The sequence below is a fragment of the Hirundo rustica genome, chromosome Z (assembly GCF_015227805.2).
Source record: "Hirundo rustica isolate bHirRus1 chromosome Z, bHirRus1.pri.v3, whole genome shotgun sequence".
Lineage (NCBI taxonomy): Eukaryota > Metazoa > Chordata > Aves > Passeriformes > Hirundinidae > Hirundo > Hirundo rustica.
Genome location: NC_053488.1, coordinates 74,845,243 through 74,980,877, shown reverse-complemented (window position 1 = coordinate 74,980,877; position 135,635 = coordinate 74,845,243). Strand labels below are relative to the sequence as shown.

General features: G+C 41.1%; 1 long non-coding RNA gene across 1 annotated transcript; it reads right to left on the bottom strand.

Moving 5' to 3' along the window:
• Window positions 1-29,226: 29,226 nt before the first annotated feature.
• LOC131378768 (uncharacterized) lies at window positions 29,227-99,503 on the bottom strand. The gene is made up of 2 exons (XR_009208615.1): window positions 99,380-99,503; window positions 29,227-29,486 (listed from the first exon to the last, which is right to left on the bottom strand). It is a non-coding gene; the product is annotated as an uncharacterized LOC131378768 (long non-coding RNA).
• Window positions 99,504-135,635: the final 36,132 nt, after the last annotated feature.

The following is a 135,635-nucleotide window of genomic DNA, read 5'->3' as shown; positions in this document are numbered from 1 at the left end:
CTGGACACACTATTTTCTCAGTATCAACTCTTCTCTGCCATGACTATTGCTTACTGTTGCCCCTAGTTTTGGTTTAATTCATGGCAACTTCTCATTTAACTGCCTTAGAACTGGACTGTTCACCTCAGCTGGGACACAGAGCAGCTTTCTCTGCAGTAAGAGTTAGAAAACTGTTCCTTCTTTCTCTGAGGAATCCAGTCCATGTCTTCTTTGCATTTCATACCTTTTGAAAATGAGTTTTCACAAATTCTGAGAAACGATTTTTAACTGAAATAAAGTACTGGAAGAAAGCAGTTTTAGATTCTGTATCAGGAAGAAATTCTTGACTGTGAAAGTGGTGAGAAGCTGGTGCAAGTTTCACAGAGAAACTGTGAATGCTCCATCTCTGGAATTGTTCAGGGCCAGACTGGGCTCTAAGCAGCCTGGTCCAGTGGAAGCTGTCCCTGCCCATGGCAAGGAGTTGGAACTAGATAGTCTTTTAAGGTCCCTTCCAACCCAAACCATTCTGTGATTCTGTCACTTCAAAAGTCTTCTGAAATCAGGGCTTTCATCCCTCAAAATAATATCCTCTGGTAAAAATCATTTGTTGACAGTCGAGTGAATGTTCATCAAACAATTTCAAACACAGTTTCTTTTTCTTTGGAAGGACTGATGTTATCATCAAGGTCTGGTAATTGTCATTAGCACATGAGTGCCACAGCTTGAGTGTGACATACACATATTGTATAATTTTAACATTTCACAGCTATAAACACATTTGTTTGTTTGGGCTTTTATTAATTCCCTGAGTTACATGCCATGTGTTGCCTCTAGCTTTCTTCTCTCTGTGGTTTTACTGTTTATTAGATTTATTTTAATCATAAATTTAACACTTTGGTTTTTTTCTAAATAGTGAACAGTGTGTCTTAATATTTGGATTTGTAACTGTTCTGACAGAATTTCAGGTATCTGAGAGCTAGTGTGTGTGAATAAAGTGAATTTGTTTAACCTGAGAGAGTCAGTAAGAAAAACCAACCTAGATGCTAAGAGAAATGAGTGTTGTCTTTCTGTGAAACATTCTTTTGTTTTATTGTTAGAACTGATGAAGAAACTGCCAAAACTCTTTCATGCCTTACCATGTGGTTCCCAGTATAAGTAATTCTTTCAAAGCAGAAATTATTCATTCACAGTTCTGACATTTCAGAAGTCTAGCTCTCTTTTGTCGTCACAGTGAAAATCTCTGAAATACCTTTGTCTGGGTGATCCTTGCTGATTTTTAGTAGACAGCCTGAAAAGAGCAGATTGCAAAATTTTTTTTGTGATCATATGCAAAATATCTCTTGATGTCTATCTTACGTCTCTGTTGTTTGAAGGGATTTCCAGGTCCCCTAAATACCTCAGGACAGATATTTCTTTATCTCAGGAGTGCATGCCAGGGAGAAGAGGAGCAGAGTGTCACTTTACCCTGACAGCTTCTGCAGGCATAAAGACTGACAGGGAGGAAAGGAAAGTGTTGTTGTGCTGAAATTTGAAATGGCTGTAGTCCAGCCTTGTTGATGTGGCCCACCAAATGCAGGTGCAAATAAGGTGGTATCAGGGTTTTTTTTTTTTTCCCCCTAATCTTTTTATTAAGAACCTTCATAAGGACCTTTGCGGTTCCGGCAATGGAAAGCTCTTACCACAACACAGACAGACAGAAGGGGGAAACTGCCTGCCTGAAAATCCTAAGAGCCTGTGACAGAGAATGGAATGCAAAACTGGTGGATGTCCAGTGCTGTGCAGATATCATAGAATCATAGTTTAGTCTGGAGTTGGGAGATACTTCTAATCCACTTGCTACGAGCATTGACATGACCAGGCTGCCCAGAATCTCGTCCAATCTGACTGGGAATGTCAATGCATATCCTACCATGTTTTACCCCACTGATCTCCACTTTAGTGCTAGCTTTTAGGAAGCAGAGACTGATGCAAGAAGTGCCATCATCCTTTCACCACCTATTGCAGGTGAGGTCTTGCACACCAGTGCCTAAGAAAGAGAACTTGCTTCCTTATAGCTAATCATAGCATTAACGTCATCACTCTGACTAATCATCTCCAAAACTAGTGAAAGCTACCCCACTTAATCTGGGAAGGGGACAGTATTAGGAAGTAGCGTAAAATAATGAAATTTAAAGGAATACATATCATCCTTGTGCTCTTGAACGGTCCATGCTACCATGTGCAGAGTAACCTGCCTTCCGCCTTCCAGAGGACAGTTCCTTTAAAATGTAATCTTTTCTGTGTTTGTAGTATCTAAAGCAGGTGGACTGGATATATCCTGGGTGTTATCTTTCTTGCCTTCTGCTGTTCCAGCATAGCTCCCTGTTGTCTCTCTCAGTTTCTGTGCATGGATGTATTGTACTGCAGCTTTAATTGACTGGTTCATCCTCTCCTGACAAATCTTAACAGACTGGTTATAAAAATATCTTCTCATCTTAAAGTAACTAAAATCCAGTTAAGTAAGTGAGAAGAAGAAAAACAGTTTTTTACCACCCTGCCAGAATAAATTAATTTTTGTGAGTGTGTGTGTCAGAGCAATATGTAAACATTTGTCACTGGCCCATCAGTTGCATACAAACTGCGTGGCACAGTGGTAGCCAGCACAAGCAAAAAAGAAGGTTGCTTGGGCAAAACTTTACCTGACCTCCACAGCTACTTACATAACATTCTCTGTGACCCAATCTCCTGCACTATTCGAAACTGAAGGATTCCTCTAGTTCCTTCTTCAGCTTGGCAAAACTTCCTACCTCAATATGCCACGAGACAGAAAACTTTTTTTTTTTTTTGAAGATGAGTTGTCAGTGGTATAAATGTACTGTTCCAGGTTCATAAGGAGTGCTTGTCAGAAAACAGCATCTCTAGTCCCTTTTCATCCATTGTGGAATCACTCATGATGTTTAGAGAATTGAAGAGATGTTTTAGCTGCTTTGCATCATTTCAGCAAACCTGTCTCTGAGGGCAAAAATCTCAGTGGACACGAGTGTCTTTTGGGATGCTGATGAACCAGCTAGTGTAGCAGGACTGTAACTCACATAGCACAGGTCTGGGGTGGTCACAGGATTGGACATGGCAATGAGGTGGGTTAGCCAAAACTGTGGGTTCAAAGGCAGCCAAAGCTGACACATAATAATAGAGAGTATCCAGTGTAATTCCATTACTTGCTCTGGTGCAAATTCAGCAACAACATGAGTAGCTGCCTAGGTCTGATTCCTCAGTCAGAGTTTGTCAATTTTCCAATTCCCAGCACACGCAGGACATGCTGGGTGAATTTTCCTAGGAAATCATTTTTGTTCCTTTGCTTATCAACCTGTTTGGTTTTCTTGGTTTTTGTTTGTTTGTTTGTTTTCTTGCTTTCTTTTCTGCTCAAAATGGCATTAGGAGAGGTATTTAAAGAAGTAGCATGACAGTCAAGTTGTAGCATGACAGTCAAGTTGTGAGTGAAGAACAGACATTGAAGAGTGACAAAAAATCCCAACATTTTAAGCTATAGGCAGTACCTGGAAATTTTCACCAGGAGAAGTACAGCATGTGAATGTGTTATTCATCCTCAGCCACAAAGGATACAGAGAGTATATCAGTAATTTAGAGCTTGCAAGGAGTTGGCACAGTTGGCTTCTGTTTTGACACATCAGGCTGCCAGATTTAACAAATTGGCAGTAAGGTGTTTTTTATCTAATATTTTTACAGTAAATAATTAGCAATTACATTACACTGTTCTTGCACTCTGCTGAACTTGTAAGAAGTGAGAAGTGCTCTGGATAATTTTGTGCCAGAGGAGCCTGTGCATTCTCCAGGAGTAACATAATCATCCTGCTACCATGAGAAATGTTAATCCTTACAAAGTTTAGATTCACAGATTTAAAAATTTGATGCATTCTGCCAGATTAGTGACCAAGCTGCACTGATATCTGCAGAAATTAATCTGATTGTACTCCACATTGTTATTTGATGCCTCTCTCAATTCTTGTAAGGAAGCACAGATTCCTGTTCTGTAATTAAGGACAGAAGTGTCTTAGAGCTGCAGTGAAGGTCTGAATGGTCACAGCGTGAGCAATGGTAATACTGATGGTGATGTAGCATTACGTATGGTAATACTGACACTGGAAGGTATTTATGGATTTTCTTGGCATATCACATCCTCCAGCTAAATACTGAATTAATTCTTCAAAGATATACGTTATACTGCTAATATGACTAATTACCAGTCTACAGTCTGTTGCATGTCTTTTTTCCCCTATATTTTCTGATGACAAAAACATTTTAAGTTTAGCACCAGAAGAGACTATTTTAGGATATTCCATGATGGTAAAGCACGGAAAACAGATACCCAGCCATATACATATAACTTTGTCTTTAAGAATGTGAACCTTTTGTTGAGTAAACTCTGTATGTAACACAAGCTGTGATTTAGCTTGGGAGAGTGGTAATAAAAGAGTGTTTCTTTTCTGGAAGCTGGGAAGGTGAGGTGCAGCATTCTTGATGGCTAGTAAATACTTGAACTTTGTTTGCCTGAACCCGTTCTGTTTCACAGCAGCATGAGACAGAACAGGACATGCACTTAAGGGTAATTAGTATTACTACTACTACTTTCTGAGGGATTAAAGTGATTCTGCCTTTGACCTTTGGCCTTTCATGTTGTCACATTGTTCACAGTGTGCTAATAATCTCACGAAAATTCATGGCTTGTCAAGCTTCATTGCTTGAGCAAGGTATGCCATGCTGTGCATTGTAATTATAATTATGCTCTTCTGTGCTGTGAAATTGTACAACATGAAAGCTAGACCCCCAGATTAATGATCTCAATGGAGGCCTGAGAAAGATTTTCCTCTGGACTGATGACATTCTTTTCTCCAAATGAGGATAAAACTGCCAGGTTCCTGTTCTGTGCATACCCACACATCCCTTCTTAAGGTCTTCCAAAAGGACTTTTTGAACTGCAGGTGGCCTTCTTTTGTTTTGTCTGCCTTTTTTTGCTTGTTTGTTTGTTTTGTATTGTTTTGTTTTGTTGTGTTTTTGGGGGGTGGTGTTTCTTGTTTATTAAGAAAGTGAAGTAAAGTGTGGAATAATGGCATAAAGTAATCACAGGCTACCTGTCTTTCCCAGTCTTACCTGGTTTTCCCTCAAAACACTGCTCTTTCAGTGCTCATCTCTCCTTTTGACAGAGGTGCAGTCAAGCACAGAGGTTCAGGAGTCTTTAGAAAAGTCAGATTTTTAAAATATCTTGAACACAGAGAAGTAACAGAGAAAACATGACCTGAAAAATCCAGACAGGAATTCCCACTGATCTTCTGAAAGTGCCAATGCATGCAAAAGCTTTACTGGGCATCCTAGCAAAGATCATTATAAGATGGAATAAATCATGAGCCTTTCTGAGTTGGTGCATTTGGATTTCATTTGTTGGGATCTGGCTGGTCCCATGACAGTATATGAGTCTGAGTCTGAATTTTCTGGGCGCTCTTGAGCATGGCTGGAACCTAAATGCCTTCACTGCTGCTCACTCACCCATGGAAGTTGTGTATTTTTTGGGTTTATATTGTATTTCATGTTTATATTGGGTTTTATAATGGTTTCTTCTGTACTCCCCTGTTCCCCTGGAAAATGTATCATACCAAGGTTTTTCCCTGCTCCTTTTCCCCACCCATTCTCCCACACTGGAATGTAACCCAACTCTGTTCCACTCCCGCCTTATCCCTGATTGGGTAGTGGCTTGTCCCTGCCTCTAGGCCCGTCCCCCTGGATAAAAGCCAGGAAAAGGACATGGATCGGTCTCTTGGTTGGGGGATGGAGACTGGGCTCCTGACCTTGCTGGGGCAGGACCACAGGAGAAAGACTCAATAAAGCCATGATTTCCCCCGAATCAAGCGCAGACGCCTTCATTTTGTCATCAACGGATGCCTGCTCTCTCTAAAGGAAAAGGTTCACAGCCACACTGGGATCTTTAGGACCCTGAGGAAAAATCCTTCAAGCTGTGGTTTGTCTCTCAAGCCAGCAAAGGCAAAAATGGAGCCACGGGGCTCCAGCAGAGAGAGAGACACACCACACATGGTCTGGGGAAAAATTAGAAGGAATGCAAAAGCATTCATGCACTGAATGAGACGTGGAGCAGACCTGTGTGCACCAGGAAAGCAAAGAAGGGATTTATTTGCTACTTCCCATTGTCAGGCAGAAGTTCAGCCACTTGCTGGACAGCAGAGGTGATGGCTGCTTGGGAAGTGGAGGACAAAGGCCATAAGCATGAGTATTATTGTTTCCACCTCTTTTCCTTGAGCTTTTATTGCAGACTACAACATTACATAGTCCAGAGTATTGCTGTGGTTAAGGCATATCACTGTCCCAGCTGTGTCTCCTGACAACTTCTTGCCCAAGGGAGGATAAGGTGGCAACCTGAGGAGCTGAGAAAGCCCTCATCATGTGTAAGCACTGTTTGGCAGCAGTCAACACAGTCTGCTGTCATGCCTATTTTATTAACAAAACCTAAGCACAGCACTTAGGCACTGCTGTGAAGAAAATTAACTCTCTCCCAGCCAGATTCTATACAATCTCCACCTTCTCTTCTCTTTGATTTGCATCATGTTCAGGTCCTCCACAATCCAGGAGGTACTCATCAGCCATCACCCCTTTTTCCATCCTTTGTACTATATTCCTACACCCTCCTCCTACTTTGTGAAACACCTTAATTAAATGTTTGTAAATGTCCATTGGCTTCATTTAATCCACAGCTTGGGCTGCATCTGTTGCGGTGGTCACTCTGGACATGAGGCATTGTGCATCTTGTGGAATTTTTGGGTTGCAAAGCCAGCTCAGCTTGGGCTACCCCTACACGTTCCCAGTTTCTTGAGAGCCTTGTCCTCTGCTGGATTGAGTGGTTCCTGTTGAAGAGCCTTCTGTAACACACGACTCAAATTGTTAAAACAAATTAACCATGCACCCATTACACTGGGAGAGATCTGGTCTTTCCAGACAGATCTGGTCTAGATAGAAAGAGGGCTGTAAAAGCCATGACTGAAAGTGTGACAGGCATCCCAAACTGACAGCTGCAATCTTTTATCTTCCGAAGACAAAATACGTGCACAATGGAGAGAGAATTCTCTTTCTCGGCCCAGGAAAGGTCTTATAAGTGAATGAATAAATAAATTTTAAAATAAAAACTTGGTATATGTACCACTCCAGAAATAAATGTTATGAAATATTACATACTTTTGTACGAAGCCAAGGTCAGTAAATGAATACTACAAGCATTATATTGTTGTTAAATGACAATACTTTCAGTGATAACTATATAATATATGACTGTATATCTGTATTAATTGATCATTCAAGTATTTCGGTTTGTGATTTAAGAACCATAGAAATATTTTAAAAAAAAAAAAATCAATGTAAATTCTGGAACAATAAAAGAGAAAAATATTTAAAGCCATCAAAGATAAAATTAATTTATTCTAGGCTTTTTGTTTTCAATTAATGAGTTAAAAAGAATATCTGATAATTATGGAATTTAAAAATAGTGTAATCTAGGGTTGTTAGAATGTTAAGGAGTGTCAAGGTACATAGTAATATTAACTACTCCTGCTGCTAATTTCCATTATTAAAAAAAAAAGAGTTCTTTTTCCACAGTTGCTGAGTATATAAGAATAAAACTTCCCAAGGACAGATGGGATTTGACTCATTCAGTCACTAACTGAAATACCTTATGAGTTTATAGACAGGTTTGTGGATACTGCACACAAACCTTTATCCCTAATTTATACCAGATTATACCAGAAGTAGATGATGATTTTATGGTCTGCTTCTCATCATCTTATTAAACATAACACCATATGGACTGGAAACAAGGTGGTTTCAAATGATTCTGTGTGGGGTCCTATAGTGGTTTGAAGCAGTCTCTTTGTTTCTCTTCACAGGAATGCATTCAGGAAGTTTGTGCTGATGCTATGATTATTCTGGGATGTCCATATTTTCAACAGCTTTCTGAATGGTACTGCACCACCCAAGATAGTCAGCAGCAAATGAGTCCCGTGGATTCCAGCTGTTCTTGACTTCCACCTATGCTAATGAGCGTGGAGAGATTGGAGAACTGCCATCATCATTTGCAATTGTAGCTGCAATTGCATTACAGGACACAGATGTTTTAAGTATTTGAACAAAATACTTGATTTTCTTTTTAATGTTTAAAGAGACTGTGACTGAAGGAACATAGTGCCTTAGTTCCAGTATTTCATATCTCTTGGATGTTGGCATAAAAAGCTTTGAAAATGTGGAGTGACTGGGAAGACAACAGAAATGAACCAGTCAAGAAGCTCTGTCTTGTCTGTCAATGCCTTTAGTCTCATCCTAAAATGTTCATACAGTGTTAGCTCTTGTGGTCTCTGTCCTATTGATTTATGATAAGAGGATGTGTTTTTATTCCAAAACAATCTCCCTCAATGAGCTCAGAACATTTGCTAAGTGTTTCTGGCTCTGGAGGTGGGGAAGATGTGGCTTTAATGCCCTGCTAATGTGGAGACAAATCAGAATATGACTCATACAGCAAACTGAGAAGCCAATACTTAGTTTTTATAGTCAATCTTGCAACAAAAAGGGTTTTTCTAGGTACGAAATTTTTGTTAAGCCAGGGACACAGAGCTCATGTGAAAGTGCATAGCATTGTAAAAGTAAGCATGCCTTCTACAAAATTGCTTCTGAGTGGGACTTGAGCCTTGGTGATTAACACACCTAATACAGGTAGCTGGGTGTGCAGCTGCAGTGTGAGCTCTAGGTTGTGTCCTAGGTTGGAGAAAATGCCTGGAGCTCCAGGCAAGGAGCCAGGAATCAGGGCTGACCCTTTGCACAGGGTGCGTGGGCACCGGGAGCACTGGCCAGGGAGAAGTTGTTGGTCACCCAGAGGCTCCGCAGGAGCCAGTGAATAGCAGAAGACCCCAGACACAAAATCTGTTAGAACAGATGTGCAGGCTGCCAGGGTATAAAAGTCTGGGGGTAACTTTATTAGGGGTGCCTCCCTGGAGACAACAGCTCAAGCTATTTTTTTATTGTGTTGCAGATCATGGTTAAGTGAATTAAAGGAACCAGGTGTCTGGGACTCTGCTGTGGTGGGAATCCTGGGACTGAGCCACTCAGAGAAACATACTGAGAAACTTGTCTGAGTACTTGAGAGTGTTCAGAGAATCAAGTGGGGCATCTGTCAAGTTGCTCAAGCCACCAATGCACAGGGGCTTCAGTCCCAGCAGTGACAGTCTGGGGTGGTGTGGGTATGATTCCATTTCCTGGGTTTTTTTTCTGGTTGCATGATCAAGCCTTATTCTTCCCCTCTCTTATTTCCCCAAACTTCTCTGATTTATTTTGAAATACTGCACTGTCCATGAGCAGGCTGTCTCCTCTCCTACTTTTTAAACTTCTATTAGTCTATTAATCACATTCAGAAGAGGTTGGGAGAAAGTGACTGCCTGGTTTGAAAACCACAAGAGCTGTCATGAAATTATAGCTTCCTGATGAAGAGGAAGAAGTTGGCATTTTTTGTCTTTTCAAGTGAAGATTTTGGCACAGGGCCTCATGTTCACTGTATCATTTTATTAAAGGTGGCATACTTATGTCAAGAGCTGTTCAAAGTTTTCCTGCAAGTTTTCTTTCAAACCTATTTCTAAGCCTCATGGAAAAAGAAAACCCATTCTCTAAATATGTATTGGGGATTTTTTTCTTCAGATCTGAGAGCTGGCTTTGTACATGGGTGATAATCTCTCGACTATTTTTTTGATGGCAGGAAGGCTCTTTAAAAAAGCTTTTCACATTGATGATTTTTGTGTGATTTTATATACAGAAAAATACTTGTATGCCATATTTTGACATTTTGCTATGATTGTCTTGAAATATGTAAGATTATCACTCTTGTATAAATCGTATTACATTTATTAGTAGATACTACTATAGAAGTGCAGGCACCTACAGACTGTAAACACACCCAATCACCCCTTAAATGTTTTGACTGTAAAAGAAGCAGAAGGTCAGTATTGAGGAGTACTCTAAAAAATGTAAAAATGAAAGCCGTAATTTATTAAAAAATATAAAGCATTTATGGATGCTGGCAAAAATTAAGAGCCTGTACAGAATTCTCCTGAGGAAGATAAACTCAGAGAAGGATATACAGAAATCTTATTCTCTTTTTTTGGTAAAAGTGGGTAAATTCAGGAGGGATTGTGGAAAAAATATAAAAAATGTCACTATGTATAATAATGCATTTCTTTAATGTCTGTGTTGTTCTAGCTCCAGTCATAAAAGCTGAATATTTTTATTCTTCCCTGAAGTTTTGATTTATGAAATACAAATGCTTTCGGTAAGTGGATTCTTAAACTGTGGTAATGCACACAACAAACTCGTGGGGTTTTTGGCAAGGAAATTGAAACTCTTCTAGTTACAATAGATAAAATTACTGCTCTTGAGCGCTTGAATTTCTGAAACTTGCCAGACAACTTTCTAAACTTCACTTACTTTATGCCTTATTTAAATTTACCGTCCAACTTTGAGCAGCTGATTGATGTTCTCACTTGTGTTTCCACAAAATCCCAGTGGTAAAAGATGGGAGTTTCTCTTTCCAAATCTTCTAAAGACCATGATAAAACCTATTCTCTATGCTTCAACATTTCTCCTGAGTCAGTTATATCCTAACTTTTAAAGTGATATATGTAGAACTTTAATGTAGCTCAATCCAATTTTATATTTCTTAACATTTTATAGAAGTTGAGCACCTTGCAACACAGAAACAACTTATTAGTAAGCTGGTAACAGAGCTGAGAATGAAATGCAAACTAGTTGTTCAAACTGCTCTAATTGCTAAATGAAAGCTCTACCTTACCATGGAAAATGTATAGATGGAGAAGGAATTTTAGTAGAATCTCTCTGTAAGCAAGCAAAATGCATCAGATGCACATGCTTGGGGTCAAACAATATCATTATCTTTCTTGCAGTGTGTGCTAGTTGAGATGCAGTCCTGTTTCTTTTTTTCCAGGAAAAATAACAATCTTGTCATTATGCTACCAGTTTCTAAAGCACTATCTTTTTTTTAAGTACATAATCAGAAGGTCAAATGACATAGCACTCAACAAGCCCACTCCACTTAATTCATTCTTCAAAATAAATCAAGTGGGATTGTCTTTAACAACAAAAAGAAAACCACAAAAAACCACCATGGCTTCTGAAAACCCCTAGTAGCTTTCAGCAGTTCTTGAGTCCAACTGCAAGAGTCATTAATAGTCAGCAGTAAACAAAATGTCTCATCTGTTTTTCCAGTGGGTGTTTTAAGAACTAACAATTTTATGTGCATGTTGTTAATCTCTTCCCCAAGTTCTTCTGCAGTTTTTTCTAATAGTTTCCCCTCCATTTCCTTCTGTCTTTTGGTAATGAGATGCAACTCAGGACTTAAAAAAAAACCCAAACAGTTAAAGGTCAATAGACACCAAGTCAATTAAAAAGAGACTTAATAGCCAAATATGTCTGATGGACTTTCTAATTAAATATTATGCAATGTTTTGTACTGTACCGATGAAAAGCATGTAGGAATGATAAAGAGACTAGCTGTGCATTGTCACCTACAGGATCTCTAAGGAGTGGGAGCCTTACTGAGCCTCCACAGCCCCAAGGATTGGAGGACTTGACAAGAATGTCATACTCTCAGTCATACCAACCCCATCAAAAGTCAGGCATTTATTTTGAAGGTGATGTTTCGCTGTGCTGTCCTTGGCCACCTATGTTGTCTTACAAAGATTACTTAAATACACGTGTTAAACCAGACTTCATTGAGATTACACTTTGCTGGAAAACATTGACCCAGATGGTCTTTGATCAAAATATCAAAAAAAAGTTCCACAAGCCCTTGCTAAATCCAGTGAAGGATTGCAGTTAACCATGACTCTTCTCAGGAAAAAAAAAAAAAAATCTTGGAAGATCTGGATAAAATGAAGTAGGAATAAATACTTCCTAAAATCTGAAAATGTGGCTTGAAAGCAGAAGAAAGCAATTATCCTTCTGTGATTCCCATGCATGGGTTTTCTGGTGCTAAGCTACAGCCAGTATTAAATTAGTGGTAGTGATAGTAATGTATAGAAAGTCAAGACCATAAGAAGATATATTTAATGTATCTCCTCTTGGCATATAGATATCATGTGAACTTAACCTATAACTTAGTTAAACTTTAAAACATATTCTTACTGTGCTCCATGAAGGTGAGAAACATCAGTGGCCCCTGAGGTTACAGAATCGGGTGACATTGACTGGACAGTGCATGATAAAATGAAATATTTTCCTGTTTTTCTTCATTCTTCAAAGAATAAAGAATTCTGCTGTCATTTGCAGAAGAATTTTGTGGGAGCTAATTAAATGTTAATAGACTTACTGTTGTTTTATAAACAAATCTCTATTTTTTAATGATTTCCCTAATGTTATAGAAACAAACCAGAGAAGAGTTTGATCCACTCTTTTTTTTTTTTTTTTTTTTTTTTTAATATATGTATAAAGCTCAGATCTCTTTAAAAGCCTTAGGTTCTAATAATCAGCTTATGACTTTGTAGAACTGTTAACACCATCTTTTGTGTAATCCAAGAAGGACAGATCTTTTTTTAGTCTTGTGCTTTCTTTCAACTTTTCTAATTGGGGATACATATTTCAAGGTAGACTTTTCTTTTGCTTTCACTCAAATTCATTGATACCAACACCCCTTTTCCCCGCTAGAGAAAGGCTGAAGTTGTCCAGGTTATATAGTTATGAATTTGTATCTATATGTAGTGAGCAGGAAGTATGTTGGGCCTTCCTTCCAGTTCAGCTTTTTTGGAGAGAGTTAGGGCTGTACATTTCTCAGGGTGTTGACAATGACACCACTGAAGTTTCTGCCTGTGCCAGGAGTCAAACTGACCCTTTTTTTTGAAATAGAGAAGGAGTCAGTGCAAGTAGACTGCTGCTTGGACCTCAGACAGGTTGAGATCTGGGGCTCTGGATATGAATTTTGATCCCAATTCTAGCTGCAGATCCCGCAGAATGTGGCAGTTCAACAGCTAGTCCTGTCTGGATTATGCAGTTTAGATACAGCCAGCCTTGGCAGTGGTTTTCTTTTTATTACTTTAGTTTATTCATCATTTTAGTTAGTGAAACACTGCAGGAGGTGACAGCTATTCTTTGCTATGCCACGTGTTATTATTCATGGGCAGTTATATTCCTACATTGTCGTCTCGGTTTGGAAAAGACAGGTGTCTATCAGGGAAATCAGCAGCTTCCCTTGGAATGGAGAATGTAAGTGCCCTCCCTCCAAATTATAATAATTTTGCAATTAAGGGCCTTCAGGCAAAGATTTGGGAATAGGAAAAACAGTTCTTTACTAGGAATAGTAAAAAATACAATTGTAGTAAACCAAACAAACAAACAAACAAACAAAAATCCTAGAAACACTGACAGTCAGAATATGACCTGACACCCTGGTCAGGGTGTTGGAAGTAGTCCAAATAAATCCTCCTGGAGTAACAGATATGGTTCTGTTCGAGTAGATATAATCCTGTAGAAGGGTCCAGTGGTGGCGAGATGGGTCTGCAGTTGGACTGATCTTTCCTCTGGGAAATCCAGTGGATCGGCTGTCCTGCTGTCCTGAATTTCAGCTTTTATCTAGGTGGGAATGCTTGGCTCCTCCCACTGGGTGGAGCATCTCACAACGGGATGATGTAATGTTATCATCATGTGGTGACCCTTAATGGCCCATTAACAGAAAATATCCCCCTGCAGCAAGGTTGGGTCATGGAAGAGATAAAGAACACTGTCCCACCTGGTTTTAACAGCTGGCCTATTAACAGAAGATACCTGCCCCCTCCTCCCTGGAGTTAAAAGAAAAAAACACTTCTTCAAATGGTTTCAAAGACTGGAAATAGAATATATGCTTTTGGTTATATATTGCAACCCAAGACAATGGTCTATATCTCTATATACCCTACAAAATTAAAATAGAAAGAATAGCATCAACAGCTCTAAAATACTTCCTGCATTTATTTTTGGACTGCTGGAGACTGTGTATCGTTGCATTGAGTTATTTGTTTTCATATTGTATTTTATGTTATTTATTTTTCTACTGGGTTTTGTGTTATAATGGTTTGTTCTGTACTCCCCTGTTCCCCTGAAAAGTATTTTATTCCGAGGTTTGTCCCTATCCCTCTTCCCTGTCCCTCCTCCCAGTCCCCTCCCATGGGCCCTGTCTGTCATTTGGCTGTTCCTCCCAGCTTCTGGAGAGTTCAGGTAAGGACATCAAGTGATAAGGCAAGAGCTGAGGAGGCTCCTCCCTTTACGTTCCCATTGGTTTCTTTAAATGTCCCTCCAGCTCTGTTCCATTCCCACCTTATCCCTCATTGGGTGTTGGTTTGTCCCCTCCTTTAGCCCTTCCCCTGTATGTAAGCCCGGAACATGAGGCCCAGACAGGCTTGGCTGGAGCAGCTGTACTGAGGCAGGCGTCCAAACACGATGGAATAAAGACCTTGGACTTTGCCCTCCTACCAACTCTAACTCCTTTCTTCTGCCATTGACGCGATCTCTCCTGTGATAAGGGGAAAAGCCCCTTCACTGTTCCCCTGGTTTCTAGGACCGAGGGGAGTTTTCCTGTCTGGTCACAGTCTTGAGCTAGTTTGGGCAAAATGGAGCCAGCGGCTCGGATAGACACAAGCGACAGTGGATCAAAAAGTCGGTGTCAGGAGACCACTAATATAGGACAAGCCACAAATTCAGGTCTAATGCATCCCCCAATACTGATAAAAATACTTTTTTCCCCTTTTTTTCTCTTTTTGTAAATTAGTGTTGTACAGTGGAAACAATTAAAACTTTGCATGAGAAAACTCTCAGATTTCTGACAATTATGAATTCAGGTTAGCTTCAGACAGAAACATTGCTCACAGTAAAGCAGTCCTTCTAATCTGTTATGCTGTGTAACGTGTCAGAGTTACTGTGTGCCTGCTGTGTGTCCTGATGAGGAGACCTGGGCTCAAGCTGATGCATTTCCTTTGCAACTGAATTAATTTGGTTGTTTTCCCTTCACTTTCTGCCACCAAGACAAGAAAATGATAACTCTTGAGGCATATTTTGTGTCTTGCATATGACACAACACTGAAATGTGTCTAGGAGTGATTGAATTCTGCTGAAACAGTGATCTGTTCCAGCACCCACACTTTGAAAGGTTCCTGCTCAAAAGCTGTTATGGGTCAGGAACTGCGTAACTAGCAGGATCAGGGCAGTGATCATATCCTTGACCTGCCACTGGTGAGCCTACACCTCATACGCTGGGATTACTTTTGGGCCACTCACCACAAGAAAGACACTGAGGGGCTGGAACTTGTCCAGAGGACAAGGGAGCTGGTGAATGGTTAGGAGCACAAGTGTGATGAGGAGCAGCTGAGGGAGTTGGGATCAATCAGCCTGGAATAAAACAGGCTCAGGGGATACCTTCTCACTCTCTTCAACTCCCTGACAGGAGATTGTAGTCCGGTGGCGGTCAGCCTCTTCAGTTAACAAGTGACAAAATGAAACTGTTTGGGTATTATAGAAAACTTCTTCACCAAAACTGTCTTCAGCCACTGGAACAGGCTGCTGACAGCAGTGATCAAGTCACCATTGCTGGAGTTACTTAGAAAATGTGTAGATGTTCACTTGGGGACATGGTTTAATGGTGAAGGTGACAGGGCTAATGTTAGCAGTTGGACTTGATGAACTGGAGGTCTTTTCCAACTTAAACGATTCTATGGTTCTGTAATTTATCCACCTGTCTAGATACTTTGGTCTAATCTGAATCGATCTATATTAACTGTTTCTACCCTCATTTAGCTTTACTGCTTCAAAGGAGAAGCCGCAGCCTGTCTACATTTTTATTTTACAAAGTTGATTTGACTAAAGAGATACAGAAATCTGAAGTGTTCTACAGCAAAACCTAATTTCAGCCTGACTAAAAGTTAGTCTCCATGCCTACAAACATCTTACTGTTGGACTTCGGAGTACCTGGATGTTGCCATACAGACTCTCAAGAAGGAACTATTCCCTTTGTGAAGCTCACTTGGCACAGTCAGAGATGGAAATAATGACACCTTAGGCACACCTAATGTCCATGTAGCTACCATTTCTCTCCACAGGGCTCCCTTGTGGCTGAACTAATGTGGCGTCACTGGCTGTTGCTGGGTGTAGGCACATATTGAGGGGAACCATTGCACAAGCAGTTAACCCTTTGCTCTAGGCCTGGCTTGGCTGGTGTACCTGTTGGTTGAATGGGAACTTCAATGTCTTGGGGAAACCATGGGAATTTGCACTCAATTCACTTACCAAAGCCTTTGAAATTCTTATGAGGCTGTGAGATAGCAATGATCCTTATGCAAATTAAAACAAGATGTTAAAACTCAGCAGAGAGGCACTTTTAGATATAAAGTTCTTGCAGAGTAGCAAGAAATTTTTCATGTTTTCACTTAGATAGCAGACAGAGTCTAGAGTTTGCTTCACAGTTCATAATTCAACTACTGTCTTTCATTGTACCAATGTTGCTCAGGACTTTGAGATGCCCCGTTAGTGTAAGTCAGTTTAAACAATCTCTTGAGAGATGCCAAGGGTGAATTTGGTAGACATGAAGCTTATAGATAAAATAATCTATTTGCCTAGAAATGCTGTGGAAGTAAATCAAGTGGGAATATTTGCAACTTATAAGATTTAGGAGCTAGGTCAAGGCAGGCCAGGCATTTAACTTAATTCTTTGACTGTAAGTCTTAGATCAAAAAAGATGTTTCACTTGGTCCAACTGATAACCCTACTGATAGTAAAGGAATTTTTAAATGAAATATCTTGGAGTAGTAGTCTGTTCGCCTCTTACTCAGAACAAGAAGTACATTTTTAATAAAAAATGTGAGAATTATTATTACCTCTTCACTGAAGAGGTAATAATACACTTAGTTGAAGTAGTAACAAATCCATCCACTTTAACTTACCTATGTGAATCCATTAATTTCTAAAAAAATTAATGCAAGTTCAAATAGACTTGAAATAAACCTGCAGATATCAGCTCTTTCTCTTTCAGATTTTGTTCCTTTATTTGTGCAGATGTAATGGCTTTTTCATCATCTACTGCATAAAACTAAAGTTATTTCTAGTCATGCCAGAATGATCTTTCCCATCCCATTATAATTCCTTTCAATTGTTTGGGGAATTCACTGGACAGTTTGGGACAATCCTATTATCATTGATTCTCCCTACCACTGAAGAAATTCTGAAATATTTCACTTTTCTGCCAAGGTAAAAAAAAAGGAAAAAAAAAGAAAAAAAAAATATTTATCAAAGAAATAAAACTAATTTCCCTTCCTAAATACAAATTCTTTTTATAAATAGAAATGATATGTGATGGGGACTACATACTTTCTTTAATAACCATATAAAGCTGTATATGGTCAAATTGAACTGGAAAACATTTTTCATGTTCTAATTCCATTATCTTAAAACTGCTGATAAAACATCTGCAGTGGAACATGCTGGGATGAATTATTTCAGTAACACTTTTGGTTTCATTAGGATGATTTAAGCCTACAATAAATGTCATGGCATTAACATTTTATACCGAGGCATGAAGAAATGGTTGCTGGAAGAATCAACAGACTTTCTAAAAGTCAGCATCTTCTGTCTGTTTTTATGAGACCACTGGTCACTCTGCAATATTAAATGATGACTTTGCTGGAAGAATTATGTCCTGTGTGTGATATTTCTTCTGGACATCTGCCCAATTCAAGAATGAAACTGCCAACAAATGTGGTAACATCTCTAATCACCGTGCTTGGGTATGGTTCAAATGTCCATTTCATTTAGCAGATATTCCTAATAAGCCCCCCTCAGGGCAAGTAGTCTTTTAATAATAGGATTTCCCCTTTGAATTTGCCAGAGAGAATGTCCTAACATATTGACATGTTGTTTGTGCGGCAGTAGATACTGGGTTGGTTTTTTTTTTCTTTCCACCTGCCTCTCCTCAGTCCCTGTGGTGTTTCTTTATGAGACCAGATGACCACCAATGGCAAAAGGAAAGAGTCTGCTCTCTCTCTCTGGGTGGGATATAACAGCTTTATTCTCGAGTCCTGCCCTGCTTGGCTGGAGCTCTTTCCCAGTGGCTCACTCGTTCCAGAGAGAGCAAGGTCCCACCCATGCTGGGGCTTTTTCCCCAGGGGGCAGGGCCCAGAGGCAGGGACAAGCTACTACTCAATCAGGGATAAAGTGGGAGTGGAACAGAGTTGGGTTACAGCTGAGCAAGGACAGACCACGTGATACAGAGAAAAAACATTACAAATCCGATGAAACACAATATAAACCCAATTAATGCATTACAACAAGCCCCTCACTAGCAAGGCAGTGAGAACAGACTCTTTCCATGCACTACTCAGCACAGGTCTGCCCCTTTTCAAGACCAGTCTGGACTTCAAGGACTCTTCTTGCACTGCTAACGAATCCCCCTGCCCATACTGCTAAAAAGACTATGCCTCCTTCTTCCACCAGTTTGCAGCCCTTTAAACAAATGAGTCCAGGAAAAGTGGGTGTGCTTCAAAACAGAGGTCTTGAGAGTACAGGAACAGAGTGTCCCTGTGTGCTGAAAGATGAGTCAATAAGGCAAACATCCAGCCTGGATGGGCAATGAGGTTTTGAAGGAACTTAGGAATAAAAAGAGGATGTATCATCTTTGGAGGGAGAGTCAGGTCTCACAGGAAGTATTTAAGTGGATTGCTAGGGCATGTAGGAAGAAAATTAGGGAGGTCAAAGCTCAGTTCAAACTTAGGCTAGCAACTTTTGTAAAGGATAATAAAAAATGTTTTTTACAAATATATTAACAGCAAAAGGAAGGGTAAGACCAATCTTTGCTCCTTATTGGATGAGGGAAGGAACTTTGTAACTGCAGATGAGGAGAAGGTGGAAGTGCTTAATGCCTTCTTTGCCTTAGTCTTTAGTGAGAAGACAGCAGGAGGACAACTGTTCTCCTGAGTTGGTAGATGGTGTCAGGAAGCAGAATGGTCCCCCTGTTATCCAGGAGGAGGCCGTCAGAGAACTGCTGAGATGCTTGGATATTCATATCTATGGGCCCAGATTAGATCCATCCCAGGGTGATGAGGGAGCTGGCAGATAAGCTAGTGAAGTCCCTCTCCATCATTTACCAACAGTCCTGACTCACTGGTGAGGTTCCAGATGACTGGAAGCTGGCCAGTGTGACACCCATCCACAAAAAGGGTGCAAAGGAGGATCCTGGTAATTACAGGCCAGTCAGTCTGACCTCAGTACCTGGCGAGATAATGGACCAGTTTATATTGAGTGCCATCATGCAGCACATACAGGATTGCCAGGGATCAGACCCAGCCAGCACAGGTTTAGGAGAGGTAGGTCATGTTTGACCAACCTGATCTCCTTTTATGACCAGGTGACCTGCCTGGTGGATGCAGGAAGGGCTGTGGATGTTGTCTCTTTGGACTTCAGCAAGGCTTTTGACACTGTCTCCCACACCACACTCCAGGATAAGCTGGCAGCCCGTGGCTCGGACGGGAGCTCTCTTTGCTGGGTTGGGAACTGGCTGGATGGCCGGGCCCAGAGAGTGGCGGTGAACGGTGCTGCATCCAGCTGGCAGCCAGTCACCAGTGGTGTCCCTCAGGGGTCTGTGCTGGGCACAGTTCTGTTCAATATTTTTATTGATGACATGGACGAGAGAACTGAATCTTCCATCAGTAAATTTGCAGATGACACTAAGCTGGGAGTGTGTGTTGATCTGTTGGAAGATAGGATGGCTCTGCAGAGAGACCTGGAACTGTTGGATACATAGGTGGAGTCCACTAGGATGCAGTTTAATAGGTCCAAGTGCTGAGTCCTGCATTTTGGCAATAAAAGAACCCTGGAACATTATAGGCTGGGGACGGTGTGGCTGGACAGTGCTCAATGGAAAGGGATCTGGGAGTACTGGTCGACATGAGCCAGCAGTGTGCCCAGGTGGCCAAGAGGGCCAATGGCATCCTGGCCTGGATCAGGAATGGTGTGGCCAGCAGGAGCAGGGAGCTCATTCTTCCCCTGTACTCTGCACTGGTCAGACCACACCTTGAGTGCTGTGTCCAGTTCTGGGCCCCTCAGTTTAGGAAGGACGTTGAGATGCTTGAGCACATCCAGAGGGCAATGAGGCTGGTGAGGAGCTTGGAACACAAACCCTGTGAGGAACAGCTGAGGGAGTGGGGGTAGTTCAGCCTGGAGAAAAGGAGACTCCAAGGTGACCTTATCACTTTCTACAACTTCCTGAAAGGTGGCTGTAGTCAGCTGGGTTTGGTCTCTTTCTCCAGGCACAGCTGACAGAATGAGAGGATACAGTCTCAAGCTGTGCTAAGGGGAATAAAGGTTGCTTATTAGGAAATGCTTTTCATGGAAAGGGTGATAAAGTACTGGAAAGGCTTGCCTGGGGAGGTGGTGGAGTCACTATCCCTGGATGTGTTTAAAAAAAGACTGGATATGGCACTTGGTCCCATAGTCTGGTTGAGGTGTTAGGGCATGGGTTGGACTCAATGATCTTGGAAGTCTCTTTCAGCCTAGTCATTCTGTGATCCACAATTTTTTGTTCAATTTCTGTCATCAGTCTTTAGGAACAATGACAAAGGAAAGAGCTGACTCACTCAGACTTCAACAAAGAAGTGTTGCTAATTTTAAACCCATAACAAAAACCTGCCCAGATGCATCTATCAATCATGTAGAAACATAAACTATGAGCTACAGACATGAAAGTAGGAAGTTTTCCTACACATACAATTGCAAGGTATTTTGAACATGGAAATAGAGGTTTAGACAAAACTTTTGGAAACAAACTTTTTTCTTATTAAACAAATTTACTCAAATAATTTCCTTACTACACCTTCAGTTTTATTTGGAGGACAACATATTGTATGATTGCTATGAATGTTTAATCGAAAGTTCAGCAAAAAATTATACAGACCCTTGTCTAAGTAGCTTCATTTGGAAGAAGAAGCCACACAACTGTGTTCAAAAAAGTGAGAAGAAAATTATTGTCCTTATGATTATTGTTGTAACTATTCTTCTCCAATGCCCAGGTCCAACTGATTTTTAAGGAGAATTTTATGCCACAAGACCAGAAAAATGCCAAGAGCAACAGGAAAACATGTCTAGTGATTATCTTGCTTGGATGGTTTAAAGTGAGCTTAGGTTGTACCTACTGAGCTCCCTGGAGGAGCAAGGAGCATGTTGGTGCTGACGAACACACCCATACCCTGGTGGTCATGGATAAGGCAGAAATCAGAGGAGGAAGCACAGCTTTATTTTTACTGCTGGGGAAACAAAGGCAATTAATTATTAAAATGGGAATTTATCTTACAAAACAAAAATCAAACAACTTCAGTTGAATCCTTTCACAGAATCATAGAATGGTTTGGGTCCCCCTGCCAAGAGCAGGGACATCTTCAAGTAGATGAGGTTACTCAGAGGCCTGTACAAGCTGACATGAAATGTTTCTAGGGATGGGGCGTCCACCACCTCTCTAGGCAACATGTGCCAGCATTTTAACACCCTTACATATATATACTGCAAACAAGTGCAATCCCAAGGACTGGTCTTGGAAGCAATTCCCAGATGTTCAGGCTGGAGTTGCTCCCCTCCACTCTAAAGCTACATGTTAAGAGGCTGCCAAGAGCAGCTGGATGGAAAACTGACTAGCAGATTGAAGGTTCTCCTGTGCTTAGAGGGTATGACAGCTGAGAAGCAGGAATTGCCTGTACTTTTTTGCCTATGCAATCCCACCCTGCACCTGCAGGAGCAGAATACTCTGCTATACCAAATGGGACCTATGAACACCTAAAATACATTGAAGTCTCCTTGCAGCATCAGAAATGTGGAGCTGGGAGCAAATGGTGAACTGTTTAGTTCAGTTGTGTTTGTGGTGTGTAGTTTTTCTGCATTTTATTATTCACTGCTGTTTGGACAAATGCTCATTACATCAGATAGTAATGCTGCTTATTCTGCTTAACTGAGGTGAATGCTTACAGTGGGAAAACTCTAAAAATTGTCACTCTTTTTCATCAAAATGACATGGGGACCTTGGGAGAGTGCTTTCAGTAAAAGCTTACACTGGTGGAGCATCTTCCAATCCTAATGGTTTTGGAACTCCTTGGTAAATTTGAAGTTACTATTCAGTTATCCATGCTTCTGTCACATAACCCATGAAATAACTACCTAGATGTCTACTCAGAGACCTAAACTGCTATTTAGAGCATTAATGGAACATGCTTTCTAAACAATTCACTGCATAAAGTTATCTCTTTTAAAAATCTCACTTCAGATTATCAATTCTAGTTCAGTTGTTTCAAGAGTGCCAATCCCCAGTTATTAAATATTGTGAACTAAATACTCAAACATATGACTTTTTTAAAAAAGAATCATTCCATTCCTCTATGCCTCCAGGGTTTCAAGTTAGTTTTTTTGATATATTGAGTTTTACAGAGTTGTAAAGGCTAGAAACTTATCACTTCTCTGGGGGAAAGCTAAGAATGTAAAAAAATGACAGCTGTTGCAATACTGGGGGGAAAAAAAAAAAAGAGAGAGAGAGATAAGTAGTTGAAACATGATTTTCATAGTGGACTATTGTTTGAAAAGGAAAATTATAAAGCAAAATTTCTACTTGAAGGACAAAAAAATAGTGGCATCCAGAGTATGTAGACTCTGTTCCTTTACAAAACTCTTTTCTCAGAGAATTATCCCCACTTCAAATGATGAGTATTTTGTGTATAAAATATATTTTTTCTGATCCAGCTATTCTAAAACAACTTTGCACTCAGAAACCTGAAAGAACACTTTTGTTTGTTTGTTTGTTAGTTTTTTTCCTCCAGAACATTTTATTTAGGCTTGAATGAATGAGAACTGGAAAAAGAATTTAGGGAAAGTGGTGGTTTCAGGGAGATTTTGGGAGAAACCCTCCCAAGGGGCCCCCCTCCCCTCCCCCAACTGGTTCAGGAAAAGACTTCCTCAGAGAGAAGTGGAAAAAACCTGTTTATTAAACAGGCAAAGCACTCCCAGCACAATACTCAACGACAAGAGCTTTGTGCCATTTACAGAGGGATAACAAACTTAAAGAAAGTCTCCTCTTGAAGATAGTCACTGTGCTCCACCACTCGTCTCCGCTGGCGTTGGGAGAAAAGGAGATGTGCAGGGCTGGTCTTGGTGGGGTGGGTCTTCTGTGGAGGCCCCTGGTGCTTCCCCCAGGTCCTTAGTCTGGAGAGGTGGGAACAGTTCTGAGGAGAGGGCAAAAAAGAAAAAAGGAAGGGAAAAAAAAAAAAAAAAAGGAAAAAAGAAAAAGAAAAAAAAAGGCAAAAAAGCTTCAGCTATTCTACAGCGTCTAACTGCGCTAGCACTAAACTAACTAACTGCCCAGGGAAAAAAAACAACAAAGCTTCTTTCATCTTGCCATGTTCTAACTCCCCTGCTTCAAGGTCACTCCGATGAGGAGAATTTTCCTGGAGAAAAACAAACCGCGCTTTCCCTCCCCCCTGCACCCAACAGACGATTGGGGATACACAGTCACCCCAGGACATCTTCCACCCCTTATCCCCATATCGTTGACTTACAGGCAGAACCAATACATATTCCACATAAAACTTCCATCCATTCTCCCCACAGAAAAAAGAATACAAGCAATACCTGTCATGCTCCTGTCACGTTCCACAATGAGCCGCTGAATCCAGGCCCCAGGCTGCAGGGCAGCAGGATTCCTCTCTCACTTACTCATACCTTCAACACTTGCTGATACTTTCAACACTTAACACGTACCCTCTCACACATTTCCTTCTATTTCATTCTGCGTGGTTTAATGTACAGGCAATGGCAATAGCATTCAGCAGACAGTGATGTTTGTAACTGATTCTCACCCAACAATCAGATCTCCCTCAGGTACACATCGTGTTGTTCCATCTTTCTGCATTACCCACCATGTGCAACCTGGTCCCTGAGCAAAGACAACCCCACGAATGTGTTTGTCTGTATTTGAGGCAGACTTGATCCACACTGTCTTCCCTAATAGACCTCTGACATGCACCACTGGGACTTTATCTCCATCTATTGTATGCAGAGGCTCAGCCTGGGCAGGGCCTGCTCGGTTGGTGGAGCCTTGGATGTTGATCAATCAGGTGGCCTTTGCCGAATGCTGCTCCCAATTCTTGAGAGATCCACCCCCACCCAATGCTTTCAACTGGGTTTTTAACAATGCATTGTGCCTCTCCACTTTGCCTGCAGCGGGTGCATGGTAGGGAATATGGTACACCCACTCAATGCCATGTTCTCTAGCCCAGGTGTTTTTGAGGCTGTTCTTGAAATGAGTCCCATTGTCAGACTCAATCCTCTCAGGGGTACCATGTCTCCACAGGATTTGCTTTTCAAGGCCCAGGATGGTGTTCCGGGCAGTAGCATGGGGCACAGGGTAGGTCTCCAACCATCCAGTGGTGGCTTCCACCATGGTCAGCACATAGCGCTTGCCTTGGCGGGTTTGGGGAAGGGTGATGTAGTCAATCTGCCAGGCTTCCCCATACTTATACTTGGACCATCGCCCGCCATACCACAGGGGCTTCACCCGCTTGGCCTGCTTGATTGCAGCACACGTCTCACAGTCATGGATAACCTGAGAAATACTGTCCATGGTTAGATCCACCCCTGGGTCTTGTGCCCACTTATAGGTGGCATCTCTGCCCTGGTGACCTGAGGCATCATGGGCCGATCGAGCTAAAAACAACTCTGCCTTGTGTTCCCAATGTAAATCAATCTTTGACACTTCTATTTTTGCTGCCCGATCTACCTGCTCGTTGTTTCGATGCTCCTCATTAGCTCTGCTCTTGGGGATGTGAGCATCTATGTGGCGGACTTTCACAGGTAGTCTCTCTACCCTGGTAGCAATGTCTTTCCACTCCTCAGCAGCCCAAATTGGTTTCCCTCCACGCTGCCAATTAGCCTCTTTCCACCTCTTCAGCCATCCCCACAGAGCATTGGCTACCATCCATGAATCGGTATAGAGGTAGAGCCTCGGCCACCCCTCTCTTTCAGCAATATCCAAGGCTAATTGAACAGCCTTGAGTTCTGCAAGTTGACTTGACCCACCTTCTCCTTCAGTGGCCTCAGCAACCTGTCGTGTGGGGCTCCACACGGCTGCTTTCCACTTCCAGTTCATCCCTACAATACGACAGGAACCGTCAGTGAAAAGGGCATAATGCGTCTCCTCTGCTGGCAATTGGTTGTATGGTGGAGCCTCTTCAGCCCGTGTCACTTGCTCTTGTTCTTCATCTGTGAGGCCAAAGTTTTCACCCTCAGGCCAATTGGTAATTATTCCTAAAATCTCAGGGCAATTCAGTTTACCCATACGGGTGCGCTGTGTAATAAGAGCAATCCACTTGCTCCATGTGGCATCAGCGGCATGATGGGTGGAGGGAACCTCTCCTTTGAACATCCACCCTAGCACAGGCAGTCGGGGTGCCAGGAGGAGTTGCGCCTCTGTACCAATCCGAGGCAGCTTGAACTCCTTCATAGGCTGCTAAGATTTCCTTCTCAGTTGGGGTGTAATTGGCTTCAGACCCTCTGTAGCTTTGACTCCAGAATCCCAGTGGCCGGCCTCGAGTCTCACCAGGCACCTTCTGCCAAAGGCTCCAGGACAGGCCATGGCTCCTGGCTGCAGAGTAGAGCACATTCTTCACATCTGGTCCCGTCGTCACTGGGCCAAGGGCCACTGCATGATCTATCTCCTGCTTGATCTGGGCAAAAGCTTGTTGTTGCTCAGGGCCCCAGTGGAAATTGTTCTTTTTGCGGTTGACCAGGCAAAGAGGGCTCACAATCTGACTATACTCGGGAATATGCATCCTCCAGAAACCTATAGCGCCTAGGAAAGCTTGTGTCTCCTTCTTATTGGTTGGTGGAGACATCGCTGTGATCTTGTTGATGACATCAGTAGGAATCTGCCGCCGTCCATCTTGCCACTTTACTCCCAGGAACTGGATCTCATGAGCTGGTCCCTTAACCTTACTCTTCTTGATAGCGAAACCGGCTTCTAGGAGGATCTGGATGATTTTCTTTCCCTTCTCAAACACTTCTGCTGCTGTGTTCCCCCACACAATGATGTAATCAATATACTGTAGATGTTCTGGAGCCTAGTGCAGTCTGGATCAGTCCATGGCAGATGGTGGGGCTGTGTTTCCACCCCTGGGGCAGTCGGTTCCAGGTGTACTGCACGCCCCTCCAGGTGAAAGCAAACTGAGGCCTGCATTCTGCAGCCAGAGGAATGGAGAAAAAGGCATTAGCAATGTCAATTGTGGCGTACCATTTTGCTGTCTTGGACTCCAGCTCGTACTGGAGCTCCAACATGTCTGGCACGGCAGCACTCAGTGGCGGTGTCACCTCATTCAATGCACGGTAGTCCACAGTCAATCTCCATTCTCCGTCAGAGTTGTGCACAGGCCAGATGGGGCTGTTGAAGGGTGAGTGAGTTTTACTGACCACCCCTTGGCTCTCCAGCTCTTGAATCATCTTATGGATGGGAATCACAGCATCTCGAGTTGTTCTATACTGTTGGCAGTGCACTATAGAAGTGGCAGTTGGTACCTGTTGCTCTTGTACTATCAGGAGTCCTACTGCAGATGGATTCTCAGACAGTCCAGGCAAGGTGTTCAATTGCCAGATGCCCTCTGTTACTACAGCCGCTATCCCAAATGCCCACCTGAGTCCTTTCGGGTCTTTGAAATACCCACTTCAGAGGTATTCTATACCCAAAGTGCATGGGGCCTCTGGCCCAGTCACAATAGGGTGTTTCTCCCACTCCTTTCCAGTTAGGCTCACATCTGCTTCCACCAAAGTAAAATCTTGTGATCCCCCTGTCACGCCAGCAATGGAAACAGATTCTTCCCCTACATGTCTTGATGGCATTAAAGTGCACTGCACACCAGTATTAACTAAGGCCTCGTATTTTTGTGGTTCAGATGTGCCAGGCCAACGAATCCACACAGTCCAAAATACACGGTTTTCCCTAGCCTCTACCTGGCTAGAGGCAGGGCCCCTCTAAGCCTGGTTTTCCTTCTTTCCTTGAGCATATATCTTAGAGGTTCCTTCAAGGGGGTCGGACATGTCATCATCATCATACCTGGCAGTTCAGCTATGGGCAACTGGAGCCGCTTCCCTTTTGGTGGAACTCCCTCTTTGAGTCTTGACTTCCTTCAATTCACGCACCCATTGTGCCAGGGCAGCCGTAGTTTTTCCATCCCATCTGTTCATATTTTCTCCACAATCCCGCAGGAAGAACCACAGCTCAGCACGTGGAGTGTATCCTCTCTCCCTAGCCGGGGAGCGTCTACGTTGGCTACCAGAACCTTTGATCTGCACTGCTGAGATTTGGAGAAGGTCCTCTCTAATCTCCTCCCTGAGTTTCTTATGATTCTCATCTATCTTATCCTCTAGTTTCTGCAGACCTGTTTCCACAGCTGCGATCCTGGCGTGTGTTGGGCCATGCACAGCATCTGCATATGCTCAGAGCTTCTTCGCCATATCAAGCACCGTCTCCTCCATGTCCTCCCGCTTCATTACTGCTAAAGCAGAAGCGTATTCTAATGGCCCCAGTCGTATAAGTTTTCGCCACATCACAGATGTACATGATAAAGACTGGGTTCCTAGTGTTTTTGTCATCTGAGAAAACCATCTCTGCCACTGCCATTTCTCTCAAGCGTTGAATCCCTTGTTCTATGGTCTTCCGTGGGGTTTGCTGCATATAGAGATCATCTGCACACAAGTATCTTTCTGCCACACTTCCTAGGACCCGTATCCAGAGACTGCAAGGACTAGCCTCTCTCATCATCTCCTGGTTGATGACTGGATCATGTGACAGGGATCCCAGATGCCTCGCTTCAGTGCCATCCAGAATTGTAGCCTCGCCTGCAGCATCCCAAAGACGGACTAACCAACTAATTACAGATTCATCAGGTTGTCGCCGGTAATCTTTTCTTAGGCCCCGAAGGTCCTTCAGGGAAAAGGAATCAATATTGGCTTCTGATCCTGTGCTAGAATCTTTGGCTTCTGATTTTGGTGAAGGTCCTTCTCTTGGGTCATCATTATCCACTGGTCAATCGGTTTTGACTGTGTGTTTCCTTGCCGGAGCAACTGCCAGGGGCTTTGGCTTACTGTCTGCTTTAGCTGCCAACTCAGGTTCAGGTTCTAGTCTAGCTGCTGGCTTCATAACTGGGGTGTTGGCTGTAGCCTGAGTGACTGGGGTGGCTGTTGATTTGTATCCCTTCCCCCCGCCTCTGTCTGCTGCCCTACAGTATTTAGCAATGTGCGATAGGTGTGTGCCAGGGCCCAGCTTACTGCAGCTATCTTTTCCTCTTTAGAGCTATTATGGTTCCTCTCTTTCAGGTATTTCCCCAACTCCACTGGATTCTGAATTTGTTCCTGTAGAAAATCCCAGACTACAGGGTCAGAGAATTCCTTGAGGAGTTGGCCCATATCCTCCCATTCTCCACACCACTCAGGATTTCCTCTGCCTGGGTCAGGGGTTTTATCAGCCTCTCTAGAAATCTCAGCCCATATTCTAGAGAAGCTGCAGACTGTATAGAGGAGGCTTACCAGATGACATACCAGAAAGATGGTCTCTTTAACACTCAGGGGAAACTCAGCATTCTCCAGCAATGATCTAACCGATTCAGAGGAGAAGAAGGAAACGTAAGACTGCAACGCTTCATCCTCTGCTCCTCTTCCCACAAACAGGGTGAATAACCATAACCATGACCCATACATAGTAGGAAAAGATCTCAGCACCTTTATAAACTGCTTACAAATTATTATCATTGAACCAAGGTCAATAGCTACTCTAATCCGTGTCCCTCTACTGTAAAAACTGCGTATTAGTGACAATATTGGGGCTATCTCTGGATATGCAAATAAACCTAAGGACCACCAAGGTATTAAGACCTCAAAGAAGCCTAAGGATCCAAAACACAGCAAGGCCCCCACCCCAAGAGACATGAGTTCAAGCAGCATAGTTACTGACTGCTAAATACTAATCAGTACAGGGTTTTTCCACTCTCTCGAGCCCCACGTTGGGCACCAGGAATTTTGCGGTGGTTTCAGGCAGATTTTGGGAGAAACCCTCCCACAGGGGCCCCCCTCCCCTCCTCCAACTGGTTCGGGAAAAGACTTCCTCAGAGAGAAGTGGAAAAAATCTGTTTATTAAACAGGAAAAGCACTCCCAGCACAATACTCAATGACAAGTGCTTTGTGCCGTTTACAGAGGGATAACAAACTTAAAGAAAGTCTCCTCTTGAAGATCGTCATTGTGCTCCACCGCTCCGTTTCCGCTGACGTTGGGAGAAAAGGAGATGTGCAGGGCTGGTCTTGGTGGGGTGGGTCTTCTGTGGAGGCCCCTGGTGCTTCCCCCAGGTCCTTAGTCTGGAGAGGTGGGAACAGTTCTGAGGAGAGGGCAAAAAAGAAAAAAGGAAAAAAAAAAAAAAAAAGGAAAAAAGAGAATAAAAAAGGTAAAAAAGCTTCAGCTATTCTACAGCGTCTAACTATGCTAGCACTAAACTAACTAACTGCCCAGGGGAAAAAAAAAAAAAACAGAGCTTCCTTCGTCTTGCCGTGTTCCAACTCCCCCGCTTCAAGGTCACTCCAATGAGCAGAGTTTTCCTGGGGAAAAACAAACCACGCTTTCCCTCCCCCCTGCACCCAACAGACGATTGGGGGATACACAGTCACCCTAGGACAGGGAAGTACATAATGAAAAGTATTGCAAGGCAAAGATATATCATTGATTCATTGTGAGGAAAGAGGACTCACCCTCCCTTTTCCCTGCACTGACTTCATATCTCTTTGCTGTGTGTTACTGCCTGTACGCTGCATAGGCTGAACATAATGGCCTCTTAGCTCTGCTCATGTTTTCCTGCAAGAAAACACTGCCAAAGGCTATGTTTAGGAGATTTAGTTAGTTTCAAATGATAAATCCATCTTTTGCACTATAAAAGTGCATTTATGGTTGAAGGGAAAATTCCTGAGGTCTTTATTGCTTTCCTACAGCAGTGCTGCATTATCAATATCTCCACATGCATGAATGAGCATTGTGATAGAATAAGATGGGATTAAAATTGTCCATTAGTTTTGGAGGGAAAAAGGAGACTTGGTCTGTATGAAAAATCTGTAGACTGATAGTTCCTCTGGAAAACATTAAAAAACCTCCCCATTAAAAGTTTCATTTACTTTAAAAAGTTTAAGTTTACATTAAAAATAGAAATACTTTGATTTCTCACTGCTCAGCAATAACCTGGATACTGCTTCTTGAATGAAGGACAAGTGGGTGCATGTATCCAAGCAAATCACATTAGCTAGTGTGTGACTGGAATCAAGCAGGACATAGACAGAATTTTCAGTCAAAATGGCATTTGTTTACTCTTCATTTTTTCCATCTTTTAACAGAGATGATGAATTTCAAAAAAGTAAACCCTCTAGGTGCTGATATTTTTTCCTATCTCTGCATGGAGCTCTTTGACTTTTAGCCTTGGAAATTTATTGCTGTAATTTCCTTGTCATTCCTAGGAAGATATCTACATATATAAAAGCAAAACATCTTTAATGACCATTGGGGCTTAAGTTTGTTCCTTTTTGTCTTAAAGCATTTTTCCCCGTAAGTTGCTAAGAGACTCAGTATGGTGCTTAGAGAGTGCTTGGCCAACACAAAAGACATGGCAAAGTCAGGAGGGGGAAGATCACATGAGTTTTTGGGGGAGGGAAAAGGACAGGGCTGGGGGAGCTGGGGGTCCTGTTTGCTCTGGGCATCAGATGTCGGGGGCTTTCCCCAACATTCAGGCGGTTTCAGGGTCCTTGCTCCCCTGCACAGCTCTGAGCCAAGCTGAAGGAAGAGACAGAGTTCTCAGGTTTAGATTTTTCAATGTTGCATATCTCGTTTATTGTTTCTTATCTTACAATTTTCTCAGAGTCCGACAAGATGTTCGCAGCTGCATGGATTCCTCACGTCTCCCCCCGAGCTGGGCTGTCCTTATCTTTTATACTAATTACTACGTATTTCTTGTTTACTATTTCTTACCAATGTCTATCACTATTACTAAAAAGTCATCTTTACTTTGACCCAATCCTCACTAACTACTTTGTGCCACATCAATGCAGCAATGGAGTGAGGGAAGAAGAAGGAGAAGAAGAAGGAGACAACGCCCTAGATTCTCTATCTTGTCCCCATTCACTTCAATGCTAGGAACCTAAAATTACTATTTTCTCACCCTGTGATTAGCTAAACTACTATTTTTTCACATTCTTGTGGCCTGTAAACCTTCTCTCAGTGTAGGAAGTTTTTCCCATGGACAGAAATCAAAGCCAGTGTCTCTCTGAGCTCTGGGCTGGGGTCCCAGACCCCCCCTGCCCAGGTCCCTGACCCTCCAGGGCAACCAAAGGAATGCCCTGGACTCCAGCAATCAGGGAGGATGGCCAGACTGCTCTTTGCTGTGGGAGGAGTCCACTGTCCACAGAAAGTCCGGTCCTGGGAGATCTACCATCATCTGCTCATGTGTCCAGGAATTCTGAACTCCTTTGCTTGCCCTGCTGGAGCTGGGCCAGCCCTGTCCAGGAGTCCCGGCTTCTCCAGCACTGCTCTTGGTGCTACGCTGTAGCCCTGCACCCCTCTGCCTGCCGGGGACATCCTGCTGTTCCAGCCACCAGCCCGGGATTTTCCACCGTTCCAGCTTGGTGCTCTCGGAGTCCCAAGGGATCAGACTGCCCCAGGCTTTGTGAAACAAAGCCTCTCGAGGTTTCTGGTTCTGTTTATTATTAATGCTGTGGTTGTTGTTTTTTGTTTTCCTTGTTATACTTACTAGTAAAGAACTGTTATTCCTATCCCCATAGCTCTGCCTGAAAAGCCCCTTTAAATTTCTAAATTATAATAACTTGGAGGGAGGGGATTTGAATTCTCCATTCTGAGAGAGACCCTGTCCCTCCCTAGCAGATACCTGTCTTCCAAACCAATACAATGACTTGCTGAAAAACTTCTGAGAGATGAGATTAAGCATGTCCTCTTTAGCTCCAAAGTAGTAATTTGATTTGTGTTAGTTCTGTGCACAGAACTTGTTTCTGAGAGAGCTGTCTTCATGTAAGCATTTGGTGAGGTTGAAATAAATATTTGCTGTGTAGAAGAGAAGTTTTCCCAAGGGGCATCATTCCAGCTCTGTTTAGTTTAAGGCATCTGAACAAGTTAAATCCTATGTTTGTGGGTTGCAGTATTCACTTGTGTTACCTGTGGGGCAAGAAGCATTGTTGTTTTGCAGAGTGACTCTTAAATCTAGACTGTAAGTGGATTACATATTCACATAAACTAAAACACGACTGAGTGTCTTAGCATTTATATATACAGATCCTAATTGAATTTTGTCACTAAAAATTACAAACACAAACTCGAGAGCCATTTGACATTCATTTATCCCAAAGTGCAGCCTCTGCAGCAGCAGTATTTTTAAAAAATAGTTGGTTTTTTTTTCCAAGAGATATTCCAGTAAGAGATCTGTCAGTGATAAAGAGGTACAATTTTTACAATTTTCCTGCACTGGAAATTCCCTTGCACAGCTACCATCTGTATCTGAACTGCCCTGAGCCCTTTGTTAGGCTCCAACCCATCCATCCTCTGTATCATTGTCTGATGTCAGAAGCAATGCCCTTTTGTGAAGCACTGAAAATGAGACAAAGAGTTTTGTCCCACAGAAGATTTGTGAACCAAATACAGATCTTTAGACTGTTAAAGTGGCATCTTAACATGAATTTCAGCCTTTCATTCAAGATGCATTTCAACCTCAAAGTGCAAAATTACAAACAGATTTGGCGGGGTGCATTTTGCTAAAAATTGAAAGAAAAAGCAAATTTCACTTTAAGGTGGATAAAACCTTAAAGGAGTTGAAAGTTACAACTCCTTTTCAGATTTTGGACTTTGACCAAAAGGGTTTTGCATGCAGTTTTATATGAAAGAAAATAATTAACAAAGTTGGTGGAAGGCAAAAGGAGAAATCATGATTGTCTTTAACACAGAGCAAAAGCGTAACATCAAGGTTGTACATATAAAGAAGGTCTTAAGTTTAAAAAACTTAGGCCCAAAGAGAATTAAAATAAGCTGTCCTGTCTAGCATGCAGAATAGGATTATTATTTCCCAATTAAACTGATTTCTGGTGGGGTTTTTTTTGTTTTTTGTTTGTTTGTTTGTTTGATTGATTGATTGATTGATTGATTGATTTTTGTTTGTTTGTTTGTTTGTTTGCTTGCTTGTTTGAGTCAGTTTCTGCTGGGAAACAATGAGCATTTGTCAGATTTGCTGGCACTAGTCTATTTTATTTGAATCTTTCAGAGAAATAAATATCCCTTAGCAAAAGTTTTACAAATCTCCCATGGCCTCCAAATAAAGAAGGTGGCCTTCTGCCTTCACCTGTGCCGTTCTCTAGTGCTCAGCACCACTCTGGATAAGAAAGTTTCATTTCCTCTGTAAGGGCAACAAGAAAGTGCTTCAGCTCTGAAAGAAATACTGAGAATTCTGGTTTTTTATATTGTGCAATCTGAACCATATTAAATGGTGTTAATTAAGAAACTGGTCAGATTTCATAGCAATCATCCTCTTATTCAGCAGCTTCAGAGTGTGTACATCCTTTCCTGCTGAACTGAAACAGGTCTGACACCCAGGTGAGCTGGTAGTGGTAATATTTGAGGAGAAGGATGGGATGCCAGGGAGGTCTTGGCTTGCTGGCTGAGAGTGACAGACACCTCAGAGATTGCAAATTTTTTTTACTTAAAACAACAGGTGACCTATTTTTTTTGTCTTGTTTTATTTGGTTTTTTGTTTATTTGTTTGGCTTTTTATGTTATTTGCACCTTTTTGGTTTTGTGGGGTTTTGTGGGGTTTTTTTTTTCCTTTGGGGGGTATGTTGTGTGGTTTTTGTGGGGTTTTGGGCGGTGTTTTTTTGTTTGTTTGCTTGCCTTTTTTGTTGCTGTTTGGTTTGGTTTGTTGTTTTTTGTTTTGTTTTTGTTTTTTAGTGTTTTTAGCACCTTTTAAATTTAATTCTCAGCTCTTCTATTCCTGACAGTGATAGATTTCATCATGTTTTTTTCCTTTGTGACAGGGAGGCATTATTCACATATGCAAAATTTGGAAAATGTCAAGAGAAACCAGGAGAGATGAAATATGTGGGCAATACTGGATAAAAATTTCACATCACACATAAGACTTATTTTTATGTTTTTTATGGCAAAAGAATCTTCATTCTTTGAAGTATTTAAGACCACCCTTTGCTGGCACAACCTTAGCCCTAAAAGCTTCTTGATCAAAAGAAAAAAGGAAAGCATCATCTCAACAGCTTTCTCTGCCACACACTACATCACAGGGCCTCAGACTATCAGGGTTATGTAAATGACTCTGGGGAAATGCAATTGCTGTTCCTGCCCTCTTAGCACATGTCATTTCTACAAAGTTGTTGATATTTCTGCAGGCCCTGATGACTGTCACTATTGTTACAGCTCAGTGGAGCTCAACAATGCTGGGCAGACCCAGGGTCTGGAGCTTGTCCTGCCCTGGGACCACTGTCAGTTTCTCTTCAGAGGAGAGAACGTAAGGTGGGAAGCAAGGGAAAACTGACATGTCCCAGTGCTGACTGTAATTTCCAAACTTTTCACATTCTGACACTTCCATTCCACCCTTTTTTTTCTGAAAAGGACGTAAAGAAAACCTCTTAGTTGGTGGTAGTGCTTCTGAATTTTCTCTGACAAAATAATGCTTAAGCATTCCTCTGATATTACAATCACCTTCTTCAAATTTTCACCAGTTTCAAACACTTACCAAGTAATCCATTAGGTAGGTTATTTTGATTCTGCCCCAGTTATCCCAGCCAACAGGATTTCTTTTCTTCCATCCCATGCCAGCATTTTATTTATTTATGTGTTTATTTATTATGTTAAAATTTAATTAAACTTTTTGAGATTGTTTGATACTGTTGAATCAATATGCCTATAAAAGCTGAATGGTTCCTAATTAAGTCTTGCCACGTGTAAGGAATAATGTGCAGAGTGACTCTGTTTGAACAATGGAGCATGAAAATTTTGCACTGGTAAGCAAAGAGACATTGATGATGCCCCTGTTTAAAGCCATCTTAAATCTCTTCAATCCATGAGAGCAATTTCTTATATTTCAGGAAGAAAAGAGAATGTGGAATAAAAAACTACCTACATTTTAATTCTTATCATGAATGTTTCAGTACTGTGCTGAAAGTGGCCTTCTTGTTGCTTTTTGAAAATCAAATGTCTGTTTTGTTGTTTCTCTGACAACATACCTGCTTTTATAAAGCTCATGGAAGTTGGTAAGCTAACAGTGTTAGCTGTTAGCTATTTTCATGACTTTCATTGAAACTACTATGATTTTTCACATGGGCTGATCCTTCTTTATGTCATTTTCACCCTTGTGGCTCATTTCCTGCATCCCCTTCCGCAGTTTAGTGCATTACTCGCCTTGTCCATGTTATCTCAGGTGCTGTCTCTAGCCTCTCAGCCTGCAGATTCGGACAGCTCACACGGAGAAGTATTCAGCAGTTATTCCCATAGATGGACTGTGGCACACAGTTTTCCACAGAAAACCTGAATCAAAGCCAAACTGTATTAAATTCAAGTTATTTTAGCGTTATCTTGTCATGGCATATCATCGCTTATTCTTACAATGCGTAGCTCCATTGGAGTCAGTGAGCATCAGGTTCTTAATTACCTTCAGAGTATATACTTTTGTTACAGTATTGTTACTGTTGTTACTGTTGTTACAGTTTTGAACCCTTTTCTGTTCTCCCTTCAATACTCCCCTCCCATTTTGTGGTCACTGCCTGGCAGTTCTAGCTTACAGAGCTGCAAAAACCTGTGGGGGAGGGAGAATATTTGCCCCTTGTAAGAGGTGTCAGGGAGTGGGGGAGCACTTGTTGCTGGGAGGCCTGGCAAGGTAACATCACACCACCAACCAGGACACAAGAAGGGCTCCACCAATGGAAGGCATGGAAGGACTGATTGACAGGCTTGGGAGGAACCAAGTGTATATATATGGGCAAAGCTATAGGCTGTGGGTGGGGCCAGAAGGACATATAAGAACTGCTCATGAATATTAATGAGGATTATGCAATCTCGGGATATAAAAGGCAGACACGCCATTTTTTAAGTGTAGCCTCTGGTGAGGAAGAGTCCAATCAAGCTCCAGGTGCTGTTCCCTTCCTTTGCTTTGTGATTTTAATGGGTTCAAATTAAAATTTATTTACTCATTCCCGCCTGGCTTTTCTGTTTTTTATAACAAAAAATATATAAGAAACCTTATTGCAGTATATTCTTACAAATGTGTTTTTAGCAGTGTTTTCCATTCTATTAATTTAGTCATTTTACTTTTATATTTTATGTTCCAGGTCTGTAAAACTGCAGGGTTGTGATTCAACTCAAGCTCAAATTCTTCCTTATCTGCTCTTCAGTGGTCTTCCTGTTGGATCTTCCTTATTTCTTGCCATTTAAGGAAAGGAGCTTTACATATAAATGTCTTCTGTCACAGGTCATTAAACATATCCATATCTTGCTGTTTCACAAGCACAGGGATTGAATGTTGGGGTTTTTTTCTAGGCCCATTAATTATCAAACACACGTGGATTCTGAGGGGTGAGAAAAGTAGATATTCAATGGCATCTGTTTTCTGTTTGTTGGGTATAAACATTGCAAGAAAATATGTAAGGCAATGACAAAAGGATTTTTTTCAATGAGTCCATAATCTCAGGCACAACACCCTGGGGGCAGGACTGAGCATGTATTTCAGTGAAACCTATCACATCTGCTCCACTGAAATGTCATTTCTAAGCAAAGCTGAGCTGATGATGGGTTGCATTTGTGCAGATTCTTTTGTACGTGTCTGGGCTTTAAAGTGGCTTTCTACTCCCACTGCTGGAGTGGCTGATGTGAACTCCTGAAGATTTTTTTTTTTTTTTTAAGATGCTAAAATAAAAATTTTAGCACTGCAGGAAAAGCATGAGCAGTGGGATTACAGTTTCCCACCCAGTTATGGATTTTTAAATTACTTTAATGCTGAACATATTCCTGTGATAGCTTCACAATTCTGGTGGCTTTCCTCTACCATCTGCCCCTATGAGTGGTGTATTGGAAGGGGTCAGAGCAAGTGGTGGGACTCTCTGGTGTTTCTTCACCTGGTGAAGGGTGAGGGTGAGTCTGAGGCATTCAGCTGTCTTTGTACCTTTAATCAAATAAGTCTACTGGCACTTTTCCCATCCAGTCTGAAAATGTGCAATAGCATTTCCTACCAGCTGATATCCCCCAGGCTTTCAGTGAACCAGGCACTGAAACACACTCACTTGATGTGAGTGACTTTACTGCCTTCCAGATTTCCTAATACTGACACATGCTAAAGCTGTGTGGAACTTTAACTGTGTACTTGCATGAGCCACTGGCCCTCATGTTAGCCAGCTATCTCTGACATCCTTGTCATGGCTGGCAGCAGATATCTTTGGTTCTCTGGTGGGTGCAGGTTGTCTCTGGCACTGACAAGCTCTCTAGGCTGTAAAACTCCCCTGAGTGTTGCTCTGCTTTCTACTGACTTCCATTTCTTTTGAATGCAAAGTTGCCCATGGTTTTGCCATCTGTTCAGGTAGCTGCAGGTCTTGTCTAAGAATCCTGTATGTGTATGTAAGGTGATGTATATAATGTGGGTGTATATGTGCATGTTTGTTAGGCTGTGAGAGGTTCTATGTATTTGCATCTTTTGTTACATCTTCTGCCTTTTTGTGAAAAGTAAAGGAAAAGGGGGTAATAAATTCCTTTGTGTTTGAACAGCCATGGGAATGGCACAGCCTGCAAAGAAAGTACTGTTATATTAAATGGAATGTGCTTGAAGTTCATTCTACAGTTCTTTTTTGGAGTCTGAAGCTGTTTTCTAATTGACTTGGATGGGAGCCAGGTTCTCTGAAAAGATTAGTTCCTGTTTCAGGGTTTTAAAAGAGCTGTATTTTTTGAAGTTCATATATGTTAGGCAGAAGAATTTATGGCCAGACTAGACCAAGTCCTCAGAGAAGTAAAAATATTTCTCATCTGCTTCAAATGCTGAATAAGTATCCTTCTGTCAGAGAAGTTCCCAATCAGTGGACATCAGCTATACATAGTTTTTTTCAAAAGCTGGTCTCTCATGACAGTGCCTAAATGGAAAAGAAACACTGCTGTGAGAGATGTCCTTCATTCATGCAGTGGTGGAAGTATCAATTTGAGTATTGGTTATTTCTCCACATATAAATTACTTCATGGCAGTTTTGGAATGATTTTCTATATGACTGAATAGGTGATAGCGTTGTCTTCCTTTTTTGCCCTCAGTACGAAGAAAACTCAAATCATAAACAGTAGGAAGTGAACTATCTCTCTTTTGAAAATGAATTGGTAAAGCATATCTACTGAAAATATGAAATGTTTGTGATTAATTCCTTGCAGAATCTACTTCACCTAACGTAGATAAGCAAATTATTGTGAAGGGGCATGAAATGCAGCTGTTCAGATGTTCTATTTAAGTGTATGTTTCTTGCTATCTGTTTTGTTTCCTTCTCCAACTGCACTGAACTTAGTGAAAAACAGAGTGCAGATTAAACTTCATATTCCACGCCCTGAGAAAGCTTGGTGACAAAGACAGCCTCATACACATTTTTCCTCTGTACTTCCATTTTCTACTCAAAAATATACTAGCAGAATTCTAATGCTATCAGACTGGCTACTACTTGTTTTAAAAGTTAGTGCTGGAACAAGATGTGCAGAGAGGTTGTAGATTCTCCATCCTTGGAGATACTGAAAGCCATCCAGGAATAGTCCTGGAGAGCAGGCTCAAGATGTCCCTTCTTGAGCAAGGGGGTTGGGCCAGATGACATGTAGAAGTCCCTTCCAGCCACAACCAACCTGCTATTCTCTGAAAACAGTTGAATTTCTGTCCTTTTCAGGCCAAACCGGTCTATGGCCTGGCAGTCAGTTCTTTTGACACAATTATTTGTACAGGGTTACACGTGGTGTGGAACATCACTTACCAGCAAATAGATATTGGTGCAGGCAGGAACTTCTTATTCTAACATTGCTGCTAAAGACATCAGTAAATAATGTCTCACCAGCAAGTTCAGATGTTTAACTAAGATGCATTTAATTCCAGGTAAATTTAGAGAATGAAATAAACATAGTGATGAGTACATGGAAGCTCTCATTCAGGCCCAGGATTCTTGGAAGAGTAGGATTAGCACACCTCCTGAAAGATGTATGCCGCCTAGGACCCAAACAATGAGTGAGTTCTGAAAAATCTTGCTTGCAAATCAATACACTTGAGAAAGAAAACTCTTGCAAAAAATACCATTTCTAATGAGACTTACCCTGCTTGTGGTTTTAGTAGTCTTTCAGTCAAAGAATCAGGCATTGGACTTAAAAATACTGTTTGCTAGAAGGCTCAATGGATGAAAGTAATGAGTTGGTTGTATGGAGGCTCAAAGTGTTTAGGATAAACAGCTCAAGGAGTGAGGGTGGAAAAAGAACTGCTGGGAGTTGGTACCCATGGTGCTCACGGCATTGCCAGCAAGACCTGGAGTATGAGGGTCTTCTTCTGCGCTGTGAGAAATGAGTGAGTATTTCTTTCACAGCAAAGTAAGCTGAAGCAGCTGAGTGTTGCAGAATTCCAGAAGATAAGGGGGTAATGTGTGAGTCTCAAATACCGACAGCTGGAGGGCCATGGAGCCAACCAAGGACTGTTGGCCTTTACAGACAAGGATTGTTTGTAATGACCAAGAATTGTTGTTGTTAACACAGCCATGAGAAAGAACAAGATTTGATTGGAGAAGGGGAGCCAGGGGAGATAGGACAGCTCTTCAAAGGGACAAACATCATTGTTTGAGTTCCTGGAGATAAGCGTAACGTGGTACACCACAAGCTCAGGAATGAGAACAAGGTCTTCTGCAGCTTAGTTAAGTGATCTCATTGAGCAAAGGGAGATCAACTTTTGATGGTACAGCTGAGTCTCTGGCCAGCATAGCATTTGACACAGCAGAACACAAAGTTGTGAGATTTTCTTATTTCCAAACTACATATAAAAACTACATTTTCCCTCTTCAACATCAGATAACTGCTCTGCTAAAGGCACCTTAGCAGTTACCAGAAATTGATATTCATTCACTTTTGATTTACCATACCATTCTCCTAATTTTATGCACAAGATGAGCATGGATACCATGTTTTGGCAATATTCATACACCAAACTCCTTGAAGTGGCAGATTTCATAATGTTTTTGAGTAAAATACATCATTAAACTAGGCCAGCTACATGTTGTGATCCATCTGGTCAGGGCACAGACAGCCAACTAATAGCATTGCTAGAAGCAACATTTTGAAGATGGAATAACAAACTGGAGGCAGTTCTCAGGTTTTGCAGGACATAAGGTGCATTTGAAAATGAGCACCTCTGAAATGTCTTCCTCAAATTTGTACTGTAGGTGAAAGAAAGCCCATTACTAAGATCTGTGAAAAATGTGAAGATGCAAAGGCTCAGGACACAGTGGAATAGCACAGTCATATTAAGGACAACCTTAAGGACAACAGGACAACCTTATCTCATCCCTTCAGTTTAACAAAATAAGCAAAGCTCAGAGACATACTTGAAGTTCTGTGGATAGCAGTGGCACTGAGAATGTCTGCTAAATCAGCACAGCGTGAAAGTGCATTGGTGACTTCAAAAAAGCAGTTTGCAAATCTTTGAGGTACTCAATACACATGGATGTCCTTTATTTGGCTTTATTTCCCCAAGTGCCAATGTCATTATATATTGCCACATTTGGATATTATTGTAATAAAATAATTTAAACACTGAGTCATCATGCACTTGACAGCAGAAGTTTTACTCTCTGGAATGGTTAAATTCTCCTCAAATTAAATTGCACACTACCCTGCTAAAAGCTTCTATAAAGAGAGAGATTTGAAAAATATTTTGCCAAATTGCAATACTAACAAAAGTAATTTTTTTCCAGTCAAATATAGCTAAATCCTACTTTTTCTACCCAAATGAACTTCAAAGTCTACTCAATTCCTCTGAAAATCAGTGTGGAAGCAGATAAATGCACTCAGTAACGAGATATGTCTGATATGGATTGTTTCACTACTATTTTCATCACAGAAATGATAATTCAAGTTTAGAGTGCTTTTGGGTACATGAAAAGCACCTGATCACTCAGGTGCAGATGTCCCCTATGTCTTTGGGCATATTTTTTGGCTTAGTCTTATTGCCAGGAAAAATGAGAATTAAATCCTGCAAATTAAGTGAGTAAGTATTCTTCATGGCAAAAAAAAAGTTTTTAACTACAATATGTTTACATAGGTTATTTCACAGGTAATTAGTTTATCCTAGGGAAGTGTGTCATTGTCTCCGCTTCTTCAAGAAAGCTTCACTTTTATTAGCTATGCCAAAGTGATATCCCACTACAGAAAAAAATGTCATCATTTGGAATCCAGGACATATTCCTTTTTATTTTCTCTTAGTAATACTTGCTTGTTTTTAGCACAACAGACACCATGACACTTTTAGAAATGCTGCTGTGCCTGCTGAGGAATCCAAGTTGTTCACTTCGAGCATGAGCATCATGTTCATGAATATTTCAGCCAGTGATCTTATTTCACCTGGATATATGTAGGAAAGCAGATGTAATGCTTTGATCAGCATTAGTTACCAGTCAAAATGAACCCTGACAATGGTTTCCACCTGCTTTTGCTCTTGCGTTTCTGTGGATAGTAGGGTAGGGCTCTGCCTACTTGAAGTCCCTGGAAATTTTTGGTTTATTTTCAATGCAGCTTTCATATCTGTTCCTCTTAAAAGCTGTTTAGGTTATGTTTTCTGTAGTACATAGTTTTTTTAAGACACCACTGAAGAACTACAGAAAATAAGAGCACATACTCTTTTTCGTCTGCAATTCATAATGACCCATGGATTTTGTCATTTGAAGATTGTCTTGGATTATGTAACCTAAAAATGTGTATTCTATTTCATCTGTTGAAAGCTGCGTTTTGGGAGATGTTTTATCCTTCTCTTACTCTTCCGGGGGCAGGAGGGGTGGGTGCCGTCTGATAATGGCTCAGCCATTAAAACCAGGTGGGGCAGTGTTTCTTATCTCTTTCACCTCCCCTCCATCCTCCAGGGGGACATCTTCTGATAATGGGCCATTAGGGCCCACCCATGACATGACACATTCCATCATCCCATTGTGAGATGCTCCACCCAGTGGGGGAGGAGCCAGCTGTTCCTAGCTAGATAAAAACTGGAACTAAACACCACCAGGTGTCCAGTTTTTCCACTGGATTCCTAGAGGAAGACCGGACCCATCTCATCACCACTGGATTTTAACAGAACCATCTCTACTCCACAGAACCACTTGTGTTACTCCAGGAGGACTTATTTGGACTGCTTCCAACACTCTGACCACCAAAGTGCCAGGTCATATCCCTGACTCTGTGAGGGTATTTCCAGGATTTTTGTTTGCTTTCTTGTCTGTTTTTTGTTTGTTTAGTTTTTTTTGTTTTTGTTGTTTTTTTGGGTTTTTTTTTTTTGTTTACTACTACATTTGTATTTCCCTTTTTAAAAATATTCCTAGTAAAGAACTGTTACTCTATTCCCATATCTCTGTCTGAAAGTCCCTAATTGCAAAATTATAATAATTTGGAGGGAAGGGGGTTTACATTCTCCATTCCAAGCGAGGCTCTACTTTTCCTTGGCAGACAACTGTCTTTCAAAACCAAGACAAAGACAGTAATATTAGTGGACTTAAAAGAACATTATATTTACAGAGCCACTGAGGTTCTGAGTGTGAGTCTGCCACAAGTGTAAAGAGCATGCTCTGTGTCTAAGCTGAACAATAACCAGTCTATTCCATGATTCCATGGATCTGTGGGGGTGTCCTGAGTATTTTTTTCCTATCTGATGTGTTATCCTCATAAAGCTGTTCACCCTGGCAATTCTAAAGTGAAAATAGTGAACCATTCATCACACTGTGGACAGGGACGTCAAGCATTTCAACAGAGCATATCAACAGCCATGTATGCTGGGATGAAAACAGAAATAATGACATTTCTGGGATTGCTTGGTTGTTCTAAGATAAGAAAAATAGAATTTACATAGAATAGTTTAGGTTGGAAGGAGCCTTTAAAGGCCAATCAGTTTTACCCCTGCTGCCATAGGCAGGGTCATCTTCCAGTAAATCAGGTTGCTCTGAGTTCCATTTCCAGGAATGGGGTGCCTACCACTTTTCCAGGCAACCTGTGCCGTTCTTTAACCACCCTCATTACAAAAACCCTGCCTTGTAAGTAATCTATAGGCTAAGAGAAGGGCTGAGTACAACCAGCAGCCATCAGGTTTTAAAGCTGTTCCTTATACAGTTAAATGAGGTGACATTTGAGACTCCATGGCACAAAATATCCAGGGTCTTCACATGCCCTCTGGTTTGTGGTGCAGCTGCAGACACCCAAGACCTGCAAGTGTTGAGAGGATGGAAAAAGCCAGTTGGGCTTGTGCAGAACATTTGCCTCCCTCCTGCACCAGACCCCTCAGGGCTGGCCACCTCCAGATGTGGGCTAGTATGTTGTCTGGAGGACAAAGGGAAGCTCCTGGGAAAAGATTACAGGCTACAAGTTCACAGGGACAAGTATCTTGGTAAATAGGAATATCTTGAGCTAAATGTTGACTTGAGAAAAATTCTTACTCTCTAGGTGACCATGGTGAAAGAAAGAAAGAAAGAAAGAAAGAAAGAAAGAAAGAAAGAAAGAAAGAAAGAAAGAAAGAAAGAAAGAAAGAAAGAAAGAAGAAAGAAAGAAAGAAGAAAGAAAGAAAGAAAGAAAAGAAAGAAAGAAAGAAAGAAAGAAAGAAAGAAAGAAAGAAAGAAAGAAATACATAACTCAACGCCCGCACTCCCGCCCGCCCTCCCTCACGCCCCGCCCTCTCCTACCTCCATCCACTCCCCGCCCTCCCCGACAACCTCCCTGCCATCCCTCACCTCAATCCCTCCATCCCTCCCTCCCTCCTCCATCCATCCCTCCCTCCCTCCTCAATCCCTCCCTCCTCCCTCCTCCCTCCACGCCCTCCTCCCTCCCTACCTCCCTCCCGCTCCCTACCTCCCTTCACCTACCATCACCGCCATCCAGTAATTTAAAAACACTTGCATTTGTGCTCAATTAATTTACAGTATTGTTTTTAAAAACAATGCATTTAGAAATTCTCTGTGCTTCTCTAAGGCCCTGGTTATACTGTATTTAATTATTCAGAACAATACAATGAATTATTTCTGGATAGGATATATGGACAGCTTATTTCCAGTCTTTGATATTCATACTGAGACCAGATCATTTTCATTGAATGCTGGATGCTTCTGTCCTTTGACTGCAGAAATTCCTGCAGTTGTATGTTCAGAATTTGAGGTGCTGATTTTTTAAAAAGATAAAAGATCCTGTTTTCTTGTAAACTTTTGCCAGTGAACAAGTTCACTAGCATACCATGGAAAATAAAGATGTGTAGTGTACTACCTAGGTGTACAAACTTACCTGATTTTTTTTTCTTATCCTAAGAAAATACTCTCAAGCATTTATATTTTAAATTACTTCAGTCAAGACTCTTGTGGAATTAGGAAAGTAAAATGATGACTGAAAAAAGGCTAGAACTGTTCTACACCCTGCTCTGGTGTGTTTTGTAGAGAAAAATCTTGCAATTTTCAGGCTGGATATGGTTTTTAGTGGCAACCTTCAGATTCATCTCTCCTCAGAGAAGCAGAGTGTACAATTCAGTATGCATAACAAAGCACCCCATGTGTGTATCACAGATTAAGTGATAGCTATTTAAAGTACAGAGGGAACATCAAAGGCTTCACAAGATTCATTTGTTGCTCTTTGAATAAGAAAAAAACAGCAAACACAGAGCAAAGGCTGCCGCGATCACAATGGAAAGTGCTCAGTTTGTACCTTACAGCAAACCAAAGGTACTGAGGAACAAAGAAAACACACTGGGTGCCTTGCCTCCTTCCTTTCATATTATTTCATCTGTCCCGATTCACCCATCTCCCATTCCATGTGTTAGCTCTGGGACAGGCAGAATGTGATTCCAAATCCCCCCTTCCTATGGCTGAGTCTGTCTTTTGATTTGTAGCCTCACTGAAGCACTCTCAATTATAATGCAGAACCATTTAATATGTCTCGTTTGTGCCTGAGTATGCCATTGCTGTGGAAACACTCTGGCAAAAAAGGGTGGCTAACCCCGGGTAGCCATGGAGCGGTTTGTTTTTCTTTCTGACAAGGGCATTTTGCTCCTGGGTGTGCTTCTTCTCAGGTTTCCTGTCAGTTTCTGCACTGAAGCATGATAGCATTTTTCTAAGGATGGTTTCTCCCTTTGTGTCAGGTTGTCCTCAGTGTCCAGCCCTGTGTTCAGCAAGCCATAGGAGAGCTGAGGCCATGCAGCTTCTGCACATAGAAAAGCAGGGCGTTTTTCTTAAACCCATGTCCAGAAGCACAAGTCTTGCGAGGAGTGACTGAGAGAGGTGGGGTTGTTTAGCCTGGAGAAAAGGAAGCTTGGGAAGATCTTATTGTCCTCTCCAAATCCTTAAGAGGAAGCTGTAGCCAGGTGGGGGTCAGGCTCTTACCACAGGCAGTAAGTGACAGGACAAGAGGAGACTGCCCCACTCTGCACCAGGTGAGTTTTAGACTGGGTAGTATGAAAAAGTTCTTCACGGAGAGATTGTCAAGCAGTAGAGCAAGATGCCCAGGGCTGTACTGGAGTCACCATCCCTGGAGGTATATAAGTGATATGTAGATGTGTTTTGCTGGTGGCCTTGACAGTAATGGGTTAGTAGCTGGATTGTCTTGTCTTAGAGGCTTTTTCCAGCCATAACGATGCCATGATTCCTTGAAAATCAAGCTCGTAACATGCTATGGTTCCTTCAGCTGAGTCAGCTTCATCCCAAATCACAATCTAATTTGATGTGATTTCCACCTCAGGATGTGCTTACTCTGTGCACCTGAGTGAGCGTATGGTTCCTATAACAAACTTGCCATCAGCTTGCTTAACTTGCTGCAAAATCATCAAATCATTTACACTGGAAAAGAGCTCTAGGATCTAGTCATATGGTCAGGTTTTTAGATACTCAGTCTGAATTTGAAAATGTCCCATGGTGTTGTAATGCACTAATTTGGTTTATATTTCGTCGGATTTGTAATGTTTTTTCTATGTATCACGTGACCTGTCCTTGTCCAGCAGTGCCCATCCCCCACCCTGAAATGTAACCCAACCCTGTTCCCCTCCCACTTCTCCCGGATTGGGTGGTGTCTTGTCCCTGCCTCTGGGCCCTGCCCCTGGGGAAAAAGCCCCAACGGGAGTGGCGAGCTCTCTGGTACTAGCGAGCCATGGGGAAGGGCTCCAGCCAAGCAAGGCAGGACTCGAGAATAAAAGCTGTAATATCCCACCCGGTGAAAGAGAGCCGACTCTTTTACTTTTGCCATCGGCGGTCGTCTAGTCTTGGGGAGAAATACAACACCATGGACTCAGCTGGGATTCTTCTCTGCTTCCTTTCAGGAATGTGCTGGGGACTAGATTTATGTCTTTATCCTCACAGGAGCATTCCCTGGAGGATCAGACCTTTTTCTACCCACAACCTTCATTGGGGCAGGGATTTTGGACCTTGCTATGATGAACTTGAGGGCAGACACTTAAAGATATGTTGGTCTGGATGAATTCTTCCCTTTCTCTCTCCTTTGCTTCCTTCCTCACGCAGTATCTGCTCTGGTAGAAGATACACAAATTTTCATTCTTTTTACTGCAGAAATAGATTTAAACCCGTATGCACTACAAAACATCTATGATAGTGATATCTGACTGTAACTTTTGTGCAGGCAAATGCTTTTGACCTCAATCACCACAGCCTGGTTCAGTGCCCACCAAATCATGACAAGCACCTGCTCAGTCTCTGCTGAGTTGCCCTTCTTCACTCTTCCAGTTATTGCTACTGTATTTCCTCTAAACAACAAGATTTTGTCTGGATAGTATTTTTGCTGTGTTTGAAACAAATAGCCTATTGTTGTTGTGTATTATTTGGGTTTATATTGTATTTCACATTTATATTGGGTTTTGTAATGGTTTCTTCTGTACTCCCCTGTTCCCCTGGAAAATGTATCATCCTGAAGTTTATCCCTACTCCTTTTCCCCACCCATTCTCCCGCACTGGAATGTAATCCAACTCTGTTCCACTCCCACCTTATCCCTGATTGGGTAGTGGCTTGTCCTCGCCTCTAGCCCCTTTCCCCTGGATATAAGCCAGGAAAAGCACATGAAATTCCTCTTAGCTTGGGGACAGAGACCAGGCTCGTGACCCTGCTGGGGCAGGTCCACAGGAGAAAGACTGAATAAAGCCCTGATTCCCCCTGGATCGAGTGCAGACCCTTTCCTTTGCCATCAGCGGGTTCCTGCTCTCTCTCTAAAGGAAAAGGTTCACAGCTGCTTTGGGATCTTTAGGGCCCTGAGGAAAAATCCTTCCAACTGTGGTTTGTCTCTCAAGCTAGCCGAGGCAAAAATGGAGCGGGGCTCTGAGAGAGAGACTGCCACAGACCATCATTTTGATAATTCAGAGGGAAAAAAAAAAAATCAACCTCCTTGACACATAATCAAAATTTGCAGTGTTTTGTAACTCCTCAAATAGTCAAAGAGGACTCACTGCTAAATTTCCATGTTATGGACCATTGTTAAAGTTTTCAACATACAAGTTGATAACTAAGTTTTTATTTTCTTTTGGCTTTACTGTCTTACTGATTTTAAATTTTCTATGCCCTGACAAATGTTGGTGTGGTTTTTTGGTGTTTTGTTGTTGTTTTTTTGGTTTTTATTTGGGTTTTTTTTTGTTGTTTTTGTTTTTTGTTTTTTGTGGGGTTTTTTTTTTTGGGGGGGGGGTGGTTTGGGGTTTTTTTGGTTTTTTTTTTCCCTTAGAAGAGATTTATTTTAAAATGCTTTCAACCTTCTTTAAATAGTTGGGATTGTTTCCAGATTATTATTCTCACGAATTTCTGGTTTTCCCCTGCTCCCAAGTTCTTATTAACTTTGTGTCATGTCAGAAACCACCCCCTCACACGCATATTTTGAGACATGTTGTATGAAATAAATGGTAACGCACAATTTAGCTGTTTACTCAGCAAAGTGGCAGCATAAATTGTCCACTTGCCCATTTATGGGGCTAGCAACACTTTGTAACAACTAGAACTGAGCTAAAAGCACCAGCTGGAGCACCTTTGAAAAGTGATTGAAAATGTCTTTTTCTTCCACATGTGGTAGTATGGGGCAAAGTGGAAGAAGAAGAGAAAAACTCTTGCAAAAAGGCAAACTTCAGCTTTCCTCTGTTACTTCTTGCACTTGGCTGCTCTGTAATAATTATGTCATTTGTGACAACCATCCTGTTGGAGTCCATTCTTTTGGCTGCCCTGGAGGGTCAGAGACCTGGACAGGGGGGTCTGGGACCCTGGAACAGAGCCGAGAGAGACACTAGTTTTGATCTCAGTCCATGGGAAAGGCTTCCTGCACTGCGGGAAGGACTGCAGGCCACAAAAGTGTGAAAGATAGTAGTTTAGCTTATCACAGGGTGAGGAAACAGTAAATTTGGGGTTTTAGCATTGAAGTGAATGGGGGCAAGATGGAGGATTTGGGGCGTTGTCTCTTGCTTCTTTCTTCTTCCCTCACTCCATTTTCAGCAGTGATGGTGGCACAAAGCAGTTTAAAGAGATTGGGTCAAAGTAGAGATGACCTGTTTAGTATAAGTGATAGGTATTGGCAAGTAATGATAAATAAAGAATACGTAGCAATTAGTATAAAAGATAACGACAGCCCAGCTTGGGAGGAGTCGGAGTCAGAGAGTCACCAGATGCCCAAGCAGCTGCACAGTTCTTTGTTGGGCACTGAGAAAATTTTAAGATAAGAAAAAATAAACGAAGCATGCAACCTTGAAAAATCAGGACCTGAAGACTCAGTCTCTTTTTTTGCGTTTAGCTCAGAGCTTTGCAGAGGGCAAAAGACTCTAAAACCACCTGAATCTCGGGTGAAAAAACCCAACACCATCCCACTAGACTGTTTTTAAATGGTTCTCAGCTTCTTGATTTTCCTCTGTGCCATTTCTCTGGGGAGAGTTTTACTTTAGAATTGTTTAATCAAAACTCAGATTCTCTCCTGATATCATAATAGTTTCCTTCTCAGACAAAATTGATCTTTCCAGGGTAGAAGCCTTTGCATAAAAGCAGCCCTTCACAGTGCCAAGTCAGAGATTTTTGTTAGCACCCAAAACAGGGGGAAGGTTCAAAATTTTTCATTCTGAAATGTGATAGTGAGAAAAGGTCCATCACCCAAACATAACCATCCTTTCTAGTCTTCTCATTTACTTGACCCTTTCCTATAAGCCAAACCCCAAAGATTCTTTCCATCTGCTTTGAAATATGAAATTCTTTGTATTTTATTAATTTCCCTTAGGAACAGCAAAAAAATCCCTTTGAGCTTAGGATGTCTGTGTGACAGAAACCCTATAGATCTGAGACAAAGCAGTTCCTCCCCTCTCCCAATTTGTCTAAGTTCAAGAGGAGACACTTCATTTGGAATAAGTATTGGCCGGTTAACTTAAAAAGCTCTTTAAATACAGAATGAAAAGCAGAAGCTGGAGGCATAAAAATGATGAGCCAAAATGTGGTTGTTTTTGTCTCAGGTCTGTTATATCAATGCAAATTGGAAGGGAATCTCTTACTTCAAATATTTAATTTCCAGCTCCCAATTGCAGTTTATTATCCCACTGATCAGCTCTTTAAATAGGATGCTATTCCCCTTCTTTTATGTGCATTAGGACAAGGACATATTTTTTGTGCTTTTGCCAGATGAACTGCTCTGCTAATGCACAGCTTGATGTGATATGACACTTCCAGATGCATAAAATATTTTTGTGTTTTAGATGTGTCAGTGCATCTCTGCATGAAACCACAGAACAAATCTGCCCAGAGACACAGGCTGTCAAGTTATCAGGCAATTAACTCACTCCAAAGTTACTAGTTGCCTGTTCTCTCTTGAATTTTTCCTTCCCCAATGATGTGGTAGTGCCACTGCAGCACTTTTTCTTTGTGCTGCCATAGTCTCACCCTCAGTAAAACTCTAGAGTCCCATCACTGCCTCTCCAGCCTGTTTACCAAAACCAATGAGTTCACAAGTACTTAACTAAACATTCTATCCTGCCTCAAAATCTGTCACTACATCCCCAGATTCCTACCCTCTTCTGCCATAATTTCCACTTTTACCAGATTTTGGTTGATTGAGGACTTTTCCACTGCACAGTGACATGCTCATCTCTTCCCCACTGCAGACAGCTCTGACATGTACTTGTCTACCTCTCAGTAGAATAAAGTTACTTTGCTGAAGATCATGAAGCTCTGGGATTTGAAAGGAAGCTCAACATTCAGTAGTGGGGGGCAAGTGACAGTACTGGGAGCTTAACTTATGTGTTCTGTGCCACTGAGGCACTTCAGTCAAGGGCTTCAAAATATCCACCTCAAGCAGGACTATGTTGTCATCAAGATGGCCACAGCACTCAAGAGTGCTCCTTTAAAAACTTCAGAGGGCTCCAAGCATCAGTACCTTGTTGTCTAAAAGTCTTTCATACCTTTTCTATGTTGCAGTCCCATTAGTAGCTCCACACATCTCTGGCTCTCGGTCTCCTTCTTCTACCTTCCTTCTGCATTTGCAGCTCACTTCTTCCTGTCCCTAGCACAGCCACCTAACCCTATCTGTCTCTCATATGGCATCTTACCCTTTCTGTGCCTCACATGACCTCCAATCCCTTCCTCTTCACAGCACAGCCAGCAAACTCCAACTGACTCCTCTCCCAGCTAATTCACTCTTTTATCACACCCATAGCTGTGAGGGCAAGGCTGTTCCCATTCTTTGATAATTAACACAGCTGCAATGCATGGGGGGGCAAGATTGCCTTTAGCACTATCTCCATCTGTCTTCCCACAGGACTACACAATTTTCTTGTGAATCTTGTGTCTGCCAGCTCGAGATGGATATCTGCCCTAATACAGGGAAACTGGTGTATCATTGATGCTCACCCTTCAATGTTGCTGGAGCAAAATATTAGAACTTGTGAGGATGATTCAGTTGCGTGCCAGAGGTTCTTACATCAAAGGACAAATTATTAATCTCTTCTTTGTGAGACACTTTGATTCAATTTTGTACCTGAATCCTGACCTCCAAAGAGCTTCTCTAGATTGGACTCCACAGAGATATATGGGTGTAAGGATTTATATTATCATAGAATAATTATGGCTAGAAGGGACTTTTAATGGTCATCCAGTCCTCCCTATCCAATAAGCAGAGATTACTTTCAATGAGATCAGGTTGCTCAGAGCCCCATCCAGCCCAGCCTTGTTTGTGTCCAGGGCTGGGGCAGCCACTAACTCTCTGGGCAGCCTATGCCAGTGTTTTACTGCCCTCATTGTAAAAAACTTCTTTATACCTACTCTGTATTGACTCTCCTCCATTTTAAAACTACTCCCTTTAGTCTTCTTATAACAGATCCTGCTCCAGTAGATCCACCTCTTTGTTGTATAACCCCGGCATACAATGAAGAATGTCTACATCTGACTAGAGATATTGAAAGAAACTGTGATTTTCTGATTTTTCCCAGTGGAGGAATTTGGACCATACTCTTGTGCACAGGGTGTGGCTCTTTGGGGTGATACTATGCAGGGGCAGGAGCTGGGCTTGATGATCCTTGTGGGTCCTTATCAACTCAGCTTATCCTGTGATTCTATGTAAAGAGGCTCCGTTGGGGACTCTCCAACCCTTAAGTCTGTTTTTGCTGGAGGGCATACCCAGAGCTCACAAAACCCGCCACAGTTCATACATACCTGGTGATCTTCATTCTTAATCAGACGGAGCAGTTTTTCTCCTGCAGGAGGCACATCAGTGAGGAAGACAAACTTTATGGGGTTTTTTGTGGCTAAATACCTGGGTGACAGTTTCCATCATCGAGTGTAAGCATGCAGTGGCTTGGTGTGAGTTTCCTGCTCCAGGTGCACTGCAGACTTCAATTTCAGAGGACACCAAGGGTCTCTCAGTGTAAGAATACTGATCATTTACTTTTTCCCCTCCCAATGCATAAACTTTCTTACTTTCCCTTTCCAGAAACAGAACCATGCTACCTTTTTGATCTTTATGATTTTTTCATCTCTTTGTTAATTCACTCCCTTAATCCAAGGAATTGCTTGGAGTTGCTCTCCTGACATTAAAATATTTCATTATTTCCTCTAAATGAGTAATCACTCTTTTTTTTTTTTTTTTTTTTTTTTTTTTTTTTTTTTTTTTTTTTTTTTTTTTAATGAAGTGTCAGGACAGGGCTAGTTTAAGTACATAATCCTAGTAGTTATTTTGAAGACTTGCTTGTGGTCTTTGATTTGTCTTTCAGATTAAATATTGTAAGCTGACAGTTTTATTAGTAGATTTAGCTGGAAGAAAAACTCATTAGAACTCATAACTGGCCATTTGAAAATCATAAATTTACTGAAAAAAATCCTATTTGTCTTGACTGTAAATAAAACTTGTTCATTGTGGTAACAAGAGGTTTTAGGTGAATGTGCTACACCATGTAACTAATCTGTGAGGATGACTCAATGAAAAACATAAAGCAGCTTAACATATATGGCAATCAGTGTAATGAGTGGAATTTCGTGGAACAGACAACATCCTGGCATAGGGAGTATTTACATGAAAAAAAGAAGAAGAGAAAGAAACAAAGAACTCCTATAAAACAATCCCTCAGACATTTGAAAAGAAAATGAAAAGCCAAAGTTTTTACTATTGCAACTTAAGCAAACATGTTATAGGTAGAATTAGGGAAAAAATTCCAGAAGAAGCATTTTTCCTTTTTTTCCTATTGTTGCTAAAAGGCAGCACTTCCACTCCTGGACCATGTGACCATTTCTATATACCTAAGCTTGCACTGTCTCCACAGATCTGTTTGGTTTGCAACTCTGTTCAAAGGTGTTTTTCCCATTCTCACTAAAACTCTTCTTCCCAAATTTGAGGAAGAGCCTCAATAGCTTCAAGAACAGAATAGCTTCTAGAAGCTATTATGAGCATGCATGGAGTCTAGCACAGAGTACCACCAAAGATATTTTAATATAAGTATCTTGTCATAAAGAATGTTTGGGACAGCTTTGTGACTGGTAGATAAATGTCATGAATTATAACTACATTAAATTTTTCATGCAGAGTTTTATTTCCAAAACTTTGTCAACTCCTGTTCGTAATTGCTTTCTTCTCTGAAGATCTATTTTAAGGCTGAACTAGTATGTGTGTTGCCTTTGCCAGTGTTTCTATCAGCAGACTTTTTAATCTAGTTCTTTCACATTGCTTCAGGCAGTCTGAACACTTGCAGATACCCATGTGTAAGTACAAGATCTGTGTTGCCAAATGAATTAATTGGGTTCCCCCTTAAACTTTGCCAGCCGCCATTACTGGAAAAAGCTACAAAGACGAATGGATACAGTGGAAAAACAAGGGGTTACCTTGTTTCTTGGCAAAGCTGTTGTTGATGACATATCGCTTGCATCTTGGAAGCTGATTTTCTGTCAGATGCTCCCACATTTTGGAGGCAGAATTGTCACAAGCAGATCTAATTTAAGATTATTTTTCTTTTAGACAATAGTGACTTTTCATTCTTTCCTTTCATCTGAAATTATAAATGCAACTATTGTTCCATCTCAGATTTGCCAGCCTCGGAAGTGAGTGCTACGTATTCCCTTCCATAAGACTTATAGCAATATCAGTCTCATAGATCTTGGTTTGAAGCCAAGGTGATCCTTGATACTTTCCTGCTTGCCACAGAGAAAGGATGAGGTGACCTGACTCCTCCACACTGTCTTGCAGACTGTCTTGCAGGACTTCATATGTCCCTCACTTAAATTTTAAAGGCTACCTAGATCTTCACAGCATTTCAATATCAGTCATAGAAATTATAATAGTTGGTATTTGTGAACTTGCTCTAAAGTGTCCAGTGTGGAGAGGGGATTGTTACCACTGGCTGACACTTATTTGCATGCCATATCTTCACCATAAGAAAATATAGTCCAAATATGTCCCTATAGCTAAATGATTCATTAGAGTCAAGTTGACAATTCTGTTACAGCTGTACTGAATTTCTCTGCACTCATCACTTTTTTGCCTTGAATTTCTTTGTGTTTTGGGGGTTATTTTATTAGTGGGATGAAAAGTGTATTGCATACTTGATATTCATACCCAAAAAATGATAAAAATTATGTTGTTTTTAAATTTGTTTTTATTTAAGCCCTGTGATCATTCTGTGTGCTTGTTGGAAGAGCATAAGCCATGTCTCTCAAGCTTTTTCTGTCCGAGAATAAAATGTTTCCTTGGGAAAGACATGAGAACAGTATTAGGAAACTGATGTTTGTTTGGATTTGGGTGGGAAATCTGTTTTAACAGTTTATCCACAGAAACATCATATGGAGCCACTGCAAAGACTAACATAATAAGAACAGTAACTGTGGAGTTTTTTTCCGTATCAGACTAAGTTTTTCTGAAAGTGGAATGGATGTTAGAGAATTAGCTAGGAATAAATTTACTCTCAATGGAAATTAATTAATCTAAATAAAGCATGATTGTAAAATATGTGGCTTGTTTTACAAATACTTTTAAACTATGGCTTAAATAAATAAATAAATAAAGCACAACTAACATTTTCAGTATTTGAAATAGTACACTCATATTTTTAGAACCGCTTGAGTTTTTTCCAAGATGTATTTCTAATCTACTAAACCACATGTTTTTAAGAATTTCATATACAAATAAACTCTCTCCTCCCCAACATTTTAGTAAGGAATGGTGAACTTTTTGTGGTTTTGTGTTACACTAGCCATATATTTACTGGCATTAAAACCAGATTGCTGAAGATTATAAAACAAAATACAGATGACTTGTAAATAAAGCTTAGAGATGAGCACAAAAGATAAAACTCCATCTCTATTCACTGACTGAAGTTCAGGAAAATACCTGAAGTTGACTGAAAACCTTCTGCTTAATTGAGTGGAGCCAGGTGATTATCACAAGACTGTAGCTGTTTCTGTCTCCGCACCGGGCGGACGCCGGCCTCCAGCTGGCTCAGATCTGCACAGTGACCAGGATGTTCCCAGTTCGGATGGGCACGCAGGTTATCTTCACCTGCTGGCTCGGCTTCTCAGCAGCAGCTGGACTAAATAGTGTTGTGACACCAGTGGCAGTAGAAAAGGATGGCTCTCAGCTTAGCAGGTTAAAAGATGTTTATTCAGGCTGGGCTGTGGGAAGTCAGGCCAGAGAGCGAGAGAGCGAGAGAGCGAGAGCATTTGAATCTCCCTCCTCCACCTTATAACTGGGGGAGGGGTTCAAGGGAGGTTACAACAAGACAACAAATCAGGGGATTCAGGGGGTAACAAGGTGTGCCCACCCCCAAGCCTCGGACCATTGACACCAAGGGCAAAGGAATTCCGCCCCGGGGAAACCTATCACTCGACGCTCTTCCTGGGGATTTCCCAATCTTGGGGAGGGGTCCTGAAGTGATAGACAGGCTGCCCCAGAGCTGGGGGAGGGGGTGGGGGGTGGGGGGCGAAGAGGGGACAGACCATTACAAAGCTGGGGTTACGGTGAACTGAACCATAACATAAAACTTCTTATAAAAACCTAATAAAACAATTCCCACACCACCACACAAGACTGCAAAATGAAGGAGGCAGCTTTGAAAATGGCAACATTCTGGAAATTGTAATAAACACTTGTTTCCTGCTGAGAATGAGAATTTCAGGAAAAGCCTGAAAAGTAATTTAGGAGATACCTTAGTGCAAACTCTAAAAAGCTTAAATATCTTATATTACATTATCTGAAGATTCTGACTTGATTCATCTTCATTAAGATTGATTCATACCATTAGAAGCAGCTGTTTAAGCAGCCTTCTGATGCTGTGCAACACCATCATCCCCCTCACACGTGCTTTTCCTTAATGCCAGTTTTCAGAATAATTTTAGGCATATGCTGCCTTCAGTAGCTGTGTATCAAATTGTCATTTTAACCTCCACTACACTGTGTTGCATTCAAAATGCAGATTTCAATAATGAGAATTCAGATTTTAGTAGTGGGAATTAAGCCCTAGACAAGAAGTATTTCTAAACTTCAATGGTTAGGTTCTCTATAGGCACATTTTGATTTCTAGATGTGGTTGGTATCTGTTAAGAATCTTTAGACTAGGAGGAAGACACCTTTGTAGGCTCAATTATTATTTGAAATGGGAAATAAAAATTTTTTTATTTTGGGAAAACAAAAATTTTTGAGCAAACAGGCTTAAGCCTCTTGTCAAGAGATATTCCATACCATACAACATGTTCATGGGTAAGACCAGAAGGCTGCTCTTGCCACAACTGCCATTGCTCAGAGATTGCCTGGGCATATCTGCTAAGGACAGGTGGTGAGTGATTATTTTTGTATCACTTTTAAAACAAACAAACAAACAAACAAACAAAAAAAAAAAAAAAACACTTCATTCTTATTAAATGGTCTTTACTTGTCCCATGGGTTTGTAACCTCCATGAAGAAGTGGCTCTATGGCTGCTTAGCTGCTGACCTGGGTCAACCCATAGCAATCACAGAGCATCTACATGAGTGACCTGGTTTGAGGTTTTTCATTCTTCCCTAAACTTGGAAGCTGCAAAAGGATAATTAACTGAAATTCCGGGGGGGGGGGGGGGGGGGGGGGGGGGGAGGGGGGGGCGGGGATGGGGTGGGTGGGAAAGGCAGCCTGTTAAAAAATCCTACTGTGTATTTCCTAGAACCACCTAAATCCTATTAAGGGACAATTTAGGGAGTGTATGTATTATGAATGACTACTAATTTATTTTCTCTGAACAATGTATTTCTTTCACTACTGCTGTCTAATTTTAGCCTTTAGGTGAAAGAAGTCCTATTGTGTTTATATTAATTATATTGTACACTTACTGTATTATAGCTTCTCTTTAGAAGAGCTCCACAACTCTTCAAAAGTATTAATTTAATTTTCTGTATCTCCCAAGGGAAGGGGTTGATGTCAGCAAAGCAAAGGGCTATGAAGCAATTCTAATTGCCCAGCATTGAGTTTTCAAGCTAGAGGTTATACCCCTATAAGCCCAACCAAAGCCTTAATTTGGTATCTGTGCAATCAACAAGTGACTTATTTTTTTTTAAAAAAGGACAGCCTTAAAGTCCTGCTTCAAAGGTTTTAGCACATGTGCTTTTGTTATGGTAGTACATACCCTAAAAATAATTGTTCTTGAGTTACCATGGACTGTTCTCCAAGGAATATAGGGAAGTCAAGCACTGATATCTTTATGGTTTAATTTTCTGCCTTAAGTTATGCATAAATTACTTCTGTGTGTATGTATTTTTTAAATATAAAACACATTTTGTGTCATGTGTTTAGTTGACAGGGTATTTTATAGCCTTGTAGGCACTTGTATTTTCCTGTGAAAAGCTGTGTGGACACCTATTAAAAAAGCTGTACTATGGATAACACAACACAAATTAAGTAGAATTAATATTTTCTGTTCAGCAGAAAAATCTCCACATTTCCATTTTCTCTATGAAAGAAGCAGTTTCTCTTTTTCCACTATCTTTACTCCAAGCAAGCCAAAAGATATCCTCAAAGTCCTCCCATCTATGACAACATCCTAAAACAGGGACTTTGTTCCAGGCATCTGAAAGTAGTAATAATGCTGTGCAGAACAGCTATTGTGTCAAATTTAAAAATAATATTTTTCTCTCTCTTTTTTTTTTTTTTTTTTTTTTTTTTTTCCCCCCCCAGGATGGATGGCAACAATCTACTGTGGAATTAATATGAACTTCTTATTTTTATGTGTCACAAACCACTATTTTCCTTGCTGCATACAAGAGGTTTCTGCGATACTTTTTTTCCCTTTTAATTTGTCACCGGGGATTTTGTTTTTGTGTTTTATATTAATGACTGATTTTGGTCCAAGTAAAAACCCAGGACTGGCTCAACAGTGCTGTGCTGCTTTTCACTGCATGTGACCTAGAAACTGAAAAACAGAGAAGCAGATGTGCAGGGAGGAGCAATACCTGCCTTAATAAGAACTCCAATCTTCTATGTGCTCCTAGTGGTTTTAGCTTTCCAATGATCAAACATTATTGATTTTCCTTCTCTCTTTTCCTCATGTCAAGACAGTTTTTTGTGAGCTAAGTGCAAAGAAACAGCATCAGCAGAAATCCTTCTTCCAGCACAGGCAAGGGGAACCTTTCCATTTCAGGGGTTTAACTCTATAACTGCTGCTCCCTTTATAAATTTTGTTTTGATTTTTGGTTGGTTGGTTGGTGTTGTTAATTGTAAGTACCTATAAAAAAGCACTGGGCACCATCTGCAGCACAGCAAACGAAAAGGTGCATGTTCCGTGCTCCCTGAGCTCCAAAACAGCTCTGGGGCTGCAGCAGCAGCACATTGCATTATTCAGCATCAGGCATTTTAGACTGATGCTTGTTGGTAATTCCTTTGGTTGGCCTTTCTTTCTTGTCTCCATGGCAACTGTTTCCATTGCCATGAGTATCTCTGGGGCTCGGCCTTGCTCACATGTGTCTCAGCTGCTCCTCTCTGAACACTGCAATTTAGTAGCTGTTATGCCTCTATATTTAGACGTGTTGTGCTCTCTGCATTATTTATCACTGGGACAAATCATAGAATCACAGCATCACAGGATGGTTTGTGTTAGAAGGGATCTTTAAAAGCCATCATGTTCCAAAAACGCTGCTGTGAGCAGGTACACTTCTGCTAGTCCAGGATGCTCAGGATTCCATTCAATCTGTCCTTGAACACTTCCAGGGATGGGGTATCCACAGCTTCTTGGGGCAGCATCTGCCAGTCCCTCACCGCCTTCACAGGAGTTTCTTCCTTAAATCTGTTTTAAAGTTAGTCTCAGTTTCAAGTCATTCCCCCTTGTTCTGTCTCTACATTCCCTTCTCAAATGTCCCTCTCCAGCTCATTTGGAACCTCCTCTGGGTGCTGGAAAGGGCAGTGAGTTCTCCCTGAAGCTGAAAAACCCCTATATTCTCAGCCTGTCTCCACAGCAGAGATGCTCCAGTCTGTGATCCTCTCCATGGTTTCTGGACCACTCCAACAGGTCCGTGTGATTCTAATTTTGAGAGCTCCAGAGCAGGACACAGTACTCCAGGAACAGTCTCATGAAGTTCATGGTAGCCCTGGCTAGTGTGGGCTGTGTGGCTGCCTTCCATTAGGGTCATTGCTGGAGTTTCTTGTGTGCAGCCCATCCCGCTCTGGATGGAAGAGCCTGTGGGTGCTGGTTGTGAGCATCAGCCTTTCTACCATTTGTCTGCTGGCTCTGATCCCACACTGACCTCATTTTCTGTGGGAAATGAGCACAAAGAGGTGTCATAGAGGGCCCTGGCAGGAGTGCAGCCCCACTGGCTCTGGTTTGAGTAATTAAGCCCAAACCCAGAAGTTTAGACTCTCAGTCTCCGAGCTTCCCATGGTATTGCTTATTCACAGCAATATGTTGAAAAATACCCTCCAAGGTACAGATGCATATGTAACACACCCTGTGCAGATGCGAAATCAATTTTAAAATGCTGTAATACAAGAATCTTTGAATAACATCCCATATTGGATGTTGTTAAACCACTGGAAGTACTCAGAACACTTCCCCATGCGCTTCCCTGTAAAAAGAAGTTTTTAAAAAGAAGTTTTTAAAAAGAGTCCTGTTGAAAATAGAAACACAGCATTTTGAAATACTAAGTTCTGTGTTTTTATTTTAACAAATAATATGAGTCAAGTTAAATATATGTAAAAAATAAGAGTTTCACAAGAATCCATGAAGTTTCTAAGAAACACATTCTGAATTAATTTCTGCCATTAGATCTTTAGCTGGATAAGTTCTTACTGTTCAACTGGAGTCTCACCAAAAGACAGCTTTTTTATTTGTTTTATAGCAGAATCGAAAGCAGATTGGTAAGGTTTCCTTTTCCTTTTCCTTTTCCTTTTCCTTTTCTGTTTCAGCTTCCTCTCCCTCTCCCTTCCTGCACTTTCCCTTCTCTCTCTTTTTTATATCTCTCTTCCTCTTTCCTTTTCCTTGTCATTCGCTTAGTTTAATACATCCCTCTCTCTTTAATTTCTCTCTTCTCTTTCACCCCACCCCTTTATCTAAGACCCACTGCTGTGTTCTTATACAGTAGGTCAGGGACTACTTTATGACTTTCCATGCCAAGTGTGTAATTTGCTAATAGAACTTTCTAATTGTTTGCAGACCCTCTGGCTTTTGTTGTTTTTTTCAACCAACAGGCATTTACAAATCTTAGGATCTTCCTTCCCCTTAAGGGTGAATCATCAAGGATGCTATGTTGTTTGTCAAAAGGATCCCTTTGCGATATTACCGCTCCACCTTCCATTTCTGACTAGAGAGTGCTGGGAAGTGGCTGTTAACAGCCAGGGGGGATTGGAGCATCTGTAAGCAAATACTGTCCTGGAAATATCAGTGTTTGACCATTTCCTGATTTTGCTAAGTTGAGAGAACAGGCAAAAGGAAATTGATATAACCCTGAGGCTGCATTTAAACAGTTAAGTGTGGGGTTAAGTGAACAAAAGTTATGGAAGGGAAAAGGTAAAGCATTTGGGGTGCACTTTTGGAAGTAGCTTTAACCACTGCCCAAAAATATAGGTATGTCAACATGCAAGCAAAGGGGCTGCTCATTGCTGAGCATGTTTGTGGAAAGGAGAGCAGGCTGTAGGCAGAGGCATTCCTGACTGCTGAACACGGCCCTACTAGCAGGCTTAAGGCAGAGCTTCAGGATGTGCATGAGAGAGAGAAAATATCATGGGAGGATTTTCAATATTTAGGAACATTAAATGATGGTCAGGGACAGACAACTGTTACTGAAATTGTGCTCTTTATAGTGGCCAAGATAGCTAAGTTCCAGAAAAAGGATAGAAGACTCTCACAAGAATCTGAAACTGAATGTGTTTGGAGAGTGATAGAATTGATTAAATCAGGCTGTCAGAGGCAGAGGCCCGAGGGAGATAGGAGTGTTTTTAGTGGTGGGTGACAAAAAAGAGCTGTGGTGCTTAACTCAGAGGGTTGTCTATTCAACAGGAGGTTTGGAGACCCTGTAGAAACCTTTTGAGAAGGGTGATCCAGGTCAGGATAGAGCCCAGCTACCGATCATGTGATGGAGAGTGAAAAGGAGGCAGCAGGTTTGCCACGGATGAATGACAGACGGTTGGTTCTGAGACAGCCCTCAGCTGTCACTAGTTGCCAATCCAAATATGATGTTTCCTGTGATCAGAGCTTTGACCAACGTGATAAAACACTGTGGTACATCTACAAGACTGCTTGAGGTGAGTGTTAACCACAAAGAGGCAGATAAGGGAACCAGGGAACACCCTTAATGTGGGGGAGATAGCTCAGGAGCCAGTTAGTTACAGCAACAGAAATCAGGAAATTGGAATAGCATTAGGGAATCAGACCTCCCAAACAAGAGCAGCAGGGTCCCAGTGTCCAATGGAATGTGTTGTGTGTGGAAGGTTTGCAGAAGGGAATTTCTCAGGAGTGATAGATGAATTATCTGCTGCTGTTCTTGAGGCGGTAGTGCAGTGCCTGGGGTAAAGGAAAGTTGCACTCCCTTGCCACATGTGGGATAAACAGGATGACACAGGAACTGGAACTCCACAGTGTCCTGGGACACTTATCATCCCTATGGCCCCACAGACCGGTGTTGTTAATTGGGAGCTGGGAAGTTACTTCTTGATGTCCTTACTAAGTGAATAGGGGAACAGCAGTTGGAAACATAAGGTGGCTCACCAAAAATAAAACTGACAGAAAATTAGGTATTAAAGAAATCACTGTCTTCTGAGAGAGAGATAGGAGATAGGTTGAGAATACAAGCTGATAAACTTATGACTGAGAATGATTATTTTAGGACTCTACATTCAGTATTAACACAGTGAGCTGCCAAGAAGCTGAGTCTATGACCCAGATGGCATAGAGTTAAAAACACCTAAGTAAAGAGAGCAAGCGTTACCTGCTAAACTGCTAAGATTAATTTATGGCTCCTGTGTGAGAAATATGCTGACTACTTGCTTTGCAATAAAATATCACAATGTAAATTTGGGGTTCAGTGTTCTGAACTATATAACCTGGTATTTGCTGGATGGCAAATGTGGGGGATACTTTGGTTCAAATGTTAACTCCAACCCCAAAAGAAATTCAGAGACTGCAGTGCTTGCTCCATGCAGTGCCTCCTGCACTCTCTGACCCAAGGATTGCTGGTGTATCAGTCCTGGATTTTTACTGTGAAGCAAGGTGGGATTTCTGAAGATCTGGCTGGATTTGGTACCACTAACAGATTAACCCTATATTGCCAATCCAACAGGCACAAGGCAGGCAGATGTTTGGACACTTACAGGGTGGTAATAGATTTGGAGAAAAGAGGCACTACCACTGAGTCATTGTTATAAATTGATAGCCAATTTGATTAATAAGAAGACTTTATTCCATAATTAAAATACAATTGTAAGAAGCCACAAGCAAAAATCAGTACCAGACTGCACCAGGCTAACAGTGCTGGGTGAGACAGGGAGGGGCTCGAAGGCACCGCTTCACTGTGTTTCACGAAATACTATTATATGCTCTCAAGCTTTTTCCAGGGGGCCCTTCTTTTTCAGTGATCTTGTCTTCTCTTACATATTGGGACATCTCTCTCTCTTTATCAACGCCCCTTTGGAATGTAATCCTTCCAGATGAATATTCATGCTGGTTCTGGTACAAATCCCCTGAAATACATATCTCCCAGGTGAATATTCATGCTGGTTTCAATGTGATCTTGTTGGATGGAGATCCTCTGGGATATGCATCTCCCAGATGACTATTCATGCCGGGTTTTTTATTAGATGAGATTACTTTGGTTTCAACATGAATTTTTTATATCATGTATTACAGTCATGCTCACCTTCTAATTCCCCTGTTTGGCTGGTGAAAAAGCTGAACTGACAGTTGTGGGTTATGGGTTTATTACAGAAATTTGAATGCCAATATTGTGCCTTTTATCACTGCTGTGCTGTTTTGTAGAACTATTAACTCAAATTCAGAGAGCTTCCTGCTTGTGCAGGACAACTCTAATTGCAGGACCCTGACCCCCCAGAAAAGGTGAGGGAAACAGCAACAGCAGTGCAGGAAGCACTTTGTGAAGTCAAAGACGAGATTCCACCTGAGGGATGTCAAGGCCAAACTGGTCCTGTGTCTCGGTTTGAAAGACAGGTGTCTGCTAGGGAGGGGCAGGGCATCCCTTGGAATGGAGAATTCAAATCCCCTCCCTCCAAATTATTATAATTTAGAAAATTAAAGGGGCTGTCAGACAGAGGTATGGGGATAGGAATAACCATTCTTTACTAGTATGTATAACAAACCAAAATAAACAACAACTACAGCATGAACAAAAAACAGAACCAGGTACTTCTAGGGCTTTGCTTCACAAAACCTGGGGAAGTTTGCCTCTACAGGACTCTCAGAGCACAAAGCTGGAATGGTGAAAAATCCTGGGCTGGTGGATGGGATTAATCAGAAGCTCTGCAGGTGGTAACTGGTCCCTGGCAGTGTAGAGGGGTGCAGGGCTACACCGCAGCAAAAAGAGGAGTGCTGAAGAAGCTGTGATGGTGGGACAGAGCTGACCCAGGTCCAGCAGGGCAGGAGGAGGAGCTCAGAATTCCTGGGCACACAAGCAGATGACAGTAGATCCAATCCAGGATCGGATGTCATGGTGACAGTGAATTCCTCTTGAAGCAAGCAACAACCTGACTGTTCTCCCTTCGATGCCGAGAGGAAGAGAGGGTACTGCCTCACACCCTGTCCTTTATCTGCCCCAAAAAAGGGATCTTTCCCCTCCCCACTTTTGGCTACCTCTTTGTTTTGGTCAAGCACCCATAAGTACCCAGGAGTTAGTCTCCTAGCAATTTATGGGAAAAAATTCCGTAAATAAAAAAGAAACAAATCTAATCCCCAACATCCTGATGGACTGTAGAGATCTTTTCTATTCAATTCAATGGTGTTTAAAGACACAGAACATATTCTGAGTGGTGAAAGGACTTGTGTCATTAGTCCAAGCTTTTAAACAAAGCTGGCTGAGGCTTGTATTGTTTTCTCTTCCTAGCAATTATGTCAGCACACCAGTACTGAAGATCAGATTAACCATTGAAGGACAGTTTATCCTCCTTGCAGGTGCAATTGACAGCATGAACCAAATTTGCTTCACACGTGAACAAGCCATGAACAAGTTTGACCCACAGAGGGGAAACCCCCACTTCTTTTATTTATACTAAGAAGTACGGTATCCATAGTACCTTCTACACCATAGATGCTTATCAGCTGTGGGTGCAATTTATTGTGGCAGCAATTATAAAGGAGTTCAAAGCAATTTGTCCTCTAAAATTGAAAAGGTAACCTGGAACAACCCAGCTAAAATTTGGAAGGAAACTCCATTGTTGGTGAAATAGACAACAGGCAGTCCTTTGGTGTATACCATATATATACCAAATCACTGTGCGAGGATTAAATCACAGCAGAGGTACATTCGATCCCCTAGAGCATAGAGTGTGGTCTGATGGAATGTATGAGAATTCACCCTGAATGAGAACTCCTTGTTATCTTGTACTTGTAGTTAACCTTATTGTAGATATAAGTAATAGATCTAATATTTGTGTTTGTAAATTAGTTCAAATTAAGGGTCACAGTTTTAATTATTGAGCTCCAGTTACCTCTTACTATTTACTGAATCTGACTATATCCTTTTCCCAGTCTAACAATCTGTTCCTGTTGGGATTTTTATGGACAAATCAGTAGCAAATTTAATATAAAGTAATTTCATTTTGCCATTAAAAATAATAACAGTCTGAAATAGCCACAATAAAAAAGACAACCTCGATCCTGGGTTATCGAAGTTGGGTTAACGTAGAGATGGTCACGAATGAACCAGTTCTCCCCCGTTCACGATTGCCTAGGTCCAGTGGTCAGGTTTTATAGGGATTTTCTCCCCTGAGGCAGTTTTATTGTTAGTTCGTATTTGAAATACATATTCTTGTGTTTTCTTTCTCTGGCTGCTTGGTCCTGAATGCTTCTTCCTGGCAGAGTTGGACGCCTGAATGAGGTTCCGAGAAATTGGCATTCAGATGCTGGTAGTGACATTTCTGAGTCTTCCTCTTCTAGATTGATATCATGTGTTAATCACCGGAGGAGGCAGGTGGCTCTTCCTTGATGGATGGGACATCTCCTGCTTGGCAATTCCTTTTGATGGCTAATGTGGGCTTCGCCCTGCTATTGTCTGGAGTCTCTACAATTGCAAATCAGTCTTGGCAAACAGGAGGGTTTTCACATCTTGGTGGAAACCCTCTGCTTGTAATACAGTTTATAGTTTATAACATATAGAACACTAACTTATCACAAAATACATATCACAGGATGAACCTCATGTTGGTAAAGAAGCTGCCACATGACAACCTGAGACAATGGAAAAAAGACTGATTCTGTTCATTATGGTGTGAAAGGTGGCCACAGACTGATGGAATAAGTGAAGACAGACGTGAAACATCACTGGTAGGATATTTTATTTGAGTCATTGCCAACAGCAGAGAGGATTTTTTAAAAAATTGTACTTTTAACTTGTCTTTTTTTAATGTTAATCATTCTGCTTTTTATTTTGGTAATCGGTTTGCACATTGTATAGAATTATAGATTACCCCCACTGCTTAGAGAAAGCTTATAAATTGTATTTGCCCCTCTATTCTTCTGTTCCTCTCCCTCTTCTTTTTCCATTTCCAGGGATCACCAAGTCCATATAAATGTTTGAGCCATAGGATCTAGTGCAGAAGCCCTACCATTTTCCTGTTCCACTGTGGACAGTGCCTTTTTTTTTTTTTTTTTTTTTTTTTTTTTTTTTTTTTTTTTTTTTTTTTTTTTTTTTCCCAGTAGGCGACAGTGATGGGCCTCAAGGCACTGAGGCTAGAGTTTATGGTGACTTATTAAAGAAATATGGGTTTGATCTAGTATCAATACCTAACTGTGACTGACAAAAACTCTCTAACAGTTTGAAGTTAGAAAGGGTATGTTTATTATGTCTAGGTAGCGGGCAGGGTAGCTCCCTAATACATGCTGCAAAATTCACAGGTAATTACAATGCCTTTTATTTACAAAAGTGTTGAATACCCAAAATACAAATGCATATTCATACCACCTCCCACCACCCCCCCCCCCCACCCCCCCCACCCCCCCACCCCGGCCCCCATCACCTCCCATTCTTTGCTTTTGCTTCGTATGCTAATTGGCAAAAAGGCTATCAAGCATGCGTAGTTTGCTTCCTAAAATAAGTCAGGGGTCTTTTCTGGGGAGGAGTCACCAAAAATGAGGAAGTAAGATGACTCTTCCTCGTCCTGACCTTTCTACCTTTTCAATGCATTCATGACAAATGAATCCTTGGTAGAACTTATAGTTTCCTGCGTTGAATGGGTTCTTTACGCAGGAAGTCTGCAGTTATCTTATATCTTTTTTACCGCATTTTGGGTTTTTGTTACAAGAACAGCTGCATAAGCATAAAGCTGACAAACAATGAGTTACTAAATCCGGGATAGCTTATCTAAGATCCAGCTTCTGTTAACTGCAAGCAAAGCTTATCTACCTACTTCAGCTAATTCAGCAACTATTATCTTAACTTTCCTAAAATCCCTAATTCTTCAAATTTAATGTCTCAATGGGTTGAGTTTCCTGGAGCCAGTTCCCACCAGATGCAAGGCTCTCTGACTCTGTCAGGTGCACTAGAATCAGAGGGCAGTTGTGGGGGATATCAGGTGCACAGTGCTCTCCATGGACACACAGCTGACATACAGAGCAGCTGTGGTTTGAGCAGTTATTAAGCCTGGCACACGTGCATTCCAGCAGATCCAGCATCTTCTCCTCCTGCATCATGGACATCCAGATGATGTTGTGCACATGGAGCTTGTTGCTCCCCTGGCAAGTCTGTCAGATTTCCAGCTGCATTCCACAGTCCCCCTTTCCCAGCATCCTATCCCACTGAGGTTATTTGTAAATTTCCAAGAAACTGGAGGAAAAAACTTCCTTTCTGGCCTTAGGTGAGGATGCGTATCTGCCCAGAGTTGCCTGGATGAGCAGCTGAATCTTCTGGAATATTTCCTCTTGTAAGCTCTGGCTGGGAACACTTTGAAGCTGACATTGCAGTGGAGCTCTGGACTGCACTCCCAACCCATGTGGGATGCCTTTGGTCCGCTTCAGCACTAGTGTCCCAGGCTTCTAGAGGGTGAAGGGCAGGTGCTGTAGCCCCTGCTGCCAGTCTGACTCCTTTGGAACCACTGGCAGCAGAACACAGTTATATTCCTCTTGAGCTTGTGGAAGCATTAGTCTTTCTGCTATTCCAGAATGGTTTTCTGGAATATTTCCAAGTCTCAGAGCTTGACCACATACTCCACATGAACCCACAGATGCTTTTTCATCTGGCTCAGGCAGGTCTTCATGATATTCAACTGCTTCTTCAGCACCCACTCCCAGCCTTTAGCCTCATCATGCTCCCACCACTGCTGCTCTTCTACCTGCAGCCATCGCTTCTCATTTGCCAAAATCTGAGTCTTGCACAGGCTCTGCTTCAGCTGTCTGAAATTCCAACAGCTTCAACTCCATGGAGCCCACTCAGAGACTGAGGTTGTTACCCTGGCATTACTGCCCCTGCTGCTCCCTCTGGAGCCCCTCCAGCCATTGTTGCAACTCCTTGTCCTGGTCTTCCACTCCTGCTTCTCCATCTCCAAATCCCAGAGCCACTTGTAGGCCCTCCAGAGCAAACCCCCAGTTTGACTCCACAGGTTCCACTCCACAGGTTCCAGAGGGCTCATTGGAGGGTGCCAGGATTAGAAGGAGCAGAATTAGAGCAGTCTGAAGGCAGCCATTTATACAAATATTTGCTAAATTTTAGTAGCTGGCCACTTATTTAATATCAGACCGAGCAGCCTTGTTCTTCTGTCAGATAAACAGGTGATACCTAGTTAAGCTGAAACAACTCCACACCTGCCCAAATGCAAACTTGTAAAATGTGCAAAAACTGTCTACTTGGAAACTCTGTGTAAACTGAATATAAAAGAGGGAGTTTCTGCACCATATTGGCAGGAAACTGTTTTAAGAAGATAACACATGCTGTTATGCACATGTTAGGTATTGCTTGAAATTTATTCACCTCCTTGCAGGCAAGTATTCACTTATCCAGTAGAACACATGACTTTGTGTGTACATAAAAAATTTCTCTGATTAAGTATTTTTTCTATATGAACATCTTTTCCACTGCAGAAAACTCAAATATACCTGTGCTGGCTTGAAGGCAAAACCAGCGAGAGTCTCCAAGTCAGAAAAAACAATTTAATAGGAGAGGAAAAAAAAGTAAAATAAAATAAAACACATGCAATGGTACAAAAGATCACTGACAGAGTCAGAATACAACCTGAAACCGTGGTGGTAGCAGTCCAGATGAAGTGGTCTTGTTGAAGCAGTGTTCTTGCAGAAAGGTCTGGTAGCTCTTGTCCTCTGGGAATCCAGTGGGTAAGGCTGCCTGTGCTGTCCCAAGGCCCCGATTATATCCAGGTGGGAATGCTTGGCTCCTCCCCCTGGGCGGAGCATCTCACAATGGACTGATATCATTTTATCAGTTTTGTAATGGGTCCTTGATTGCCTATTAAACAGAGATAGCTCCTGGGGAGAGTTATCTATGAGTCATGCAGGACGGCATTGATGGGCCATTAACAGAAGATAGTCTGGAGGGAGGGGGCACGGGAAACAGTGGTGCACAACTTAGTTTCAACATTTCATGTAGATGGTGATAGAATACATACTTTGGGCACATTTTACATTGTAACCTAGGACATAATCCACCCCTTATTCTATGACCATCTACATCATACCTAAATTAATACATTCTTACAGCTAGATAGATAAATATACATATATACAGAATGAAACCCTACACCCAGTTCTCACTTAAAATTAGGTCTCCCTGTGGTACACAACGGGTTTCCCCATCTTTCTGCATTACCCACCAAGTGGAACCAGGTCCTTGAGCAAAAACAATCCCACGGATGGGTCTGCCTTTGCTTGATGTGGGATTAATCCAAACAGTTTTTCCTAAGATGCCTTTCATGTGTACCACAGGGACTTTATCTCCACCCACTGTGTGCAAGGGTTCAGACTGGGCAGGACCAGCTCGATTGATTGACCCTCGAGTGTTGACCATCCAGGTGGCCTTTGCTAAGTTCAGTTCCCAATTTTTGAAATTCCCCCCACCAAGCGCCTTCAGGGTAGTCTTAAGTAACCCATTGCACCGTTCAACTTTCCCGGCAGCTGGTGCTTGATAAGGGATGTGATATATCCATTCAATGCCATGTTCTCTAGCCCAGGTGTTTATAAGGCCGTTCTTGAAATGGGTCCCATTGTCTGACTCGATTCTCTCAGGAGTGCCATGTCTCCACAAGACCTGCTTTTCAAGGCCTAAGATAGTATTCCGAGCAGTAGCATGAGGCACAGGGTAGGTCTCTAACCATCCAGTGGTGGCTTCCACCATAGTTAGCACATAGCGCTTGCCTTGGCGGGTTTGGGAAAGGGTGATGTAGTCAATCTGCCAGGCCTCCCCATACCTGTACTTCAACCATCGTCCACCGTACCACAGAGGCTTTACCCGCTTGGCCTGTTTGATTGCAGCGCAGGTCTCACAGTTGTGGATGACCTGTGAGATGTTGTCCATAGTAAGGTCCACCCCTCGGTCACGGGCCCATCGGTATGTTGCATCTCTCCCCTGATGACCAGACGCATCATGGGCCCAACGGGCAAAGAATACTTCTCCCTTGTGTTGCCAGTCTAGATCCACCTGTGATACTTTCACCTTGGCGGCTTTGTCCACCTGCTTGTTGTTGTGATGCTCTTCATTAGCCTGACTCTTGGACACATGTGCATCCACGTGTCGAACCTTCACGGTCAGCTTCTCTACTCGGGCGGCGATGTCTTGCCAAATCTCAGCAGCCCAGATGGGTTTCCCTCTGCGCTGCCAATTGGCCTTTTTCCAGCGGTTCAGCCATCCCCACAGAGCATTAGCTACCATCCACGAGTCGGTGTAGAGATAAAGTCTTGGCCACTTCTCTCGTTCGGCAATATCTAAAGCTAGCTGGATGGCTTTAAGTTCTGCAACCTGACTTGATCCACCTTGTCCTTCAGTAGCTTGTGCAACTCGTCATGTGGGGCTCCATACTGCAGCCTTCCATTTCCGGTTAGCGCCTACAATTCGGCAGGAACCGTCAGTGAAAAGGGCATATTGTATTTCAGTCTCTGGTAGCTCGTTATACGGTGGGGCTTCCTCGGCACGTGTCACTTGTTCTTCTTCTTCTTCAGAAGATAATCCAAAAGTCTCACCTTCAGGCCAGTTAGTTATAATTTCCAGAATCCCAGGGCAATTTGGGTTTCCAATACGGGCGCGCTGTGTGATGAGGGCAATCCATTTGCTCCATGTGGTGTCAGTGGCATGATGCGTGGAAGGAACCTTTCCCTTGAACATCCATCCCAGCACTGGTAGTCGGGGTGCCAAAAGCAGCTGCGTTTCAGTGCCAATTACTTCTGAGGCAGCTTGAAGTCCTTCATAGGCGGCTAAGATTTCCTTCTCTGTGGGAGTGTAGTTGGCTTCAGATCCTCTGTAGCTTCGGCTCCAGAATCCCAGTGGTCGGCCTCGAGTCTCCCCAGGCACTTTGTGCCAAAGGCTCCAGGACAGGCCATTGTTCCCGGCTGCTGAGTAGAGCACGTTCTTCACATCTGGTCCCATCCTCACTGGGCCAAGGGCTACTGCATGAGCGATCTCCTGCTTGATCTGGGCAAAGGCTTGTTGCTGTTCAGGGCCCCAGTGGAAATCGTTCTTCTTGCGGGTGACCAGGTAGAGAGGGCTCACAATCTGGCTGTACTCAGGAATGTGCATCCTCCAGAAACCTATGGCGCCTAGGAAAGCTTGTGTCTCCTTCTTACTGGTTGGTGGGGACATCGCGGCGATCTTATTGATGACCTCAGTGGGAATCTGCCGCCATCCATCTTGCCACTTTACTCCCAGGAACTGGATTTCTTGGGCCGGTCCCTTCACTTTACTTTGCTTAATGGCAAAACCAGCTTTCAGCAGAATCTGGATGATCTTTTCTCCTTTCTCAAAGACTTCCCCTGCTGTGTTCCCCCATACAATGATGTCATCAATGTACTGTAAATGTTCAGGAGCCTCACCTTTTTCCAGTGTAGTCTGGATCAGTCCATGGCAGATGGTGGGGCTGTGTTTCCACCCCTGGGGCAGTCGGATCCAGGTGTACTGTACGCCCTTCCAGGTGAAGGCAAACTGGGCCCTGCACTCTGCCGCCAAAGGAATGGAGAAGAAGGCATTGGCAATATCAATGGTCGCATACCACTTTGCTGCCTTGGACTCTAGCTCGTACTGAAGCTCCAACATGTCTGGCACAGCAGCACTTAGTGGTGGGGTGACTTCATTCAGAGCACGGTAATCCACAGTCAGTCTCCATTCTCCACTGGACTTACGCACTGGCCATATAGGGCTGTTGAAAGGTGAACGAGCAGCCTTGCTGACCACCCCTTGGCTCTCCAGTTTCCGAATCATCTCATGGATAGGAATCACAGAGTCTCTGTCGGTGCGGTATTGCCGTCGGTGTACTGTTGTTGTGGCGATTGGTACCTGTTGTTCTTCAACTCTTAGTAGTCCCACAGCACAGGAGTCATCTGAGAGACCAGGCAAGGTACTCAGTTGTCTGATGTCTTCTGTCTCTACAGCAGCTATCCCAAAAGCCCAGCGATATCCTTTTGGATCTTTGAAGTATCCATTTCTGAGGTAGTCTATGCCAAGGATGCATGGGGCCTCTGGGCCAGTCACGATGGGGTGTTTTTGCCACCCATTCCCGGTTAAACTCACTTCGGCCTCCAATACAGTCAGCTGCTGGGACCCTCCTGTCACTCCAGAAATAGAAATGGATTCTGTTCCTACATACCTTGATGGCATCAGGGTACATTGGGCACCAGTGTCAACCAAAGCCGTATATTTTTGTGGGTCAGATGTGCCAGGCCATCGGATCCACACAGTCCAATAGATCCGATTGTCCCTTTCCTCTACCTGGCTAGAGGCAGGGCCCCCCTATTCCTGGTCATGGTACACGTTGCTTTCTTCCTGTAAATATGTTCCTGAGGTCCCTTCAAGTGGATCAGTCATATCATTCTTCTTATACTGTCTGGAGTTCTGTGCCTTTGAGACTGGAGCAGTGTTGGCTCTAGATGAGCTCTTCGTGGTAGGTGTCTCTCTCTTCAGTTCACGTACCCGGGCTGCTAAGGAGGAGGTGGGTTTTCCATCCCAATTCCTCATGTCTTCTCCATGCTCCCGAAGAAAAGACCAGAGGTTACCCCGTGGAGTGTATCCTCTCTCCCTGGTTGGTGGGTACCTGCTCCTAATGGCAGAGACTCTTGTTGGTTCCGGCGAGATGTGGTAAATTTCTTCCTTAAGTTCCTTTCTCAGTTTCTGATGGCCCTCTTCAATCAAGCTCCGGACTTGCTCAGCCAGCCTTGTTTCCACGGATGAGACATGGGTACGAAATGGGGCAGTGACAGTATCCTCGTAAATTCTTAGTTTATTGACCAAGACGCCCACCTTGTCCTCACCTTCCCTCCATTGCAGTGTTGCCAGGTAACGGGAGTACATCTCTGGTCCAAGCCGTGCAAATCTCAACCACATCTGCGATGTGCACTGGACGTCATCTGGGCTTTTAGGAAATCTCTCGTCTTCTGAGAAAATGATCTCCAGCACAGCCAATTCCCTCAGGCATCGGATACCTTGTTCCATTGTGCTCCATTTTCCTTGGTGCACCTGGAGGTCTTCTTTACAAAGGTATCTGTCCCTCACACTTGTTAGCAGTCACCGCCAGAGGCTGAGAGTTTGTTGGGTTCTCCCAATCCCCTGGTCAATGACCACATCCCGGGACAGCGATCCCAGTTGCCTGGCCTCACTTCCATCCAGGATGGTGTCATTGGCTGCAGCGTCCCAGATGCGGAGCAGCCAGGTCAGGATGGACTCGTTTGTCTGGCGGGTGAATTCCCTCCACAGGTCACGCAGTTCACCCAGGGACAGAGAGCGGGTGATGATCTCTGGCTCTGTCTCTTCTGCTGAGTGTGAAGGTCCTGCCACATCCTCATCAGTCATTATGCAGACTGATTTGCTCTTTGATTTCTTCTTCTGAACAGGGGCAACTGCCACTGGTTTAGGTTGTTCTGCTTCGGTGACAGTTTGTGTGGAGATGCTGATGGTACCTTTGGTTTCTTTCTCCTCTGTGACAGCTTGTATAGACACTGACACTGTTGCTTTGTTTTTGGTTCTTTTCTCTTCTGTGACAGTCTGCATAGATGCGGTTCTTGTTTCCTCTACGACAGTTTGTGTAGACACGGATGCCGTTGTTTTGCATTTGTTTCTTTTTCCCTCCTCCTCAAGGAGACGCTGCACCACCCCATGTAGTGTTTGATTTCTAAACATGGTGCAGGCCGTGCAGAGAAGGCAAAGCAGAACTAACAACAATATTATGCTGTCCTTGGCACCTAGAGAGAACTCAATACTTTCGAAAACTGCTGTGCCATACCTAAAAGACTGGAAAAAATCATTCTTTACCCCTCCCCACAGGGGCTGGGTGCAATTGTTGAGAGCCCAGATGTAGCATTCTGGACCAGGACAAGAACACAAAATAGAGTATATATTCCGAATGATGCTCATTGCCTCAGAGGTTATCATACAATAAACATAATAGACCAATACAGCAATTCTGGTACCATACCCTGGTCTACACATGAGCATTAAGACCGGCAAATACTGCCCCATGTGTGGGAAAATGTAGAGAGTTAGGTATAAGATATATGAAAGCATGTTGAGCATCATAGCGGACAGCTGTTTCTTTTTTCCTCACTACAAAATTGTAATTCTGACTTTTCTCAGTACCTCCTGCCCCACGTTGGGCGCCAAAATATATGTGCTGGCTTGAAGGCAAAACCAGCGAGAGACTCCAAGTCAGAAAAAACAATTTAATAGGAGAGAAAAAAAAAGTAAAATAAAATAAAACACATGCAATGGTACAAAAGATCACTGACAGAGTCAGAATACAACCTGAAACCGTGGTGGTAGCAGTCTAGATGAAGTGGTCTTGTTGAAGCAGTGTTCTTGCAGAAAGGTCTGGTAGCTCTTGTCCTCTGGGAATCCAGTGGGTAAGGCTGCCTGTGCTGTCCCAAAGCCCAGATTATATCCAGGTGGGAATGCTTGGCTCCTCCCCCTGGGCGGAGCATCACACAATGGACTGATATCATTTTATCAGTTTTGTAATGGGTCCTTGATTGCCTATTAAACAGAGATAGCTCCTGGGGAGAGTTATCTATGAGTCATGCAGGACGGCATTGATGGGCCATTAACAGAAGATAGTCTGGAGGGAGGGGGCACGGGAAACAGTGGTGCACAACTTAGTTTCAACATTTCATGTAGATGGTGATAGAATACATACTTTGGGCACATTTTACATTGTAACCTAGGACAATACCTTTGTAACTATATCCACAGGCTGGCCTGTGATCTGACAAATGCTCATTAGGTTTATAGAAATAAGCACCCAATATCAGGCGGTGCGACTTTAATCATCCAGCGCCTGTCACAACACAGGAATTACTACAGTCTACCTACACATACTGTTGAGATTGACTGCCCAATATGTTTGGGAAGATCCATGCACTTGTGAAAAAACTACTGCAGCAAGACGACCTGTGCCAACTGCTGGAAAGCATCCGAATCAACGGACACAGAACCCTAATCACTATTCATCATGGTACAGAAGGGATACATGTTGCTGTGTATTATTTGGTTTTGTATTGTATTTCATTTTTATATTGGGTTTTATAATGGTTTATTCTGTACCCACCCTGTTCCTCTGTCTCTTGGTTTGAGAGACAGGTATCTGCTAGGGAGAGGCAGGGCCTCTCTAGGAATGGGGAATTCCAATCCCTTCTCTCTAAGTTATTATAATTAAGAAGATTAAAGAGGCTTTTCAGTCAGAGCTATGGGGAAAAGAGTAACAGTTCTTTACTACTAAGTGTAACAAGGAAAACAAACAACAACAACTACAGCATTAATAATAAACAGAACCAGGAACCTCAAGGGGCTTTGTTTCACAAAGTCCAGAGCATTCTGATCCCTTGGGACCTCGAGAGCACCAAGCTGAAATGGTGGGTCACCCTGGGGCTGATGGCTGGAAACGTTGGGTTTTCCCCAGCAGGCAGAGGGGTGTCCTGTCAAAGTGAGCAGTGCTGAAGAAGCCGTGATGGCTGGACGGGGCTGACCCAGCTCCAGCAGGGCAGGCAAAGGAGATTCCAAATTCCTGGGCATTCCAGCAGATGATGGATGGTGGTAGAATTCCCAGGACCGGATCCTCTGTTAACAGTGGACTCTTCATGCAGCAAGCAGCTGCCCGACCTTCCTCTCCAATGCCGAGAGCAGGAGAAAAGCACACCCAGCCCCTGGAGTACTGTGCCTTTCCCTCCCCCAAACTTAAGTGATCTTCCCCTCAGTGACTTCTTTTGTGTGGGTCAAGCAGCCTCTAAGCATCAGTATTTAGTCTGATTGGGTAGTGGCTTGTCCCCACCTTTAGCCCCTTCCCTGGATATAAGCCAGAGGAGCAGGTGGAAAACTCCCTCTCTTCTGGGACAGGGAAGAGGCTCCTGACCCAGGAGAGGGCAGGGCCACAGAAGTAAAACTGAATAAAGCCCTGATTTCCCCCTGGATCAAGTGCAGACTTTCCTTTGCCATCAACAGGAACCTGATCTCTCTCTAAAGAAAAAGGTTCAGTTTGCTGGGGAGGATGAAGCCAGAAAGCCCTATAAATATGACTGCTTAGACTCTGAGAATGTGAAACCTGTAAATGAGATAGAATTGAAAGCAAGTCTTGATGTTTGAGAGCTACTGGATGTCTGGGAAAACAGTTATGTGAACAGCTGAAGGTCACCTGCAGCCAGACCCAGAGGTCAAATGGAATGTCCTGTCTCACCCCTCAATGTATGGTTCATCCCACACCTGTAACCCTTCCCTGAAGTATCAGGTACCTGTAGCCCCATTGGCACAAGTCCTGTCCCAGCCCACCTTGAAGCCCCCTGATAAGGGGTCCCGAGGGGGCTGGATGCCCTCTTTGCCTGGCACCCTTCTCCAAGGACTTTCCTCTCTTGGAATTTCCTCTCCCCCACTCCCTACCTGTCCCTCCCCCCACCTCCCTAGGCCTTGTCACGAGCTGCAGCCTGGCAGCTCAAAGGAAGGCCTCATATCCCTTACAATAAACGTCATCTTCTAAAACCCAACTTCAGAGATCTCTCGTCTACATTCATCCACACCGTCCTGGAGTCCACAGCAGAGAAGTTATTTCTACAAATTGGTGCCCAACTTGGGGCACGCGGACCCAGCCTTTCAAGCTGTGAGAGACTTCCCCATGGACAGTAACTAAATTACCGGTTGTACTCTAATCCGTGTCCTGAGCACAGCATATCATTGCTGGGCAGCGTGAGGCTGGAGCTCTTTAAAGTTGCTGAGGGCAAAACCTTGAGCACGAGGATCGTTACTAAGTAGCGAACACTCGGAGCTCTGAGGAGGTTTTTGCCTGGAATCGATGCCTCGAGCACAGACGGCTGCTGCTGCGCGGCAGCCACAGGAACTCACGGAGGGACTTTTGCCATGGTAATTTCCACGTGCATTAAGCACACGTGGGCACTGCTTTGCACTGCCCACACTGAAGCTCTGAGTGGAGGCTGGAGACCCCAAGCATGGAAAAAGCCGTTCCTGAGTAACACCTGAAGCTGGGGCTCTGAGGGGGACCCCGTGCAGTGTCCTGAGAGCTGACTGGAGTGTCTGGCCAACCCCCATGTTGGATCTCAAGTGAGGACCTGCTTCTGCGACATTGAGGTGAGCTACACAGGTGTAAAATAAAATGGGTCTATCCCGCTCTACCCTTGATTGAGATCTCTATAAGCAAATTAAGCATCCTTTACGCTGCAATAACAGTACTTCACATAAGCAAGAGCTAAAAGACCTTTTAGAATGGACTCTAGTTAACTTTCCCAATGCTGACCGTTCAGCTGTCTTTACCAGAGACTTTTGGGACTCAGTTGGAAATAGACTCTTTAATGATATTTCATGCAAGAATTTCGCTGTTGCTGAGCTTTTTCCAGCGTGTAGGGCTCTTGTTGAGCTCTTCGCTGCAAAAAACACTGCTGCAGCCGCTGCACCTAGCCATGCTGTTCCCGGACATCTCCTCCGCGCGGCCGCGGGTCTGCAGGGGAAACTGCCCACCTCTCCCCCGCCCCGTGCCACGTGGTTTTGGCTTCCGCAGCCCCGCCGAGCGCCGCGGCCCCATCCCCTGCCCTTGTGGTCGTGGCACCCGTTCCCTCAGCCCCAACCCCTCCACCGGACCCTGCGGCCCCTCCCATGGTGCCCTCGGTCCCATTCACCCCTGCAGGACAGACAGAGAACGGTTTTGCCCTTGCAACTGCCAACCCTCTTAGACCTGAAGATCCATCACCACCAATCCCGAATTTGGAAGATTCCCAGGAATGCTTTTATGACCTTCGACTGACAGACTGGCATGAAGCCAGACAGGAAATTTGCAAAGAAGAAAATCTAAATCCTCTAGCCATGCCTGTGATATTCAGCCAGCAAGCCGGTGGTCCCAGAACAGGGACAGCTATCCCATCTCAGGACGTGAAAGAATTGCTAAAAGTGATAAAGGACAGTGGCATCTGCTCTTTATATTTTAAACAACTGCTGAAAAATACCCAAGAAAGAACACACCAAACCCTAAAACACATTTTAAGTCAAGAGAAAAGGGGGAAAGCCCAAGCTATACCTCAAAAGAGGTTGAAGAAAGCTCAGTATGTGTATAATTTTCTGAACAGCTCTGCAAATGAGCCTGATCCCCACATTTACAGACATTTCTTGAACAATAAAAAGGTAGAACTGAAAGAACACCCCCCAGTTTCAATTAAAAATTTAGAATCAAGACAGTTAGAAGGACCATATAATCCTATAACATGAGGGAAAAGGTTTGCATGTGCCTGCACAAGAGGACTCAAGTGGTTCCGAGCAAAGAACGTGAAGCTGTACCATACATCTAAGCCCACTGACACACCCACATCAGCCAGTACTTCTGCAAACCAAGAAGCAAGCACCCAGACCTGAGCTGCGCAGAATCATCAGGAGAAGATGATCTGCCAAGGACAGCCCAAGAAAAGATTGGAGTTTTATCATTTGCACGCGTGCATGTTACTTTTGTTCTTTTGTTTTAGTTTTTGTAGTGAAGCTTTACCTAAGTCAACCAAAGACGAGTGTCTGGGTTGCTTTAGTCAAGTCTGCAGGTTCTGATACCATCTGTCTATCTGACACAAGCCCTGACAAACCTGTTTAGTTGGAGTACATTTTCCAAAAGATTTTGAAAGTTTATGCTGCATGAATTTATCCAATCATTCTGTTTCTATTCATAAACAATTGCAAGATTTTAGAGATTTAGCTAGCCAAATTACAATAGGTGGCCCATCTTGGCTAGACAATTTGTTTAATGGTTTGATCTTTGCACCTTGGCTAAAGGAACTTTCTAAAATAGGCTTGATTATTCTAATAGTAGTAATTGTAGTTTTAGTAGCGGTTCCCTGCATACTTCAGTGTGTGCAAAAGGTAATGAATAAGACAGTGTCTAGCGTTTTACTTGTTAATAAGAACAGGGGAGATGTTGGGGAGGATGAAGCCAGAAAGCCCTATAAATATGATTGCTTAGACTCTGAGAATGTGAAACCTGTAAGTGAGAGAATTGAAAGTAAGTCTTGATGTTTGAGATGTCCAAGCTACTGGATGTCTGGGAAAACAGTTATGTGAACAGCTGAAGGTCACCTGCAGCCAGACCCAGAGGTCAAATGGAATGTTCTGTCTCACCCCTCAATGTATGGTTCATCCCACACCTGTTACCCTCCCCTGAAGTATCAGGTATCTGTAGCCCCATTGGCACAAGTCCTGTCCCAGCCCACCTTGAAGCCCCCTGATAAGGGGTCCCGAGGGGGCTGGACGCCCTCTTTGCCTGGCACCCTTTCTTGAGGACTTTCCTCTCTTGGAATTTCCTCTCCCTACCTGTCCCTTCCCCCACCTTCCTGGGCCTTGTCACGAGCTGCAGCCTGGCAGCTCAGAGCAAGGCCTCATATCCCTTACAATAAACGTCATCTTCTAAAACCCAGCTTCAGAGATCTCTCATCTACATTCATCCACACCGTCCTGGAGTCTACAGCAGCGAATTTCTACAACAGCTGCTCCTGGGTTTTTGGGGCCCTGAGGAAAAGTCCTTCAACTATGGTTTGTCTCTCAATCTAGCCAGGGCTCCGAGAGAGACTCTAGCCACAGATACATGGTAGAGAAATTATACACAGCACAGAAATTATCTTGGAAAGAGTGATGAAAAATGGAGAGCATCACTAGTGAAGCATTTGGTTTAGGTGGTTATCAAGTGCAACAGGAATTCTAGACACGATATTGCACTTAAATTTTTATTATTTATGTTACATTACTCTTATTGTAGAATATAGTTCTATACGATTGTGTGTACTAGCTAGACATGTACTGCTGTGGCACAGATCTCCTTACTTATAACATTGTTTTATTATGTTCAAAACAACGTTTAAAAACCCATTATTTAGGTAACCTTATCAAGAATTTCCATCAGTTTAAAATTTGAGCATGATAGATCTTTGTTTATAGACACAGAAGAAAGAGGTGACCAGACTACCAGTCTGTCACTTCCCAGGAACTACTGCTGCCGCCTAATGAGCTTCAGTTTTTTAACAAACAGTATAAGGAAAACACTCTTTTAGATCATGGTGAGGAAAATTTTCATCCCACAGGCCTTTGCAGATACATTAATATTTCTTAGGTCTTGTTGTTCTATTGATTTGTTAAGTTTGTCACCATGTTACCATATATGCACACCTGCCAGAATGTTCTTCCTTCCCTTAGACCCCATTGGGTTAATTTTGCCACTGTGTTCCACCCCAGTGATCCCATTAGTCCCTCCAGCTTGTAGCCATCCCTCTGCATCATGTTTCCTTATCCCTATTGGACCTTGAGCCTCAGAAACACCCCTTTTATCTGGTATATAACCCTGCATCCTTGGCCCATTTTTGGCTCTTGTCCCCGGTCTACATTCGAGGCTTTATCCATGATAAATAATAATAAACAGCACTCGGATTTCCAAATGGAACCCTGTCTCCTTGTCTTTATCATCAGCCCTTATTCGCAAAGTGCACTGGGCCCCAGAGTGGCTGGTCGCTCTCAGGAACACGCAGTAGCATGGTGCTACAGAACAGCCTTGGAAACTTATTTTTCTTGCCTGAAAAAAAACCCCGAGTGGGACAGCATTTTTATTATTGAGGTTTTGAAGAGAGTTAGTGACTTGAATTGAGGTCAGGATGGAAAATTACTATGACTAAAGCCCACTCTCTTGTGACATTATAAACAGTGGTCCAAAGTGAGATGATTTGAGCTCTCCTCAGGGGCTGGACTGCAGGGGGTTGTGATCAGCAGCTCGCTCTGAGTGAGGACTCTCAGAGTCAGAGAACACTCAAGCTTGCCAAATTTGGAGGACAATCTCCAAACAACAGTGACGATTTCTAAGGTCATAGCCCCACTCCTCAAGGTTCAGCCCTTAGCCCACTAAAAATATGCAAAGGCATCCAAAGTGATCACTGAACTCAAAGGAATTTTTTCACAGGTATAGCCTGAACAGATTCTTTATGTTTGTGTGCATGCAAGTGTGAAAATGCTGGAGCAAATACATAAGGAAAGTTGTTCTAGTTTAAGTATTTTAGAGTTAGGCCTGTAAGTAAGTTATAGTAAATCCTATATTAGTATATTGCTAAGAGTTTAAGTTAAATTATCTATTAAGTTCCATTAAGTGTTACGTACTGTTAAGTGCTGTTAAGTTTAGGTTCTGTTAAGTACTGTTAAGTTTAATTTCTGTTAAGTTTAAGTAAAGTTAAGTTCTGTTAAGTTTTAAGTGTTGTTAAATTTAGGTGATAGTAGGTCTAAGTTCTTTAGATTTTAACATATGTTAAATTCGGTTAGGTTCGGTTTTGTTAAATTTAGGTTCTGTTAAGAGTTAAATTTAAGTGATGTTACATGTAAGTTCTGTTGATTTTAAGTTCTGTTAAGGTTAGGTTTTGTTAAGGTTAGGTTCTGTTAAATTTAAGTTCTGTTAAGGTTAAATTCTGTTAAGGTTAAATTCTGTTAAATTTAATTTTTGTTAATTTTAAGTGTTGCTACGTTCAACTGAAGGTAAGTGATGTTAATTTTAAGTTCTGTCAAGTTTAAGTGATGGTAAGGTTAAGTTCTGTTAAGTTTAAGTACTTAAAGTGTGTTGGAGTCCAAGGCATTCCTTTAGTTGCCCTGGAGGGTCAGGGACCTGGGCAGGGGGGTCTGGGACCCCAGCCCAGAGCTCAGAGAGACACTGGCTTTGATTTCTGTCCATGGGAAAAACTTCCTACACTGAGAGTAAGTTTACAGGCCACAAGAATGTGAGAAATAGTAGTTTAGCTTATCACAGAATGAGAAAATAATAGTTTTAAGTTCCTAGAATTGAAGTGAATGGGGACAAAATAGAAAATCTAAGGCATTGTCTCCTTCTTCTTCTCCTTCTCCTTCCCTCACTCCATTGCTGCATTGATGTGGCACAAAGTAGTTAGTGAGAATTGGATCAAAGTAAAGATGACCTTTTTAGTAATATTGATAGACATTAGTAAAAAATAGTAAACAAAAAATACGTAGTAATTAGTATAAAAGATAAGGACAGCCCAGCTCAAGGGGAGACGTGAGGAATCCATGCAGCTGCAAACATCTTGTCGGACTCTGAGAAAATTGTAAGATAAGAAACAATAAACGAAGTACGCAACATTGAAAAATCTAAACCTAAGAACTCTGTCTCTTCCTTCAGCTCGGCTCGGAGCTGTGCAAGGAAGCAAAGACCCTAAAACCACCTCAATGTTGAGGTAAGCCCCCGACATCTGTCGTCCCTGGGTGTGCAGAAACAAAAGTGTTTTACGTTTAAGTGCTATTAGGCTTGAGTTTAAGTGGCTTTACGTTAAGTACTGCTGGGTGTTTGGCATAAACTGTAGTCCCAGTCTGGGCACAATTTAACATGGGGAACATACTCTGAACCTTGTGACCCAACACAAGGGTCTTGCATATATCTTTCCATCCTTACCCCTTTCTATCTTCTTCTCTCCCACTCCCTTCCACACTCCCTCCCCTGTCCTCCCACCCCCCCTCTCACCAACCCTACCCTGCCTCTTGCTAACCTTCATGTAGGTAGTTTTAGATTGGTTTGGGGGGATTTTTGTTTGCTTTTTCTCTCTGCTTTAACCATCTAGTAAACAGAAGAGTGAACCTTGCTAACGTGCTTTGTCATGCTTTCACTTCAATAATAAATCTGCTTTGGCAAATACTTTCACTGGTAATTCTTTAAGTGACCTTAAAACTGTTCACAACAACCTATAAAGAGCTAATACAGGGGTGGCTTTGTGTGTGGTCCTCACTAGTATCTATGGCCTAACTTTTGCAATCCAAGATAATAACTGGAAACTGATATGCTTGTTAAGTGGCCTGGAATAATCTGGAGTCCATAGCTCTGTGTCATCAGTGGTGCAGCCATGCCAAACCTCCCAACAGCCACACTCATATGCATGTACACACACACATACACATACACACATGCTCACTCTCAAGACACTTTCATCTCATTTTGTCTCAGTGGCTGTCTCTTACCCTGGCAGAGCTCTACAGATGTCCTGTGCCAAACACAGTCATCTCTCACTTCAGGATGTAGCGAGTGTGAAAAATAACTGGTTGTGGCATAAAATGTGTCGCATGTGGAGCATGCAAACAGCTTCCTTGCTGGAACTGATGAAATGCCCATTTTCCCCTATCCAAGAGTCTCATTTCCAAAAGAAATCTGAACAAGATACAGTTACATTTGGGCAAGTGAAGTGAAGTCTCAGGGCTGACTGAGACAGACAAACGGATATTACATGCTAAGTTGAACTTGGGCTGTGTATATCAGCAAATTGCTGACATAGCATGATTAATGGCTTTTCACCATTTATTGCAGGTCTCTAAACGGATGGCTAATTATTCTAAGACTTGGGGAATGCTGTTATAATTTTAAGTAGCTTGGTCCAAAAACATTAAAGTAGTTTTCATAGCTGGCACACACTGTCAGAGTAGTGCAGGTACCAGTAAATGTTCATTGCTCTTGTTCACAAACACACAAGCAAAGGACACAGGTTTTCCTGTCAGAGAAGAAAAGGCACAAGATTCTAGAAGTAAGGTCCTTATATGATATTGAGTCAAGTCAATAATCATGTTGTCTAGGGGGGGTGGTTTTCACTCTGAGTAGCAATAACTGGCTATGACATTTTGTCACGTTAGATTTTCATTTACATAAAAGGGACCAGCTGTCAGTTTATTTCTCTGAAGGAGCCCATAATGGAATTGCTGAAATATTTAAGGCATAAATGCACAAAATGCTATTTCAAGCCTTAATATTGATGCATGTCTGCCACGGAAAATTCCAAGAGGTTTCCCAAATGAAAAGTGGGATGAAGATTTGTCAGACTTATGAAAACAATTTCTGGAACAGTTCCATTTTTGTTTAGATTTCTGTTCCAGTGACAGATATTGAAGGGATCCTTATGTTTAATAGTAATGCTGGCTCTTGTCAATTTCTTGCTTACTATGAAATCCATTGCATCTCAGTTGTAAATTCCATGACTGCTATAAGCTAAAAGTATTTCTCAGAGTTGCACTTAAATACCATGCTGCTCTTCCCTGTACTTTCACATTAAAATAGAAGTAAACTAAGCTGGAAACAAACAAACCAGTCTCCTGCTAATAAAAAAGACTGTGCAGCAAATAAGAATGGTAAATCAATGAGAAATCCCAATTCTCAAAATGTGATATGTGCGACTCATGCCTGTGATAGAGCCATTTATAGAGCCTTTCATTGAGGGAAAATTGCATTATATGGCAATCTGTGTGCTATCAGAATATATTGCTGTGAGTAATGGCATGTGTATTGCTATGTGCTACCACCAGGGGTTTGGGTCACTCTGTAGTATTCTACCCTGCCCTGATGAAAAAAAAATTCCCCTTGATAAAACATGCCAGTGGGCCAGATTGAATTGTGTTCTGTGTGTGACCCCCAAAGGAAAGAAGGTCATGGGGCCATTCAAGCCTCATTTCTGCACCTTTCAATGAGATTCTGAAAGGGCTGTGGAGGAGGGAAAGAGCATTTGTCAATTTGGAAACAAAGGAAGAGGCAGCAGAAACGGAATCTGAATGCAAATGAGATATTTTCCCATTTGAGACAAGCTGATTACCATATTAATAATTTTTTTCTGTATTTGTTCAAGTACATCTCCTTTGTTATTTGGTATTCAGAAGCCAAATGATGATAATAAGTCAAAATTACACATTTTCTAAGGAAATACTGAGGATGAACCTATACAGTTTAACTATGTTGCACTGCATTTTGACATATCTTTAAACTAAACTGAAATCTGTTAGACCTGATGACCTGTGCTCAGTGTGTGCTTTGTCTCTTACTTCATCATCACACAGTGAAGAAAGGCAGGCAAGGTGAGAAGAAAATACAAAAATATTTATTTAAATCCTTTTTATGTCACTGAAATTAGGCACAGTTCTATTCTGGGATTTAGATAATACACATTATTCACAAAAAGATCTTAAAGTATAAGGAAACTTAAGCATGTAGATACAGTTTCAGATCCTTTCAAAAGTGCTACTTTCTAAATTGCTCTGAGGAATTTCTGAGCATTGCTGGTGGTGTCTGGTCTCTCCTTGGTTGATTCCACAGTAATCTGGGGAAAAGAAGACTAAGGGGGAATGTTTCCCATGTGTATAAATACCTGATGGGAGAGAGTAAAGAAGCTTCCATCAGACTCTGTGGTGAAAGGTAAGAGCCAACAAGCACAAAAAAAAGTACAAGAAAATCCACTGAAACAGAGAGAGAAATCTGTTTTATTAGGGAAGGTGGTTAAACACTAGAGCAATGACAGAGAGTTTGTAGAGCCTCCATTCTTGGAGGCATTCAAGCCATGACGGGATGTGATCCTGGGTAACCTGGTTTAGCCAGTCAATATCTGCACAGAATTTTGGACTCAATGACCTCAAGAGGTGCCTTACAAAAACTATGGTTTTATGAGATTCTGTGCTCAATTCAAGCCACCCTTTTGGACCCATGTTGTGCTCCCAGTCTTCTGGAAAGGAAGTCCTTGCCAGTCAAAGGCATGTTTTTTCTATCACTTTCCCAGATTCTGCTTGGTGTAGTGCTCTCCAAGTGCTGAGCAAGCCTCAGTCATGACAGGGACATCTGAAGAGGACCTTTGGTTGACTGATGTACTGAGACCTACAGAGTGTATGCTGATTTATCTATCCCTTGCTAAAATCTGTTTTCTTTTTTTCTCAGTTTTTGAGTCTGGCCTTTGCCATCCAAAACAGGGGCTGACGGACCAGACATCATTGGAGTGTCCACTGCATTCAGCAGTGTGACGCAGACCTCTCCTGTCCTCAGAAATGAGAGGTGAAGGCAGCAGCGATAAGATTAATGTTTGGCACTCGGTTTACACCTTCCCTGCCATTAGTTCTGAATCTCCTAAATACAGAGGTTGTGTAGTCCTTTACAACCCACCCCCTCTCCCCTGGCACCTTCTTCATTTACTTTTGTCAGATTTTTCCAGCCATAAATGATAAGGAATTATAGAACTATATGAACAGACAGATAGTCTTCTCAGTCATGCAAATATTGACATTGTTTTCATTCCCCTTCAGCTTCTAGATCTGTGGATGTGTCCTTATCCTTAGCAATTAAAACATCTTTCCTGAGGCAAACAAAAGGAAAATAATACAAAGATAAAATGAGAGTGCTTGCATCTGCCTGATGTTATCTTGACACCAGATGAAGACAGATACATTAAACAATAAAAGACCTTCATAGAAATACAGACTTAGAGGGAAGGAGGCAATTCAAAGGAGAAAAAACAATCTCTCTGGTCACTGTAGTTTGATAATTATTATAGCAAAATTAATTACTCACCCTTCACAGGAGCTGAGCAATTATACCACTTAGATCTTCCAAGTCTTGTGTGTTTATTTATTGCTGAATTAATTAAATACAGATGGTTTATGACTTCGTTACCTTAGTGTAGTCACATTAAAAAAAAAAAAAAAAATCCTACTGGCACACAAATGAAAAACCTGGAAATTTTGGATGTGACTGTTGTGGTGTTCACCACTTACCATCACTATCTAAGCTCTCCTCTGTTCTCCCTGGAAGACACATTTCAGGCTAACATTAGGTGAAAACGTTGTCCGTCTTCCTTTTACGCAGTGCTAAAAGTACAGGCAAAGCTTCAGTGTGGTAAAGCAGCCTGAGATAACTGCAGTGCTGCAATGATTTCTGGCAACTAACTCTCTGTCTGGGGATAAACCGTGACATTATGAGAAATACTGCAGGGACTACACAAGTGTGGCAACACCAAAAGAGATGAGACTTGATTGTGCTGGATGCACCAGAGCACCGTTGCACAAGGAGATTCTGGTATGAATAAACCCAGGGCTGAAGCTGTCCAGTTTTCCAGGTACTATTGGCAGCTGAATCTGTAATGAGTTAGACAAGACATTGAGAAGGCATGATAAACAGCAGCAGGCACCAAAATCTCAGAGGTAAGCTGCATTCTGCTTGGTTTTCAGAGAAGGGTTAAAAGTATGTTAAAAAGGAAAATAACTACTGCAAACATGAATGTGTTATAAGCCTCATTAATATCCTCCTTTTCCCACACTGCAAAATTATCTCTGCAATTGAAATACTGCAAAATGATCTTTTAAAAAGCAAGGATGCTTATTAGTTTCTGCCTGACAGTTCCCCTTGGTCAATTTTCCTTTTAATTAGGAACAGCTATACTTCCTCTCTTTCATCTCTTCTCTGCATATTCACAAAGTATCTTTTAAAAAATTAACAAGAAATTGCACTAGTCTAACATTTCAAGAGATGCTGCCTCCACCATTCCGAGAAGAGTTGTTTAATAGATTTGTCTTAGAAGCCATTGATCAGGTGGAGATTTGTGCTGAGGCAGCATCTCTATTTCATAAAAATGGAGCAAGTCGTTCTGCGTCTGTTAAAAGCAAGTATGCTCCGCCAGGCTTTAATTACCTCTGATAAGCTCTTTAGCAAACTGCGAGGTTTTTAAATCCCTATCTGAGGGATTCAGAAGATTATGGTCTTTGCTAATAACAGGTACTAGTGCACAGTTGGGGGAGAGTAGTACTTTCGTATTTTCAATTTTCAGACAATTGCCATAACTACAGAAGTTCAGGCACACTGATAGACATGCACAGTAACAGACATGCACAGTGCTCTAAAGAAAGTAGAGAAAAAGAAAAAGTGAAATCTGCCCTTCTGCCTTCCATTGTTAGGGTAGAGAGCCTCATAGGGTGATATTTGCTAAAGAGTTTCCAACTCTCAGTTATTCCAGTCTATAAAGACAGGTACTCACATATCTGTGTAGCTGATGTCAGTGGATTTTTAAGTGCATTAGTGCCTAATTTTTTTATCAACGTGCAACTATTCTGCATGCAGCAAAGCTGTAAAAGCTGAATGTGAGGTCCTCAAAAGCTAAGAAAGAGTAGTTCAGCTCTGATAACCATGGCTCATGGACAGTCTCTGGGGGTAGTTTGACCCAGAAGCAGGTAAAGCAGAAAGGACTGGGTCTCAGACATTTTCCCTTCCTTGCCTGCCCCTGTAATCCTGCCATCCTCTCAAAAGTGATGTCTACCATCATTTGGTAGAATCACTACATGGAATCTATCCTCTCAAATTAAGCCTGTAAATACATTTTCTTTATTGAACCATAGAATCATAGATAATTTAGGATGGAAAAGACCCTTAAGGTCATCCAGTCCAACTATTAACCCAGCACTCCCAAGCCTGCCATTAAACCATGTCTCTAAATGATATTTTTAGATATACATCTATTACGTATATCTAAATTATACATTTTTTTAAAGACATCTAGATTTTTTGATTCAACTTTCTAAAGCCCTGATTGGTCTCTGTAACTCTATCAGAGTTCCTTGTATCTCTTCAAAATTTACTGTCACCTCTGGACTCTAAAGGCAGTCCTTCAATTATTGATTTGTTTGCTTTTTGATTAAGGTACCACTCTTCTGTCAGATGTCATAAGATTTTCATCCCTTTGAGTTTTTACCACGTATCTTTCTCCTGTTGTCTAGATTTCTAGATTTTTCTATTGGAAGGTGTAATAAACTCGATAAGCCAAATTCAGTGAAACAAAATTTAGAATTTTATTTTGAGACTCAAACACAGTCTCCGGTAGCCACAATTAAAAGGGACAGCGTCGAATCCTGGGACTTTGGCATTGGGTGAACACGGTAACCGGCTCTGCCAGCCTGTTACCCCCTCCGTTCACAAATTGGGTCCCCATACTGCGGATTTTTATACAGTCTCTCGCTGAGGGCTGACTGAGACCGTGAGACTCGTGCCTCATGGTAGCTTCATTAGATATTCATGTCCGTGTCCGGGGTCCGTTGAATAGCCAAACAATGTCTTGATTGCTGCATCCGGAGAAGTTTTGGAAATGGTAACATCGGGCCGGAACAGATAAGATAGTGATCTGATACAATCAGGAGATCGTCAGGGCCCATATCTCCGTTTTCCGTTCCTTTATGCTGTCTTTGCAACGATTCCCGGCAGAGATTCCCCGTGCCCCACCGTGCAGCTTTCATCTCAGTTAACCCTGTACACACCTTTTAGTTTATTGATCTTAAACCCAATTTAAAGTAGATTAATGCTATATGATACATTATTACATTCTGCCGCGAATGAATTACATATTTTATTGCTTAACATGAATTAACTTTAGGATATATATCACAGAAGGTTTATGTTCACACAAACAGATGTGATTCTGTTCTCTGAGGACTGAAAAGCCACTGTCCCACTTGTGTGTGTCTCATGCATCAATACCTGAGTGAATACAGACTTTCAGATGCCAAATCCTTCAAAACCTATAGTTTTCTACTGGCAGTAAAGCACATTTTTAATTTCTATTTCATGTTTCATATCCAGACTTCCTGAATTCTTTTTGTGATTAATATGGCTTAATTTTTAAACTAGTTAGAGTTCTAACTTACTTGCACAATTTTACCTAGAGTTTAATTTTATTCCATCATACTAGTAAAAAACCAAAAAACCAAAAAAACAAACAAAAAACAACAAACAAACAAAAAGCACAACCCCCCCCAAAAACAACAACAACAACAACAACAACAAAAACCCATAAAAACAAAAAATAATGGTATTTATTAAATAACTTATATTGGGGTATCTTCTTTGGGTGTCCATCTAAGAATGGGCAAGATTTTGTTCAGAAGAAACTCTTTTCTTGTCATTTAATATGTTGGCATCTCAGTTTGCTAAAGGCACACAACACAATTAACACCCTTCAGTGCCATTAAGCCCCCAAGAATACTGCCAAAAGGCATCATTCTTTCTCCAAAAGGCATTGAAGAGTGATGGTTTCTGGGGAGGAAATCATTAACCAATGAATCAGAATGTGTATTTGTTTATTGTTTCTATTTTTCTAGTTCTCTTCCAGCTTTGTCCAGCATAAATTTCTCCAGAGGCTGCCACAAGATGTTATTGTAAATACACTTTTAGTGACATTGACTCTGTCTTGAGGAACAGCTAAGGTGACTGGACAGTAGCCATGTAAAAAAAGAGCAACAATTATGGATTCATTATCCTTCCACAGTCAGGTACACAGTGAATTTGCTGTGATAATGCACATTAAAATTTAGTGCTACTAGAGCTTTCTGGATCACCCGAGAAGAAGTGGATCCTACCCTTATTTAAAAATAAATAAATAAATAAATAAATAAAATAAAAATAAAAATAAAAAATCGGAGATGGGCATTCTTGAAATGACTATCACTTCCAGCAAAAGCTTGAATTCACTGAAAGTTTGCAAGACATTTCTCACCTTTTGGCCCCTTTTGGAATCTAAAATCTGTCTTTTCCATCTATTGATGTATGAGAATTTACTATGGCCTAAAGAGAAGATTAAGCAATACCTGTCCTGAGCATAATTACTTGTTTTCTGCTAAGAGTTGCAGACAGACCCCTACAGATCACTTGAAAAGAAAGAATATAATTTTTGCATAAATAAAGAATACCTTCTTTCTGTTGTCTTAACCTCCAAATGCATATAACACTGTTTGTACCTACCTGTAAGATTGTCTGAATGGGGAGGGAAACAGTATGGAAATCAAAAGAACTGCAGATAGGCAGAACAGAGCTCATGGCTGAGTTTTATCATTTGCATAGATAGAAAGAAAGTATTTATATTTATACTCTTTGGGCTGTGGGTGCATTAAGACTATGGAATCAGAAACTACTTGAGTAAATGCAGCCATCCACTTACTAATGTCCTAGGTTACAATGTAAGATGTGCCCAAAGTATGTATTCTATCACCATCTCCATGAGATGTTGAAACTAGGTGGGGCACTGTTTCCCTTGCCCCCTCCCTCCCGACTATCTTCTGTTAATGGCCCGTTAATGGCCCATCAATGTCCTGCTGCACGACTCATAGGTAACTCCCTCTGGGAGCTATCTCTGTTTAATGGGCAATCAAGGACCCATTACAAGACTGATAAAATGATATCAGACCATTGTGAGATGCTGCACCCAGGCGGAGGAGCCAGGCATTCCCACCTGGATATAATCTGGGATTTAGGACAGCACAGGCAGCCTTACCCACTGGATTTCCAGAGGACAAGAGCTACCAGACCTTTCTGTGGGAACACTGCTTCAACAAGACCAGTTCATCTGGACTGCTACCACCACGGTGTCAGGTTGTATTCTGACTCTTTTGTACTATTTATTTGGTTTTATTTTATTTTACTTTGTTGGTTTTTTGTTTTTTTTTTTCTCTCTCCTATTAAATTGTTTTTCTGACTTTGAGTCTCTTGCTGGTTTTGCTTTCAAGCCAGCACAATTAAGATGAGATGCTGTTTGATTTTGTACTTGCATGCCATTCTTACTTTAGAGCTTTTTGTTCAGAATTAAGGTCTGTTATCAAAATATTAATAATATTAAATAAAAAATATTCACTCTGAGGCCTAAATACTGGACAAAACACAACCTGAAAATATTTCTCTATCACTGACTAGAATGAGACTTAGAAAATATTAAAGAGAAGGAGTATTTTGTTTAGGTTTTCCTGAAGCTTTTTAAAATACCATATGAGAATCATCTGTAACAAGCAATTTCAGAGGCAGCTTCTGAAGCAATGCATAAGCAAAAAAAGCACAGATTTTATTCTATGGACACTCAATTAGTGAAGGGATGTGCTAGCTTTAAATACATTCAGAGCGCTCTTGTGATTATTTTCGTCCAGGCTTTAAAACCAAGCTGCATAACCTGTGGGTTTCACTGGTAGGTGACAGTGAATTCCAAGGAGGAAATTCTTTTCAGAACCAGAGATGGTGGTTTCGGAATAAAAGCTGCCTTCATAGTAAAAGATATAATTTTTATATGAAGAATGCTTTTTCAAAGAAGAGGCTACAGGCAGCAGATTCTCATGGGAATCACACTTGACTATCCACCACCTCACTGTGCCAAAAGGGTGCTTTCCAAACTCAGAAACTGGAGGGCAGGAGGCAGCACAAAGCATGACTTCAGACTGTGGTGCTTGCTAAAATCACCCATCATCTGTTTCCTCAGCAGCCTTGAGCTGTGAGACATCCCTTGGAACCAGCAGCATATCTGGGCCCAGTCCTGGGCTCACCTGGCAGTCAGAGCAAAAAGAATTATTTGTGTATATATATATAAAATGTTCATCTATATATGCATACATATATCCCTTCTCCTGAAGGAGAATGTTTCTTAGCCATACATCAGTTTTAGAAAGACACTGAAGTTTGAACACATAAAGCAAAACAAACCCCAAAGCACAGCATGATATGAATTATTTTCTCTCTTTTTTGATAAGGTGTGATGTTCAATTGTTCAATATTCTTATATCTAAAAATAATTGCAGGGCTCCTGAAGTGCTCTCTGGAGGGTTAACCTTGTTAACCTGCCTGCCAAGTGCTCATCCAGCCACTCTCTGATTCTCGTTCCTTAATGGGACAGGAGGAGAAAATAAGATAAAATAGCTCAAGGAAATCACTTACTAGTTACCGTCAAGGGCAAAACAAATTTGAATGAGGGACAGTTTATTTATTGCCAAGCAAAATACACTTTGATGGTGAGAAATTTAGCCTGATAAAATAATGGATTTAATCTATTAGATTCTTCAGAAAAATATTCCTATGCTCTGTGTTGGAAGACTACACTAGAATAGAATGAAAATTATTTCTTTATACTCATGGGGAAAACCTGACCAAACATCACTAACTTTCTCATGGACTCACAATGCCTGGAACAAATACCCTTCCATTTATTCCTAAGTGATGCAATTAACGCTTGTGATGCCATTGCTGCTCTGGTCTGATAGGAGGGAAGAAAAAGGGAGAGAAAGAAATCAAAACAAGAAAAAATGGTCTGAAGGAAAAGATGGAAACCCCACGTGCAGCTCACATCAAAACTCCCTTCCTTGTTTTCCAGTTTTCCTAGTGAAAGTATCTGTAAATAGCTTTATCTGTAAAGTTTAAAAAATTACTCGCACTTCAATAGCAGCTCTCAGAAAATTAGATTGAGTCATCCCACAGCGAAAAAACCCAAACCAAATTAACCAAAAACAAGCACCCCAAAACAACACAAAAAGCCAGCCAACCAAAACCCGGACAAACCAGACCAAAAAGCCACACCAAACCCCAAAATACAGTCTTTCACCTTAGTGATCCTCTCTAGGCCGTGGCAAAAACAAAGCATACCTACCCGATCAATGACTTTCATTTAGAGCTTGCTGTTTATTTTCTCTGCAGTTATGCAATAGAATGATGTCCTGGCACAAAGGCAAAGCTTTCAGCTCAGTCTCAACAACATTCCTGCACTAGGGCATTGCAGCGGGGGTTGAGGCTGGATCTCATTCATCCTGCAGCAGAAATGGCCTTGGGACACTGACAGAACCTGTGTGTCTGTGGGGGAGGGATCAATTTGCCAGGGCCGGGCTTTTGCTGGGAACACCTGGTGGGAGTCTCCAGCACAAAACATCAGCTGTGTGCACAAAACATCCCATGTGTCTTGTCCTATGGATTCAAACTCTTTAAGCCATATAAAATGGAAGTATTTCTAAGGATGTCCTAACATTGCCTCTCCAAAATCTGCTTATATTTTTATTAAGTTCAGCCTCATTTTTTTGATAGAATGGCATACAATGTCCTTTCTCCAAAGAGAGGACAGGTGTATGTTTGTTGTGTGGTCATGTCTATGCAGGGCAGGAAGATGTGCACTAACTTGCTTTGATGTTGAGGACAGATTAATGCATTTCCTCACAAAAGAACTGACAGTAGCATACAAATGGCAACACTCCTCTCAAACAAAAAGCCTGATGTCTGACAGCAGCCAGTAAAACCTTCCAGAAAGCATGACAGAAAAAATTGATATTTAGAGTGAAATGCCCTTCCAAGTCCATAGTACTTTGTGGTTAAAAGGTTTGTTAAGCAAAAAAAAAAAAAAAACAAAAACAACCCTCTTCATAGTGAAAGAATGGGTTTTGTTCTCCCTATTTTTGTTATTTTGCCTTTTGAACTTCTGTAGACTTTGTCCAAGTAGTCTTCAGCATAACCCCTCAGTTCTCTAGGAATCTTGGGTACAACAAGTAGACCAGTAGATTAGATTAGGAACTAGGAGATTTCTTTCTTATTTAGCTATTCCTAGAGTAATTTCATTTTTCCTTACTTCAGTTTATTCATAACTAAAATGAATGTAAACACAATGTTCATCAAAAATGCAGATTGATGATGAAAGGTGATGTGAAAGCATGGTAAATTCTAGGTATTACAAGGGGAGAATTTTACAAGAGCTCACAGTGGACGAATGGGATCAAGGAAGTGAATTTGTAAGCAGAAATAGGAATTTATTTGAACTGCAAAGCTGTGGAAGAACCTGACAGGTGAACTTCTTTCTTAATATCAGATTTGAATTCTAGACTTCTAAAATCTGACACCACATACCTCCACAAAGACAAGAAAAATCTGAAGATGGATGAAAGAAGCAGGTTTTTTTAATTGGATAATGGATATTTTGCTAAACACTGCAATCAGAACTTAGATTTGAAAAGAAGTATGTGTTTCAATAAATTTTGAGAGATTTGGGATTTTTTGAAGCTTTGTCTTTCTGCCTCAAGGGTGATGAAAATTCTTTTTGGTAATTGTTGTGGTTGAACCTCAGTCAGCAGCTCAGCCCCACGCATCTGTTTGCTCATTCCTCTCTCCATGGAATGGGAGAGGGAATTGGAAGAGTTAAATACTTGTAGGTTGAGATAAAGACAGTTCAATAGGCAAAGCCACACACAATTTGAGGTGCTCTAGTGTAACCCCATTAATAAGCTGCCACTAATCCAGCTTATTCACTGGTGGGAAGGTATGAGAAAAGATCATGACTCAACAAGTTCTGCACCTCTGTATTACAAACCTTGTGCATGGCACAAATACAAAACAAGGCCCCATATTGTCCACTTTGGAGAAAATTGGTTCTGTCCTAGTCAAATCCAGTACAAAGATGTGTGTGCCAGCAAAGCATGCTTCATTTTAGATCAGGAAGCAAAGATTGCATCCTGATCTTACTGATCAGGAAAGATTAATGATACTTGAAATATCTTTAGAAATAATAAACTAAATGTTTAATAACTCTTTGACTCTTTTAAGCAACTCTATGATGAGCTTGCTTATACAGGAGTCAGTAAAACTCAGCTTGGGAAATGCCTTGAATTTGCCATTTCCTTTGAATATCTGTTGCTGTATTTAGTGAAATGGTGGAATTAGAATGGACTTCTTCCAATAAAAAATGTTTTCTTCATTTAAATAATTAAAATTCATTCACACATTTGCACATCTCATAGCATATGCTTCTTATTCCAGCTGTGCAGATTAATAATTTGGGGTATTTCTTTGCCTACTTAGGCTTACTTTTGTATATAGGTCTAGTTCTGAACCTTGTTTAAAAAAAGGTATCAAACTTTTGTGTGCCTCAAGTTGCAATGGAAAATTTAAAATCAGAAAATTAATCTTCCAAGGTTAGACTTGAGTTTGAAAGGCTGTGCAGCTTGCTGGAAACCATTACAGCTTCGTGGTAACATTTGAGGAATGTACTGCATACTCAGTCCCAGGCATATTGGTCAGAACATTTCATCCTCTTGGATCATTTGCCTTCCCAAACCCAGCTTGATGTCCATTGATATCAAAGGCATCTTCATCTCACAAAAATAGTTACATCACTGTGGCAGCAAAAGTTACTATCACTGGAGGATGCATGCCTGGCACAGGCTCAGATTCTTTGTTCCATGCAGAGCTGTATTTTTTTTTTTCCAGGCTGTTTGCTCCAGCAGAATCTCTCTGTCATAAGTGTTTACCAAGGCCCAAAGAAGCAAACAATGAAATAAACCCCAGTTTCTGCTTTGCTGCTGTTGCTGTCACTGGCCAGTATAGACTCGGTAGAGTCACAGACAGTAGCAGAGCTCTGGAATGAAGAGTTGTTCTTTTTTTCTTGCTTCATGACCATATTATTGACACAGAATCACTTTTCAGTGTTTGGCAATGGGAAAATCAACAATAGGTACATGGCATTTAGTCAGAGAAATGAGAGTCTTAGCATTGTGGTCAACAACTTGGTCATCATTTTGCTTTATTTGCTTGCTGCGTCTGTATTTTCTAAAAGCAGAACAGACACTACCAGCTGACTGGCCCTGAAACTGATTGAAGTCACGAAAGCTGGCATCAAGTTCTACCATGAACAGAACTTCAGGCTGGATGATTCTTATGCTGTTAACTATACTGGTGACTGTAGCTCAAAAAAACCCAGATGCTCAGTGTCAGGAATCTCACTACTATCAGCAGAAGCCCTTGAAAAATTACTTAGTTAGGACAGTGGTACCTCTGTCAAAAGCTGGAAGTGTAATCACATAATAGTGAAAGACTTATGGATATAGAAATTTTTTTTTGAAAATGAATGATTGAAAATAGATCAGTTTTTGTTTGTTGCTTTTTTTTTTTTTTTTTTTTTTTTTTTTTTTAATTTGCAATAGACTCAGTTTCCCTTTATCGGCTTTCCTCATTGAATACAATTTGGTTTCCTTCTTTATTGACTTTCCTTCCAGCTTGGTCTAATAATAGCATATTATTTTTCTAAACAGACTCATGTAGTTTTCTATGTCTCAATTGGAGTATGTTGTAAAGGAAGAGGGCTGGAAATCACCTGTCCCTTCTCTCACTAGCCTTTTATGTCAAGTTGTAAGTTCTTCTAACTCTTAGTGTGTTTATCTCCATGTTTTCCAGTGCCATTCACTCTCTTATTCAAGTTTTCCCTACTTACAAAATCATTTAGGATAAAACTAGTTGAAATTTTATATTTCTAAGACACAAGAATGAGTGGCAGGGATCATTACTGACACCCTGCATAACCAAGGATTTGATGAGAGTGCAAAACTTCTTTTGCTGCACAGGGCTGCTCTGGGGCCATGCAGAGAGGTGGGCGCAGGGAGGTGGCCTGGCAGCAGAGAGCTGAGGAAGGCAGTGAGCTGCAGGTGGCCTCCCTGGCATCCCCTGGCACAGAGCACTGGTGTGTGCCACCTCTCCACCCCGCTGATGTTTGCATACACACTGGTGCATCCAGCATGAAGGGGCTGAGAGCTTGGGCTTTGGCAAAACTAGCTATGCCCAGGCCCAGGGATGGGGCAAAGGCAGCTGAGCTTAAAGGCTCTTACTTCAGCTGGTGGTTGGCTCCTGGAGAAGGGCAAGTGGCATTTTGCTCCTTCTCCAGGCCCTCAAGGTCCCTCTGTCTGGCTGCAGTATGAGCCTCCCACCCATGAGCCTCACCCACCAGCACTGTGCTCTCTGCTTGCTGTCTGAGGGGTTACTCTGATGCCAAAAGATAATTGTAGACAATTCTTGTCTAAGTCTCTAGTTTCTTAGCTAACTGCGCAGTACTTTTTCTACGCTGTTAGACAAACACATTCCTGGAATCCTTTTTGAATCTTGTTTCTCCAGTGAACCAAGGCCGTTTCACTTTCCCATGTATTTTGATGCAATTAGTGGGGAGCTAGAAGGAGGGTAGAGGCTTCAGCAGGGCTCCAAACCAAGAGAAAAAATTACTTCATTAGCTGTACTTCTAATTGAGGATTCTTGTCCATGATACTAATTTGTGAAACTCCTTCAAGTGCTGAAGCCCTGCATTGCATGTGCATTTGGCCATAAGCACCCCTGGAGGAGCGTCATGAATCAGTAACTGCTTTTGATCTTCTCAGTCTAGTTTGGCTCTTGATCTTAGGGGCTAGAAGGCAACAACTCAGCCCATTCTCTGCATCACTCAATGCCAACAGCACCTGCAGAGGACAGCACAGGGTGGCCAGGCCTGCACCTTACTACCAGACAACCTGTCCACAAGGCCTCCCCAGCTTGGGGGGAAGCCACAGCACTTTTGGCCATGATCCACACAGTGCTGCTCCTTTGCATGCCCCTAAGCCTGAGTCAAGGCTGTCCAAAGGGTCCCAGTGTGCATTAGGATGTCCTATCTCTTCAGAATGTGACAGGATGCCTCCATCACATGGGTTTGTGCTCTGCCCTTGATGGCTAGAGAGCCTGTAGCCAACCTTCCTGGGCAGCACATTGGCTGCTTTCATGATGTTTGCCCGGGCAGGAGGAGGTTGCCTCTGGCTCTGGAGGCCTAGTTGAAAAATTAAGGGTGGCTCTTGATGCACAGGTGATTTGCCCACACTCAAACCTGAAAAGCAGGACACAAGAAAGGCCTAAAAGCACCAATGGATTTGGGTTGGGCTGTCCTGAAAGAAGGGAGATGCCCTCTTGGAGTTTGGAAACATTGGAGTTTTCTCTCCTTTGTCCACTTTCCCAATGGCAAATAGAGCTTTCTTTAGAAGGCCCTTGCAGTACCTTCTCCCCAAACTTGTGTCTCTGCTGCCTGCCCAAACCCTTTTATGGTTCCTTGGCCTGGCTTTACACGACTGGGGGATCGGCTGGACTTGCCTGCCTGTTTTCCTTCAGCCCCCATCAGCAGTCCTTGCCAAAACCCTCCTGGATCCTAAGGTGGGCCTCTGCTAATTCCTCCCAGTAATACAAACCAACACCTCTTTCAGTCCCAAATGTTCACTGGTTGCCCCTTGCTCCAATGGTGCTGCACCAAAGCCCACGTGAGTTGAAAAAGGAAATGTATTACAGCTCATTGTACCCGTGCTTCTTCCATGCAATTAACGAGTTCTGTTACAAGCTTACTGCACATAGTTATGTCTCTGGTGACTCCATGGCAAGTGACAAAAATCACTACCAGTTCACAGGATCTCATCACTGTCTGGTTACAAAACAGCAGCTGTACAGACACATATATGGAGGGAGAGTGACAAACATCCCTGTCCCTCTCTAAACTCCCCCTCTAAACAGAGTTTGAAGGAAACAGTCCAATGCAATGCAGGTTTACCATAGAAATTCATACATACACAGAGCCGTACAACGCAATGCATGTTTACAATAGCAGTTGATAGACAGAGACACATAACAATCTGCATTGTGTAAATACATTGACTTCTGTACAAAATTGGCTATACACAATGCAAACCCATGCAGAGCTATACAGTTAGCTACACCTCCATCCCTCTGTAACTGAAGACATAGAACTGTGTATAGCTCTACTGCTCCATATTTGCTGAGGTAGAACTGGAGACAGAGAGAGACATAACTATACACAGGCACAATAGTAACCCAGTACATATAGGGGTAGGACAAGATACAGACAGAAAGAGGCCGCTCCACCTACCCCCGGTCCCTCTTGGTCGTTTGGTCCCGAGCAGCGCAGCCCGTCGGAAACGCCGAGCAGATGGAGATGCAGGAAGCAAAGGGAGCACTGAGTTGGGTTGTGGCGTGCCTTCAGCCCCGCCATAGCCTGACCACACCTACAAGCTCCTTCCAAAGCCTCCTAGCCCATCAGTCCCCCCAGTGCTGCCTGAGCATCCCCAGTACCCTGAGCCCCGCCAGCCCTCTCAACCTGTGCCTCTTCCCTGCCCACCCAGGCTCTGCCGCCGTCGCCCTCAGCTCCGCCGCGTCCATCCGCTTCACCGTCCGCTCAGTGCCGCAGGACCGGGAGCGCTTCAGCAGCCGCAGGGTGCCTTCAGAGGCGCTGTCCTCTGTGGCAGCCCCGGCGCCCTCAGCCTTTCCGCCCTTCAGTGGCTCCCCGATGCCCGGAGACCCGCGGCCCCTGAGGGAGACCACCGGCACTTCCCGCCGCTCCCGTCAGGCGCGGGCAGCCGGGACCTGGGGATCAAAGTGCTGGGGATCAGCCCGGCCTGGCTGCCAGCCCGCCCCCCAGCACGGCCAGAGGGGACAGGGGGGTGCAGCTGTCAAGGCAAGAGGTCAAATCATCCAGTTTTCCTGCGCAGTTTAATACGAATTAACGAGACAAATAGCCACAAGATTTTCATGGCTTTTAAGGCTCCATTTTAAGTCTAGCTGCACTGTATCTCTATATGTATCTAGATGAGTAGGAGTCAGAAACATTATTGTCCAGTCATATTAACCTGGTTCTGAGTACTGTCTTTCAGTAACCAGAGCATCTTCTTCCAAAGGTGATGCAGTTCTGCCTTTTCTACCCTTTCCTCACATTTCATTTGCATTTCTGATGTGTTTCAGACACCTGTCTGAAGAGACAGGGACAAATTAACCACCCCATCACTCTTTAAAGAACTGGAGGTCAGAAGCAAGTTTTCCAGCTACTGTTGACACTGTGAGGCCGCACAATGGATTCATGTTTAAAGTAACAAGCCATATTTACCTGCATCCAGCTGAGTGATAACAAGTCCCAGGGTATTGTGTGGAACCTGTCCACCTTCCAAGGTGCGATGCATAAGTGAGGTGACCTCAAGAGTACAAATTCTGACTCTGGCTCTTGCATTAAAGCAACAGTAAAAGTAGACCCAGACAGCCCTTGGATAAACCGTTAAGGGGAAAAAAAAAAAAAAAAAAAAAAAAAGGGAAAAAAAAAAAAAGCATCATCGGATCTCTAGCATTATGAATACAAAGATACAAGAGAGGAGCAGCAGCAGTCCACGTTGACATTTCAGTGTGGAAAAAATCAATAGAGTTGAAAAAGAGAAAACAGGACCCTCTTTAACTGCATTCAACAGCTCCACCTCTTGGTAAATTGATTATTTTTGCAAGGCCATGATGACAGGGACTTGGACAGCGCTGGGTGGGTCAAAGCTAGGGGTGCCCTGGGTCACCTTTGCCTGTCCTCATCATCTGCATGGAAGGCAGCACACAAAGCACAGGCAACCGTGTTCAGAAATCCCACCTTCCCCTCTTGTGATGAAAAATAAGTAATTCTGATCAAAAGAAAGTTTCTTCTTATGAGAGAGACAGTACTCAAACTACCTATTTTCTTGATGATATATTTCCACAAGCTTCTTACCTACATAATTTCTGCTTGTCACCACTAGAAAAGAGGAAGAAAATCCCATGCAAACATGTTAAATTTTCCAGAAAATACAAAAAACGGCTTTCAAATCCTAACCAATAATTATTAGTAGGTTCAACTGCCAAACAAAACCTACTGATTACACTAAAATTTAGGTCATTGCTGCTGTATCTGTCTAAAAAGAAAACAATTATTTTAAGGGATTTTTCTTTGTGAAGTAATTAAAAATTAAGGAAACAAACTGAACACTCCCGTCAGTTAGAGTGACAACTGAGAGTCAGATTTATCTAGAACTGTATCTCTATGAATATATTCTATGATGTGACATATATTCTGTGATGATAAAACAGAGGAAAACAAGCCTACTAATTAATGCAGAGAATGAACAAGCAGAGCTAAATGCTTAAAAGCACTGAGTTTAGTCAGAGAACAAAGGATAACTCAGAATTGTCTTAACTGCTAATCTCAAGTAGAAGTATTCCACTATTTGCCCTATCAAAATGGTCAGGATAAAGAAACTTGATACAGTTACAGCATCCTGACACACCAATGTGACAAGGATTTTTTAAAAATAATGCCTAATCTGTGTAGCAGTGATGACATCCACTGAATTAGAAATCCTAAGAGTGAATTTTAATATTCAATATCATTTGCCTTACACAGAATTCCAAGACCTTTGGATCTGCTAAGCCTCCTTTGATATCTATTTGGTTGGATGGTTAGATTTCTCATAGGAATTTGATCATCACCTTATTACAAAAAACAACAGAAAAAGTAAGATTTAATGTTAAACGTTACATGTCAGAACAAATTCTGTCTACAAAACCTAGTCCACTACCTTCTATGAAATCAAGTGTTAATGTAGTAATCACTGAGCCTTGATACTTCTGCACAACCTTCTGAGTCTTCTTATTTTAAGTGAAAAGCTTTCCTTGCTTTCCAAGCTAATTACCAACAACTTTGTAAAACCTGTATATATTACATAACCCTGCTTGTACAACAGACAATATACAAAGCACATGAAGTCATGCCACAAAAGACGTAGATCCAAGCATCATACTGTTTTGTATAGTAACAAAAAGGCAGAATCTAAATGCAAAACTGAGCAGTTTCAGTATCAGGCACCTTTAAATCAGGCACCAACAATTACACATTAAAAACTTATTTATATTGAAAATACTAAAAACCTTAGGAAAATAGAGATTGTTGTTATCAGAGACTGATTTAATATGTGACCTTATATGTCACAAATCTCCAAAAGATACCTCAAGTATGTGGTAACTATATACTGCAACAGCTTATCATGCACCAGCACATGGCTATTTTAAATGTACAGTTTTTAAATACATTTAACATTTTAAATACATTAACAGCAAAATTCACTAACAATCCACTTCATGCAGAAAGCTGGAAAAATAAAACAAGATAAACAAGATGAACTGGATAAACTACTTAAAGCAGAGAAGCATTGTCAAGTCTTTCTTCAGCTACAAGAAGAAACATTTCCAAACATGGGCGAATTGCCTCTATTTGTTTCAATTCATACTCTCCCTTCTAAGCTTCACTGCTATCTAGCCTAAACAATAAATACAAGCTTAAATACACTGAAACTAAAGTTCACTGTGGTTTTACATTGGCCACAAAAATAATATAGACCTCAGCTTCTCCAAAGCTACTACAGAACTAAAGGCCTCAAGAAAACATGATCCAAGCCTCAGCTCCCATAAATATTCAACTCCATATTTACACTCTTCAGGGAGAGAAAAAGTGGATCCATAACTGACAGTAACTGGTTTAGCTCAAGATCAATAGCCTTCTTATATCTTGTTTTGGCCTGATCAGGTTGCTCTAAACCAGCAGGTGTCAGACCAATGAATAACCAAGAACTGTAGATAGTTTCGTCTTGCTTCAAGACTGCCTAAAAATACAAAATTTTAAGTCAAAAAATGAGTGAAATGCATCTTACAGATCAATGGCCTGAGTTTTGTCATTACAGTTTAGTGAACTATTCAATTAGGTAATAGTAAGTTTGTGTTTGGTTTTTTTTTTTTTTAAGAGTAAATTTAGCTTTTCCTGCCAGAAAATGCTACACATCTGAACTGTCCTGTCTAACCATACTTAGTGCTTAGCAATCAAAGCTCCTCTCTGAGGTCTAGATTAGAAAGGGATTTTTAACATTAGCATTCTACATTTCATATTCATATCACCACATATAAGCAAATGCAAAAGGAAAGGGAATAAAAGTTCACCTGTGCTCAACTAACATGAATGATCAATGAAGTTATGAAAATGAAACCTGAAAATCAATTTCAACCATTATGTCAATAAGGTACTCTACATTACTTTACAGCTGTAGAGGTAGGTACAACAAACAAAATGTGCAAAAAATATTACTTTCCAAGTAATAAAATAATTACTTTGCAGTACTTGGAGGCTTCCTTATTTATTCTATTTCTTATGGCATCTCCAGTTATCTCTTTAACACTGACCCCACCTCCTTATTTGACATTACAGATACTAAGTAAAAATTACATATAATTAGTTCTTAGAAAAAGATATACTGAATTCAAAATATTGTTTATATCCTATTATAATTGCATAGAGTTGCATAGAGACCATTTTAAACAAAATCCCAAAATACAGACCCACCAAGAGCTGCCATTAAAAAAAAAAAAAAAAAAAAAAAAAAAAAAAAAAAAAAAAAAAAAAAAAAAAAGGTTTAGCAGTAAACTTCAGCTCCAATACAGGATTCAGTCAATATTCCAAGCAGCTAAATGATACAAATTACCCACTCCAGAATTAAAGCGTTGTTAAGGTGTCTTGGTTTGAAAAGATAAGTATCTGCTAGGGAGAGGCAGGCCTCTCTAGGAATGGGGAATTCCAATCCCTTCCCTCTGTGTTATTATAATTTGGAAGATTAAAAAAAAACCTTTTCAGTTAGAGCTATGGGGAAAGGGATAACAGTCCTTTACTAGTAAATATAACAGACAAACGACAACAGCAATAATAATAATAATAATAATAATAATAAACAGAACCAAGAACCTGGAGGGGCTTTGTCTCATGAGTCCCGGGCAGTCTGATCCCTCGGCACCCCGAGAGCACCAAGCCAAAACGGTGGAAACTCCGGGGCTGATGGCTGGAAACGGTGGGGTGTCCCCAGCAGGCAGGGGGTGTCCTGGCAGGCAAAGTGAGCAGTGCTGGAGGACCCGCAGCGGCTGGACCCGGGCTGACCCAAAATCCAGCAGGGCAGGCGAAAAAAGCCTCTGAATTCCTGGGCACTCCAACAGATGATAGAATTCTCAGGACCGAACCCCTCCGTTAACCATGGAATCCACACAGCTACCAGTTGCCCGACCATCCTCCCCGGAAAACAGAGAGCTGAAAAAAAAAGAACCCCGACCCTCAGCTCCCGGGAGCCTTTCCCTCCCCCTAAACTAAGTGATCACCTCTTTTGTCTGGGTTAAGTACCCTTTAATTATCAATATTTAGTCTCCTAGCAACTTATGCAGGGGAAAAATTCCACAGGAAAACTTAACCCCCAACATAAGGTTTAAGATAAATTTAAATAGGGGGAGATGTGTTATGGAAAGAGCCCATCAGTTAGGATGACAACGTGCATGCAGCCTCTTTTTAAAGAGTAATTGCTAAGCAGGGAACTGTTTTCAAGAGGGATTTTGCACTGGACATATGCTCGAGTGATTCCTGGGGACCAGGGTTTCGTTTGCCAGCCTTTTCTACGGACAGCCTGTCGCTGGCACTGTGTGGCCCACGGTGCTCCTCTCCGTTGACACACACTTAAAGCAAACCCCACTTCCAAATACAGCTAGGGAGCCAAAAAGTGTAAGCATTTAAGGACACACCAAAGAGGCATTCATGCTTTTGAACTCTGTCATAATAACCATGTACTGTTTTGGAATATATCAAAGTATTTTGCCTCAAATGAGTCTTAGAAACACCATGTTCAACATTAAATGGGATGAGGCTGAGAAAGTACAGTGGTGGTGTCAGCACAGAGAGGGACAGGAAAAATGACTAGCTGAAGAAGAAAAAACACCTTTCAGCAGCTGAAAGGTAAAAGACGGAGTTACAGAAGGGCCTAGTGATAAATCTGTAAGATAAATTAATAGATTATTAGAAATTAAAGGAAAAATGAGGAAAGGAAATTTCAAATGTTCCCTCAGAGCTCGAGAAGTATTGGGAAAAGTCTCTTCAACTTACATTGATCATCAGCTCCTGGAGAGAAATTTGTGTCCCAGAAAGGCACACATACCTCGGCCATCACAAGTGCACCCTGCCACGGCCCCTCATCCAGCCTGAGCTGCACTGTCATCCACGGCGACAAGGGACACCGCATTGCACCTGCCCACGCACGGCGGAAGATGTAGTTCCCACAGCCCCGAGACACACTGGGAGCTGTAGTCCAGGGACACGCTGCTCTTTATGGGCCGCTTGTGGCTCCTGATAAGCGCCCGGGGAGCGGCCACAGCCTGGCAGGTGACAGGAGCTTCCTGGCAGGGAGCACGGAATTGCAGTGGGGGCTGCCAAGGTTGTGGCAGCGAGGGCTTCCCGGGAGGTTTTGTACCCTTGAGTTCCAAACAGAGCTTGGCTTTGTTCCCGGGAATGTGTTCCACGCTTGCATCAGGTACATAGCAGTGGTCAAGCACCGCTGCACCAGTGGGTCCCGTGGACAGGCGTGATACCCGCAGCGGGTCCTGTAACAGACCTGTTGTGCGGGATGAACCCTCTTCCATCGGTTTGGAAACCAGAAGGGAAAGTAAGGCCGATAAATGCTGTTATTCTTGCCACGGTGTGTCCCAAGAATTTTAGGGTTGGGACGGATTGTTCCTGTAATCACAGATGAAAAATTTGACTGAGTTAAGATGTTGGGCCTCGCACATTGATTGACTTAGGCTTTAATTAATTATAAAAAATATTGCAATTCCAAAAAAAGCCCAGCTAAAAGAGTATAGGAACCAGTACCTATACTTTTATTAATTATTTTAGCTTTTTTAGCTAAAATAGCTTTATTACAGTGAATTTATTATCAATAAATTTATATCAATAAATCCACTATCTATTAAGACGGGTAGACAAGATTTTTTCCATTCCCAAATACTTAGTATATCCCCTTGTGAACAGCTAAAAAAAGCATTTTCTTGCCACTCTTCTCTCTGTTCACTCAGCATTCTGGATGTGCTTTACTCAAAGAAAAAGGAAAGCCTTGGTTCCTCTGCCTTACCTGAGCCCTCCTTACTGTGGAATACAATGTAAGCTCCATGCTATTATGTCAAAGGCAGAGTTACCATTTTGATTACAACACTAGTAGAAAACTGGAAGGGTTGGGTACTGTTGTAACTACCAGTTTTTCTGGAAAAAGAGAGTGCTTCAACTCCTGCAGACTGTTCAAACGTCTGGGCTTTAATTTTAAAGTGTGCCTGCTTCAGTGGTGGGTTGTGCTCCCTCTGGAAGACTCTCACCTGTTTAGGGAAGTGTGAAAAAGGTTTCGTTCTCAGTGAAGAAGACTGGGATGTGTCTGGCCTCCAGAGCAGTGACCTGTGGCTTGAACAGCCTGCTTTCTGCTGCTGTGTCACATCAGGCTTGGTGCTTCTCAAAGTGCTTGCTGGTGGCATGTGCTGGCTGGCAATTCAGCTCTTAAATTGCTTCTTGAGGTTAGCCAAGTGATGACAGGCTCTGCTTGTAATGCAGCTTGAGTTCCTGGATGATAGGTGCTTGCTAATGTTGCTCAGAATTAGGATACTGCCTCAGGTCCCTCAAAACCAACAAGTCCTACATAGTTCTTGTAGAGTGTGTCTCGAGAAATAGCTGCAGATTTTTTCATATTCTTAGCCTGTTCAAGAAGCTTCTTTCACTGAATATACATGTAACTAAAGTCTCTACAGTTGTTCAAACAAACCATATCTGTGGGAGATTAGGGACAGGCGATCGGAAGATATCGTGCTGTAGGGGTAGACAGAACCCCTCCCTCAACACTTAGTTGTTTAGTGTCCTTGATAAGCTAAGCAACACGTAGTTTGTAACGTAAGCAGATGGATGTGATGTAGCAAACAGAGGTTTTATAACTCCATGTAATCAGTTAACAAACTGCTATTTGCCGTCCACCACATTGGTGTCTGTGAGCTGGTGGCTTGAGCAGCCTGGGTGTGGCTGCCGTGTCGTTCCCGAACCAGGTCACTACGCCTCAGCGGAGGAAGCACATATCTGTGTTGGAGAAACTTATGAGCATGTGGTTGACAGGATGACATATCAGTTATGTACTTTCTCACAAGAAGTTTCAGCTCCAAGTCCCTTTTCCAAGTTCCACCTGCAGATTACATCTTTATTTCCAGTTTGTCCTACTGAGTGCTTGTTCCAGTTGCCAGTTATGTACCAAGTGAGGCAATTAGTCTTTAGACAAACTTGCCTATGAGCCGATTCCAGCTGCTGGGATGTCATGGTTAGCTCTACTGGTGCCAAATGAATTTATTTCCTCTGCAATGCTGTGTTATCCAAGAGTGTTTGCTGCCAAAAAACAAATGGAGGGATTTTTTTCTTCTGAGTGCATTCCCTGATATGAACTCTGAAGGGTAAAGAAAATTACAGTAACTATGAACTGACGAGTGATGGAAGCGTGGCTAGTGAGGTAATGAAGTGCTTGTGCTCTAAGGTAAAAATATTTGAAATGGTGTAAATATTAAAACATTTCAGTAATTTACAAGAAATACTTCCTAGTGTGGAGCACTATTTTAGTGTGCTTAACTGTTTTCTGAGCTCTCCATGAGATCTTACAAGGTCTAATTCTGTGCAATCTCCTTTGCAAGTTGTCACTTGAATGGTTAGTGCCTCCCCCTGGGGAACTGTGTGTAATTGAAGCAACACCAACACAGACTGTAAATTTTCCAGGTTTGGTCTCCCTAATTGGAGGGGGGGCGGCGGTGGGGGCACTTTTGTACTCTTACAGATTATTATGGAAAAATCAAATACTAAAAACTGAAGTGTAAATTTGGAAACATCTTCTAAGCTACAAAAAAAAATAGAATATGAAACTGATGGAAGGCTTATATTGTCTTATCTATATTCTGGAAAAAATGAAGATGGAAACTATGGGCCTAATGCTATATCTAATGTCTAATGTTTAATGTAGGAAAATATTCTGTTAAATATAACTTTTGTTTGAAATAGTTATTTTAAGAATATTTGCAGGGAAAAAAAAAAAAAGGCACATTTTATTTAAAAAAAACGCTGCAGATTTCAGTGGGAGAATCGTCTTCCTTCAAGCGCTGTACCAGTGTTTATCTGACAGCATCTCTCACAAGGGTTCAGTCTCTCAGGTGTTGTGGAACAGGTTTGATTGTAACAAGAGCATTTCAGCTCCTACAGGATAATTGGAAATAGGGCTTTTCTTTCCATCGTGTCCTTTGGGTTCTTCTACAATTGAGCTGTCAGATGTTTTGACGCATAATTGTGATGATAATTCTGCTGGTATAATAATAATAATGAGGATGATCATAAGTATTTCTTGCAGTGGAATAGCAGCCTGAGACTGTTATTTTGGAGAATTTTTATTAAAAATCCCAGCACATGCCCAAAACAAACCCATTATCCACATTGTGTGGAGCTGATAATGGGAAAAATGATTTTTTTCCTCACTTCTATTCAAATTACTCACCTCAGGCAAGCAGGGAAGAGACCTTTTCTGGTTGGATTTTTTTTTTTTTTTTTTTTTTTTTTTTTTTTTTTTTTTTTTTTTTTTTTATTCCTAGAGACTTTGCAACACTTTACATGATAATCAGCCATTATATTCCCTTGAGCTGGTTAGAAAAATGACCTGAGAACCTCCATGCAAACAATATGTTGATGAATAGAAAAAGAAAAAGAAAAAGAAAAAGAAAAAGAAAAAGAAAAAGAAAAAGAAAAAGAAAAAGAAAAAGAAAAAGAAAAAGAAAAAGAAAAAGAAAAAGAAAAAGAAAAAGAAAAAGAAAAAGAAAAGAGAGGATAGTAGAGAGATAGGTTGTCTCGTCTCTTAGCTCTCGCCTTCATCTGCCTTCCTTCTTTCTCTTCTCTTCGCTTCTCTTCGTCTTCTCTTCTCGCTCGCTCTTCTCTTGGACCTTCTCTTCTCATCCTTCTTCTGCTTCTCCTTCTCTTTCCTTCTCTTCTCTTCTCTTCTCTGTATCTTCTAGGAGGAGAGGTCACCCTGTCTGTCACTTCGAGACCCTTCCCTGGATTCTGGAAAGATCCAGGAGAGGTGTCGAGTGATAGGCTGGTGCCTGGGGAATCCCCTCCTACCCTCTTGTGATTTGTTCATTGTTCAGAAGTTGACACCCCCTGTTGCACCCCTGTGTTCCCTGGTTGGCTGACCCATTGTCACCACCCCTGGATCCTCCCCCATTTATAAATGGCCGCAAGGCTCTGATCTGTGCTCTCTCTGGGCAGCAATGGTCTGAGGCGGAGCTCCTTGCCAGACTCCCCTTAATAAACTACCTTTTACCCTGCTCAAAGAGAGTCGACCCTTTTTCTATCACCACAGTTGTGACGCCATCAGGTCCATTCGCCTTTGTGGGGAACCAAGAACCCACCGGGAGGAGGTTACTCGTCCTGCCTGTAACCCCGACCGATCCTCGCTGTGGCAGTGCAGAACTGAGCTAGCCTGTGGTCAACGCCTGCTAGGTGTGAGGGACACTGTTATAACAGTTGTTTCTCTCACATGTCATTAAGTGTGGTGTTCTTCACTTTGTACTTGATTTATGAGAATCCCATTTCATCTAGACAATATTTTGTAGGGTTCTGAGAACAAGAATGGATTGTCCTCTCTTCTTTGCCCTCTCAAATAACTCTCAACTATAAAAAGACAAAGTTCTGAAAGTCTCCAGATACTTTACTATTCTGGAGTCAGATTTTAACATAATTCTATGCTGTTGTGATTACATATTTACTTAGATGTGTATTACACAGAAATCACTGGACAGGAAAAGGCCAACTTAAACAATTTTCCAGCAATCCTTCCAAGTTAAATCAAAGGAAATGTTCAGGCAACAAAGAATTCTTTATTTTAGCAACCTATGCTTTACTACCTTAGGGACTACTGACTTAGATTTCTGGTTTCCTGGTTTCTCATAGATGTTGGAAAGATGTTTCTGAAAGGTCAAGAGGATTATCATTAATTTGTATGTATCTTTTTCACATGAAATATCTGTGACTCCTATCCTCTTTCTACTTTAAAGAACCGTTTGGTTGCATTTGTTTTAGGAACATGACTGATTAGAAATTTAGTTTCTAATTAACTTATTGTCAGTAGCATCTGAGCATCTATCTGCAACTAAAAGTGACAGAAAAAACTCCTGTCTTTTCTGACACTGACATTGCAAAACTCATGGCAATAACATTTCCTTTATTTTTGTTTTACTGGAGGATGGAAAAACAGAAGAGGGCATCGTGTCTCAGTGGGAAGAACAGGCAAACAGCTGATTCAAGTGGTGCCAGAATTTTACCCATGAAGTTCAATCAGAATGACAAGGATTGCTCCATGTATATAGTCCTTGCAAAATTTTTTAAGAAAATGCTATTTCCCAAAGTTTACTTTGTTACTGAAGATTTTCTAACACACTGGAACATTAAGCTATGTTGAATTGAAATTAAAGAGAAGGCACACAAATTATTATTTCTATGCCACTATTTTGTTTACCTTGCATTTTAAACCACTTCAGTTTAGGCAAGAGTAAACTGAAAGAGAAGGCCTGGAGGTATCAGAGTGCTATAGTAAAGAAAAGAAGCAGACTTACTTATTAAAACAGGATGAGGTTTATCATGTCATTCTTTCTCTTGTACCTCTAAAACTGTTGCAGATGAACCTTATTACCCCATTGTGGAAACAAAATTAAGTCCTATGGTTGTTACCCAGATGTAGTTGGAGAATCCCTATGTGACGCAACTAAAAGTCAAAATGCCTCAGAGGTGGCCCTCTGCTTCAGTCCATAACTATCTTTGTATTTATGTATGTATATATGTATGTATAAAAACGTGTCACACACACACATACCTGTATATATGTACATGTATTCACATGTACATGCCCTGTGAAGTCCTAAGAGCCTAAATTGCTCTTTTTAATAATTTGGCACTCTTTCCCATGTTTCCAGGACAAAGAATATAATTGTGTTTTGTTGTCCTAGAGACTAGAGTGCTGAGATCAGGTTTTCCGTTGCCCACTTAAGACGAGGATTAAAACAATTTAGTTAGTACCCAGAATGTGCATAATTATCATTGTATCCCCTGCTTCATATCTCTTCCTTTTTCAGTTAGCTTATGTCCAGTGTCATTCATCAGATTTCTTTTTCCTAGAAAAAGAAAGAATTACAATCATAGTGATACTAGCTTGTACTACAAATATAGGAAAAATCCTACTTCTTACAATTAAAGAATTTTTCATGAGTTTTATAGATTAAAAATTATAACAGCTAAGGGTGAATATTTGAAGATGCAATCAGAGATGGTGATAATATTTTATGACACATTCTGCTGAATTACCATGCACAGGTGTCATAGGACACATGTATATATTATATACACAGAACTATGATAATTTGTCATGGCTCTTGGGATGCATGAAAGGATGGATTCATCAATAAACAAATGCTGTTTCCAGTTCTCATAAGGGGAGATGAGTTTATTTGTCCAGCTTAACTAGAGATGCATCATTGTGGTAGCTTACCCCAAGAGAAGTCAGTTCTATGTGATGCACAGAAGAACTGACAGACCTTTGTATGATTTTCATTAAGTACAAAAATATGCTTAAACCCATTCTCTAGCATCCTGAACATAAGCATTTGTGCTGTAGCAAAGAACCTACTTGGATTAGGGCAGACAGTTTATGAGACATATGTTTTAAATTGCTTTCAATTCTTACTGTAAATAACTGAAATTATTCTGTATGAATTAAATATAATGTAATACAGATGTTGAATGTGCTAAAATTACTGTTTTAGGGACAGCAGTTTCTGAACACATTCTGTCAATGAACCTAATTCACACTCAGGAGTTTCTACTGCTCGTCAAAAGTAATGGCATCAAATGTAACATAGCTAATCAGCAAGGGATAATTTAATGTGTAACTAGTCCACATTTTATACTTATCAGTCCTTTTTGAAAAGTTTAGGCTTAAAATTAGAATACAGTTTAGGGTTAACATTCTTTTTTGTCAATAACAATGACATAAAATACATTGTCCATCAGAAAATTTTGTTTGTTGAATTAATCAGTTCAACATTTTCTAGCTACCCCTTTCCCTATAAGTAATTCAAGCTACTCTACTTCTTTCTGAGACTTAGGTCCATTGAAGATTGCCTCTTCTGCGTTGCAGTGCACCCTTCCTTTCTATCAAGCCTTATCTGGGAGGCATTATCTGCCAGGTACCTGCAGAATTGAGTAATAATCCTCCTGTAGCAGGATTTTTGGAGACAGACACAGAGAGGTCTGACAGTGCTGGGGAAGTTCTGTTGTTTTAGCACTGTCAAGGACATTGAGCCTGAGAACCAGGACACTGAGCCTGAGAACCAGCTTTTTCCCTTAACAAAATAGAAAACAGGTAACTGCAAAAGAATGCTTATGCAGATAATACTAGTGAATAGGATATCTGCCTGGAGCTCGTGGACACGAGGAGATAGCCAATAGCGAGTAGTAAAATACCGTGTGAACAGCTTGTGCCCAAGAATGATATATGTATAAAAGAACCCTGTGTACCTTCAATAAATTGAGCATTCACCACTGCTTCTGTGAAGAAGGTGTCTTACTCTGGTTGCTCCCCAAGTTTTAAAAATCACCTTTATCCTCTATTAAATCTCTACAGAGGAAGAAAGGCAGTTAAATAAGCTGAACAAAAATATTTACACTCTTTTATTTAAATAGGAAATGTATGCTCCTTTAATAAACTGAAAGTTCCTGACACTATTTCTGGGATGAGGATTCTGGAAGTTAAATTTTTAAACTTTGCTTAGCATAAGAACAAACCCATGGTGCTATGAAAAAAAAAAAAAAGAAAAAAAAAATCATGTTTTAAACCAGCTCTAGATTTGGGCAAGCCAGCAGAAATGCACATTTTACTAAGTCTTGCATAGTAACCATATTTAGTAAATATTATCTAAGCTTGAAGACATAAACTTCTTCATATTATGTCTAATATTTAAAGAGCCAAATACAAAGTTTATTAAATTCCTTCCATTAAACAAAGCTCCAGGATGGCAAATAACCCAATCATGAACATAATTCTCACTTGTCTTAGCCCTGTGTCATATCAACCTATAGTTAATTTGGAGTTTGTTTACTTTGTCATTCATTCACAGTTTTCTACCTTACTGAGTGATCCTATTAAAGATAATCCCATTTATTTAATCTCCTTTCTGAACCACTATTTTATCCTAGTATTTTATTTTATGATTCTCTCCACCATGGTTCTGGAAGTCTTGCCCTGCCTAACAGAGCTTGCAGCGTGGGTCAAAGCTTTCCAGGTGTGCTACTGCTAAGAAAAATGAGATCAGCTGTTCTTTCCTCTTTTCCTCGGTTCTTTCCTGAGGGAGCCCGTTGGTAGGAAATAACAATTCTTCTGTGCATAGAAAAAAAGATTACTTTCTTTTCATAGAGCTGGTTATCTTTACCCTTATTTTGACTTTGTCATGCAAAACAACTAAACCATGAAGCATTTTAAATTAGTCCAATAATTGAAAATTACAGGTTCAATGCTGCACTTGCCAGTTCAAAAATGATATAGTCAGAGAAAAAGATCTTCTGCTCTCAAGGTCATAGCTTGTTAAAGTCTCACATCCACTTAAATTTGTGGGTATATCTTCAGTAGTCTAAAGATACATCCCAACAATGATTAATACTAGCAAAAGAAACCAATAGAATGCCTACAAATTATTCTGTAAAATCCTACACTCTTGTACTGTAGCAAAGTAAACTTCTGAAATAATTGATGTCTGCTGGCAAGTGCAGCCAGATTCTTCCCCACCGCACAGCAGAAAAGTCTGTGCTCTTGATGGTGGGAACCCTTGGTGGGTTATTACAGTACCTTGGTCTGCTGGCTCTCTTCTTTTCTGAGAGCTGTGATCTATGAGCTGTGAAACTAATAGTTTTGTTATTCATTGTGCTGTCCCCAAAACTAAAAAATTAATTAGGCATACAACAAAATTCACACGTTCTCCATCTAAGACTGATCCTTGCAAATAAATCCTTGCTGCTTAGCTGGCTTTGTGCCCCCCTGAGCTCTCATGGTATCAGTGGGGTTCTGCATGAGTCCAACATAGCAAATTCATGAACAGGACTGAACCTGATGCAGCCTCTCTCTAACATACCTCTGTGACACCACATGAAGTCCACGTGCTCAGAAAGATGTCTTGCAAGTGTAACTCTTGGGCCAAAGACTTTTTTTTTAAATCTAATACTTACGTTCCTTAGGCTGAAACAAATATTTGCGAAAGATTTCTTTGATTAGCTTCCAAAATAAAGGCTTTTAGGTAGTACTTTAGTTTGCTTTGATATTTTTTATGACACAAAGTAATGAATGAAGATAATTCCTATATATTTTTATAGTCAAGGAACTTTAGAATCTAGAAACTCTAAACTAAACTAACTCGAGAATTCTTCTAGCCTGGAAGACTATCTAGTGTCTTAACTTTTTAAAAATACCTACAGATAAAAAAGAATCAAATACTCAAAATAAAATGGAAATACAAGTGTCAGAGGACTACAGTTTCAGAGATATCACTATCCATTTATCTGAATTCTCCTATAATTAATAAGCAGTTATTTTTTTATCTCTTGTAAAGGCATTGCAAGGCTCAGTTTCAGGACAAAAATTCAGACGTTCTGATAGGAGGTAGGAACATCACAGAGACCAATGAAGAATGCAGTGGAATATTTTTCATACCTATTCAACGGACTGAGCTGTCAAATCTGCAAAAACAACTCAATAAAACATGTTGAATGCCTAAATACTTTCAGTGTTGTAATTCAGTATACCAGGCCAAAGATCTTTCAGTGAAAACAAGGAAAGAAGCAACAAAGGTGTTACAGGGATTTAACATGTAGTTCATAATAAGCAAAGAGTTCTAGAAACTGACCAAAGATATACAGGAATAATTCCTTTGAAATTATCAAAGTTTGTCCCCTTTGCACTGAGATTTACTTAAATCCTAAATTCACAACTACTTTGACACTATAACAAGCAAAGCATTAGTACGGTCACTCTGAAATGACACAATAGCTTGAATGATTTTTGTTTTGGTATGGGATGCCATTATTAGAGCAGAATAGCTCTTACATATCCATATTTAATTACAGCAAAAATGATTAAATAATCCATTTATGATTAATTAGAAAATTAAACACTGTGTTGTATTTAACATTAAAGTACCTTTAGCCCTCACATGGAAGGAATAAGGTAGTGCAATACAAATTAAGCATTTCTGACATCTTAATCAACAAATAATTCGTTAATACAGAACCTGACATTACAATATTTTCACCTAATACCACTAATTCATATTTTTAAAGGATATTAATTTGTTCTGCATTTCAGTTAATATTCTAGGCTAATTATATGGTAATGATTTTTTTACTAAAAGCTGAATCTTTCAAATTTCTGCTGAAATTTAGAGGTAAGGCAGAAAAAGAACCATGTTATATAGGTTGGAGGCTAATTTTTTTTTCTCAAAACAGGGCTTTTTCATAGAAGTTCTTATGACAGCTTTAGAGTTACATTTACTATATATACTATCTCTAGAGTTATATTTACTATAAAGGAAATACCAGAAATTACTTCATTGGATCCTTTTTTCCAGTTTTCCTAATATTTATGTAGCTTTCCCTGCATAAACAACTTCATCTCTTACCAGATCCAGAAATTGTGATAACATCTCCTGCATAGGCCAATTTTGAAGTTTTAAAATTTATCACATAAGAAGTTTGTCATTCCCCGTAACCTAATTGTGTTTTTCCAAGGTTTTCTAGTGGGACCACTATGATTAATCATCTACTTCTGTTCTCCAGTTCTACCAGACCTTCTTCCTGGCTAGAAGCAAAATTTATAGCAATAGAAAAAAATGAAAATAATTCAGAATGCTAGTTTCTGGGTTTTGTCAATATGTCAAGTTCGACCAGCTGTGCTTTCTGCACATGTCTGGGGGGAAGTTAGCCACCAGAACTTCTGAGGTGTTGATCTCATCTGAAAACCAGAAGACTGAAGGATGCTAGGACTCTGCAGAGAGTTTAAGATCAAAAGTGCCTCACCTCTGTATTGATATGAAGGTCTCCTTTCTATTCTGAGTCAGGTAAAATAAACCAAATTACTCCTTGTATATACTGTGTTATTTTAATCAAGAGTGTTGTCCCAGGCTCATATCTCAAAAGGCTGTATGTTTAAGCCTTCCGCTTAGCAACACTTGTAATCATATGGGCCTGTTAATTCAGCACAGTGGTCACTCCGATGTGGCAGAAGGGTTATGTTGCAATTGCCTTTCCCTCATTTTCCCATATTTCAGCAAAGTGAACTCCTCAGGCTGTGCAGAGCAAGCAGTGTGTGGCCTCCAGGGCTGCACTGGAAATGAAATGTTTTTATCTCAGCACTTTTAAGACTGATACCATTGAAGTGCCTTTGAGGTAACTCACAGACAGACACTGGTAATCTTACTACCTTTGGAAAACCTTATTTCTGCAAGCAAGGAAGGAACTTTATAGAGCCAATTCTCAGAGTTTTAGCATATTTTACTATAATTATCCCTAAACAGTTTTGTTTTTTTTTTTTTTTTAATGGATTTTGACATTTTGTCTGTCTTTTACACTCTGAAGTTACTTAGTGATCCTATTTCCATTTTATCTATTATGTCTTTTTCTTAATATTTGTGCATGTTTTCTTAAATACAAGCTGAATAGAATGCATATAACACTGTATGTGTGAGAGCTAATATCATGGAAAAAGCAAGATATATTATGCTGTATTCCTGTATTTCAAATCACCTAATTAAAGGAGTAACATTCACCTGACACTTCCTTCCAGGACTGATACATAAACAATGCTCAGTGCTTCCTAATTTTTGCAACTGGCATGATATTGAACTCCTCTAAGGTCAATAAAACACAACAAGTTGAGAGCTAGTGAAAATCACGGAGGGGTACCCAGCAATCAAAATAATATGAACATTTTCCAGGTAATATTTTTTTAAAGGCAACTTTTACTCCTTAATCTTGGAACTACATGTGGAATTTCCACTGACACAAATAAGATTCCATGCCAAAGACAAAGGGAAGAAGTCATCATGGCTATCTACTCCAAATAAAGTAATTAATTGCTTCTTTTATTATTCTTCCAGATTTAAGAAAATGTAAGCATACAATATTATGGATAAAGGACAGGTGGTTTCAATATTTGGATTTGTATCTGAACTTTGTCATATCTAGAAAGAGTTTGTGTTACTTTCAATACTGCTCATTCAACGATATCAAATTGTTTTACAGGTATCAATATTATATTTTGAAAAGTAGTTAAAATTTGTGGCATGCATTTTGAAGGATAAAAACGTGATTTACCTGGAAAAATGCAATAAATAATTTCAAGAACTGGGGACAAATGTTGACAATCCCAATTGGTAATCATGTACTCTACCCAGGCAAAGATATTTTCAGCAGAAATAAAAAGGCCATTACTACTTATAACGAGTCCAACAGTTATGCTTTTGTGATGAAATAAATCAGGCTACTGATTTATTTACTGGAAGGAACCAAAAGTCTTCAAGTTTATAGCTGAAATGGTCTTGTTTGTTGTCTACATACAGTAGGTGAAGAGCTATTGTGTCACTTTCCAGACTCAAAAAGCAAATACCATTAGTATTTCTGAAATCTATCCAAGCTCCAAGTGGTTATAGTGTAGTTGTTATACTGTAATAGCTGGCCTGCTGCTGAATTGAACAGGATACCTGATCTAGACATTTAGGCACAGATGACAGAATCCTAAATTATGCTCTGTTTGTATGTATGTTGCATATTTCATAGACTTAAACTGCTGAAGTAGACTTCTGTGAGCAAAAATGCTAGGACAATTAAATATTTTTTCAAGAAAATCAGTTTTTATGGCACTCTCTTCTTAAATTTAATTCTAATTTTTTTTTTCATGTACTTTTTGAAGGAGTAAGGTTTAAATGTAATTTAAAAACTTCAGAAGGCAAGTTGTTTTCATTTTCTACTTGTATCTTGTGATCTCTACTAAGTCTTCTTCTTCCTTCTCATAGCGCAAAACCTGTGATCTTCAGCTGAAGATTTTCACTGGAGTCAGGGAGCCCTAACTACTAATCTGACCCCTGCAGCAGAAACAGAGGAGAAAGAGCAACTTGGAATGCCTTTCCTCACAGGGAATTTCACTTGTGCATTATAGGGGATTTTGACTATAAACTTGTAGTTATTTTGATGATACCAAATATTTTATCAGATATTTAATAAGAACAATAGCTGAGTAACAACTTCAGAGTAGTTGTTGTTCAGGGCATTTATTAATGACTGGATATGCAAAATGAGCTAATGAAAATAGAATTAGAGACAAAGCAGCCTGTTTAGAAACATCGTATGGCTTGATGATTAGAACACCCTTCCTGAGGACATATGATAAACTTTGTTTTCTACATAAAAAGGACGAAAAGGTGGTGCCCTCCATGTACTCCACTAACCACAGATGGAGTACTTGGCAGCAGGTAGACAAAACAGTGGAGTTGCAGTAGTAGCACCATTTTGGGGATTCTAACACATTTTCTTCCAGATAGAATTATGACCTAAAGTTAACTCAGCTTAATTATTTTAATTCAACATTTCACATCTGTCAAAACTCCAATTCAAACTAAATCTGGAAAGAAAGGAGGACTGAAAAGGAGACAGGTAGAGGTTGTATCTTGTACAGCTTTTGTTTGTCAAGTGAAGAATGATATCATTCTCATTCACTTTATTTTTGCCAAGTAAATATTTCCCACAACATGCTTCATAATTGCAAAGGGAATAGGTTTTTCTGGGGATGTGGAGCCTTCCTCCTTAGAGATGCTAAAAACTATTGGGATACCACAGCAACTGTGGCCTCACTGAATTAGGGAATAGCCTTGGTGGGTCGTTGAGGGAGCCCTGTTGTATTGGGTGAAATGGGAGGCCTGGATCAGATGACCTCTGGAGATACACCCCTGTGTTTAATGTAGATGAGGCCAAAGGGAAGAGTGAGTAAACGTGAAGCAAATAAATGAACGTCAACCCTTCAAATAAAAGAAGACAAGAATAACCCAAATTGCAAACTCCGTCAAAAACCAAATCATGCCAAGGCAATCTCTTTTCTTCCTCAAACAGCCTAATAGCCTCCTGAGCAAAGGAAAGCACTAATCACACGTATCAGGTTTGTCAAGAAAACCTTTTGAAAAAGTTCCACATGACATTACGCACAGCTACAGAACCACGAGCCAGAAGTAAACTGCACTGAGTAATGCCAAAATGCTAGTGGTCATTACCAGCACACTGTCAGCACAGCCACCTTGGGCACAGCTTCACATATGTTTTCTAAAATTTAACTCCACCATTACTCAGATTTTGAGTGGGAAAAATTGGGGGAAATCCCACATATGTTTATTGGATATGAACCAAAATGAAAGAGGGAATAAGCATGCTAAAGGACAGTATCTAAAAATAAAGTTTTAAATTTCAAGTCAAGGTGTGAAAGGAACTATTTAGTTATATGAGTTTATCATCCCTGTAAACTCAGAATTTCTTACAGGTAGAAGAGTTTCATATGCCTTTAGATAGAGATATATTTATATACTTGTGTGTATATAGATACCCATATGTGTATATGCGTACATATGTGTACGTGTTTAAATACATATTTATATGCTGGGTTTATTTGTGTATGTGTACTCAAACAATCAGCCAAGTCAGGTGAAAAATAATGTCATGGACAAGATCCCCCAGGGAGTAACAGAAATTATTTGATTCCATGGTAGGAGTAAAATCAAGACTTTAGGAAGTCTTGACAATCTGCAAGGTCCCTTAATTGAGTTCAATATCTCATTGGAAAGGGGAAAAGCTATGATAGACCTGGTAGGCATTTGACCTTTCTGCTGAAAAGATCATTATTATCAAGTAAGATTAAGAGTAGTTTCCTCTTCTAGTCTGACTCGAAGCTTAACCACACTGGGGAAGATCATATGCTGCAGGAATTGATTTACTGTTGGAAATGAAAATACACTGGAAACAGTAATTGAATTGAGTCCCCCATCCCTCCACCCAAAACAAAATAATAGAAAGAAACACTTGTGAGCATGCCTACAGCATTTTCATAGCCATAAACTAAATAATAAGAAGCATTTTTAAAATAATATACTAAAACTGTTTGTCATCTATATGCACTGATAATTAAAAATCATTTTTCCTAGTTTTAATTCTAAGGAAAACCTTGGCCTAGTAATCCTCCCATACCATTATTTTGCAACCAGTACATGGACATTTCCTAGACTTAAGCTCTGACAGGGCAAAACCCCCAAACAACGTTAAAACCAAATTTAAAAAATCAAGGAGTAAACCAAAGTGTTGCTAAGCCAAGAGAGAGTATGTTTTCCTCAGTTCTTGTTTCTAGTTTATAGAATTTTGTTTATCCATATTATCCATTGCTTTGCAATTATCAGTTACATTCTCCAAGAGAGAAAAATGTGTGCATTTCTAAATATCAACAAGAAGCAGCACCAGATGTATGGAAAATCAGGACAAGCTTACTCACTGATTACTCCTGATTTGTACTTCATGTTATAGTCACTGCAAGTAATCTAACCAAGAAAGTGGAGAGGTTATCCAGAATGACAGCATTATATTACTGAAAAAGATTTTGCCAATTTACACATGTAAATCACATTTTGATGGTGATACCAGCAAAAGGAAGTGAAGTAATAGATCATGATAGCACTGACCTTGAAGGGACAGTGTGGGTGGTTACTGGACAGGAGATTGATCCTCAGTTTTATGCTCTGAAAAGTAAATAAGCAACTTGTGAGATTCATATTAAAAGTGTTTCAGCTCCTTCAGTTTAACTCAGTAATTTGTACTGCCCTTAGTTATCAAATCTGTGAAATAATTTTTTATGGCTGATTCATCCAAAAATCAAACTTATAGAAACCAAATTACATAAACAGACTGCACCACCTGCAGCATCTGGTAAGTTTCTTAGGCTGTCTGTAAACATGACATCCCTTCCTTAAACAAGACCAGGTGCTACATCACAGAAACAAAGCACTTAATTGTTCACAGCTTGTTTTTCTTAAGATAATCAGTGCCTGGTGAGAAGTCGGGTCAGTTGAACAAATGCTGCAATTTTTCATGTTACTGTATGGCCTTGGATTCCTTTCCTATGGACCAATATAACTAACAAGTCATGTTATCTCCCTTGAATCTTAGCATCTCAATATCCCATTCACCCAGGAGGGTAATCGTCTCTTACATACATGTAAATTGGTTAAAAAAAAAAAAAAAAAAAAAAAAAAAAAAAAAAAAAAAAAAAAAAAAAAGAGAGAGCAAGAAAGAGTATTTTTCAATATTTAAAATGACAAGTGAGTCCTAACTTTTACCTTAGTAAGACAGCTATCATATGGACTAAATGTTCTGGCAATACCTGTTGTTTTGGGGGGTTTTTTTTGTTTGTTTTTTTGTTTTGTTTTTTTTTTGCTGCATAGGAATTCACTCAACATTTCAGGAAGAAGAAGCTGTGGCAGGAATGTAAAAGAAAGCCTCAAACAAGATGATCTTATTATGCTTGAGAGGAAATGTCAGTATGGCCTTGCTAACTCTGCTTAGTCACTGTAGGACACACTGCTGAGAGGGGGCTGCTGGTAGGTAAAAAATGTAGGGAGGGATTAAGTATTTTCACAGAAGTATAGAAATATAGCAAATTAGCCAAACGCTTAAGACAGATGTTGCAAATGTCTGTCCTCTGGTAAGAAATTATCTCAATACTAAAGTACAAGATTGTTATACAAGATGAAAACAAGAGTCCTCAGAATTGCTTACCAGCTGGTGGTGCAACATATTTATGGGTACATATGAGGCACAACTGAAACAGATAATAAACCATCACATTCAAGTACTGAAGATTTCTAGTCATTTGTATGATTCTTTCTGCAAAGTGAATGAGAAAATTATTTATAAATTGTGTAATACATTACTTGTTAAATAGGTAATATGAGGTAATATCAGAAAGTTAAAGAGTTTCATGAAGCAAATATTGATATGAAAGACATCTATAAATTATTAAAGAATTCTAGCTGAAATAAATGGAAATGAAAGACCACAAGTCAAAGCCTATTTCTCATTCCGGAAATTTACAGCCTGAAAACCAGACAGCATCAAATTATTAAATTTCAGGTAATTACATTTGAAGTAATAAACATGAAAAAGCCCACTTGAGGACTATATTAAGAAACTTAACAATACAGTCTATTTAAAAAATTGTGTTTCTTTTTGCACTTGTGTGGAAAAGCCAATGAAATGCATTAGACATGGTGTGCTGATGCAGCCCTGTAACTTCCAGGCAACTGAACTGCACCTACTTACTGAGGAAAAATCAGCAAAGGTTTTCTTGTCTACTTGCCACTGAATTCTTAAGAAGTTAGCAGAGGTAACACATGGTAATTTATGAATGACTTAGTTCAGCAACTGCCTACATTTGCAAGTACATGGACAGCCTATTAACTTGTATGTGAAAGCCAATATTAAACTAAATTCTACCCTAATTATTACCCAAATAGAAAAAATATTTTTATTTTTCTCTTTACAAACAACTGCATTTTTTCTAGTCTTTCTACTGTTGATGGATATAAGACAGTAAAAGAAGTTTTATAACTAAATTCATGCAAGAAAAATAAAACATAACTGGTAACATACATCTAGGCAGTTTCTTTAATCAAAAATAAATTGATTACAAAGCATTTATTGAAGAGAAATAGAAAAGAACACGACCTGAAGAAATAAAATATCTTACATAAATTACCAGCAGTAAATGGTAAAGAAGTTGGATTCCCAAAAATATGGTTCACCCTACCAAGAGGAACAGCTCTTAGCAGCTGTATCAGGTTTTTGCAACTACCATGAAGTACCAAGGACACAAGATCTCTGTTCCCTTTCTAAAAAGGTGTAGCATGTCAAGGCGCTAAGAGAAGCTATACATCCCTGGATGGGAATTGTAATATGCTACTGTACCAACAAAGCTTTCTGACAGGTATGATATTAAATGTACATTGTATGTGCCTTCTGTTCTGGAATATTTAAAGTATCTCTCTAAAATCGTATGATGAATTTATTTTAATGCCAGAATAACTGCAGATATTTTATAATGAAGTATTCTGTATGCAATGTCTGTGCAGGGCAGGGCAGGGCAGCGGTATCAATGTTGAAGCAGAGCCTACTTGTATAAATAATTGAATATGACATAGACATAGAACTTAGTAACTGATAAAAGATGTCACTAGGTGCATCACTACGGCTCAAACAACCTCAGTCAAATCCTGGAGGGCCAACCGTGTCCAGAGGAGCCTCAGGCACAGCATCACCACCAGGCAAAGGAGGAGCATGTCCTGTTCTGCTCTGCACTGGGGCAGCCTCACCTCGAGTGCTGGGGGCAGTTCTGGTGCCACAATATGAAAAAAAATCATTACGTTATTGGGCAGCATCCAAAAAGACAGCCAAGAAAAAGGTGAAGGACTTCGAGGGGAAGTCATAAGAGGAGTGGCTGAGGTCACTTGGTCTGTTCAGCCTGGAGGAGACTGAGGGGAGACATTGCTGCAGACTACGGCTTCCTTGTAAGAGGAGGAAAAGGGGAAGGCACTGATCTCTTCTCTGCGGTGACCAGTGACAGGACCTGAGGGAATGGCCTGAAGTTGTGTTGGGGAAGATTTAGGCTGAATATTAAAAAATTATTTTTTACCCCCCAAAAAACACTGGGCACTGGAACGGGCTCCCCTGAGGAGTGATCACAGCACCAAGCCCAACAGAGCTCAAGGCACACGCTGTGATTCTTGGGAATGGTCCTGTGCAAGGCTGAAAGGAAACATCTCTGATCCTTGAGGGTCCTTCCAACGGTATATATTCTGTGACTCTCTGATTCAGTAATTGTTTCAAGACCCTTTTCTCTGCCGACCAATTGCAGTAGTCTACCACGGCTGTATTAAGATTGTATGTTATGATTAAATCCTAATCTGTTTCAAACTTGTGACTCAGATATATGTTTTCTCCTTTCTTACTGCTTAACTCTCTATTTTTTTTCTCACCTCTAAAATCAGAGGGAGTACAAAATAGGTTACTGGAGCTATTTTACAATATAAGTTATCTTCCATTTCTGTCAAAAATATATCCAATCAGTCTTGTTTCCCTTCCCATTTTGTGGTATTTTGGGTTGCCTGTTATGGAGAAGAGCAATGGATATGCCTTAAATACAAAAGACCTGATATATTCATGCCTGGTATATTTTATTTCTTGTTAGTATTTACATCAATGGGGGAAATCGTTGAAAGGCCTTTAAGTATAATTTTACATTAACTGTAACCTCTTAAAGGAGAGGTCTGGGGACATGCTTTTCCCCTCTACTTACCAGCCGACTACGTGCATCAATAATTTCAACACAATCATGCTGTTCTTAGGATTGTCTAGTATGGATCAAAATTTCTTATTTAATTAGGCTCACATACTCAAGAACAGGTACCTTGCAACAGTGTTGTTATCACAAAATTTTCATTAGCAGTCACCCGCCTCATGTGTTTTTCAGAAAATCTTCAGACATTACTAAAGACTGCATGTATCATGACCCAAAATTATCCTATTACAGAACAGTTCTCCTGTAATAAAATTTGTTTGTGTGGTTAAAACAATCAGAGTTGTCATATTGCTTGAATTTATGTATGTTAGATAACAAAAGAAATTGCAAAGACATGATTGCACGGGGTGCATTTCTTCTGCTCACTTTAATGACAATAATAAAAGAAGCCTAACAAAATAAAAAGATAAAGCTGAAATATACTGGAACTGGAGTGAACATAAAATAAAAAATACAACCTTTGATGTGAACACTGTCAAAACCTGTGTTTTACAGACACAGTGGAAATGGAAGTGAAATGAGTGAAGTTGAACTACTAGGCTAATACATCATCTCCTTCCAAAAAACCCAAACGGGGGGCGGGCAGGGGGCGGGCAGGGGGGTGGAAATCCAACCAACCAACCAAGCAAAAAAAACCCCAAAAAACAAAACCAAACCCCAAACAAAACAAAACAACAACAACAAAAACCCACAGAAATCCCCCCACGCAACCTTATTAGTCTCAACTGACTATTACCCTGTACATGAAACAATCTTTTAAATGCCGTAAAGAGGTCAACTAAATGTCCATACCTCATCAATAAAGATGGAAGAACCTTGTTATGAACTTGCAGAGGCATTGACTCTGTCGTTTGTACTCTGAAATATTTTCTCTATGTATTAGTAACTTGCATGATTTATATACCAGTTCTAGAAATCTTAAACACTGCTACCACCTGCTGGTTAGTGTACATTTGAATCTACTAGCTCATCAGCAAAGGAAGAAAGGAGAAAAGGAGGAAAAGCATATTCTGAAATGTTTTCCAAAATTAATTTTGCTTTGCTATTCCATTGACATTATTTAATTCATCTCTTTCTGTTGTCATAGATGAAACATTTTAGCATCATAAGTTAAAAAATCTTATTTGCAGAAAGAGTCACTTACAGTAAGAGTGGCCTGCAATATGACTTTCCTCCAGTTTAGCTTTTATTTCCTATAATACCTCTTGTAACTAGGTCACTGTTGTCTGCTGTGTAGTCTTCCGTGTTAGAAGAGACAAATATGTCAGTACTCCATATTACTCTTTTACCAACTGAAACTGTTGAATCCATTATTATGCTGTCTGTAGTTCAGAAAAGAAAAATAAAAGAGTCTCTTGAAAAAGTTAAAATATTGAAAATATTGAAATATTGAAATATTTCAATCAGTAGAATTTCCTTTGCATTAAAAAGACATACAGTAGTTGTCATACCAACTGAACCTTGCAGGGTTGTGCCAGGAAAAGTTCTTATCCTTTAATGTTAATTGAAGTTAATGATAGCAATATAATTCCATGTTTAGAAACTTAAGTGCATCTGCCTTAGCAATTAATAATTCATACAAAAAACCCCAATACAATCACCGAAAAGTATACCATTTCACTGAAAAAATGCCGAAAATCTCTCCTAAAATAATTTCTAACAAAGCTGTGTACCAAGAAGTTTCATTTAAAATCCAAATAAAGAGGAACAAAAGTCCCTTTTTAACTTTTTAACTGCTTGGAAAAAACCCAGCCAGTAGCATCCAGCAGTGGAATCCATGGGCAAAAGAACAATGAGGAGTCTAAGACAAGATGCTTAGATCAGGATCTACACATCTTCACATTTCCTTTATTTTCAAAGCTATGATTATGTTCCAGATTACAGGTTCAGATCAGAATATCTCTAGAGTTCAGGTACTCTTTGCTGACTCCAGTCATTTTTAAATGCGGTGATTGGTCAAAAACTGGGAAAATTATGACCAGAGATGGTGATACATATTTGTCTGGTTCGACCCTGGATGTCACATTCTTCCTGTAGCTTTCTCCATAATTCTGTGAAATTTTGAAAATTTTAGTATCTCCCTCAGGTTGGAGTGAAATGTTAGGCTAGTTCTAAAGCAGAGTTGTTTTTTTTTTTTTTTTTTAGTTTTGTTCTCCATGTATTATAATATTAGTGTTTGGCACAAAATACAAGAAATGCTCTGTGCAAGATTCTAAATTGTCTAGTGCTCATATATGAGACAAGTGAAAATTCACTAATTAATACCAGCCAAGTCTTGCTGTGGTATAGCCAAGAACAGAATCTGAGCCTGCAGTTTTAGATCAAAGGGAGGAATTTTGCCATTGTATTCTTTCTTGATTTATCATCCCATCAAAAAATCCCAGACCTGAGCTTACAGGAAAAAGGTGCTTTTAAATTTTATGTTTCCGAAACATTTGGGTGCCTCTTTTATTTTACCCCTTTAAGTAATATTTTTGGTGAGAAAAGAAGCAATCAGACAACCAAAAAGAAAAGACAAAAAAATACAATTTTTGCTGTCATCTTTCCAGCTTGAAAGCAAGATACACTAGCAACCTCATAAGAATTCCTCACTGCACTTGTAAGATTTCTAGACCATTTTGTATACTAGATAGCTTTGATCAATCATCCCTTTTTTAATACTTATGTTAACAAAACTCATGTATTTTTGTTGTATTGGTCAGTATGATGCTGTGATGTTTACATAGCTTCCAAAATTGAATACACTTGTCCTACATTTCCTAAAACCATCAAATCTTTATACTGATGAAGTAAAAAAAGTGGCTTTAGACATTGAATATTCCTGGCGGACCAGTTTGGAGAATAATTGAACTAAAATGGACTACCAAGAAGAGAGGAGAAAAGAGGAATAACAAGGCGTGGCGTCATATGAGGCGTAAGTTCTGCTACAGAATTGGCTTATTTATGCTCTTGTTGATCTCAGAGGGGTTAAGAAAGGCCATGGCTAGGCACCTTTAAAGATTTTACCCTAAGGGTTTATAAACACTTATAATGTGGTGACCAGGCCTTTTCTTTCCTTTCACCAATATTAGTACCAGAGCAACAGAAACAAGAAACTATGCTTGCACCCTGTAAAATCAAAGCCATTGCTATTAGTTTCTTGCTTTAAGGAGCATTGAAGTAATGTAGAAAAAAATGCACGTGTATATCTAAGCCTTTCTCACTCCATTCAGAGTGCCCCCTCCCTCCCTCAATCTCACTTAAGACCTAGAATTTTCCATTTCCCAGAAAACATTTTCAGAGTTGTAACCTTCAGCATACAGAACTGTAAAAGCATTTTTATTTACAAGTAGTCAGAAATTCAGGCAGTTGACATTTTGTTTGGGCACGCATCACAGCCTATATGTACCCTGATGAAGTTCTATCACATAGTCATTTCTGAAGTTATCTCCAGCAAAAGTATGCACAATGTAAAATAAATTCCATTTCAGTTGGGGAAATAAATAATTGGTATCTCTTGTGTATTTATCACCTTAGTGTGCAGAAGGGAGAAGTAAAAACAAAACCAAAAACAAAAGCAAAAGCAAAACCAAAACCAAACAAAAACAAAAACAAAAACAAAAACGCAAACGCAAACACAAACAAAAACAAAAAACCACCCAAAATACAAGCAACTAAATGAGAAACAACTAAAAACCTAAAAACAATAACCTCACAAGCATTTAAATTCTGTACATGATTAAAAGTTCTAGAATTACAACTAATTAACTTCATATTCCTATTTGAGGAGAGTAATGTTGTAACCCAGCTGGTTGTCTCTAACCTGTTTACTCCCAAGGAAAGCACAAAAAGAAGTTGGTAGAAGTGACAGGACCCTAAGACCAGTGCTGGGCCACCATGTATGGCTGATGCCTGGTGCATTAACTCAGCTTTGGCTCATGAAGAAAGCAGCAGCACAATTGTACCAAGAGCATTTCTATTCCACAAATTGTACTCCAAATGATGAACCATGTTTGTTGAAGTCTGGTTCTTAATAAAACGTTGCTCAACTTCTTGACAATAATTAGAGAGGGAGTAAAGGATAATATTTCATGTGTTATTTAATACTAATTAATTTAATATTAGTTCCTTGGTGTTTTTTAATTCTTCTTAGGCTCATTTTAATTTGATTATACTTTTCAATGAGACCTCTGAATCTTCACACTGATACTGCGTCTGAAGGCAACATTACAGAAATTTTTAACACCTTTTAAAAGAGATGGGATTTTGAAAAGTCTAGGCAAAGGGCATGGAAATAAAGCCTTCTATCTGTGGCTCAGCAGAGATTCTGGAGGCTGCTGGGGAGGTGAGATAAAGAGGGGAGGTGGCCCTCCAAGCATCTGAACATATGACTTGATCATCCTTCTCAAGTGGTGTGGTAAGTGGTTTGATTTCAACCATGTGACATTTTAATTTCCAGTTCTGTTTCTGAGACACATCTTTGAAAAAGAATTCCCCTGAAGGCCTATTGGATAAGCTTGAAAGTACAGTGTTCACCTTCTGCTTATTCTTGAGAAGGTATACAATATTTCATGAGCTTTCTGACAAGATGGGATTTCTATTCCATTGTCTGCACGGTCTTTATAGGAAAGAATTTCTTACCTTTCTCAACAAATCAGTGTAAAATGAAAAGATGAGCCACTTAAATGCTCCTAGAGAAGCTGGTTGCCTTTGATAATTAGTGAGTGATTCCTTATCAGTGCAGGGAATGGGAAAGCAGCTTATATTAATCCAACTCAATAACTTCAGGGGAACAACTTTGTTTAAGATAAAGCAGTCTCTAAAGGAAAAGCACAACAAATAAAAATTGAAATTCCTACAAACACATGCCACCCATACAAAACTATTTTGAAAGATTTCTCCTATTTACCTGGTCAAAACAAGATTGTTTAATAAAGTACATAAATCTGTTAATCACTTTTGCTCTTAAATAGCAAATATCATCTCATCCTGTTCTTTCTGACTCTAATCCTACCAGCTGCCTTTAAAAGAGGGGTTTTTTTCCTATATCATTTAAATTTTGAATCTTTTAATCAGAAGTAAAAGATTTCTCTCCCTACTTCTGGACATTGCCCATTGAATGGGCAACAAAACAGAGGGTGAATGAAAGACAGTGTCAGTAAACACAAGGTGATGTATACTGGCAGGAAGAATCCCAATTCTACTTACAAAATGGTGAAGGCAAGTGTCTATTACCACTCCTGAAGCAGGACTTGGGGGCTACAAATTTAATATAAGTATTATCTTCCTTTTTATAAGCCTCCTTATAGTACTAGAAGGCCACAATGAAGAAAAGGCTCCCCCAAACACTTTCTTCTCCAAGCTGAATAGACCCAGCTCTCTCAGCCTGTATTCAGGGGAGGTGCTCCAGCCCTTTGATCACCTTCAATGATATCCTCTGAACCTGCTCTATCAGGTCCACATTTTTCTTGTGCTGAGGACCCCAGAGCCAGATGCGGAACTCCAGGTAAGGTTTCACAAGGCAGAGCAGAAGGCAAGAATAACCTCCCTCAACCTGATGATCACTTGTCTCTTGATGTAGCTCAGGATATCATTAGCATTCTGGGCTGGAAGTGCACACTGCCAGCTCAAGTCCAGCTTTTCACCCATTAGAGCCCAAAAGTCCTCCACAGGGCTGTTTCTGTGACTTCTCCCCATATCTTCTTGTATCTGGGATTGTGCCAATTCAGGTGCAGCACCTGGTACTTGGACTTCACAAAATTCTCTTGAGCCCAGTTCTCAACTTTATGCAGGTCCCTCTGGTAGGCATCCCATCCTTCTGTTGCATCAGCTGCACTGCTCAGCTTTGTGTCACCTGCAGTCTTGCTGAGGGTGCACTCAATCCCACTGTCAGTGACATTGATGAGGGTATTGAAGAGCACCAGTCCCAGCAGAGAGCCCTGACAGGCATCACTTGTCACCAGCTTCCACCTGGAGACAGACACACAACCGTCTGGTTGCATCCATCCAGCCAATTCCTTATCCACTGAAAAAATAACATGATCAAGTCCATCTATTAAGTCCATGTCTCTCCAGTTTGTAGATGAGGATGTGATGTGGGACCATATCAAAGGCCTTACAGAAGTCTAGATGGATCTTTTGGACTTCTCATGTTGACTGTTGCCATCATTCTATCATAAAAGGTCACCAGATTGGTCAGGCCCAATTTGCCTTAGTGAAGCTGTGCTCGCTGCCTCAGATAACCTCCTTGTCCTTTATGTGCCAAAGTGTGTCTTCCAGAAGGGTCTGCTCCGTGATCTTCCTCGACACAGAGGGGAGGCTCACTGGTCTCTGGGTCCACAGATCTTCCTTTCTCCACTTTTTAAAAATTGGAGTGATATTTCCCTTTTCCAGTCACCAAGGTCTTTGCTTGACCACCATGATTTTTCAAATATGATGGAGGGTGGCTTGGAAACAATAGCAGTCAGTTCCCTCAGGACCTTGGCACATATCTTGTCAGGTGTCATCAAAAGGTGGCTCTTCAGGTTCAAGAGGTCCTGAACCTGTTAACTGATTATAATGGGAAGGATTTAACTTCCCCACGAATTCTCTCTGTAGAGAAAATTTGTGCTGCCAAAGCTCAACTGGAGTTGAAGCTGGCCAGAACTTTGGGGGACAATGGATAGAGCTTTTTTTCAAATATATTAATAGCAAAAGGCAGTGTAGAAATTACATCAGCCAGTTACAGGATGGGGATGGTCAGCTCACAAGCTGGGACAAAAGTGGACAAGGCAGAGGTGTTTCATGCATTCTTTGTCTCTCTCTTCAACATAGATGAGAGACCAGGGGGGTCTCAGTGCCCTGAGCTGGCAGACCATTGCTACAAGAAAGATCAATTTCCTGTTGACCCTGAACTTGTACAGGATATGCTTTGTTCCTTTTTGTCTTAAAGAATTTTTCCCCATAAGTTACTAGGAAACAAAGTGCTGACACTTAGAGGGTACTTGACTAACACAAATAGAGTTGTCGGGAGAGAGACGATCACATGAAGTTTGGGGGAGGCAAAAAGACAGGGCTGGGGGGAGGTGAGTTTTCTTTTTCCTGCTCTCGGCATCCGAGAGGACGGTCAGGCTGCTGCTTGCTGCGTGGAGAGTCCACTGTTAATGGAGGGTCCGGTCCTGGGAATTCTACCACCATCCATCATCTGCTTGTGTGCCCAGGAATTCAGAGACCCCTTCACCTGCCCTGCTGGAGTTGGGTCAGCCCTGTCCAGCCATCACGGCTTCTTCAGCACTGCTCACTTTGATGGGACATCCCCCTGCCTGCTGGGACATTCCCCATTTGCCTACCGGGGACCCGCACTGTTCCAGCCACCAGCCCGGGAGTTTCCACCGTTCCACCTTGGTGCTCTCAGAGTCCCAGGGGATCAGACTGCCCCGGGCTTTGTGAGACAAAGCCCCTCGAGGTTCCTGGTTCTGTTTATTATTAATGCTGTAGCTGTTGTTGTTTGTTTTCCTTGTTACACTTACTAGTAAAGAACTGTTATTCTTTTCCCCATAGCTCTGACTGAAAAGCCTCTTTAATATTCTAAATTATAACTTGGATGGAAGGGATTGGAATTCCCCATTCCTAGAGAGGCCTCGCCCCTCCCTAGCAGATCAGCCTAGCAAGTCAGCTGGCTAATGTTGTCCCAGTTTTTAAGAAGGGCAAGAAGGAGGTCCTCCAGGCCTGTAAGTCCCACTTCAGTGTCCAGTAAAATCATGGAAAAGATTATTCTGGGAAGTATTGAAAATTGCCTGGAGGACAATGCAGTCATTGCAACCAGCTCAACTTCATGAGAGGAAAGTCCTGCTTGTCAAATACGATTTTCTTCTAGGACAGAGAAATCCATCTAGTTGATGTAATCTTTTTGGACTTCAGCAAAGCTTTCTATACTGTCTCTCTCAGGACCCTTCTGTAGACGATGTCCAGCCCACAGCTGGATAAACACATCATGTGGTTGATGAGCAGCTGGCTCGTGGATCGGGCACAAAGGGCTACAGTGAGTGGGGTGACATCAGACTGGTGACCTGACACTTGTGGGGTTCCACAGGGCTCCATCCTTGGGCCACTTCTCTTGAACATCTTCCTAAATACCTGGATGCAGGACTGGAAGGAATACTAAGTCAGTTTGCCGATGACACTAAATTGGGAGTAGCTCTCAAATCCCACAAAGGTAGAGAGGCCCTGCAGAGACCTGGACAAATTAAGGTCTGAGAAATCACAAACCATATGAGGTTTAACAAGGATTCTGCACCTGGGATGGAGAAACCTGGATGTGTGTATGGACTGGGCAACAAGAGACTGGAGAGCAGCGCTGTGGAAATGGACCTGGGGTCCTGGTTGATGGCAAGATGAACATGAGTCAGCAGTGCCCTGACAGCCAGGAGGGCCACCTGTGTCTTGGGGTGCATCAGGTACAGCATTGCCAGCTGGGCAAGGAGGGGAATTGTCCCACTCTGCTCTGCACTGGGTCAGCCTCACCCTGAGTGCTGGGGGCAGTTTTGAGTGTCACAATACCAAAAAGACATTAAGCTGTTAGAGAATGTCCAAAGGAGGACCACGAAGATGGTCAAGGGCTTGGAGGGGAATCTGTATGAGGAGTGGCTGAGATCCCTGTGTCTGTTCAGCCTGGAGGAGACTGACGGGAGACCCCACTGGAATCTACAACATCCTCATAGGGAGGAACAGGCACCAATCCCTTCACTCTTGTGACCAGTACCAGGACTCAAGGAAATGGCATGAAGCTGAATCAGGGGAGGTTTACATGGGAAAGGGTTTTTCATCCACAGGGTGGTTGAGCAATGGAACAGGCTCCTCAAAGAAGTGATCACAGCACCAAGCATGACAAAGTTCATGAAGCATTGGGACAATGCTCTCAGGCACATGGTGTAATTCTTGTGGTGTCCTGTGCGGGGCCAGGAGTGACACTTGAGGATCCGATGCGTTCCTTCCAACACAGGATATTCTATAATTCTACAATTTTAAGCTGAAAAGTAGCAGAACTCAAGATAATCTTCTGAAATATCCCTAAGATCTCACACTCGTTCAACTGCATTCATTAAAGGATGCTTGAAATCCCCCTGAAATGTGCCATTCTTATTTCAGTGTAAATATAGCCTGTTACTGAATACTAAAAAATAACCACTTTCTGAATAGATTTCTCCTGGAACAAAAGAAGTATCTGACATTTATTGGAATAGTATGTATCAAATTTACTAGAAATCATTAAAGTAAGAGTAATGAGAATTTTGTGAAGTTTGTGCCAAGTAGTCCTTAATAGTTACTACTGGAAAACTATTAATAATATGAAGCAACAATTGATGCTCAAATGCTACCTCACATTAGCAAAACCTCACTTTTAATTTACAGATTCTATTCTTTAGCCACAAAAGCATGTGATCTGTACCAGTCCCTCGCAACACCACCAATTTGTTACATATGCCTTTGGTTTAAGCAGATAAGCAGGACTCTTTTGCTGAAAATATTCACGTGTTTGACTGACACCGAGTCAAGAGGTTATCCCAGATAAGGGACAAGACAAAGCACTTACTTAATGTAGTGAGATATTTCTGAGTTAAAGATCTTCTCAGCAAAAGAGGTCTGCAAATGTAGGATTCAAGACTACTCATTATCTCCATGTAAAACAGGGGAATAACTTAAGACTCTTTAAATATTAACTTTTTTTTTTTTAGCAAAGTTTGCAGCTGAAATTGTACCTCAAATCACCCTTTAACCACAGTGGTTAGATGAAGGTTTAGAGCATTCACTTCTGAGCAACTTTCACAGACAACATACCCCAGGCACCTTCTTGCACTATTTCCCTTTCTCTGATAGAAAATCCTTCTTGGATTCCTATCTATCTTGTCCACATCACCATAAAAGCATGGATAAAGCTTTTAGCTCCTTTTTCTAGACAAATTTAAAGGAGGGATTTTTATTGCAATGTGGATGGCCTGACCCTTGACAACAATTACCAAGGAAATACATGCTGTGGGACGTGATGTCCAAAAGTCAGATCTGTGGCAGACAGGTGTCTTGTAATACAAGGTACACAGTCAGATCTGGCATTCAGCAGAGACCAGATACATAAATGCACACTGTACAACACACAATGATCTTAAAGGATCTTTGCTGATTATTTCCCACATACCCTTATTGTTCTCTCAAGAAACCAAGCATAGTTGGCATCAGCATATCAATTCATTCACTGTTCAAATGGAAAAGCTTTTCTTCAGAGACCTTTGATACACATTCTTAAAACAGGGAGGAATTAAACACCAGGACAGTTTTAGAAGAGTATCTTGTTTTTATATGTAGCTTTTTCTTTAAAAAATATCTCCATAGGGTTGTTAAGTCATGATACACAAGTAGATACTTAATTCATTTTGTGGCCCCTGAAATGCATAAAACAATTAAGGTGCTTCACATTTCTCCAGCCTGTGTTTACTGACTGCTTCTTGGCAATGAATATGTTGTTTTCCACTGATATTTCTTCACCAGGTCATAAGTTAAAAGATTCTTGGCTATATTTCTTTGTAGCAAATTTTCCAGAGATAACCTCATCTGTTTTCTAGTGAAAGCCAAGCATGGTTGTAACAAAAAGTCGATTTTTCCTACTTTTTTAAATTTACAATTTATTTTCCAGTAGGAAAAACAGTATCTTTTTTTTTTTTTTTAAAAATGCAGAAAACCAAATCAGCACAAGATAACAGACAGAGCTCATAAGGAATTTAAAAACAAGATTTTCACCAAAGGTTAATGAAATCCTATTTCTTTGAATTGCTATGTACTATCACATTCTACACCTTTCCTCAGGAAAAGAAAAAGTGTAAAAATAAACTAACATTATAAGGAAGAATTTAAGTACTGGTCTTCTCTATGTGAAGTCACTGTTTTCAGAATTCATATTATTACATCAAACATACTCATGTGTTTATCACTGTACCTCATATCAGAGCTTTG